The sequence below is a fragment of the Zootoca vivipara genome, chromosome 11 (assembly GCF_963506605.1).
Source record: "Zootoca vivipara chromosome 11, rZooViv1.1, whole genome shotgun sequence".
In the NCBI taxonomy this organism is placed as follows: domain Eukaryota; kingdom Metazoa; phylum Chordata; class Lepidosauria; order Squamata; family Lacertidae; genus Zootoca; species Zootoca vivipara.
This window is the reverse complement of record NC_083286.1, coordinates 17,537,130-17,681,308: the sequence shown is the minus strand read 5'-3', so window position 1 is coordinate 17,681,308 and position 144,179 is coordinate 17,537,130. Positions and strand designations below refer to the sequence as shown.

At 42.9% G+C, this 144,179-nt stretch overlaps 3 protein-coding genes across 8 annotated transcripts; 2 read left to right on the top strand and 1 right to left on the bottom strand.

Annotated features, from left to right (window-relative positions):
- The first annotated feature begins 23,314 nt into the window (after nucleotides 1–23,314).
- Nucleotides 23,315–70,035, top strand: SRFBP1 (serum response factor binding protein 1). Of its 3 annotated transcripts, none has more exons than XM_035099819.2 (8): nucleotides 23,315–23,469; nucleotides 44,930–45,018; nucleotides 46,077–46,149; nucleotides 56,230–56,301; nucleotides 61,740–61,821; nucleotides 63,536–64,268; nucleotides 65,039–65,076; nucleotides 66,154–70,035. In XM_035099819.2, exons 1-8 carry the CDS (start codon nucleotides 23,440–23,442, stop codon nucleotides 66,330–66,332), a joined length of 1,296 nt encoding a protein of 431 aa, XP_034955710.2. In that variant the 5' UTR covers nucleotides 23,315–23,439; the 3' UTR covers nucleotides 66,333–70,035. The 3 variants fall into 3 exon arrangements, with proteins under 3 accessions (XP_034955710.2, XP_060136127.1, XP_060136126.1); XM_060280144.1 differs by lacking the exon at nucleotides 23,315–23,469 and adding an exon at nucleotides 23,859–33,497; XM_060280143.1 differs by lacking the exon at nucleotides 23,315–23,469 and adding an exon at nucleotides 43,412–43,984.
- On the bottom strand, nucleotides 69,609–86,269 carry LOX (lysyl oxidase). Of its 2 annotated transcripts, XM_035099963.2 has the most exons (7): nucleotides 85,257–86,257; nucleotides 83,757–83,865; nucleotides 81,002–81,139; nucleotides 77,635–77,791; nucleotides 76,246–76,341; nucleotides 76,028–76,143; nucleotides 69,609–73,486 (listed from the first exon to the last, which is right to left on the bottom strand). In XM_035099963.2, exons 1-7 carry the CDS (start codon nucleotides 85,900–85,902, stop codon nucleotides 73,480–73,482), a joined length of 1,269 nt encoding a protein of 422 aa, XP_034955854.1. In that variant the 5' UTR covers nucleotides 85,903–86,257; the 3' UTR covers nucleotides 69,609–73,479. The 2 variants fall into 2 exon arrangements, with proteins under 2 accessions (XP_034955854.1, XP_034955855.1); XM_035099964.2 differs by lacking the exon at nucleotides 69,609–73,486 and having other exon boundaries at nucleotides 76,024–76,143; nucleotides 85,257–86,269.
- Nucleotides 86,270–120,520: 34,251 nt separating this feature from the next.
- On the top strand, nucleotides 120,521–142,714 carry ZNF475 (zinc finger protein 475). 3 transcript variants are annotated; one of them, XM_060280141.1, is made up of 6 exons: nucleotides 120,521–120,691; nucleotides 126,170–126,283; nucleotides 127,437–127,626; nucleotides 127,806–128,731; nucleotides 135,427–135,607; nucleotides 140,600–142,714. In XM_060280141.1, the coding sequence occupies exons 4-6, from the start codon at nucleotides 128,075–128,077 to the stop codon at nucleotides 140,749–140,751; spliced, it is 990 nt and encodes a 329-aa protein (XP_060136124.1). In that variant the 5' UTR covers nucleotides 120,521–120,691; nucleotides 126,170–126,283; nucleotides 127,437–127,626; nucleotides 127,806–128,074; the 3' UTR covers nucleotides 140,752–142,714. The 3 variants fall into 3 exon arrangements, with proteins under 3 accessions (XP_060136124.1, XP_060136125.1, XP_034956229.1); XM_060280142.1 differs by having other exon boundaries at nucleotides 120,521–120,733; XM_035100338.2 differs by lacking the exon at nucleotides 127,437–127,626.
- The last annotated feature ends 1,465 nt before the right edge of the window (nucleotides 142,715–144,179 follow it).

Here is a 144,179-nt window from a genome sequence, read left to right as displayed (position 1 = left end):
CTGTGTCTTTATTCTTTTTAAGAGGGAAACAAAGGACATTTACCAGGATCAAACCCGATCTGGACAAAGCCAGATGGGATTGCTTAAGTAAAGAGATTCAAATGAAATCTACCAACTAGCTTCCTGCTATATACTGGGGAATGTACTCTGCTACTGACTCACTAGCATAAGTGAGGAAGAATAATATTTAATCAATATATTCTCTCCTAGTATCCACAACATTCCCACACAGCAGACCTGGACACCACCTGCATGCAATTCTCAATCCACTGGGTCCCCTCACATGGGGTCCTCAGGTGCAAAAGATTTCCCAAGCTCTTCTGTTAAGTATATAAGGGCAAGGGGGACTACAAGGTGGTTTGGGAAGTCTGGCTGAAGGCTTCACGTGAGGAAATTACTGAAGTATGGACAGCAAAAGGATTAATAAACAGAACCAGTATTTTACTGTGCTGTTCACATATACTAGCAGCCTCATATCCAATGTTGCTCTGGAATTCTAAGAAACCAAAGAAACAGTGCCGTTTTGAAAGTTGCAGTCCGCCATCTTGATTCAAAATGGCATCCAATTGCATCCAAACATCAACAAAAAAAACCCTCCTTGATATCAGGAAGCAATCATTCAAATCTCATTACGATATCTTAAGTGGTGTCCAAACACATAGAGAACACACTAACAAAGAGCTTTCCAAAATATTTAGCAGATCGATCTGCTACTCAACATAACTTTAGAACATAGGTGCATCTTACGAACAGTGACACTGTGCCATGAACAAAACAAACTGTTAAATTAACATTACTACCAAGTGGCATGGTTATTCTGGAAATGTTTCCTCTAGCTAATCAACAATGACCTGTATATGGCTGTTTCTACGGTCCTTGAGACCTCTTAATTATAGTACAGCAACCATTACGCTGCTGGAAAATGCATTCCATCTCCTTAGCTGACTTCATTTTTTAAAGCTGTTAAGTACATTAACAAATTAGCATCATTTATTAATGCCATAATTCTGTTATACTGTTTGAACACTGAATAATGCATAAACATCATACTTGAGTCTCATTTAGGGACAGATTATCAGGCTGAAACATACTGCATTAGTGTTACTAGCAGTGATGAAATCAAGCTGTTTCTGATATTGCCCCACAATGCAAAAGAATATTTGAAATCACATGTGAGCAATCTGTGGTCCAGGGGCCATATGTAGCCCCCAACCTCATTTTATGCTTACCCACCTCCTGAAGCTATCTCATTCTTCCTCTGTAAGAAGAGGTCTGATGCCTCAGCCAATGGCCCATATCATGGGTTGGCAAACTAAGGCCTGTGGGCTGGATCAGGCCCAATTGCCTTCTGGACCCAGCCCACAGACAGTCCAGGAATTGCTATGTGGTTCGCCAGCAGGCACGTTCTTTCCCTCTCCCTCCCACGGCGCCGGCACCTCCTCCCTCCCTCCTCCTGGCTTCTCCCTGCCCTGCCTAGAGGAGGAAGGGGGCTGGGTTTTGTTGGTGCCAGCAGCAGCAGCAGCAGCTCTTGAGTGGCTGCCATTTTAAGCAGCCCCTCTCCGGAGCCCTTTTGCGCATTGCTCATCGTCCCTCCACCGCTGCCGCTGCCACCAGCCCCTGCCACTGAAAAACTATTGTGCTGTTAATGTTGCTTCAAAAATAATTAAGCCAGAACACGTCTAAAATGTTTAGGTTGCTAGCCACTAAATATCTCTCTCTCTCTATATATATATATGTATATGTATATATATGTGTGTGTGTGTGTGTGTGATCTTTTTCATCAGCTGCTGCTACATACTCAGTAATCACATAAGTATACAATAAATTTGGGAATTTGATCTTCTTTCCTTTGTACCACATTTTTAATTTGTCTACATTGAGTTCTCTTTTGTTCCTATCTACCCACCTTTCCAAGGAGAGATGATTTTGAATTTATCTTATAAACTGGAATTTGGAGAGGCAACCCTTCAGGGGTTCCTTCAGGGGTAATTCCTTCAGGGGTAATCAGTTGAGGACTGAATGAGACTTTTGTAATCCAATGATCCTACGGAATTTAAACAGGAAATGCCAAGTGCCTACAGATTTATTTTGCTTACAGCATTATTATTATTATTATTATTATTATTATTATTACCATCACCATCATCACATATGCAATACTCAACGAAGATGCAATACGGTATTTGTCTTCAGTTACCCTTTCAGGCTATGCTATGTTGGTATAGCACACATTTTAGACCAATGCACATGGTAGATACACAGTATCTTGGATTGGCAGGGCTCCGAAGAATGTGTGGTTGTTAGGGACTAGACTGAGGAGGAATGGTGGAGACCGCCCCCCCCCTCCTGAACCTTCCAGAGAAGAGGAAGACAGGTTACAACAGTGGTTTGAGGAAGGTCACAGTTCAGAGGTAGATGAAGGGCAGAGCTGGGAAATAATGGGAGAGGAGGAGGGGGAAGCAGAGCCAGAGCAGCTGGCTGACATGTTACCCCTAGAAAGCATTCCAGACCCACCCCCTTATCCCAGAACCCGGCAAGCATTGAAAGTGGGAGAGCAAAGGGCTAGGAGACAAATGGCCATAAGCGGCCACCATAAGGTGGGTGGTGCTGTTGACGATTGAGGAGAGAAGGGGGATGGAGATTACTCCAAGCAACGTCATTACTCTAAGCCTCTCTCAGTGAATATTGAATAAAAGACTTTGGTAAGAACTCTCCTTGCCTAGCTATTCCTGGCAGCCTACTGACAGTGGCGAAGGCAGGGGACCAGGAGAGTGATTTATGGTATGTGACACTGCACACAAAGCAGGAGCTATGGACGGACGAAGAGTTCGGGCAACCCAAGGCAGAGGAAGGTGCACAGGAGAAAGAAGGGATGGGTCAGGCAAGAGATGGGTCAGTCGATTTCCCAATGTCTCCTATAACCAGGAGGGGCTTGGAAAGGTAAGAGCGGTGGTAACTTCCATGCAGGAGAAGTCTCAGGTTACAGGCACGCAACCCATCAGAGAAGAGTATGTAAGCCCTGCTGCTACAACTGATCTATAGGGCTCATACCTGTGGACCACTGCTGTGTGTGTTTGTATCGGAGCACCGTGGAAGCTGCTGTAAGTGTTTCTCTTTCCAAAAAGTGCTGTCAGGTGTGTGCTTCTTCCTTATCTGGTATGGGCCACGACACACAAATGTATTTCCCTCTGATGTTTGGTCTCGTTTTCTGACTCTGAGGTGTAATTAGCAGAAGAGGTGAAGGAGTCAGTAACACAGGTCTATGACTGCGGCAATAGAAAAAGAAATCTAAGAGGAAAACACGAAGCACCAACATCCACTACTGTGTCTCTCAATCATCATTCTGACCACCGCTACACAAAATGTCATGGCATTGTCATGTGACGGAACTCATGCTGTTGAAGAAACAGAAGATCGTTTCCCACCCCTGTCATTAACTATCAAAGAATTATAATCAGCTTTAAAGCTATAAAATTACTGTTCCACTTTATCAAATGTGACAGCTATCCTCTTGTGTCCAAAGATAACATTTTCTTGTGTGATGATTATACATTCCCATCAAGCTGTTACTACATCTTGCTACTAAGACTTTGTCTTGTTCAGTTTTTGCCCTCCCTGGTTAGCACTCCTTGAGAATCTCATGTTTCAAAGTTATGTCTCTCATCCTCTGATGCTCAGTTCATCTTTATTGTATATTTGCTGTCCTAAAATCTAATATGAAATTTGGATCACTTCCAGATGACTTGCTTATCAAGCATTACTTCTGTTTTTGTTTTGTTTTGTTTTGTTTTGTTTTGTTTGTGGGGAGGTTATGGCATCACATCAAGCAGTTATTATCTCTCACTTTGCAGCACATTGCCTGTAACTTTCCTTACTGCAAAAAGTCCAGATAGTTTGGGAATTTGTTGTGTGCGAGCATCAAATCCACATTAACTGTGTAACCTGAATTTGCCAGCATCTGTCTAAAAGCAGCTTTGGCCTTCTGTAATAGAATTTAATTCTATGAACAAAAGAAGCTATATCTCTGGGTCCTCGGCGCCATTGGACTCATGAAGCACTCTTTGTGTATTTCAGTTTGCAACAAATGGTGGGTTAGTTCAAAACTAGAATAATTCCTAGAAAAGGGGAGAAGTGGTTTTAGGGTAGCACAACTGGTGAGTTGCCCTGGGCACCATGTTGCAGGAGGCACCAAGCAACGCTTTAGAACTGAATGCAAGAGGTGCCAAATTTTAGTGATACATAGAGTTGCCATATGTCCAGATTTTCGCAGGTGTGCCATGTCCTCTTTTGGGGGGCCAGATGTTTTTGGTGCTTGGCTTTGTGCTGTTTCCAGTGGCCACCAGGCCTTGCACGGCCTTCCTGTGGCTGCACTCGGCCTCGTGCTGGTTCCTTCAGCCGCCAAGCCTGGTGCAAACTTCCTGGGGCTGCTCAGCCTCCCATCATCTGGAGATGTAGCATTTCATGAGCTGGAAGCCAAAGACAGCAAAGGTGAGAAAGGAGGGGGAAGGAGGGGGTGAGCAGGTAGGCAAGAAAGAGGTCAGCGGCAGAGAGGGGGGAGGGACAAGATTGTGGCACGATGTGGGGAGGTACCTGGAATGTGCCAGGGTTTTTTCTCTTTAGAATATGGCAACCCCAATGTTGCACAGGGCGCCACTCAATTCGAGAATCCAAAGTCTGCCAATCTCTCTCTCTCTCTCTCTCTCTCTCTCTCTCTCTCTCTCTCTCTCTCTCTCTCTCTCTCTCTCACACACACACACACACACACACACACACACACACACACAGGCTTTTTTCGGGGGGGCCCAGGGGTATGCATACCCCTAAACATTTTGTGAATCTAAGTTTGGCCTCATTGAGGGGCAGTATTTCAATATGAGTAGGAAAATGAGAGTACCTCTAAACATTTTTTTTTGGGGGGGGAAGCACTATATATATATATATTTATTAGTTTTCAATTACAGTCCAGCAAAAGCTTCATTATTACAATACCAATATATAATAAAATCATTAATACAAATCATTCAAATACTGAATTATATAATTTAGATAAAGTGGCCCTCCGCATGCTAAATTTGATGATTTGATGATTTTTCTTATTTCTGCATTCCAAAATCATATTAATTTCCACTAAATAATAATAATAATAATAATAATAATAATAATAATAATAATAATAATAATAATTTTATTTATACCCCACCCATCTGGCTGGGTTTCCCCAGACACTCTGGGCAGCTCCCAACAGAATATTAAAAACACGATAAAACATCAAACATTAAAACAGGACTGCCTTCAGATGTCCTCTAAAAGTCAGATAGTTGTTTATTTCCTTGACATCTGATGGGAGTGTGTTCCACAGGGCGGGTGCCACTGTTGGGAGATTCATTCCCCGTGTGCAGTCATAGGTTTATTGTGTATCATATGACTGTATGTGTTTTCATTCCAGAGTGGAAATGACGTAGACAGGATGTTTGTCTTACTGTGTTCCTAAGTGGGACTGTTGTTCCTTTGTTCTTCCTCTTTGCTGTGTGATGCTAGAGAGAGAGAGGGAGCCATGATGAAGAGCTCTGAGTGTGTATTTATATGTAAATAAAGTAGATTAGCCAAATGCTGTGCTACTGAGTCTGTTACGCAACTGTGCAAACCTCTGCCTATCTGTGAAGTGTGCTGGTGTTTGTCTGACACCAGTCGCTGTGATGTTCGGGCTGGAGAATGCTTATAAAGCTCCCTAACGATCACCCGGGAGGGGGAGAACATGCCAATCCATGATACTGTATATCTACCATGTGCATTGGTCTAAAATGTGTGCTATACCAACACAGCATAGCCTGAAAGGGTAACTGAAGACAAATACCATATTGCATCTTCATTGAGAGAATTTCAGAAATAGACTGGAAAGAGAAGTTGCTGAATTGCAACTTATCACCAAGCTCAAAACCATGGAGGGACCTGGTTTGAACAGAGATATCTGATTCTTATCTCATTATACATGATAAGCGATCTTCAGCCATCTCTACCCTTGCTTTTTCATGCAAAACCAATTGCAGTCGTTTGCGGTCATCAACAGCTATCAGTCAGTCAATCACCCATTTCCACCACCCTTCTGAGTGATCCCCCCTCCCCATCCCCACCCCTCCCCACCCCTTCTCTACATAAGTGCCTGGAAACTTCCATTTCACTGTATCTGAAGAAGTGTGCATGCACACGAAAGCTCATACCAAAATAAAAACTTAGTTGGTCTTTAAGGTGCTACTGAAGGAATTTTTTTTATTTTACTTCGATCCAGACTAACACGGCTACCTACCTGTAACCGCATCTTCATTGAGTATTGCATATGTGATGATGGTGATGGTGATGGTAAGGCAAGGCATTAAATTTCTAAAAATCAGTAGAAATAGATTGTCCCTTTGTTTCAAAGCCCTGCCTTTTTCGTATTAAACAATCTTGCTTTTTCTGCATTTTTTAAAATTAATTACTTTGATTTGTACACTGTGCCCCCCCCCCCCATTAAAAGCATCTCGCAACAGAACAACCCAAATGCTGAGCAATGCATTGTTTTTCTTCGGTAGGCTCTCTTTCCAGCCACAATTGCTGCGGGGTCAGGGCTTCTGTCACCATCAAAGAGGCAACAGCTCTCTATGTTGTAGCCTCTTCTGTGGCAACTGGAGTTCCTCTTTGAAACATTCGAGACCAACCTAGATGAAATATACTCGGAGTCACATAGTGATTTCATGCTCTTTATCGCAGCTCGTAAAAGAGTGAAACTGAAAATTTCCCTCAAATCCCAGGCTTTATATACTGTACATTCTTTACACAATGGGTCCTGTCTGATTGGCTGATTCTGCTTTCCTCCTGGAGCCTGATTGGGCTGCTCCTGCAGACCAATCAAGTTGTTGCATTCTAGGATTCTACCTGCCTATTGTTCTGGGAACCAAGCTCAGTACATAACACTAGACATGACTTCAAACATATCATGGTCACACTTGCCTCAGAAGGAGGCTGTCTGAACTGGAGCCAATGCAGAGAAAAGGAGATTATCCTTTTCCCTGCACATTTCCCTACCCAAATTCCGCGCCAGGGCTGCTGTTTTCACCCCAAAATGTGCCATTAGGAGCAGAAAGCAGTTTCGGGAAATGAATGATCTCCTTGTGTGTGGCCCCAATCCAGCAGCTATTTTAAAATGTGTGTGTTTAGGGGGGCGGCGGGAAGAGTAAAAATGCAAGAGTGACACAGGCATGTCCTGCAGCCTTTTTGATTACCTTAGATTTTAATATAGGGCCATTAATTAAGCTTAGAAGTATGATGGAAGGCCTGAATAAACTGACTTATAATCACAAAAACATCAGATAATAATGAGCCGCATTATGCTCGGGGAAATTTTATTTGTGAGAAATGAATGAATGTGTCTAATAATATCATGAGCACAACCGGAGAGGCCCTCCTTGAGATTATTACAATCTGCGAGGCTGTAATTAAGGAATGAGAGTAATTTCTGAAATATAGAAAATCGTATAATACTGCTTTCATAACTCTGCTCCAAAGAGTCTTATGAGCAGATGATTTTTAAAAAGAAGTAATCTCAGACAGGGTTCAGTGAAGGACACACACACAAAAAAAAGTGCAGTTATGACAGCATGAGTTATTTGTTTTACTTAAAAGCTACCTGAAGTTGAATTTTTCTCCTAACTAACTACAGCACACAATCCCCTTTTTAGTTTTAGGGTAATTTCACTTTCTGCCAGGTTCTCTTTTCTCTCTCCACTCTCACTTCCCGTATCCTGGGAAGTTCTGGGACTTTTTAGGTGCCAAAGTTATTCATTTTATTTCTACCTGCATAGAAGGGTCAACAAACTAGCGATTCAGATTTATAGACAGTTACTCTAGTGAAAATTGTGGAAACCTTTTGGAAAAAGTGTATCTCTGAGGTTTGATTATTATTTTTTATTTTTGGGGGGAGTAGTACCATAAAATTATGTATTAGTGGAAAGATAATTTAATGAAGAATGTAATGCAACAGAGTTTGTTCAACTATCTGTATTCTATCAAAAGTTACCGCCAAATAACCAGAAAAAAAGAAGCGCAACTTGCTTAGGTTGACGTGCAGTTGCTTTCCTTCATTTGAATGTACTGTAGCCAGGGCCGGATTTAGTTCTGAAGAGGCCTTAAGCTACTGAAGGTAATGGGGCCCTTTATATGTCCAGCTGTCCATTGTCGACAACAAATGGTCACTGTTTTTTGTGTTGAATGTATGCTATATGGTAATTTATGGACCTAATAGGTATCTAAAGCCATTTGCACATAACAAAATATGTATTTTATCAAAGTAATTGTTGAATTGAAATACAATTAAGAAGAAGTATATGGCAAAACTAACCAGGAGATTCAGGATCCAATAAGACAAGAACTTTAAAAAAGAATGGGGGAAATTTATAATTTACTTAGGAGACCATTGTAAGCAAATTAAAACCTTAGCTGGACTTTAAACCTCACTTGTAGTGTAACAAAAACTACAGTATGGACAATTCAGAAGGATAAAAAATTGGATAGCAGACTGATATGAAGTTGTAAACATTGGTATAAGGACCTATGTAGGGGATGGGGGGGAAGTCTGGAGATTCAGAGAATCTCACTAAATATAAATAATTTTGTTATAAACATATATTTGTAAAAGCAAATGAATGTTGTTTTTAAAAAGGAACAATGTGGCATTTAATTATTATTGTAACGATGCATTGATCGGCATTTTGGTTGTTCTGTTGTGAGATGCTTTTTATAGAAAAATAAACAGCGTACAAATCTAAGCAATAAATTAAAATAAACGCAGAAAACAGATCAGATCAGAGAAAAGCAAAGTCATGTGGTTCTGTGTGTCAACTTACTCTTACAATCAAGCTGTTAGTTTTACGATTTGGATCAGAAGCTTCTGAGATTTTCCAGTGCCCTCAATTTCAAAGACGTGCTTTCACAGTGTGACACTTGAAAAGAGAAGTACGCAGTTTGAAGGCTACCACACAGGAAAAATCCACAATGTTTCAAAAATAATATGTTCCTTTCCTTTCATTTTCTCTTGGCAAGGCAGCAGAGAGGTCCACAAAGGACAGGGTAAATGGGAGAAAGATTGCAGGCTGCTGAAATAAAAATAAATAAATAAAAACAAGAAAATGCCAGAATAACACTTCATATCCCAGTAACCAGTTATTTCAGCAATTTTCATCGTCACATGCAATGCTGGGAGCATCTATTAACAACTGGCTGTATTTTTATTAGGAGAAAATCTATAGTATTGAGTACTGCCTAAACTTTACAAAATCTTCAGAGATATTGCTGCCGTGCACTGCTTGCCAGTTGCTGTTTCCTATGCTAAAATTTTAGCTTTCCCCCCTTTTCTGTGTGATCTTTTTTAAAATTCTAAAATGAATTAGGCCACCTGGGTTATTTATGAGACAACTGCATTGTGAAACTCAAATTATTCCTAATACTTTTTAGCAATATTGATATTGCTCTGTGTGTGTGTGTGTGTGTGTGTGTGTGTGTGTGTGTGTGTAGTACAAAAGGCTACAACTTTGAAAACAGGATCTGTCGTTTTCTTTTCTATGTACTGGAGTCTTCAGAAAGAACCTACACACGGGGGGGGGGGTTGCCATAAATAAGTCAGAAATTAAATCGTTATAACAAAAGAAAAAAAAGCTATGGGAAACTTTTTTTTTGCTCTCCAGCAACATTGGTGTTGCATGTTTATAACACATTCAAATCACTGCTTTATAGATTCAAAAGCTTTATAGCTGAATGGTGTTGTCAAAGCTTGATAGTGCTGTTATTGCAATCTGATATAGCATGTATCATATGCTAAACACTGTACGCAGAAATTTAAAAATAAATAGGACTTGCTGGCTCATATTATAGGAGCTGAAGATGGAATCAATGGATAATGAGTGATATTCTAAGCCGTACCCAGGGTAGATCCATTGAAATAGAACTGAAATTCATTGTTTTCAAATCTTCCCTGGAGCAGGAAGATAAATTTGGAACAGTGGTTTGCAGAGGGACATAGTTCAGAAGGCAGAAGCTGGGAAATACTGGATGGGGAACAGCTAGCAGAAGAAGCACTAGAAGAGAGTAAGCAGATTCACCGTCTCTGGACAGCATCCACCCCCTCCCCTTCTCCAAATACACAGAGAGCTCAGAAAGTGTCAGAACAGAAAGTGCAGAAGGTACAAACTCAGATTACAAGATGTAGGAGAGTGACATAGATTAATAGGGACAGAGGAAGGAGTGTCCCTTAATTGGGAGCACCACCATTCCTAGGAGACGTGTTCTTTGTTCTCTCACTGTGATTATTAAAGATTCTAACTGGAAAGATGTTCCTTCCATTTGATCCTTTATTTACTGCCATGGGGGAGTAAGTTGATTGCCCAAAGCCTGACACCACTTGAGAGGTGCCACGACTGAGTTCCAGTGAGTTCCGACTGAACAAAAGCCCTGAGAACAACAAAGGGATACAGGAACGCAGCAATACCTGGGAAGAATGTGTTGCTTGGGCAAGACTCAACTGCAATAAGACATCTTCATATAATCTCTCCAGGAGGTTCCAGTAGCCAGCGTGGATTGGTGGAGTCAGCCATGGGCCTGAGGGTACTTCAATTCCAAGGGATGGTTGATGCTACAACCTGCATTTGAGTGGCTTACAGGCACATAGATTCATTGACTGTTGCTTCAAGTTTCTGTAACTCCAGAAACTACCCTATGGATCCCATGGAAATAAATTCCATGAAAACTAATACGGGAAACATAAATTTGTGACATGGGTTGGGTACCCAATGCAAGTGTGTGGAATAACTTAGAGCAAAATATTTGTCACTGAAACATTCTGGAAAGGCAACGTTCTTCCTTTATTCTGAAAAGGGAACTCACTTTTTCAGAATCTACAAAGAAGAAAGTAAAAATTTCCCTTCAGCAGTAGGAATATCACCTTGGAGATACACACAAACTCAAAAGGGGAGATTCTTTTGAACAGTGTGAACTTTTCAGGAGATGTGTGAACTTTAGAAAAAACCATCTCTTTTCGGGAAGTCAAGTCTTTAAAGAGTTAGCTACCCTTTCAGTGTTTCTTTATAAAAAGATCCCTAGCAAGATAACACCAGAAGTGACATGACATCTACACCTCAGAGGTTGCCCTTAATTGACACTTCTTTTCCTTTTGGAAACTTGCTGCCAGTTTTGGTTCACGAGAGTCAAGATTACTATTAATCCCTGCACTAAGGCTAAGGAAAAATTGCTGCGCTTGGGCATAAACTAATGGATGATTAGATCTGATTTTTGAGTGAACTCAGAAATTATTGTTCAGTGACATTTTAAAGCTGAGAGAACTTCACAGCATACATCCACCTTAATTGGTGATTACATAATGTTCAGTCGACTGTCAGATTTAAATGCTTCCTCCGTCTTACTTCCAACTCCCCTTTCTGCAAAGGTGGGCTGGATTAAGCCTAGCTCCTGTTTAGTTTCCACACTTGGAATGTGGAATGATGGTGGAGATGAGGCAGTCAAGATACTTATTTGATTTGAACAATCCTCTTCTCATTATAAAGTCTGTTATAAGCTAATTTGGCTCATTTCACCATCCCACGCTGACAGTCTTGCCTAGAGATGTGAAGGCCTGGGAGGGGGAACCAGGAAAATGCAGGGGGGCAGGTGGTTCCCCCCATTTTCTCTTTTTTTTCCATTTCCCCCCGGCTTTTTCCAAAGCCTTTTTTTCCTGGAAAAATGGGGGGGGTGTTTTGATATAGTTTGAATATTCCAGGCACTTTCAATTTTTCTGGAAAAAAAGCTGCTTTGGGGATTAACGGGTAAAAACTGTGTGCCCCCCATTTTTCCTGGGTTTTTTTCCAGGCCTTCCCATCTCTAGTCTTGCCCTATCCAATGTACAGATTTTACTCAGGAATGGGAAACCTGTGGCACTTCAAATGTTAATACTAGGTAAAGGTGAAGGGGCCCCTGACCATCAGGTCCAGTCGTGTCCGACTCTGGGGTTGCGGCGCTCATCTCGCTCTATAGGCCGAGGGAGCCAGCATTTGTACACAGACAGCTTCTGGGTCATGTGGCCAGCATGACAAAGCTGCTTCTGGCAAACCAGAGCAGCACAAGGAAATGGCGTTTACCTTCCCGCCGGAGCGGTCCCTATTTATCTACTTGCACTTTGATGTGCTTTCAAACTGCTAGGTGGGCAGGAGCTGGGACTGAGCAACGGGAGCTCACCCCGTTGCAGGGATTCGAACCGCTGACCTTCTGATCAGCAAGCCCTAGGCTCTGTGGTTTAACCCACAGTGCCACCTGGGTCGAAATGTTAATACTATGCAAGCGTAATACCAATCATGGACATGGCAGGCCTATAAAAGAGAAAGAAAATAGCATAAATATAGGTTTTTACAATACTGAACAGATGCAATACTGAAATACACATTTTCAAAGAAAACCCAATGCAAGAGAATCCACATCTTATTGTAAGGTAAAGAATAAGGGTGTGGTGTGGGAATAGACAAAAGATAAGTCATGGATGAGGAAAATGAACAGGGGAAATGTTAATTAAAGCTAAATCCAGATGAATTCATCCTTTGCAGAGACTATATTGAGATGGGGTGATGATTAAGAGACGTCATACGGGTCTACCAAATACCAGCATAAGCCTCAGTTTCTGCAGTTCCCCATGATGCCTGATTTTTTTCCTTGTCTGCAATACGTACAACCTTTTTTGAGCCAGTTCTCGATTGCAAAAAAATGAACCATCTTTTTATCCCTGGGCTATAACAAGGCAACTACAAGATGAAGGATAAGTGGTTTTAATGTGACTGAGGAGTTCTGGATATTATTCTTAATGATTAATAGCTCTCTGGAAATGCACATGGTGCTTTAAGAAATATTATGATTAAAAACAGATATATATATATATATATATATATATATATATATATATATATTCCAGATTCAGAGAGAGAGAGAGAGAATATTCTCTGACTGAGATTCTAAAGCCAATTTTCAGGACAGCTTACAAGAGCTTTGACACATACATATGAAATATTTAGCATTGCACAGTTTTTGAAAAGGTGAAACAACATTTTATGTATTTTAATTCAGTTGCATGTGGTGGAGTTAGCCATCCCTACATTCCTCCCTTTGGAAACTCCTGGTGGCTGTTTTCAAAGTGGCTTGCAGGTTGGAAGTAGCTTCTTCCAAAGCAAAGACTGCATATGTGTCAGTTTGCACTTTAATTCCTGAGTTTGCTTTTGAGTGAACGTGCTAAATGTTCTTATGATGGCCTGTGAATCACGACCCTACTTTAAACCACAGGGAGAATGGTTTACTGACAGGACAGGGACAGGACAAGCAAACACAGCAATAGAACTGCTATAAATCCGCAGGTTTTCAGACTCATGTTTCTATATATTTAGCATCGTGACTCTGCTGAAATCTCACAGGCATATTCACTCAGTAAATCATGTCAGTTTGGGAGGCATTGCTTTAGTGGAAATAATGACACATAGTGGCAAAAAGTCCCCAGGCATTGTAGCTGAACTGCTACTTGCCACAGTTGTCACAACTCTGAAAAATGTCCAAGCATAAAGTGAAGCACAAAAGTACTAACTGTTTAGAAATTGCTGAACACACACACACACACACACACACCCCATGATATCTTATATATTTCTACAAAAAAAAAATTGCTTGATTGTGTTCAGTTGGGTTTATGGATTATGGAAGAATATGTCGGGCAGGAACGAGTGTGGTTTTGAGATTTGGAGTGAAACTTTTTTTAAAAAATTGCATGACATTTTAGTTGGTAGCACAACCTAACGTACCTGACTTTAATCCAGTTTAGACCAGTTCAACAAAGGTGATGTTGAATAATCCTTGCTTCCACACTGGTGAACTTTGCTTCTTCCAGTACACTGGCATTAGTTTGTCTGTCTTCCCAAGCGATATGTAAAATTTTTCAGACACACTGTTGATGGAATTGTTTGAGGAGTTGGAGATGGCTTTTATAAGTGCTCCATGTTTCACAAGCATACAGTAAGGTTGGTAGTACAAAAGCTTTGTAAACAAGCATTTTGGTTTCTTTCTGGTCCTCAAACACTCAGGAGAAAGCTGCACTCACAGAGCTCAGATGATGCTGGAGTTTGGCATCAATATCAAACCTTTTGTTAACCAGAACTTAATTATAGAAATGAATTCCAAATATTGATTAATTTGTCCATGACAAGTCTACATTTGTACACAGCTTGTTCATGTGTAACCAGTTTGACCATATCTTCAATCCAATCGTTAAAGGGAGCTGAGTCTTTATTTTTCTAATTCAACAATACCATTTTTTTGTCATAGTAAGGGTGCAGAGAGTCCCTTCATACTGTTCCTACAAATATATAACTTTTACAAGAATGTGTGAGAGATGAAAAGCTAAGCGAGAGTCACATTTGGTGCGGACTTAATGAACAGCTTGCAGCTACGCAACCTTTTCCATAATAAATCACTGGTGTAGGGAAGCCCAATTACTACTGTGTAGGCCAGTGATGGCAAACCTATGACACGCGTGTCTGACGTGATACGCAGAGCCCTCACTGCTGGCATGCGCCCATCGGCCCTTTCGCGCTGTTGTTGTCCCCCCCCATTTGTTCTCCCGCTCCTCCTCACGCTACAGCTTGTCTCTGCTGTTAAAATCGGATCCTTTTTTGTTGTTGTTGTTGCTGGTAGCCAGAGATTGGTTTTTTAACCCTTTCTGTGCTGTTTTTCTGGCGCTTTGGCAGACTACCGTATGTCAGTGCTGCGTGTTAGTTCCAGCAAAGGCATTATTCATCATTTATTTCTGTTCTCTTCCCCCCCCCAAAAAAGTGCAGCAGCTTTGGGGCACCCCCCCCAAAAAAGCAAAGCAACTTTTGCACCTCCCCAAAACTTTGGCCAGCAGCTCCCCAAAAAAAGCTCAACAATTCTGGGCACTTTGTGATAAATAAGGGTTTTTTGGTTTGGTTTGGTTAAATAATTAGTTTTTTGTTTATTAAATACAGTTATATGTTACAATTGGGACCCAGGTGGCGCTGTGGTTAAACCACTGAGCCTAGGGCTTGCCGATCAGAAGGTCGGCGGTTCGAATCCCTGTGACGGGGTGAGCTCCCGTTGCTTGGTCCCAGCTCCTGCCAACCTAGCAGTTCGAAAGCACGTCAAAATGCAAGTAGATAAATAGGTACCGCTACAGCGGGAAGGTAAACGGCGTTTCCATGTGCTGCTCTGGTTTGCCAGAAGCGGCTTTGTCATGCTGGCCACATGACCTGGAAGCTATACGCCGGCTCCCTCGGCCAATAATGCGAGATGAGCGCGCAACCCCAGAGTCGGTCACGACTGGACCTAATGGTCAGGGGTCCCTTTACCTTCACCTTTATATGTTACAATTATACATTTTTGTTATTTAAACTATAAATATCGTGAAATTATGTTTTTTTTTCTCGAAGTGACACACCACCCAAGTTATGCTCGGTTTTTTGGCGAATTTTGACACACCAAGCTCAAAAGGTTGCCCATCACTGGTGTAGGCACTGGGTGGAAAGGGGAGAATTGTGTCTTTACTCCACTCTGAGCTTGGAATGGAGAGTTCTCCTTCACCCCAATTCCCTGTCCGGCTGAGATTGTGTCATGCTGAAGGGTGGGTTTAAAATACTTTACCTAAAATCAGCACAAAATAGCTTCCTGCTACCATCTTAAGTGCACATGTAGTTTGGCCCCAAGTGCCTCATATCACTGGGATCTCTGAGGATTTCCACACCTTCGCTGTTACCTGTAAAAATCGCTAATTGAGTGGAGGGGGGGGAGCGCACCACTCTTTGTAAAATTAAAGGATGTGAATTTAGAGGAGTCTGTAAAATGGCCAAGGTATTAAACAAGAACTTTGATATATTCACAGGAGGGCCTGCTGAAAACCTTGCCTTAAATATTTAATTCCGTATTCGGCTTCCCAGCTGACCGACTCTTATTAGAGAAATGAAATTTAGATTAACTTGGCACAAAAAGCAGATGGATATCACTTAGGGGTTTCAGCAATAGAGGGGAGGAGATGGAAAATGCTAAGTACCATTTGCAAAAAGAGAGAGATGGCTTTTTACCCAAGGATGCATAGTTAGCATCCTTAAGAGGTCACAGCCTACATATAAATGAGGCGGCAGCTTTAGTTCTTCGGATCTTTAATGAAGTGTTGTCTCTGGATGTTCCTAGTCCTCTCATGTGATTCCTCTTTATCTCATTCAGAAGTTTGCTGCATGCTCCCTTCTACCTAGACAGTGGAATTAGTGGAAGCCTGGAATTTAAAACAGAGTAACGCTGAAGGCCAACTCACCCTAAGTTTTGTTGTTGTTGATGATTTATTCGATTTCCCACCCTGCCCTTCACCATAAGATCCCACTGTGAGTTATATAACGATTACAAGAGTAAAACTTGTTAAAACAATTTGGTTAGAAGAATTGGATGGAGATACAAACTCTCATATACACAGTGTCAAAGTGGAATTAGCTATAATGAATGGGAATCACAGACCTGTGCAGCAGTCCTCACAATAGATTCATTCAGAGATTACTCTCTGGGCAAACATGCAGGAGAAAACGTGTGTATTCCTTTGAAGCAGGAACTGAACACTCTAACCCAAGGACCACCTCTTTCCATATGAACCTACCTGGACCAGGGCCGGCTCTAGGGGTAGGCTGGGTGGCGCAGGTGCTAGGGGGTCAGCAGGGGGGCGCTGTGCAATGAAGCCGCGCGGAAACCACGCTGCGCCCGCCCACCAGCCACGGGAAGAAACGGGGCGGGGCAGGGGCGCCAGAGCGATCTGCGCACCATGGCGCCAGGGCGCCCAACCTGCTTAAGACAGCCCTGACCTGGACCCTGAGATCATCTTCTTTTGTGTGTCTCCTTTTTTGTGTGTCTCCTTTTTAAGATTTACAAAAAAAATATTGACATAATACTTCCTCCCTTGTCTCTGCACTTAAACAGCTGCTACAGCATCTTATTGCTTTTGGATCCTTGAATCCAAGCTCTCCAAATATCCTTTTACCATCTTTGAAAAATAGAAACTTTATGTATTTTTTTATTTATTTGAGCAAGAGGATATGGGATGATGAGATCTGAACTCTTGCTTTTTATTATTGTTGGCCTGGAATACTGTGTCATCTTCTCTCTCCTAAAGCTTCTGCCTGGATGCATCGATAGCTGCACATTCTACAAAGCAACGGCGGGGTTTCTTGACCGTGTTAAGGCACATCAAAACATCTTACTTCATTTGGAGCTGTGGAAGCCTCTAATTTTCTCAGTTTTAACACCCCTGAAAAATGACACAAGGACACATTTCATTCCAAGGCAAAATAGCAGCAGTCTTAGACAGGCAGTATTTCTGTTGCCTTTTCAGCAGCTAATGAAGACTTGCCTTTTTAGCTGATTCTCTCTCCCACCCCACCTCACCCCAGTCTGCACCTGTCCTGGAACTGTTTTAATGTTTTTATTGTTTTATTACTCGATGTTTGCCATCCTGGGGTACTTAGGGAGGAAGGTGGAATATTGTTTTAATTAATTGATAAATAAGATATCCCATGGACTATCCTTATTACAGAGGGGGTTATGCTCCTTTACACAACTCCATCCTTTTGATGATAATGGAAAAGACGCCAGTAAGTTGCAAGTAGCTAGGCAAGTTTAATTTCCCCTTCTGCTTTGCTTAGGTAGGTGGAACTGACAAGGCACCCTGCAAATGCAGTTTTAGGCTGATGGGAGCTGCAGTCAACGTCTTCTGAAGGGAAGATCTAGGACTATCCCATGCAAGTTCTCCAGCTGTTTTTGGACTACAATTCCCATCATCCCTGACCACTGGTCCTGCTAGCTAGGGATGATGGGAGTTGCAGTCCAAAAACAGCAGAAGACCCAAGTTTGGGAAACCCCAGGGCCGGCCCTAAGGAAAGGTTGGGTGGCGCAATGTGCCAGGGCGCCGGACCGCCGGGGGCGCTGCAGTGCGCCTGCCAGATAGCCGCGCTACGCCCACCAGACAGCCCGACTGCCCTCCCGCTCGCCCTGCTCCTTGCCTCCCTCCCGCTGCGGGTTCGAGTCCCGGCCTCAGCCTGGCAGGTCGGGTCGGGGGCATGAGGAGGACAAGAGGCCAGGCGCTGCGCGGCACCCCCCCCCAGTAGAGGCCTCAGCACAGGAGAAGGCGGCACCGGCGCCTCGCAGGACAACCAGGCAGCCTGGCCCACCCACTGTGGCACCCCTGAGCCCAGCCCACCCTCAGCGCCCGGCCCGCCCATGCCATGTCCCTCCTCTGCGTCTGCGGTGAGTTGGGGGGAGGGGGGAGGGACCTTTGCGCCATGGCACTCGATGTGGTTAAGATGGGGCTGGGAAAGCCTGATCCTTTGAAACAGTTTCTTCAGTAGGTTCATAAGACAGAGTCATCTGTGTAGAATGTGTAGATGTGTTTTAAGACTATCACACACTTTCATTATTATTTGAACATTTTAAATAGCTATTTTAAACTCTCTTCACTGATAATGTTATTGTTTTATTCTTTTGTAAACCACTTTGACATGTTGCCAAATTCAAAAAATCTGCCCAGAATAAAATTTCACCTTCAAAAAAGAGGATTTGTCTGGGGAAAACTGGATGTATAGCAACCCTACTCATTGTTGTTTTCTGCTAACATAAGTGTTGTAACCTTAGTTCAAGTGACAAAGGTATTTGGTTGCAAATCTCCATTTTGTAGGGAGCTGCCTGTTTAGCCTTTATCTGAAGAAGACAGATGGATATAAATGCCTCTCTAAGAGCTGTCTAGCCTTAGGCAGGCTAAGGTAGGTTAGAATGGGGGAGAGAGACGCGTTTTGATTTCTGGAGTTATCTTTTGATTCTAAGATGCTGATCCTGTGCGGACCAGCATCTTAGAATCAAAAGGTAACTCCAAGACAATGTATGGATATTTTGAATGTATCTTTGATATTTATGTTCTGTTTTGAGGAGTTTTACAAGTACAAGTTTGAATTAAATTTTTTGAATCTGTACAATGATTTCTTCCAAACGGAGGAGTCAGTTCTTACGTTTCAGTCGCTTCAAACAGTGCAATATTAATATCTGCAATACCTGCGACTTTTCTTTTGTGGAAACAGACTTTCATCTTGCAGTGGTTGGTGACAGGTGCCCACTTGCATAAGATAGCTGACTGTAAATATAAAGAGGTGCATGAACCAACCGCATGAGAAGCTGGGTGTCCATAGTGCCTGGTCAAGAGACAAGATGAATTTGATCGCCTCTGATCTGAAATGCGAGGCAACAAAGAGTAATGAAAATGTGCTTCCATGTGGGGCTGGATGCTACAGATGACTTCTGCCCAGGGCTTCCGCATGTCTCCTTCCAGTTTACAAGTAGGCACCATATGGCTGGTAACATCTCTCTGTAGCCACTCTGTATTAAACCTTGTATAACTGCTTATTGATAGGATTGCCTGTAACTTTTTGCAGCTGCAAGAGAAGCAGACTTTCAACATATGTTGCTTTCCTAACTGCTGCATCTCTATGACAATTAAACAAACAAACCAACAGACCCACACCTATTGAATTTTTGCCCTTTGCACAGCTATTAAAGGCACAGAATTTCAATCACAATTAACTGCACTGCTAATGGAGCTTTCGACCAACGTTAACCAACGTTAAGCTTTAAGTGATGTAACCATGTAATCAGCTGTGAACTCTGATTCTGATTACTTTAACTGCAACTAGGTGCTGCCACATCATCTCACAAATATCTACACAGCATGTTCATTATCTTCACCGGCGTAAGATATTTCTGGCATATTGTCTCCAGGAGATTTCATAAAACATAGTCATATTTGCCTTCATCACATAAAGACAGCAGAATGACTATGTAATCTCAGGTAGCATCAAAACATTATACACTTCTTGGTATATTTGCTCATTTGCAATGTGTCTCAAGTGTTCACATGGGATGCAGCTCAAGAGAAAATTATTTGTCCACCAGAGCAATTTGCCTAGTGGCTAGAGCAGGAATCCCCCAAACTGCGGCCCTCCAGATGTTTTGGCCTACAACTCCCATGATCCCTAGCTAACAGGACCAGTGGTCAGGGATGTAGTCCAAAACATCTGGAGGGCCGAAGTTTGGGGATGCCTGGACTAGAGTGTCTTACAGATACCATCTCGTTTCCCCCTATGGTTTCAGAGGGGCACCACAATTTAAGAAGGATATTGACAAGCTGGAACTTGTGCAGAGGAGGGCAACCAAGATGATCAAGGGTCTGGAAAGCAAACCTTATGAGGAACGGTTGAAGAAGCTGGGTATGTTTAGCCTAGAAAAGAAAAGACTGAGAGGAGATTAGATAGCCATCTTCAAATATCTCAAGGGCTGTCGCATGGAAGATGGAGCAAGCTTGTTTTTTTTCCTACTCTGGAGGGTAGGACTTGAACACATGACTTCAAGTTACAAGAAAAGAGATTCCGACTAAACATCAGGAAGAACTTTCCGACAGTAAGAGCAGTTTGACAGCAGAACGGTCTCCCCCGGGAGGTTGTGGACTCTCTTTCTTTGGAGGTATTTAAGCACAAAACTGTTCTTCTTCCTGTGATGGAATGCTCTCTTCTGTGTCTCGTGTTGCTTTTCATTGCTGTGACTTTTGCATTTTGTGTTACTTGAGTTGTATGATGTTTTTAGAGATGTTGATAGGTGATACATGTTGGGTTTGATATGAGATAAGCAGAATACAAATTATTTACAGATATAAATGCTCTGGCTTGCCAAGAGAAGAAAAGAGCTGATGCAAATTCAGTGTCCAGCTTGTCTTGCAACCGGAGTAAAACCAGATCGATCCATATAAATCATGGACATGGCTCCTGTTTGTGAAATCAAGCTTTTTATTTGTATCAGTCCCCTTTCTTTGCTTGTCCATGATGTTTATCAAACCAGGCCCATGTCTAAGTGTGAATCATGACAGAGGACAAAATGCTTTATCAAAAGAGATGCCCAAGAATGATCTGAACTAAGGTGCCTGTTAATCCTCAGCAGTAGACTTCAGCCTTTTCATACCCAGAACCCACCTTTAACCCATTCATTATTTTTTATCATATATGTCTGGTGACAGTGCTGATGTTGTGACTCACATGACCTGGTAGTCTGTCCTGACTCAAACCGTTGGTCTAGAGCAGGGGGTTCCCAAACTAAGGCCCGGGGGCCGGATGTGGCCCAATCGCCTTTTAAATCCGGACTGTGGACGGTCCGGGAATCAGCATGTTTTTACATGAGTAGAACGTGTCCTTTTATTTAAAATGCATCTCTGGGTTATTTGTGGGGCATAGGAATTCGTTCATATTTTTTTCCAAAATATAGTCCGGCCCCCCACAAGGTCTGAGGGATGGTGGACCGGCCCCCTGCTAAAAACGTTTGCTGACCCCTGGTCTAGAGCATTCCCTGAAAGTGTTTGGTGGAATCTGAGTCCCATACCCACAGAGTCTTACCTTTCCACAACAACTTCAAACTCTGGTCTATTGTTTCTAAACTGGAGGGGAGAAAGCAGCAGTACTCACATTGCCCTCACATTCCTGCACAGACAGAGGGAAGGCCTCAAAGACAGTAGGGATATCAGTTTTGTTCCCGAATGAATATGGAACACTGTGAAATTTTAAAGCAAACACAAAGTGCAACTAGTAAGTTATTAATGCGCTGAAAATAACACTTCAATACAAACCGGAGGTTTCTGCCTTTAAAAAAAACCACACAACTACCTAACCTCAATATGGTGTGCAGTATGATGCAATTGCAATTATAGTGCAAGGTATCTGAGTTTGCAGCCATCCACAACGAGCTATCATTACTATAGGGTGTTCTCGTGGCAGTTAAATATACTGTATATGACTTCTTCACAGGATTGGAAGGTAAGCTCACTGGCAGCTGCTAGCAAAAATAGCAACATTGCCTTGCAGAGACAATGTGTTTCTGACTACCAGATGTTGGGGATTAACAATATGAGATGGATATTGCCATCCCGCCCTGCAGGCGAACCTCCTTGAGGCTTCTGTCTAGCCACTGCCAACAGAGCGGATGCTGAGCTAAATGGACCATTGTCGCAACCCAGCATGCCCCTTTGCAAAGGTGCACAGATCCAAATGTTAAACCACAAATCCTATAAAACGGAGCCATCTGATTTAGATTTAATTTAGATTTCTCTTTTTAAAGTGCCTCAAAGAATATAATTCCTAGGCAACAGTGCCACCCAGAGGCCAGCGAGTCACAAGTGTACTGTACTCCCCAGAAAGTTTATTTGACTAATTATCCTAAACAACAGTGCCACCCGGGGACCAATGAGTTACTAGCAGATTTATTTAAAGATATATTAGAAAAAAATAATTCCGAATAAAGCACAGTAGCCTAGTCTCCATCCTAAACAGTATGAACTGTAAGCAGCATGCAACTTGCATTGCACAGCAGTGCTGCTGCTGTCAAAGGCTTTGCATTTGAAACATCCATATAAACATGTACTTGTATTCAAAATAGCACTCAGCCAGTTGTCCCATTAGCAGGAGGATTTCTGCTTTGCAATGGAACTTCCTCCCTCTCCTCCCCCTGCACTCCCCTAAATCTGTTCTGGAGGTTTCCCCAACCCTCCAGAGCTTATTTAGGAAGGGCGTGGGGTGCATGTGGGGGGAGGAAGTTCCATTCCACAAGTATAAATCCTTGTGCTAACGGAACAACTGCATGCTACTGCCCATTTTGGCTTAAAGAGCTGAGAAAGGCAATATATATTGGCAAAAGAAGTGAAGGAATGCAAACGTTTGCAAACGAATGTAAAATGACTAGAATTATAGCGCTTCAAGAGCCATAATAATAATTAAATAATAATAATACGGTAATAATAATAATAATAATAATAATAATAATAATAATAATTTATATCCCTCCCTTCTGGCTGGGTTTCCCCAGCCACTCTGGGCGGCTTCCAACAGAATATTAAAATACAATAATCCATTAAACATTAAAAGCTTCCCTAAACAGGGCTGCCTTCAGATGTCTGGATACCACATTGCCTTACAATGAACATAACCAAAAGAGAGATTGCACGTTCCTTTGTCATCATGAAAATCTTTAATAAAAATCATTTTTTAAAATAAAAAAAACCCACAGAACTGAAGCGGACTCGAAAGCAGCCAGTTTGCCCTCCTAAACTATAGAGGATGAGCTGCAGAGCGGCACCCGGAAAAAGCGCGCCGGAAGGAAGGGCCGCGCATGCGCGTTGTTGTTGTTTCGCTCGCGTCCGTCGTGAGGAGAGACGCGAGGGGCGGCGAGGGTGTGTTGCGCGCGGTGCTGCGCGCGTGTGTTTGGGCACAGAGCCGTCCCTTCCGCGGAGCCCCGGTGCGGGCGATCCGAGGGGAGGCGATGGCGCAGGCGCTGAACCTCAACAACGAGGTGAGCGGGTGTGTGTGTGTGGAAGCGCCCGGCGGGTTCAGGATGACCGGTCGGGGAAATGCGCGCGCGGGGTGGGCTTGCTGAGTGAGGGAGTCCTTGCGGGGGGTTGGATTGGATGACCCTTGGGGAGCTCCGTGAATCTCATCCCACCGCTGAGCAGGAGATGTCGAATTACAGATTTGGGCGTAATTATTGGCTTCGGCTTCGGTCTACTACCCTTAGCAAAAAAGGGGGAAAAAAGAATAAAGGTAATAGTAAAAGACCCCTGGATGGTTCAGTCCAGTCAAAAGCGACTATGGGGTTGCAGCGCTCATTCCGCTTTTCAGAGTGATGAGTGCTGCACCGCACCCCATAGTCGACTTTGCCTGGACTTTGCTGTCCAGGGGTCCTTTACCTTTTTGACCCTTTTCCTTATGTATTTTTGTGTTTTTATATTGTAAACTGCCCTGGGATCTAAGATAAATGTAAAGGGCCCCTGGACGGTTAAGTCCAGTCAAAGGCGACTATGGGGTTGCGGCGCTCATCTCGCTTTCACGCTGAGGGAGCCAGCATTTGTCCACAGACAGATTTCCAGGTCATGTGGCCAGCATGACTCAACCGCTTCTGGTGCAGAGGAACACCGTGACAGAAACCAGCGCATGGAAACACCGTTTACCTTTCCGCCGCAGCGGCACCTATTTATCTACATGTGCCGGTGCGCTTTTGAGTTGCTAGGTTGGCAGAATCTGGGACAGAACAACGGGAGCTCACTGCCGTCAGGATTCAAACCATCAGCAAGCCCAAGAGGCTCAGTGGTTTAGACCAGGGGTCAGCAAAGTTTTTCAGCAGGGGGCCAGTCCACTGTCCCTCAGACCTAGTGGGGGGCCGGACTGTATTTTGGAAAAAAATATGAACGAATTCCTATGCCCCACAAATAACCCAGAGATGCATTTTAAATAAAAGGACACACTCTACTCATGTAAAAACACCAGGCAGGCCCTACAAATAACCCAGAGATGCATTTTAAATAAAAGGACACATTCTACTCACGTAAAAACATGCTGATTCCCGGACCGTCCACGGGCCGGATTTAGAAGGCGATTGAGCCGCATCCGGCCCCCGGGCCTTAGTTTGGGGACCCCGGTTTAGACCACAGTGCCACTACCCTTAGTATCACAAGATGGTCACGAGAGCGCTTGGACTAAAATGGTCAACCCAGAGCTTTACATTTCTGGTTTATCACCGCAACAGTTATTAATATTGGGCTTCGGTATAGCAAATAAGCAAATCACAGTGCCTATATGATATCGAGCAACAGAGTAATTTGGCCACCATAAGGAAATTTTGTCCAAGGTATGGTTATTTGCCACCTAGTCGTTTTGATCCGTTGGCACCCTATCTGCAAAATGTAATAATTCCAAAATACAGACGTGCTTTCAATTACGCAAGATTAAATATGCTGTACTGCCTTTGGCTGTACTTGAGGGTCAGTTTCAAAAAATCCCACTGGAAATATGTTTCTTTCCACCTGGAGATGGCAGTATTGAGTCAGTGGCTTATGTGCTTCTGGCTTGCACTCTTTATAAAGATTTGAGGAGTGAGATTATTACCCCTCTACTATTGTTCATGGTGGGTCATTCAACCATTGCTACTGTGTTCTAGCACATCAAGATAATCAGGTGACAGCAAAAACTGCAATTTTTTATAGCAGGGGCAATTAGAATAAGATCTATTATTTTATTATTGTTGTAAACCTCCAGAATGTATTTTCTATAGTTAAGTTTTTACCTCTATCTTCAGTTCATTTTATTTTATTTTATTGCTATGGCTAATGGCTGATGCAAATAAAGATTCTTCTTATTCAGGAGCTCTGCCTCGGCTGTTTTGGCCTTGTAGTGCTGCTGCAAAACTCCTGAGCCCGCTCAGTGTCCATTGCCCTGCAGATATCGAGAGCAGTGCCCATTTGATTCTCCATAGGGTCATAGAGTTGGAAGGGACCCGGAGGGCATCTAGTCCAACCCCCTGCACTCTGCAAGGATCTTTTTTGCCCAACGTGGGGCACAAGCCTAAGAGTCTCATGTTCTGCTGACTGAGCTATCCCACACAACATTTCCCAGGTGCTTTTGGAACAGCTGCAACCCCATGCCTCTGCATGTTTACCCTCAGTAGTAGACCCTGCTAAGTGCAGTGGGGCTTAATTTCAGTTTAGGGTGCAGTGAGTTACAGTATTGGCTCCCCCCCCCAAAGGGCACTGTGTTAGGTCACATCGAAAGCATACATTTAAAGCACTTTTCTACAACGGTCATGGCTACCCGCAAAGAAGCCCGGGAACTGCAGTTTCTTAAGGGTGCTGACCTCAAAGTCCTACTATTGCCAGCACCTTTAACAAACTATAGGGTTCTCCATGGCTGTTAAACTGGTATAAGAGCATTTTAAGTCTATGGTGTGGGTGTGGTCTTAGTCTTTTACAGCAAAAACAACCGAGTGTCTTGTCACACCTGAAAAAAAAATTCATCAAATTTATTATAGCATACTTTTTTTGCAACTTTTCAAAATGCATGTTTATATTGATTAAATGACCTGTGGTCCGCAAAAGTTTATGTCTTAATACTCCTTCTGTCGACCCAACATTTGGTTGAAACATTAACTTTGCCTTTCCTCCATTTCTGTGACTCTCTTTCCTCCTCCTTCCTTCCCTTCACATACACCTGTCTTCATTGTCTTCTTTTCATAGTTAGTTTTGTGTTTCACGTTCTCCCACATCCTCTCTTTCCCTGTTTCATAGTGTTGCTGTGTATTTTTTGTGCAGAAGTAAAAGAGCAATCCTGCTCCCTTCCCTGGGGGACTGCTGAAAGCATGAGTGGGCAGGCACTACTGCCAGTGGTGGCCTTACTGGTGGTAGCCAGCACAAGCCCTCAAAACAGGGAGTTGTTGGAGTAGAGAAGGCACGGAACTGGGCTTGTTAAGGATTTGCTGGTTCAGCTACTGGTTGGATCTATGCTGCACCAGCATGGAGTGGATGCAATGAAAACTCGAAGCTTGTGGCCATAAGTGGTAGGGCTGTGGACGCGTTGTTCTGTGCTGCTACTTCTGCTTGGGAGTTAGACTTGCTCCATAAGGCTTACAAAATACGTAAGGACACCAGTTGTGAAGGAGAAGGTTGGATTTCCTCCTACGTGTGCATCTCTTTAGTGATTGCATGGAACAGCATCATGTCGTTGACACCTGAAGAAGTAGGTCAATTTCTAAGACTGTAAATGATGACCTGCTCTGTCCTCTGGTGTCCGACTGTAGGTCCAGTTAGATGCCTTGACATTCAATTCTTATGATTCTCTTATTTGACAACTTCCAGTGGGATCACTTTGTCAGTCTGTTACACCAAAAAACAAAGCAGGTGAAGTAAACTCTAGTCCATGAAAGCTTATGCCATAATAATTTTAAAGGCTTTAAGGTATCACAAGATGCCTTCTTCATTGGGTGTTTGATATACTGTATTGGATACTTGCACCAAGTTCACCCATGCTATCTTTTATTCTTTTTTTAATGCTAGTTTTAATTGTTTCTTAGTTAGTTGTCATGCCTTATGCTGATTTTAGTTGGGTTTGTGCCTTTATTGTTTTGTTGTTTTTATTGTGAATTGCATTTACTATTTTAGGTTTAGATCTGACACACTTGCAAGTGCTAAAAAATACAATAAGTGGTAGAAAATGTTTAAGGTTATGAAAGGGATAATACATTCGGGCAATACACTTAATTTTGCAGTTGTTTGAATATCAGACATAAAATTTAACACTGGTTAATACTATTTTTTATCTATATATATAAAAAAGTACACACTGTACTACTGCCTCTTTATAGTCTGCTTCTTCCTGCTGTCCAACTTGATCATACAGTATGACGGCTGCGGTTTATTATGAATTCCCTCCTTTTCATATCCATGTAAAGTACCTTTTCATCAGAGATAGCTGTTATTGGGTAAGAATTGCATGAGTGTCTGTTGCTGACTTGGAATTGGGAGTAGCGACAAATACGTATTATTTTATTCAATTTCTAAACTGCCCTTCATAATCAGTTACGCTCCCAGGGCTGTTTACAAAACCAACGTCAAATTATTAAAACAAAGACGTTCAACCAACAGTTATATTTTTAATTGGAACAGCAGACATCGCTCATAATCCCTTCTCAAATTATATTCCCCAAAAGATCTGGGTGAAGAGGTAAGTTCTCCAGCTGGGTGCCAATAATGATGTCACCAGTCATACCTCCAAATGAAGTTTCATAGACAAGATGCCAACACAGAGAAGGCCTTATCCCATGTCATTGTCACATGAGCAGAGTTAAGAACAATGTGTCCTGCAGATCTTAATGCACAGGCAGGATAATATAGGAATATGTAGCCACAAGAAGCCATTGTGCTGTATGTGTGTGAATATTATTGATCTCATTCAAGTCTCTGAACTGCTGGGAAAAGAAAAATAATCTATTCATACATTGGTATGAAGCAGGCTTCATTTAAGGTTAGTGTTGGAGCAGGGAATGATCCCAATTTGCAATTATGCTTGCGGTCTGGAAACAATCATTTCCCAGAGACCTTAACAATCAGTGATGCATCGTTAATTTGTATAATAGAATTTTGTTTCTTCCAGTCATGACATTTTGGCAGAGAATAATCTTAAAGAAAAAAATAAGATGAAATGGTCACATATTTTAAAATATACACGTAAAATGGCTTTATGTGCAAAATATACTTGAAAATGTTGCTAGGTGGCAGCACAAAATAAGTAATAAGCTCCTCTTAACCCTCACCCCTGCACTGCTTGTACAAGTTCTCTTGCAAATGTGCTTAATTTACAAACTGATTAAAGGCTTAAATATATGTAGTATTCCAAACAGAATTGTGAGATGTATTCTTTTAGGACAGAATCCCCCCGCCCTTCAATGTTTATGTATACACTTTTAATGGCACTTGGGTATTTGGGGTGAAATTTCAGGACTTCATTCTGCTTTCCTATAGATGGAGCATAGCAAAGCCTTCTCACCTATTTTGCGAGGAATTTGCTCTAATGGAATAAATATTACCGCTTTGTTTCTCCCATTGCATCTATTATATTTAAGACCACATAACACCCATCCTGAAATACCTACATAGGCTCCCAGTACGTTTTCAAGCACAATTCAAAGTGCTGGTGCTGCCCTTTAAAGCCCTAAACTGCCTTGGGTCTGTATACCTGAAGGAGCGTCTCCACCCGCATCTCTCAGCCTGGACACGGGTTCAGCGCCGAGGGCCTTCTGGCAGTTCCCTCACTGTGAGAAGTGAAGTTACAGGGAGCCAGGAAGAGGGCCTTCTCAGTAGTGGTGCCCGCCCTGTGGAATGCCCTCCCATCAGATGTCAAGGAAATAAACAACTATCTGACTTTTAGAAGACATCTGAAGGCAGCTCTGTTTAGGGAGGCTTTTAATGTTTGATATTGTCACCTTTTTATTATTAATATTCTTTTGGGAGACACCCACAGTGGCTGGGGAAACCGAGCCAGATGGGCGGGGTATAAATAATAAATTATTATTATTAGTTTAGTGATTCAAGCAGAATTGTAAACTACCGGTAGGTGTATGAAAACAATTTGTGTATATTGTACAGTGGGGTTTACACTGTTGGAAATATATTTAGGACAGTATCCATTGGTCTAGTTTACATGTGCATAAGCAGGAAGGTTCACATGTCACACAAAATTATGGCTTGGTGAGACATGCATTAGCAGGAACAAAGTATCAATAACTTAAGGTTTGCATGCTCTCTTCTCCTCTTCTTTCCCTGCAGCTGCAACAAGGACTACAGCAGGGTTTTTTCCTGCTTTCCCTGAATCCTGGATTGTCATGTTATCCAGACCAAGGATCATACTTTATAACAAACTTTTGTAGGTTTTAAATCAAGCCAATGTCAAAGTGTGGTTTCTGAAGCTCAGTTGTTTAACAGAAAAGCACGATCCTTGGTCTGGACAACACACGAAGTTGATTTGGTAATGGAAACCAAAACTTAAAAGCTACCCAAGTTGTCCTCCCAGCTGCAAGGAGGAGAAGCGGGAAGGATGGTGGTTTCTTCCTGCTCATGCACGTCTCAGAATACCATTTCTAGGCCACAGAAGTCAAATCTTGAAAGCAGGTTTAGAACTGAAAGGTCATTTCCTAGCCCTTATGTGTTGTAAAGCCAAGTGCATTTTTCCTTTTGCAAATTTCAAAACTACAGTAGACCAGGCATCCCCAAACTTCAGCCCTCCAGATGTTTTGGACTACAATTCCCATCTTCCCCGACCACTGGGATCATGGGAGTTGTAGGCCAAAACATCTGGAGGGCCGCAGTTTGGAGATGCCTGCAGTAGACCATGGGTAGGCAAACTAAGGCCCTGGGGCCAGATCCAGCCCAATCGCCTTCTCAGTCTGGCCCGCGGACGGTCCAGGAATCAGTGTGTTTTTACATGAGCAGAATGTGTGCTTTTATTTAAAATGCATCTCTGGGTTATTTGTGGGGCATAGGAATTCATTTCCCCCCAAAAATATAGTCCGGCCCCCCACAAGGTCTGAGGGAGAGTGGACCGGCCCCCACTGAAAATTTTTGCTGACCCGCTCCAGTAGACTAAATACAAAATTTGCCCTATTGGTAGTTTTATAATTGTCCAGAAAAGCTACCGGCAAGTATGCCTTCTGTTTGTGTAAATGGAGGGCTTCAGGTTTCCCGTCCTTGACATATATTGCCATCTTCTTTCACTGCCTAAGCCGGATAGAAGTCTTTAAACTTTTGAGTTGGACTATTAGTAGACATGGTGTGGAATTCAGTGTTATGATACAACAAACGTTCCTTATATACAAGCATTTCAGCTTGCCAGGCAGAAATGCCCACCTCTCCTCCCCAGCACACTGTTATGGAGGTTCTTCTGCTTCCCCTACAAAGCCAATTTCAGGGTGTGGAGGCATGCAAGAGGAAATCCCCATTGCAGAAGCACCTGGTGGGACTCATTAGGTGAAATCCATCCATAATACCTAAGCAACTGAGCCAATGGCTCTGGAAATCTGTTATGTGAACTGCCCTGAGACCTCTAACAACAACAACAACTCCCTCAGCTTAATACTGCAATGGGTTTCAACTAGGGATGGGCGATATTTGGTTTTCAGCATCAAAATATATCACCAGCTAAACACCATGATATACCAATATATCACTCTCTAAAATAAGGATGGAGCTATGTAGAGGCATTGGCTGGCTTCACGGTTCTTCCTGCATCGTGATTTTTCGTGGCACCTGCTCTTGTGATTCTCTGCTCCCTTGCAGAAGACGGGGACAGTTGAGCCAGCAGAGTTAATGGGCTGCTGGAATCATGAGAAGCATTGGCTGGCTTCCCAGTTTCTCCCACATTGTGATTTTTGCATAGCGCGCACACACACACACATCATGATTCTCGATATATTGCTGGGTCAAAAATGATAAAACCCGATATCACGATATGGATTTCAAACCAGTTTTGGACAAGACATCACCCAGCCCTAGTTTCAACAACATAGCCTACATTTTTCAGGTTTTATCTGTTTTGGAGGAATTTTGGGCAAACTACTACTATTTGCAAATATATATTAGAATGGTGATGACAGCGCTATCGGTAATCAGTAAATTAAAGTGCCTTATTTTATTATGTTGGTTTGACCATAGCTTTGTCCTTTTCAAAGCTGGATTTGACTTTTGAAAACTGATACGCACAGATGTGCTGTTCAGTCTGTGCTATTTAATACATGGAGACTTGAACAGTGGCTCTGGCTAGATATTTGCTCAGAAAAAGCTAATAATTTCCTAGGGAGAATAGCTGGCCACTTCACACACACACTTCCCCTTGCCCAGAAATATGCTGATTTTCCCCCTTTTAATTTCTAAAGATAAGGATGATGAGCTAAATTTAGACTATTATAGTAAATTGATAATTCTACACATCTACCAAGTATCTCCTTCATAGAACTTTGTCAGTGTTCGCTAGAAGGCATTGGCAGACTGTATTCAATTCAATTTAGTCTTTTTGTTCAAAGGCATGAATGTGTGGATTGTTAAGAAGCAAACCATTCTTAGGTTGCCCTAATCCTTTCTTCATTCTTTGAGAATACGTGTAAAAAGTTTGTCTCTTGTTTAAAATAGTTTAATATTCTCTAGCAAGTTCTTTAGTAAGAATTTCCTGTGATGGATTGAGTTCTGCTGAAAAAAAATCTCTTGACATTCTTTCGGACCATGTCAGTGTTCTCAGCAACCATTCTGATGAAGCTTATGAAATTTCCAAGCTCAGCCTCTGAGATAGAATTTAGAAGAACATTCCCCCCCCCCCTAGGATCTCTTCCAGCAGCTATTATTCAAGTTTTGAGTTGCCACATCATCAGTTGCAGAACATTAAAGGCATACTGTGACCAGCAGATTCAAGCACATTTGCTTGCAGCAGATTATGAAGAAATAAAAAATGCAGAAGCAGCCTGCATACTTGTTGCAAGCTGAGCAATATTAAATGAATATAGATGAAAATGAGATTTTGCCTTCCCCTTCTGCTCAGAGTGGTTTGTGTGAAGTGCATTTGGTTGGGCCACGTAGGCTAGTTAGAGGTTGCCAGAAATAAAACGTGGCTGCTTACTTGGGCTGGTGCGTAATAAAAAAAATTGCAAGCTCAGTCATGGGAGCTTGCTGTTGGCTATATTTAAAGGAGCTGTAACAGAACTGTGATGAAAACACTTGACTGGTTAACTGGTAAAGCTACAGGTGTCTAAAAGAGATAGTAATTGCACCAGGTGACTTTTAATCAGAACTGATCATTCATATTAGTTATTGCACATGACACCCCTTCATTTTCAGTCATTGAACTGCTGAACACATCATTCATTTTTCTTTGTAATTGGGATGAGGCTGTTTTTAGTGTGTCTAAACTCTGAATGTCAGAACAATCGTGTTGTGTATAACTGAAACTCTGATGCGTACAATTCAATTTAATTTGGTGTTTTTCCAGCATACGAAGGGAAGATGCAGGGTTCCCCCCCCCTCCCCAGTCCACTTCTCAGTCTCTCTTCTGATTCAATGACCCCTACTGCATGCAACCCATCACAAAACAGACCCTCCTGAACCTCCTTTGTAGAAATATGAGAAATATGTCAACTTTTGCCTGCCTTCTCCTTGCCAGGCTCTGCAGTATGTTTCATTTGTTTTTTAATGGTTCCCTGCTCCAGTTCTGCTAGCGAAGGCTTTGCAGTATGGTGGTTAGAATTCTTTTTGTTTAACTTTCTGGTCCTGTCAAAAACAAGAGAGACACAAACCACAGCTTACACTCTCTTGGTGTAAACACTAATTTGAACCACTGAGCTTATGTATCTTAGGACCTATGACCCTGAGCTACAAGGATCTCTTCTTTCGGCTTAAATGGAGCTACATGCTCTGTTGCTGATCCTCAGTTGTGTCCTGCTTCACTGCTTTTCTTTAATCCACAGCAAATATTGACCATAGACCCAAACATGACACTCTGCACATGTCCAGAGACCTCCTTGCCACTTACTGTTCCCAGGGCAAGGAGTAATTGGGGCATTAAATGGCCCACAAGTAAATTGGGGCATTAAATGGGACATTCTGCCCCTCCCCTATACTTCCCCAGCTCTATAGCCATCTCTCCATTTCTTTTCCCACAGCTCACCATAAACTAACAAGGAAAATCAATAAATTAGCTTGGAATTCTCTGCCATACATTTATCTGATTGTCCTTTGCTTTTGAAACACTTGCCTGTTTGGTTTAGGTTGCCCTGGGGAAGAGAAAACAACTAACAAATTCTAATTCTAATGATGATGATGATAACAACTTGACCTCATTCATTGCTCTCTCAGCGCCACACTCTACCCATGTACAGTGTGGGGATAATCGTGCCTACATGCATATCTTTTAATGTTTGGAGCATTTGGAATGTGCCATTTAAATGCCTTCTTTACATGAAGCTGGTTTAACCAAGCCTTCGGCTGATTAATATTCTACAGCCATTTGTGTTTGCAGGTGGGTGGTTACTATTTTGTTGCTTCCATTTTGACTATTTGTGCCTTGAAGGGCAGTACAGTGGTACCTCTACTTACAAATTTAATGCGTTCCAAATGCACATTCGTAAGTCGAAAAAAATTGTAAGTCGAATCCCATAGGAATGCATTGGGAGAAAAAAATCGTAAGTCGAAGCAATCCTATCTAAAAATTCGTAAGTAGAAAAAATCCTATCTAAACCGCATCCAAGATGGCGGACGGAGCTCCATTCGTAAGTAGAAACATTCGTAAGTACAGTTATTCGTAAGTAGAGGTACCACTGTATATAAATCAAACAAATACATGTGGGAATGTTGTAATAATGTGTAATTTATAATTTGAAAAGAATGTGAAGTGTGCCATTGGTTCTTGGTATCCTCCTTCAATGTTTCTTCCACATTAACAGGGATTTTGTCAGTCTTCAAGATATTTTTGAGCAAGTTGGCAAACAGTGCTGATGATAGTACCAGCTAGGTTCACAAGTAAAAACTTTTGATTCTTGTGACTTGGCAAATAAGATTTGACATCCAGGTCACTTCTGTTTTATATTTCCTGTCTTTTTAGGAGTGTCAGCTGTTACAAGTTTTGCTTATGAGACCATGTATTTGGCATAAGAAAAAGTTGCTTTCTTGCAGCAACTCCATGATAGATGGTGGAAAATAGGTGGCCAGTACAGTGTTAGCTCGGGTTACAGACGCTTCAGGTTATAAACTCCACTAACTCAGAAATAGTACCTCGGGTTAAGAACTTTGCTTCAGGATAAGAACAGAAATCGCACGGCGGCAGCAGGAGGCCCCATTAGCTAAAGTGGTACCTCAGGTTAAGAACAATTTCAGGTTAAGAACGGACCTCCAGAATGAATTAAGTTCTTAACCTGAGGTACCACTGTATTAAACATGCAAGGAATGCCGATTGCCAGTAATGGTTGGGAGGAATAACGGTATACACTACCCTAGAATGAGGTACAGTGAGGGGGGAAAGTATTTGATCCCCTGCTAAATTTGCCCTCTGACGAAGAAATGAGCAGTCCATAATTTTAATGGTAGGTTTATTGTAGCTGTGAGAGACAGCTACAAAATGACAACAGGAAAAAAACCCAGAAACCCAGAAGACAAAAGGCAGATTCAAATACAAATCAAAATATAAAACTGTTTTGTTCCGTAGATGATAGATAGATAGATAGATAGATAGATAGATAGATAGATAGATAGATAGGCCTAATTTAATATGTGTGTAATACTAAGCCTTCCCAATCTTGGTTTCTTTTGACATGTAAAGAGAGTGCAGAGTGGAGAAGCAGTGGATGTGGAAAGGAGGTGCTTAGAACCTTTCTGATCATTACAGTGGTACCTCGCAAGATGAATGCCTTGCGCAACGAAAAACTCGCAAGATGAAAGAGTTTTGCGTTGCACGAGGGACTCACAAGACGGCGAGGTTTTCTGTGGCCGCTGCTTCGTCTTGTGAAGTGCAGCCATTAAATGTAGTGTGGCAAGGCGGCAAAGGAAGATCAGCTGTCAGCGCGGGAAGCTGACAGCTGATCTTCCTTTGCCATTGGGGACGGAGCCGAAGCGTGGCGGTGCGGTGGCTGCCCCCGCCTGTCTTCCCCGAACCAAGGGGAAGACAGGCGGGTTCGGGGAAGACAGGCGGGGGTAGCCACCGCATCACCACGTACAGCCGGCATGGGACAGGGCTTCGGAGACCTCCTCCGAAGCCCCGTCCCATGCCGCCGCCAGTCCCCCGGAGCTCATAGGACCGCATTGATTAAGTTTCAATGCATTCCTATGGGAAACCGCAACTCGTAAGCCGAATTTGTCGTAGGACGAATTGAGTCCTGGAATGAATTAAATTCTTACAGTATTTATTGATTCAGATGGGGAAGAGCTTCTCAGAGGAAAGGGTTGCAGGGGATAAGCTGTGGTGGGAACAGATTAAGTACCTGTTGTTTTCTGCTGCTTCTTCTTACAACTGTGTGATTCTACTTTGTATATAAGAGCCAAGCTCCAAACTGGAAATCCTTAGTTGGGCACTGATATTTAGTTCCAATCGTAGATCTTTTTTTCTTTCTTTTTAAAAGAAAACATTGGTATCCATACCAAATTAGTTGCACTTATATTCCCTTTGCAGTCATTGGGACAAATTGCTCATTACTTAAGTCAAATTGATTTCAGTTCATTAACTTTTTGCTCTACAGTTTTCTAGTGTGTTACTTTTTGTCTGTAGCTTTTTCTCACTGTGATGATTATGCTAATTTGTAAGTGATTATACTGACTTCCATATTATAATCCAAATATGTTTAGCTAAATGAAGCAATTTAGTCTATATTTGGTCTTTGTACTCCGTCCAAATTGGATTGGTGGCTTATCATATTTGAATTAAGGCAAGCCATGAGAATAAAGCAAAGAAGAATCCAACAAGTTTGAAAGGGAACTTACAGCTTACTGCCAATTTAAGAGAATTGTGGCCATAGCATGTGTGTTCTATATAAAGCTTGCTACAGCTGTTTTCATGTCAGTTAAGGAGGCCTGAAAAGGGGGCTAGAATCTAAAATTCAGAAAACATTATTCTCTTAGAACTGACCATTCAGAAATCTTCATTTTATTTGTTTTTATGCAAAATGATTTAATCTGCTAAAATCTACTACTCATTTAAGTGAAGGTTTTCCTTTGTATATAATTTTAAGTTTGCAATGCCTACAATTGTGGCAGCAGTTTTTTTGGGGAGGCAGGGGGCCAAGTTTATCTGTGTACTTTTCTTCACCCAATACTCTCTTCATGCAGGAATGCTGAACAGAAGAAGAAATATTGTTTCACAAAAATTCCACAAAATAGACAGACATTTTGTAAGGAAATACTTCTCACTGCCTTCTTAGTTTTTAAAGCATTTTTTTTTTCAATTGAGGGAGGGTAATCTGCTTGTAATTGAATTCACACACACCCATCCACCTCGTACCCTAATTTATGTCACAAGTCACTGGTTATTATAGTCTCTATTTTCTAATGGCTCCACAGACCAACTTGAAAAGCAGGTGCAAAATTTGATGCTTGCTTGAGTAGCAGTTGTTCTTTGGGCAAGCAGGTGAGCGGCTGCATCTGTCTTTCATCACACACCACCACCTTTCAACAAGAAAAAGCATGTTGCTGTCAAAAGATGTGTCTGGCATAATCAAAACTCTACCAGTTGCAATTTGCAAGATGCTTAAGGAAGGGTGCATAATAACGGGTACAGAAAAGCCAGTGCTCTTAACAAGATTGCCCAGGTAAGGATGTCCAGAGGGAAGAGGGAGTGAGGATTAGCTTGGGTGGAGCAAAGCAGAGCAGCTTGAGTGAGAGAAAAGTTTTCCTTTACCTGATGCCAGATCACTTATTTATTTCACTAGTTTATCTTGCTCTACAGCCAGAAAAAGAAAAACCCACCCCCATAGTGGTTTACAAATTGTCAGTGAGAAGTCGGTCCCAGGCCTCAGGCTCACAACATAGGAGACACAACATGAAAGGAGAATGGACAGGAGGGGAGTAGGAAAACTGAGCTCAGGCAACAATTCTTAGTTACAGAGATCTTGTGGTGAATTGCAGGAATGGAAAAATTCAAAGAGGAAGGCAAAATTTGCCAGTCTAAAGAGAAGCCGCTCTCACATCCTGATGCAAAGGCTGTTTGGGGAAAATTCACACTTTGATTGCTGATGGTAGCCACTGCCATGTGCAAAGTTAAGTTTTGTGCATGCCATTGAAGACACTTGAAAAAGTGACCTTGGCAACAACATCCAGCAGTTGGATGGTCAATGAGTGTTGACGTCTTGTGGGCTCAGTGGTCATATGCCTTGAAACTAACAGAATTGAGGTGCGGTAGGAATGGTGTCCCGCTGAATGGCTTCTAAGTTAACATTGTTAGAATCATAGTCAAACCTGCATTTTAAGTTGTTTTATAGATGTACTAGCTGCACCTGGCCATGTGTTGCCATGGCTTAGTCAGGGCCCCCGTTTCCCAGGACAGGGGGAGGATGTGACCCACCCCCACGACCCCTGTCTGTTTCCCCCCCCCCCATATTAAGGATTCGTCGTTTGGGGAGGGTCTGTGTGGGTCCCCCGGTGGGGGGAGGGGGGTATCTGTAGGTAATGTTGGGGAGGGTCTCCCGTTTCCCCCGTGGTGGAGGTGTTTTCGGGGAGTGGTCTGGTGGGGGAATCGGGCCTGGTTCCCGGAGCGGCCTGGATGTCGCTGGGCAGTGTTGCCTCTGGGGTGGCCTGGTTCCTGGGGCGGCGCAGTCTCTCGGGCAGCCTGGATGTCACTGGGTGGAGCTGCCTCCAGGGCGGCCTGGCTCCCGGGGTGGCGCGGCCTCCAGGGCGGACTGGATGTCTGTGGGCGGAGCTGCCTCCGGGGGCGGCCTGGCTCCTGGGGTGGCCTGGATCTCGCTGGGCGGCGCTGCCTCTGGGGCGGCCTGGCTCCTGGGGCGGCCTGGATCTTGCTGGGCTGGTCGGTGAGTTAAGAGGAGGAGGAGGGGGCAGGATTACGGCCTTATTGCTACACAATGGTGTCTTTTCCTTTTATGTCCACTGGAGGGTGCAAATTTTTTTGCACAAATTCAGGTTTTAGGTGTGATATCTGCCCAGTCTAGGTGCATGCAAACACTCGCATATTCGCATGTGACGTTGTGGCCAAATTTGAACACGATCGGGCAATCAGTTTCAGAGAAAAGTGGGCTTTAACAAACAGATAGATATTCAGTCCAAGTGATTTAATAGTGTCCGTAGGCTTTTACTATAAATTCAGTGTCAGTTTTTCTTGATTCTCTTTTACTACATGGGTGTTCAAGAACAGAATATAGTTCTCATCCTGACCCAGGTTGGTGTTAATGTTTTCATACTTTGACCTACCCACGGTGATATGCTTTAAGCTATAGATTTGTACCGTTCATGAGAGCTCTTTCCCCTTTTGGTCAGACTTTCCTATGAATGTTCTTAAATTCTTGGCTGTGGATTCGCTTAGGTTGGACCCCTTCTTTCTCTCCAGATTTAAAGCAAGCCCCCAAAGTAGCCAAGCATAACATTTTATTCTAATGTAATATGTCTTTCCAATATTTGCCACCCCTTACAAGGTCTTTACAATGTATAATCTTTGGTTGTGGTCCAGCGAGTCCTTTTAATACACCCTCTTGGCATTCCATCACCCTCCGCAATCTCTAAAGCATGCCTTAAACTTCTCTGCAGTTTGTTAGTTAACTGAGCTCTGCTAGATTTTTTTCTTTCTTAAACTCACTGCACCACAGTTGTCATGAGTGGAATAATCAGATGCTTGGGATTCCATTGGGTGTAGGAAAGGAAGGAAGGAATTGTATTTGATTAACATTCTCAACTAAGTTTAATCTGTATGCCTTCTCGAAGTTGGGTTCATTTTGGCTGCATGGGAAAACATGATTACAATTGAGTAATTACGTGAGAGTCAAATGAAGTGATATTTGAAAATGACGCAAGAATGACCTACACTTGTGAATTTGCTAGAGGAGGCATGGTGGACACATGTACCGCCGAAGTGCTGCCGTTCCAATTTTCAAGTTCAGAACATGAATTCCCATTTTTTTTCTTCCTTGGTTCTCATCTGGCTCTAATCCAGTTCAAACCTTCCCTTACATGATTCTGCCCTTCCTCTTCCCTCCCCCTGCGATGTTCTGAAATTGCTATGTTAACCATCTTTAAGTATCTTCAGTTCCAAGCATGGATTTCCCAACCATCTGCTACATATTTCCCCATACCCAGGTCAATATCTTGCATTGTTAAGAAAATAACATTTACATTAGAAATATTAATGTTTACATTTCAAAGCACTGCGGTCTGCGCAAACATCCCAAGCCCAATGTGTTCCCACCATGTGCACAGTTGATATCTATTTGCTTTTGCACTTTACCAGCCCCCTTGGATGAATAGGGTCCTGGCTTTTGCCCCAAACCACACAACAAAGGAAATTGCATGTAAGTGAAGAAGTAAACACTTTTTATATCAGCCTAGCGATACAGACTCGGTAGCTAGGAAAGAGCTCTTACAAAGGCAGACAAGCAGCAACGAAAAATTCAGTCCGACAGCAAAGGCCAAGGTTACTGGCAAGAGCACCAAACTTCAGGAGAGCTGCTACGTTGTTTCAGTAAATTTCCCCGCCTCTCTGCCAAGCTTTTAAGCAGGAAGAAGAGGCAGATTAGTAATGAAGTCCATAGACAACTACCATATTTTTCCGCGTATTGGACGAGGTTTTTTGACTCAAAAATTACGTCAAAAAACTGGGGTCGTCCAATACACGGATAGTGGCGTGGGGGGTGGGGAGAAGCGGAAGCGGTAGCCAGCTTGTTGGCGGGAGCGCGGCTTCCCCTGATGCCACAGGGAGCGATCTTGGGGGTGTTTCCTGCGCACAGCTATGGGGGGGGGAGAGAAGCTGCACACCGCCGCCAGCTCAGTGGGAGCGCAAATTCCCCCGATGCCGCGCACTGTGGGCACTCCCTGGATTGTTTCCTGCACAGTGGCATCACAGGAGATTGTGCTCCCGGGAAATGATCTAGGGAGTGTTTCTTGCCCACAGCTGTGTGGGGGGAGAGGCTCAACAACTTTGGGCCATCTCCCCTCATTTTCCTAAAATTAAGTCCCCAAAAATACAAGAGGTCATCTTATAGATGGAAAAAATATGGTTTTTCCAGGACTCTGAGGGCAATGGTAGGATCTGCAGGAGCTGGTTGGTTTGCCAGACACATTCTAGTCCCTTCACATTTTCTTTCAGGCCACCAGATACCCAAGTCGTTGCATGTACGGTTATGTATTGCACAAAAAGGCCAGCTGTTCAGCTGTCACGGCATCGTTGACGTGCCTGAGCTCATAATGATTCAGGATACATGCGCAGTTAACAGTAGCTAAGCCCTCTCGCATGGAAAAGGGAGAGTCTTTGGCTCCTTTCCCTTCTGCTATTTCCTGCAATTTGGTGAGCACAAATAGGTCTTGCAGTTACAGAATCATACAATGGTATTCATACAATTTTCACTGTATTCATGCTGTTAACCCAGAAGTGGCTTCAGCTAACACCCCACCGAAGCCAGCGAAATGCTCTTTGAGCCCGTTTTTGGTATCTAAATGCAAGGTCAGATCTAATAGCTCTGTCAGGCTGTGGGAAATCCCAGTAAATTAGTAAACTGCACTTCCAGAGAACTCTGCCTCCATCTTGTCTGGATTGGGCGTCACTTTATTACCTTTTTTCTCTCTCATTGTTGATCCAAACACGTGTTCAGAAGATTAATACCCTGAGTAAAAAGAAAAACTAGATGTTGGAAGCATATTGGTTGAAATAAGCTTGCTGGAGACATTGGACAGCAGGTGATTTTTTCCACAGTATAGATTTGGACTAATGTACCAAATCAGTATAAGATAACATGTCCATATGTTCTTATGCCACAGGGTGTGTCCTCTTTCTTGCATTCATAGCCAGCAGTTAGTTGACCTTTGGTTAAATGGGTTGCTAAAAATATACTATGTCTCCACACATAGTCCTGGAAAGAATAAATTAAATATTGGATAGGAAGTTAAAAATATATGTTTGAGTATGTAATGATCTGCTGTGATTCTCTAAATGGTAGGCCTTGCTTGTGCCTGGTTGTTGTTGTTGTTGTTTTATTATAGCTTGGGAACTTTTCATCTATATCAGCTAACATATCCATGGAAGTAGGTGGGTTTGCCGTCAGTTTGCCAGATCTGTGACAGGCAAGAATTGAACTTGTGCCGCTAGGGAGAATGTACAGTATTAACAACTGAAGACATGTCAAAATCCAAGGCACAGTCCCTTGTTGGGGAGAATGTTGTAGTGACAAGTCAGATGTACAAGTCTGAGCACCTGATTCCTTAGGAGAAGGTTGGAAATCTGGTGGGAACAGGTTGGATGGGCAGGTACAGGATAGACGATGGGCCTTGTTTGGCCCTGAAGTTTTGGCAGAGAAACATTTATATAGGGTGGCCAAAAACAACTGATGGGAACCCCAAATTTAGTTTGAGTACTTGTTATTTATAAACTCCATTTTCATATCCGTACTTAAAAGAGTGACCTAGTGAGTTCCGATTAAAATATTTTTATTTTTTACATGATAGTTTATTTTAAGATTTGTGCGCTGAGCCTTTTTCCTTATAAACACTATCAGGGATAATATTTATGGACAATCATTTGCTATTACAGGCATCGTTTATTTTAATTTTGACTCTGCAGAAGTATTTTTGCAAGCCAGTGCTTCCTGTTTCCACGGTAGTAAGATGGAACCGTAGCGTGGCATGGTCACTCTGGCCAAATTTCTAATTCCTGACCCAATTGGTTTCAGATATGCAAACACTTCTACCTTGCAGTAAACTGTTTTTAAAGGGTTTTCGTTTTAGTACCGTTTTACATCAATATTTGTTCCACATGGGGTGCATTTTCCCAGAGGGAGGCTGTCTTTTTGGAGACCGTCACCAGGAAAAGGAGAACAAGCCTTGCATATTCTCTTGACTCCTTTCCCCCCCAACCTTAAATAAGAGGTCAGGCTGATGGTTTGGAATTGCTGCTACACTTATACTTCCCACCACTAAACAAATAGGAAGTGTCTACAGAGTCAGAATTTGAATAATAAACTACCACTCCCGTAGCAAGTAATATTAATAAATATTTTCTCAGGTCTTAGGGGAGGAAATAGTGACATTTTACTTATTTGTTTTTTATTAAATTTCTAGCCTGCTCTTCCAAGGGCAGCAAGCAATACAATTTACAATTTAAGGCAATGCAATTTAAAATAAAAACATTTTAAAACATTTAGAGCATCTAAAAACATTTGAAAGCAATACAATTTAAAATAAAAACTATTTTAAAACATTTAGAGCATCTAAAACATTTTAGAGCAATCACGTAACTTCATAGTTGCTAATTTCAAGGTTGCCATGGTCAGTAGTATCCCATCCAATACCTGGCTAGAAATAGATGTTTTTTATTTTCTCCTGAAAGTCAGCAATGAGGGAGGCAGAAGCAGCTCATTAGGGAGGGCATTCCACAAATAGAAGCACCCCCTAACCCAGTCCCCTGGTCCAGGCCAACTGGGCAGCAGCTACAGGTAGCACTACCAACTGGGCTTCCTATACCCGGAGGTCTCAGGGTGGTTACCAGTAACAGAAAAAAAATCCACAGAATATAAAACCACAAAATATATACTAAAACAAAAACCCAGTAACCCCCCAACACACACAAAACCACATTTTTAAAGGGCATAAGATGTCAATCAAAGTAAGCAAAGGCCTGGTTAAAAAGGAATGTTTTTTCCTAGTGCCTAAAGGTGTATAATGAAGGCACCAGGCGAACTTTCCTCGGGAGAGCATTCCACAGACTGGGAGCCACTGCAGAGAAGGCCTCTGGACCTCTTGCTTGCATTTAAAGATGATAGTCAGTGTAGGAAACTTTGCTATACTACTAGCTCCCCACCCCTCAGACCGTTGTAGCGTAAATTCCTCACTTCTGTCCTTGTTAACAAATGACCCTATAACTCTATTAAAAGCAGAAGGTGCCACTTTCAAAGTGGCATTTTTTAAAAATTCATTGGATATTTCATTGTGGTCATATAATAAATAGGAAGTCAGTTGACATTATTTGACTATAAATTAACTGATGTACCAGTTTTTTGACAGCCACTTGCTTCTGCCCACAGATGCCTTCCCTATCTTCCCAGAGAAAGGGAGAGGGGGGGTGTCAAATGGGCTCCTTGTTATGCTTCTCCTTGCAGAATTGGCACCAACAGCTCCCCAGGCAAGTAAATAGAAATGCGAAGTACAGGTAAGCTGAAAGGGCTACTTTAAAATGCGTTCCAAGCTCCTTTCTAGCGTTGAGTCTGTGAGGTAGGCTTCAGAAAACACCGTCATATCCAAATTGGCTTTGATCGTGGTGGAATTAAATTAGATGCACACACGCATTCACACATTGCCACATAGCAGCTTTTCACTGAGTTGGATCCAAACTTAAGTTTTTGTGAATGGAAGAGCTTCCATCTGTGTACGGCTTTTGATCCAGCAGAGGGTTCCTATTAATGGAAGGGGAGGGAGAGGCAGTATTTACCAATCCTCCCTACCTCAAATCATTCCCAAGTGTCTCCAATAGAGGGGTGTGAGGAGCTATAGGAGAAATGGGCATGCCACCTCCATTCATCCATCAGTGAGAACAAAGTCTAGATCTGGTGCTGTTCTCTGGTTAGAATTTAGTGTTCATATACAGTTGTACTTTGAAAGCCAAACGGAATCCGTTCCGGAAGTCTGTTTGACTTCCAAAACATTCAGTAACCAAAAGTGCGGCTTCCAATTGGCTGCAGGAGCTTCCTGTAGCCAATCGGAAGCTGCGCCAGACGTTTGGCTTCCAAAAAAAGTTTGAAAACCGGAACACTCACTTTCGGTTTTCGATTGTTCGGGAGCCGATATGTTCAGCAACTAAGCCATTCAAGATCCAAGGTATGACTACCGCATTTCATGTTCTCAAAGCAATTGACCTGATCTCAAGTATGGCACCATTGTAAGAGAGGCTAGCATTGCTATTTTTGGTTATTAAACATACTTTAAATAACTTGGGTAGGCTAGCATTCTATTTTTAACTTTGGAGTGTGGTGAGTTCTGTCTTATTTTATTTATATGGGTTGCTTTTTTAAAGGCGTTACCCCTGTCTTTGTGCTTCAATTGTTTTTTTTACCTATTTCTTGCATGCTGACCTCATGTTGTAGGACATCATGGAAGTGCTGTAGGAATTTATAGGGTTGCCTAGAAACAGGGTGGATAAAAATCAATGATTTTTTTTTAAAAAAATAAAAATAAATCGGATTTTTTTGATCTAAGATAAAATTTGGGCCTGGGGCTTCTTGACTGTCAGTGCCCATTTAGTCCATTCACTGCACCGGAAAACAGACTATTTCTCTGTGAAATGGAATCTGAAAGAGTGTTTTACCAAAGAATGAGTCAGGTTTGCATCAACATCATCTTAAATTAAAACATTCATGTGGTTAACTGAAGGAAGTCTTGTTCTGTAGAAGGCTTAGAAGAAAGTACAGGTGTTTTGTGGTAGTGCGAGTACATAAATGAACAAGTAACACAAATAAGCCGTCTTCACCTATAGCCAAGCCTAGGTCTAAGAAAATTAAACATGACTGCCTAGGAATGTCCTGGCTATTTCATGGCTTGTTTCTTTTCAGAACTCAGACATGTTTTGAGACTTGGTTTGTTCCTCAACTGGCTGGCTGTTTTTGGAAGCAGTTTTGACTTTTAGCAGCAAAAAATGAATTCAATCTTTTGTTAAGCAAGGGAGCTAACTATGCTCAAAGCTGTTTGTAAACTTTGAGTGTTTATGCAAAATATGCTATTGATGTTGTTTTTTACATTGCCTTTTCTTCCCCCCCCAAAAAAAAGGTTGTGAAGATGAGAAAAGAAGTGAGGAAGGTCAGAGTGCTGACAATTCGCAAGCTAACTAGACATATTGCAAAACTGAAGGCAAAAAAGTAAGCTTAACAATTACTCTTTTTATGGTTTTCTGCAGTCCCAGGGCAACTGGTAGTAGGAGCTACGGGCTCTTTCTAGCAGGAAGGTGGGAAGCAAGCATCCTGCCCCTGCCCCTCTCTGACCAAAAAATATCCCTCTTGCCATGATGACATACTTCTTCCTGCAGCCTCCCCAGTGGTCCTAAGTCTCCTGATTAGTAGTGAAGGTCACATTCTTTCATTTTCCATAAAGTGTTTTAGAATTTCCGGGTCAGTTTGGTAGCTAAGCCAATGGACTGTCCAAGCCTGGAATCATGGTTAAGGAATCTCCTCCTTAACCAGAGGCATAGTGTGGGGAGGGCCAGGGCGACCGTGGCCCTGGGCGCAGATTTTTGAAGGGGCACGACGAGGGGGCACAGCCAGGGGTCCTCATCAAGTTTGCAGCAGTGAGAAGGCAAGCCAAGCTGCACCTGCTCCAGGCCTTGCAGGCTGGGGCAGCAGTGCCTCCTCCTCCTCTGGTGAAGGGCCACCTGTGTGTGCCCCATCCCTAAGCCGCCAAGAGGGAGTAAGGGGGAAGGCACCACCACCGAGGAGAGGTGAGTGGCTCTGGCAGCTGTCTCCTCCTTTGCTAACAGGGGTCCTCAACCCTCAGGTCTGTCCTCATAGGGTGGCTTTGAACCTCTTTCTTCCTCCCCTCCCCTCGCTTCACCTCCCTTGCTGCCGACTCAGACCGCTGTGGCTCAGTTGGCGGTGAGGGTTTGGGCTGGCATGGCTTCCACACGTACACACACACACACACACACACACACACACCGGGCTCCAACAGCCCATGCTACACCACTTTCCTGTAGCCAAGCTAAGTTAGACCTTGGATTAGCTGCCATTCTGCACTCATATGATGTGCAAACCATTCCACTATGCTCCCAGTGCAACCATGGATAAGAGATTGCCAAAAAAAGGTGGGGGAGAGAACTGCACTAGGCCTTGGTAACTATTACCATGAATTATTTTACAGTGAATAATAACGGAACATAACATATGTAGTATTGCAATATTATTTAAATACCTTCCTCTTTCAGGGGCACAGAAGATGCAGTATTGAAAAACCATAAACGTGCAGAGAGGTTACTGGAAGAAATTCATGCCATGAAGGTAACACTATGCATATGCTTTTGAATATCTAGTCTGCAAACGGCTTAAATTACAAACATCTGTACAGGTCTCTTTTTTAAAAAAAATCCACTTCAAATAAATTTGTTTCAGATTTTGTATGGACTAGTTTTGGCTGTAAATAGAACATATGAGAGAGCAACAGACCACAAACGTGGTGGGAGACTATTTTTAAATTTATATTTTACTTTTTATTGGTGCAACTGTCAAGGTGCTAGACTAATTTGACTTGTATGTGTTGCCAAGCTAAACTAGCATTTGTTTCCAACAGACCAGTGTGCCTCAATTTTTAATTCCTGAACTAAATGATGACTGTTCAGTGCCTCTGCTGCTCAGAAATGCGATGGACATTTTGGTGGTTGACATCATAGTTCCTAGTCTTCCCACTTGCCAACTCCTTACATTTTTCTGCAATGCTGTCACTGCTCTAATGTGCAAAGCAGTAACTGACAAAATGGATTGAAACCAAAGTATTTTTTCTCTTTTGAAGCCAGGGTATTCATTAGCATTTGCTAGGCTCTTTTACTTCTCTTACACTGACATGCTGAGCCAGTAAATGTCTGGCAGGCTCTTGAATAACAGATCTTTTTTTGTAGCAATGAATAGCTTAATTACAGTCTCTTTTCTTCGCACAATATTTATAATTTTTAATGTCAAAGTGCAAGACTGGTCTTTCAAACTTAGCCATAAGATTAAGCTGTAGGAATGCTGTTTTGCCCTGCTAATGAATGCATAGTTTACTGTTCTAAACAGGTGAGCTATAGTAATTTTACACAATATGCTGGTTCTTGGAAGTATTTAAGAACTCATTATTAATGAAAAGTAGATTAAACCGCTTCCACTTAGAAGGTGCCTATAGAAGTGCCCTAAAATGTATACAACAGTTTTCAAAGCACATAGCAAATGCACTGGTCTTTGTATGCTTATAACTTTAAAAGAGGGGAAATAAGGAAATGTTATTTTAAGTCTCTAAGACAGGCTACAGCCAAAAAACAAAATAATAGCAGCACTGGGATGGATCCAGAATTTTGCTTAGCAGAGTTTCACTGGCACTGGAAGGAAGAAGTGATTTTAGTTTATTTGTTCTTTTCTCTGACAACCTCTACACCTTCTGAAAACTGCTCCATAGGGTTGGAGACCTGCAGGAGCTCTAGAGACAGCATGGCAAAGGGGGAAGTCAGTGGAAATCATCTTCCATTCCTCTGGACAGAACCAGAACCCAATGCCTTCTATGAATGAACTCTTCCATTGAAGGAATAGCCACTCTGGATCCAACCCTTTCTGCCCTTTCTTCATTCCATCAAAAATGAAGGCTTTGGGTATCTGTGTAATTGCAGGGCACAGCTATGTTTTTGGACAAGCAAATGGACTTGCATTACAGAAACTTGATGGTGGTCTTTCAGGTATCCCGCTCCCTGCAGAAACCAGAAATACTGATTACTTGTGCCATTAATATAGCTATTCCTATTCCCTTCAAGTTCACTAGAAAACTCCCTGTATAGGAATTTCTGCATGTTGCTGTCCCTGAAAGGGGTCAAGCCTTTGAAAACTTTGAAGCACTCATAAAGTGAACCGTTGCAAGCTTGCATTTGGAGCACTTTCAGAAAGCTTAGAGGACACACACAAAGCAGCCCCTGCCAAAATTGTCAACCTCCTTTCCCTGCTCCAGGGCCTGGGAACTTTCCTTGGTGAAAGGAGGGGAAGTGCCTGAGGCAGTGAGTGCGCCTTGGGCTCCTCCGGTTGTCTTTTCCTGCAGGTGATGGGACTGAGACTACCAAGCAGAGGCTCTCATATTTTACACTCTCACTTGTGGGGTGTCTCACTTGTGGGGGCTCTCACTTGTGGGGTGCCTCAGGGTTCTGTTCTCCCCCCCCCCATGCTTTTTAACATCTACATGCAGCCACTGGGAGAGATCATCAGGGGGTTTGGGCTGGGTGTTCATCAGTATGGATGTTCATCAGTATGCGGATGATACCCAGCTCTACCTCTTTTACAAATCAGAACCAGTGAAGGCGGTGAAGGTCCTGTGTGAGTGCCTGGAGGCGGTTGGAGGATGGATGGTGGTTAACGGATTGAGGTTGAATCCTGACAAGACAGAAGTACTGTTTGTGGGAGACAGGAGGCGGGCAGGTGTGGAGGACTCCTTGGTCCTGAATGGGGTAACTGTGCCCCTGAAGGACCAGGTGCGCAGCCTGGGAGTCATTTTGGACTCGCAGCTGTCCATGGAGGCACAGGTCAATTCTGTATCCAGGGCAGTTGTCTATCAGCTCCATCTGGTACGCAGGCTGAGACCCTACCTGCCTGCAGACTGTCTCGCCAGAGTGGTGCATGCTCTAGTTATCTCTCGCTTGGACTACTGCAATGTGCTCTATGTAGGGCTACCTTTGAAGGTGACCTGGAAACTACAACTAATCCAGAATGCGGCAGCTAGACTGGTGACTGGGAGCGGCCGCCGAGACCACATAACACCGGTCTTGAAAGACCTACATTGGCTCCCAGTACGTTTCCGAGCACAAAATGTTGGTTCTGACTTTTAAAGCCCTAAATGGCCTCGGTCTAGTATACCTGAAGGAGCGTCTCCACCACCATCGTTTTGCCCGGATACTGAGGTCCAGCACCGAGGGCCTTTTGGCAGTTCCCTCGTTGCGAGAAGCCAAGTTGCAGGGAACCAGGCAGAGGGCCTTCTCGGTAGTGGCACCCTCCCATCAGATGTCAAAGAGAAAAACAGCTACCAGATTTTTAGAAGACATCTGAAGGCAGCCCTGTTTAGGGAGGCTTTTAATGTTGAATAGATTACTGTCTTTTATTTCTCTGTTGGAAGCCGCCCAGATGGGCGGGGTATAAATAATAATAATAATAATAATATATTATTATTATTATTATTATTATTATTATTATTATTATTATTATTACAAGGATCTCCGCCCAAAAGATTCTGTAACTCCTATTTTCAAGCTTTTCTCCAAGTGAAGTTCATTATGTTTGTACCTCTGTCACAAGTAAACATGATGTTTCTTTGCGGAACAGATTTTGAAATGGATTCAGGGGCAAAACCAGCTTTAACTTGGAAAATAAACCATTTCTATTTTGCAATGTAACTTGCATTATATGAAACTTGAAATACAGACCTCTGTGTGTTGAGCACTCTAATCTCATGTCAAGTTGGGGTGTGAGTTTACCTGGTTTTTTATTTTAATGTAAAATACTTTTCAGGGTTAAAACAATCTGCTACGTGCTAACAGTTACATATGAAGAATTGTTCAGTAGTCCCTGTGTATGGTGCCTAATAAGATTTGGGCACTTGCGCTTTAAAAATGACTACCAGCCAGAGGATGGTATGTATTTGATGGAACTTGAGAAGTCCTGTCACTAACTGTTAAAAAGATTAAAGTTTTTATCTATGGCAGGTTTGTTCTTAAAGTATATTACAGCAATGTGGTCTGGTCCAAGGGGCTTTCCCCCTTGATATTGTCACTTTATATTTATTAAAAGAGGACTAATAGGCATATGTTGTAATCGGATGATTCAGTAATCCCAAACATTCCAAACTCAAAAGCTAGAAATATCCTCTTTGCAGGGAAACAACATTGCTTAAAAATTCTAGCTACGTGGATGAAAAAACTGGGTTAATTGTTTGCAGGAGTTCTTGAAGCTATTGGAACAGAAAACTGTTTTTAGATTCTTCAGGCTTCATTTTGCCAGAACTGTATAAAACATTTATTTTAAAATACAGGAAAGAGACAAAGAACGCTATGAACCTAGCTAGTTCTTCCTCTGTACGTGATTTATTTTATGGATGTCCAAACTGGACATATAATATGTATCTGTAGAAAAAGAAGATGGATTACAATAATACTACCATTTGGCCTTCATTGATTCAATTTATTCTATTTCACAAAATATTTATATCACGTGACATGTTACAAGTTTTCATGTAAACCCGTGACACTGTTCTGAAATGAGCATTCTGGGCCAGTGTAACAGAGCTGGGGTGATGCCCAGATAACCCCTACTCACGGTAGACCCATTGAAATCAGTGGACTTATGTTACTTAAGTTCATTGATTTCCATGGATCTACTGTTAGTGTGGATTAGTTGAATGTTGCCTATGATCCGTAAACCCTAATTACGAAATTGGGAACTTGCCATAAGATTCCATGGTCCCGGCAAGGAACAAATTCCCTCTTCCTGCCTTAACAGCAGTTAAGACACACTTCAGTATCAACACAGCTGACCATTAAACCTAAAGAAATGTCAAGAATAATATGCCTCCTATGGTTCAGAGTTGGTTATGAATTTGTCTGCATTCAAATACAGTGGTACCTTGGTTCTCAAACAACTTGGAACCCAAACACTGCAAACCCAGAAGTAAGTGTTCCAGTTTGTGAACTTTTTTCCGGAAGCCGAAAGTGCTCCGTTTTGAGTATTATGCTTCCGTTTTGAGTGACACATCTGTCGGTTTTGTGTGACACACTTCTGTTTTGAGTGTTACGCTGAGGTCTGTCTGGTTTTGCTATTTATTTTGCTTTTTTGTGACTGTGTGAAACCCAGTTCAGCTACTGATTGATTGTGTGACTGCAGTACATTGTTTATTGCTTTCATTTTATGTATCAATGGTCTCGTTAGATAGGAAAATTCATGTTAAATTGCTGTTTTAGGGGTTTCTAAAAGTCTGGAATGGATTAATCCATTTTGCATTACTTTCTATGGGAAAGCGTGGCTTGGTTTTGGAACGGACTTCCGGAACGGATTAATTTTAAGAACCAAGGTACCACTGTATGGACCTTATAGATATAAACAGTTTTCTACATAAATTTGTATATGTGTTTGTATACCAGCAATAGTTTTTTGGAATTGTTTGAGTGTATTTCTTCAAAGTGTGGTGGCAAATGACAGCGCATTGATCAAGTGACAGCGCATTGATCAAGTTGCCCTGTTCATTAGCTACACCTTGGATAATAGTTTTACTTTAGCCACAGAGGAAGTGGGGAAATCCTTCAACACGATGAGAATGGGGCTGAGCTATTATGGCCAGCTCTGAACAGCAGGCGGGTACCCCTTTATTTTCAAACATGATTGAGGCAGTTCATTAACATTAATTTCTGAAATAATCGCCACACGCCATTTAACAAAACTGAATATGCCTTCTTGTGCACTCTTTCATCCGCAAGTCGTTTGTTCTTCCATAAGGGGATGAAGTCTTTAGGGATCAGCTGTCAGACGGGAGTAGTAAGTTATGTTGAAATGCTATCAGTCAGAGTGCTATTCGAGGATGTCAAGTACAAACACTTAAGAATAATAGGATGACTGTTGGGGGATAGTACCTGAAGAAAAATAGCCCAAGAGACAAGGCTACCCTTGGCATTTAATCAAGGTGTGATCACTCACTCCTTGTTCTGTTCGTTGTCTCCACTCTCATCGATTTATTTTCCTTGCAACTCCCTTGCCCGCTTTAGAATGGCTACAGAGTTGTACATGTATGCATATTCACTGTTTGTGCCTATAATGCGATACATGCAAGACAAAGAAAGATATGGGGAAAGGCAAAGGACCCCTGACAGTTAAGTCCGGTCGCAGACGACTCTGGGGTTACGGCGCTCATCTTGTTTCACAGGCCAAGTGAGCTGGTGTTTGTCCGCAGACAGTTTTTCCGGGTCATGTGGCCAGCATGACTAAGCCGCTTCTGGTGAAACCAAAGCAGCGCACGGAAACGCCGTTTATCTTCCCGCTGGAGCGGCACCTATTTATCTACTTGCACTTTGGCATGCTTTTGAAATGCTAGGTTGGCAGGAGCTGGGACCGAGCAACGGGCGCTCACCCCATCGTGGGGATTTGAACTGCCGACCTTCTGATCGGCAAGCCCAAGAGGCTCAGTGGTTTAGACCACAGCGTCACCAGCATTGCATTTTAAAAAATGTTTCTGGAATGAGTTGCAAGCTTTTGGGGGGGGGGGGTTACGTGATTCTCTCCTCCCAGCAAGATGCATATGTTCCTGGTATGAAGACGCTTCCTTCTGCTTTTTGAAGTTGCCACAAGTTGCCTTTTTTCTATATGTGTGCTGCTGTAGCAGGATGGCAAAATATAAGCAGATTAGAATGGCTATGGCAGCTTGAACTTGTGCTCTGTGCAAGGAAGAGTATTAATATCACACAAGAGAAGAACAAATGGCTTCAAGATGAAATTTTTATGCACCACATTGTCTCTTCTGATGTCAGTTCAGGGAGTAGGATCATAAATAATGTTTGTTTTTCTTAATTATTGGGTAATGACAGCCAATACAATCCAAAACAGCTTAATGGCTTGCCTTGTGCCCAAAATGGAATTTTAAAAATCTGCTCTGTGTTCAGACTGCTTTTGCTGCTTTTCTCTTCTCTCTGCTTGAATCTCAACCATTTTAAGCATTCTTGCAGTTGTTTTTCAGTGCCTGTGCCATGTTGGTAAATATGATTGCAAGAAAATGGCTCATTTATTTACACACACACACACACACACACACACACACATATACATACATATTTCTTGAACTTGAATTCTAAATTTGCTACCAAATGGAGTTTAGAACTTTCCTGAAGAATTTATAAAGCAAAAAAAGGAGATGGAACTATGTGCTGCCTGTGAATTTACAGCTGGGTTTTCGAGCGAAGGATTTTTTTTTCTACTTTACTTTTACAAAGTGGCATGAATACTTCATAGGATGTACTTGTAAGAGCAGTGGCTAGCTAAATTACAGTTATACCTATGCCAATGAAATACCATAACATTTAAATTTTAGGACTTCCAACTGTAATACCGTTTTGTGCCAGAAAGGGTTTTAGTGGACTGTTCAAGTTCTAGGTCATGATGAGTTTAGATTGGCTTTACCTGCAGCCAATCGGAAGCTGTGGAAGCCCTGTTGGATGTTCGGGTTTCAAAGAGCGTTCGCAAACCGGAACACTCACTTCCAGGTTTGCAGCATTCAGGAGCCAAAATGTCTGAGTACCAAGGTGTTTGGGATCCAAGGTATGACTGTGTTTGAAAATTAAAGAGAAAACTGCTTATGATGATAGTTACTACCTAAGTACATGGCCACATATCAAAACTAGGAAAGCTTATTATTGCTTTAATCCTGATATTGCTTATAATTGAAATTTGATTTTGACTTTGGGGGAGGTGATGTGGAACACATTTCAAGTAAAAATTAGAGGATACTATCCCAAGCGAATGCTGACATACACAACTGAAGAATTGCTAAGGAAATGGAATGTTCAAACATTGCAATTTTGGTTTTTGTGATTGCCCCACTAAATGATGTTATGACCCAGCTTTTTCCTTTTGTCCAACTTGGTTTTTGTAGCATCGATAACCAAAATACTTTCTGCAGTAGCTCGCAAGGAGCAGTTTGGAGAGCTACTGCTTTTTAAACCACCACAAAATTACGGTCTTGCAAATGAATGTTTTCATCCTAGAGAAAAGACAGTTAATTATATTTCCTATATGTGACTACTGACTTGAATGGGAACCATGGGGCTGAAACCATGCCTCTAGTTACACTGTCTAAAATGCTCATATCATAGTTTCCAGTTTAAACTTTAAGCTGAAGTCATTGCTTCCATTTTGTCTTGGAAGCCTTTTAAAATCATGAAAATAAGTTTAGGAGCATGTCATTGCATTTGAAAAGTTAACTGTGCCAACACTTTTGTACTTAGGAAGTCCAAATCATATCTCACTGATTTCATTGTTGCTTTCCCCAAATACAACAACAACAACAACAACAACAACAACAACAACAACAACAACACTTTATTACAGTTGTAGACCAGAATAAGGAGGGAGGGGTACAATCATTTAAAATCTAAAAAACAAAAACAAAACACTGAAAGGAGTTAAAACAGAATATATACTGGTATATATAAAAGTCCAAAAGAAGCTTGGCTATATATATTCTGTTTTAACTCCTTCTAAAACAGAAGTATATAAAACAGAACATATATATATATATATGTTAGGAACATCAGACAAGAGTGAAAGAGTGCAAAAGGCTAGTATATATAAGACCACTGCCCAACTTTTATCAGTTACACACTATTTCTGTGCCATCACCCAAGATGCACGCTAAATGTTTCTTTGTTAATTCAGTGTTGCCCTTAAATATGAACTTGGAGATACAGTCGTACCTTAGAAGTCGAATGAAATCCGTTCCGGAAGTTTGCAATGGACATTTGGGTTCCAAAAAACGTTCACAAGCCAGAAGAATCACTTTTGGGTTTGCGGCGTTCAGGACCCAAAATGTTTGACTCGCAAGTCGTTTGAGATCCAAGGTACGACTGTAGTGGGTATCAAGTTCAAATTAGTTTTAACTGATTATTCTTCCTTTAGGTTAGGTGGAGGTGGTGTTGGAACTCCTTGTGGGTGAAGTTTATTGTAAAGCTAGTAAGTGGGGTGGGTGTGTTTTCCCTCAGAAGGCATGAGGATGTTTTTCCCCAATTGGCACCAAAACTTCAAATGACATTCCCATCTGCAAAACCTGGTGTGAATTTGACCACAGTAGCAATCAGACGGCTGGAACTTTCATCACTTTGCTATGACCAAAAGGGGAAAAATGCCCTTGCTATTTTAAATTTGCAATTCCAGATGTGATGTGTTGCTTGCATTTCTTACCAACAACCAGACAATAAACAACAAGTTTTAAAATAGAATACTGGAACGAAAGTCCAACATACTGAATTAGCCTAAGCCATTCTCCATATTGTAGCATATTTTGGATGAATTAAGAACATTTTAAATGAAACTGCATAAGGATACCCGTGAACTGCATGTTCAATCCACTGCTCAATGCATTACTTGAATTGTGTCTTGTCCATATGGAGTTGCCAAGATACAGAGGTATGCCAGGGTACCATAGGAACCAACTCCCAGGGGCTGTGGGGGCTTTGACCCCCACAATGAAATATTGGGGGGGCAGACCCCCACAAAGTTGATGGGCATTCCCATTCAAATGGTGTGTGTGCGCTGTATCATGTGATCGATTATGCAGGGTGGGGCTTACCTGCCCCCCTATATTTTATTCAGGTTGGCACCCCTGCATTATACAGAACATCACTAAAGAATGCAATGCCTTATATCCGTTATAAATCATTTACATTTCCAGGTTGACCCAAAGTGGAAGCTGTGTGGATTTTTTTTCTCTAAATCTAACGATTCAAATGCAGATTCTAATCTTGAATTTCATGTACCTTGGTTCTCGAACGTCATCCATTCCAGAAGTCCGTCCAACTTCCGAAACATTCGAAAACCAAGGCATTACTTCCGATTGGCGCCAGCGCCCTGGAAACAATAGCCAACAGCCACATCGGATGTTTGGCTGCCGAAAAACGTTCAGAAACTGGAACACTTCCAGGTTTTTGCCATGCGGGAGCCGAAATGTTCGAGCACCAAGGCGTTCGAGAACCAAGGTTCCACTGTATTTCCTAAATAAGCATGTGTACTACTTGTTAAACTAGCTGCTGTTACTCTGTATTGTAACTCTACCTCATAACTGTACGTTGTATCTCTACCTAGTGTAGCCATTTACACATCACCAGCCCAAAAAAAATTGCAACAAAATAAGGCTATTGTGGCCAACCTGCTCCGAAAGAAAACTGTACAGGAGGTGGAGAACTGTAAATGCCGAGTGGTTGAAATTTGGGGACATTGTTAACTGCACTATGCAGCCGGCATTATCCTAGAAGGGCTGTGTTATAGGTCAATGTGTGTGTATGCGGTGGATTTGTTTTGTTTTATTAACATACAAAATCGAGCATAAAACAAAGCCATCACAGAAAACAGATATGAAATATGAAAACAGAAACAAGGAGGAGGCCAGAGACATCAGTAATGCCTTCCAGATTTTTGGTATAATAGAAATTAAAACAAGTCTATATATATAAAAAAACACCATTAACATAGATATCTTATTTTTCAAGAGGGATGAGTTGCATTTCCAGTTAGATTTTAATCCAAAATAGATTTTAATCCCGTTTTGCTAAAAGGGTGGAATGGAAGCCTTTAGCTAACTCTTTCTCTCTCTCCTTTTCCCCCCCACAGGAGATAAAGCTTGACCACGTTACCAAATTGGCACTCGAACAAGAAATTAATTTTGAGATTGTTTGCAAAAAGGTAGGATTCTTTGTACATTTGTGTGAAGTCATCATATAAGCATGCTCGCAGGAAAGAACCCACTTTCGACCTGGGCAAATATATTTACTGTACAGTGGTACCTCGTGTTACGTACCTAATCTGTCCAGGAGGTCCGTTTGTAACCAGAAACTGCTCGTAACATGAGGCGCGCTTTCGCTAATGGCACCTGCCGTGCTGCCGGAGCGCGACTTCCGCTCGCATCCCGAGGCAAAGTTCACAACAAGGGGCATCTACTCCCGGGTTAGCGGAGCGCATAACCCGAATCATTCGTAAGAGGGATGGTACGTAACACGAGGTACCACTGTACAGCCATCCCAAAGGTTTGTCACAGGGTTTCATGTTGTGTTGGTGCTGATGGCGTATGTCATTGTAGATCCTTCAGAACACTTTTCTAATGTTCTGACTTTTCAACAACAAAGGCATGTTCAGATGCCTGCTTTGGTCATGATGGATGCCTTGATGAGATTTCTGCTCTCAGTTGCAAATGTCTCTGTCCTTCGTTTTTTTCCCCCGTGCACTGCAAGTTTAGAAGAAAAAAGCTCCATGGGATTGTTTTTTCCAGCAAGTTCATAATTTGCAATGAAAACCTCGGTGTTGGAGGTTTGTTATTGCTTGAAATGGTCAACATTTGTTTCAAAAATCATATATTTCCTACAATCAATGGATAACTTAATAGCAAGGATATCATATCACAGGACGGAGCAATTTATTTATTATTGAGATCCATCTTGTTAATTAATTGATATAGTTAGAAAGAGCCAAGTTTCTTGTGCCTGCCGGTGTCCAGCTTACAGCTGTCTTTGAAAGGGAGGCATTCTCAGATTTCTACCAATGCCCTACCTTTCCTTTCAGACCTTGCCAAAGCAGAATGAGCCGATGTAGGCAGATTTGCTTACTCTCTGTAATATAATTTAAGCATGTAATGTGAGTTTCTTTGGTGGAATTTCTGTTTCTAGCAAAACCACAACGTACATACTATTCACCAATATGGTAGTTTAGGGTTTGTTGTGATCTCTTTTTGTTGTCATTGGTTGATGTTTTAAAAGGAAAAACCAATTTATTAATACAAGGTACAGGAAGCAATGGCATTCCTCCTTTCAGTGCTGATCAGTGCATTTCGTTTGGGCCACCACATTTTAACTAGTATGCATACATTAAAAGGAAGCGGAAATGATTTTCAACGCTTCGGGAAGATGAAGAATTAGAACGTAGAATAGGGTATGTTTAATTTAAGTGGAACAGTGGATTGTGGTCAACCTAGCACAAAGTTGGCCACAATGTTCTGCACTCTCCTACCCCATTTGTCCCCTAAATTTGTTCTGGGAGTTCCCTCAACCCCTCGGAGCAGATTTCAGGATGGTTTTAGGGCATGTCCTGGGGGAGAAGAGGAACCCCATTGTGCTAGTGCTGATCATTGCGTCAAATATTTGTGGGGTGGGGAATCTGCTTTAGAGAAGTACATGAAGGGAGAGTTTCTCTCTTGTGCCCCTCAGTAATGGGGAACCTGTGGCTCACAGGCCTTATTAAGCAGGCCAGGCTTCTCTGTTTGGGTCGTGAGGCCATTTCAGCTAAGTCACATCCACCTGTACTATACCTGACATCATAGATATATGAAATAAGGTACAGAGCAGGAAATGGGGCTTGACAGCACCTGCAAGCTACACTGTTCAATACTCAGCTGTGCACTGGGCTTTAGAAGTTGCAAAACACCGACAGTCAGCTTATCGGCAGTGCCTGCAAAGTACCATTCTTCAGCTATGTGGTTTGATTTGAGACCGCACCGTCAAAGGGAAACGGGTCATCTGATGTTACTGTGATATCAGGTGACTGACAGGTGGATGGCTCCACCCACCTGTCAGACACGGCACCTAATGGAGAGCAGAGTCCAGCCCACGGACCAGCCCTAGTTCCCCCACCCTCCATTGCAGCGATCTTATAAGGAGACCGTTTCTCCATCATCAAAAGCGTGAAGGCAAGAGTTTTCTTGGTCCAGATGTGGAACAGTCTGCCTCGACCATCACTGTTTTTGTAAAAAAAAAAAAAAAATTGAAGATGGGTGAAAACAGGTCTTTCCCCAATATATATGTGCCAATAGATTGTCAGTTACCGTGTTTCTCATATTATAAGACACGTCTTATATTTATTTTTTCCTCAAAAAAAAACACTATGGCTTATTTTCAAGGGATGTCTTATTTTTTTCCTCCTCCTCCTGTCGCGGCCAGCATTGCTGCTGCTCCTATCACTATGTCTTATTTTCGGGGTATGGCTTATATTCCTTGATTGCTTAAAAATCCTGCTATGGCTTATTTTATGGGGATGCCTTAAAATATGAGAAACAGGGTATTTGGGACTCGGTATAACTTTGGCAAGCTTTTATGGCTAATGATTGAATAGTATTTTATTGGTAATGCTGTGTTCTTTGTGAGCCATTTATACACTTCAAAAATAAATTAATAAAAAAATTATTTAAAAAATACTTAAGCAATGAATGCATGAGAAAGCCCATTGCTTTTATGCAGTGTGCATTACAGCCACTTGAAATTTATTGATTCAGAAGTTTTGGAATCCAAATCATGATGCTGGCTCAAGGCCATTCACTTTGAAAATGTTATGTTTCCTTCATGCTAATTATACATTTATGTTGCTTGATAGAAGATGCTGGCATTTGTTACGTCATTAATAACAGAACACATAATTATTTACTTGGATTTTTAACATTCTTTGCTTTATTTAAAAATAAACTCTGTGTGCAGTCCTTAAGCCAAGAAGAAACAAACTTCTGTGAAATCTCTGCTGTCGTTTTTTAGCTAAATAAGTCATGGTATTTGTTGGTGACATCTTATACTTGATGTGTACTTTGTAGGAAGTGTGTGCTTGGGATTCTGTCAATATGCATCTCATCCTAAAGTCAAAAGATACATGTGGTGAGCAGGTATCGTTGCTTTTGTGATTTGCACATCTTCAGGGCCAGACCTTATACAAAGATATCCCAAATTACTGCAGTGGGGTAGCCCTGTTAGTCTCTTGTCGCAAATAAAATAAAATCAAACCCCAGACTGTTGTAGCCCCTTAAAGGCCTTTATGGCATTATCGTTTGTGAATTCAAACCCACCTTGTCAGATCTCTGCCCAGTAGGGCTTTTTTCTAGTAGGTTAAAAGGCTGCTCAGAGTTCCCTGGGCACGAATGCAGTAAGAAGCAAGTTTAATGTTTCTTCATAAGGCACAAGATAAGATATCCTAGGAATAACCTTTATAGAGCTTGAACAGTCCCCCGATTCTGTCTGAAATGGAATTGACTGTGGGTGTTTAAAAACCACTGTTTCCTGATAAATTTCCATGGCAAACAGATGCTAACTTCAAACACAAATGGTTGTGGTTACTCTTAAGAACATTGGCGATGTGGGAATGTTTCATGAAGGTGTAAGATTTGTCTCCCTGTGACTAACTCTGTTCCTGCAATGCAGATGATTCAGCCTTGTGGTCTTCAAAAGATTTGTACGTTTGAACTATGTTCTTAAATATTTTCACAGCCTTAAGAATTTGTTGTCTAGCTTAACGTCTCCTCGGTGCCAAAGGTACACTGTCTGCCCGGTGATTTTTGGCTTTTGAACGGAAATGAACTAGCTCAAAAAAAGTTTCAAGAGTTGTAATATCCAGTCCTGGTGCCCGGCCGTGTATTCTTCCTGTTGGTCTACCTCCTCTAAACGCTGTGCAAAAGCATAATGGATAGTTTCCATGTGTACTATAGCCTGCCAAATGGCTTTCCCCGTCACATAGATTATTTCTTCACCGCTAGGAGCATGGGGAAAATTTCAATGAGAACAATCCATTTAATGGGGTTTTTCTGTGGCCACCATATAGAACAGCTGCTACAAATAAGCTGTTTAATGGAGCTTTGCAATGGCAATGCAGTGTTGAGACCCTGAGAATCCTGAGAAATGAAGGGTTCCCCTCCACTCTTGACTACAGAGGAAGTGAGTTCAGTTCCTAAATCAATGTCTTACGAATTTTGTCCCATATACCAGTCCAAAATCCTGCCTCATTGTTGAGTCTCCTACTGATGCAAGGCATGCACTTCATACAAGGAGTATGGGCAGCAGAGATCTGGATGAGATCAGTGGCTACAGTCACTGTGGGAAAGACTTTAAAATATTTTTGTTTTGTTTGGCATTTTAACATCTATGAATAAGCGAGCCTAGGATAATTGTTATCCACTATGCAGTTGACTTTTGGTTTGTTTTTTACATTTTTAATGTTATAGCATCAGAGGTAATTTTTAAGCTAAGATTGAGAAGTGAAAGAGCAGGGTTCCCCAAACTAAGGCCCGGGGGCCGGATGCGGCCTGTGAGGCTCATTTATGCGGCCCCCAGCAATCCCTGCCGCCACCCACTCTTACCGGCGTGGCGCGGCACAGCCGCCCACTTCCAGGTCACCGGGAGCGTTGGAAATAGCTTGCGCGCATGCGCAAGTGTCATTTCCGGTGCAGTTCCGGGCTGGAGGAGGCCCATGCGCACAAGTGATTTCCGGTGTTCCGGCAACCCGGAGGTGCGCCAGAAATTGCATGTGCGCATGCGTATGGGCGCGCGCTCTGGCCCACACCACGATCGGTGCTGGCCGCACCGGCCCTCGGCAAGGTACGTTCGGGGACCCCTGTGAAAGAGTAATGCAGCCTATACATAAAGACTTTGGACTAAGCCCCAATCAACTTGGTGGAATGTACTTCTCGGCAAACATACAGAGCATCAGGTTTTAACTTGATTCATCTATTCATGCAATCCTATATATGCTCATCAGAAGTACATCTTACTGAGTTCCATAGGATTTAGGATTGCAGCATATATGTACTTTAATCTTCATACCCTTGGATGCTTTGAAAGACGGGCCAATATTTTTGGCATAGTGTCATGAGTGTTCTTATTTGAAAATATGACTGCTACAATCTTTTGCCGGAGATATATGTGCAGAAAAATACTAATAAGCTATAAAAATGTGGACGTCACATTGTATGTTTAGCGACCCTTTTTCTCTCAACTGTAACTTTAAATGGGAGGAAATTGAATTTGTTGTAAAATGAAAGATTTTAGTATTTTCCATTCGTGCATGAACTAAAGGTATTCGGTACTCACACAGAAGCTATGGTTGCTCTTTGGTCACGAGAAAGTGTTTCCTAGTCCCACAAATTGGCACAAAGTTAGATTAATTTTTAGAAATACAGATTCTAGCTGTTCCTAGGTCTCTGAAGATAATAGTATTTGATCTTCAGAAATGTCGACTAGCGTGTAGTTTGCTGTAATACCACTGCCATTGGTAACCTTTCAAGCCCCTCATTACAGGATGTGCAGATTTAGTCTTGATAGGGTTGATTTTCCTTTTTGTTTTGTCACTCAACAAGATGCTTCACCATTTTTCTAATACAGCCTAATTCTACAGTAAGAGAAAGAGCCATTGCTAGATTGACAACTCACCCACTACTGAAGACAAAAATTGCCAATATTAAAGGTAAGCCAAAATTTACCCAGCTAATCTTCGTACACTGGAGCATGTACAGCTTTTTTTTTTAATTATCATTGTCTTAAACTGAAGTGTGTCTAGGCATTGATTACCCTCTCAAACTGAGCATTTGCAATAGTTGAGTAAGCTAAATGTATTGTATTCTGTGTACCTGAAATAATGGGGGAGAGAGATCTCACAAGGAAAGCAGTGCATGTACAGATGCATAGCATGCTCATAAGCCAAATGTTTCTGGGTGTGTCTAAGATTTACAGGACTATTCTACAACCATGTACACTATTGCACATATGTATTGTTACTCATACCAACAAGTTGAGGGGTTACGCTAACTCATAATTATCCACTCTTGCTTATTTCCATAGTTGCTAAGCTAGTGAAATTAAACAATGATTCAGGAGGTTCTGGTAGAACAAAGAATACATACTACCGTATTAAAGCAAGACACGTGCAGCTCAGTTTTTATTTAAAGGCTTTTAGAATGAGACCCTGATGAACTGCTTAAGTCTGTGTGTGCTCGAAAGTAATCTCGCTATGCTCAGTAGGACCAATTTTTCTTGGTAACTTATCTTTTCATCTTTGTTTGTTTTTTCTGAGAGCCCTGGAAAAGAAAGGGTCTCTAATTCCCCCACCTCTGTCTTTACTCTATTACTTGGAGAGTTTTACAGCCTTGTATCACTGGGGTCATCTTTAACTTACTTGAAATTTTTCAGTTGTCTTTCTCCAGTAGCTGTAAGAATATGCTTAAGTGCCTTCTAATGACTTTCTAATTAGATAAAGAGTTAGTAGCTTTCAATTCTATGCACACTTACCTACGAGAAAGTCCCATTGAACTTAATGAGAGACTTGGGGTCATCCCATGGCATAATTGTCACCGGGAGCCATTGAGTAAAAAGTCCTATACTCCTGGCTAGCTTTCCAGGGCTTTCATGCCTCTTGGTGCATGGTTCAGTGGACTGGATTAAGAATCCAAATTGTGCGAGAAGGCTTCATATGTCCTGTAGCAGACATAGAACTCAGCTAGAAGGGTAAAGAAAAAGTGATTTACTGGGTATGTGTGTTGGATGTGCGATATAACATTGTGCCACCAGATGGCAATGTGGAGTCCCATTTTTCCGTACCTGCTTTCCCTGTTTAAATTTACAACGCTTTAAACTGAAACGCTTCTTCGATCCAGGCTTAGTAGTAGGTATGACTTTAGGCACACTTGCCAAAGGCGTTGGTCGGATGCCTTATACTTGATGTAAACATATTCCTCTAGAAAACTGCCTTCCCAAACACAGACCTTGTCTGGACCATGTATTCTCCACCCCCATCTTTCAGCCTGGACACTGAAAGGCTCCAAGGGTCTTCCGGCGGTTCCCTCACTGTGAGAAGTGAGGTTACAGGGAACCAAGCAGAGGGCCTTCTTGGTAGTGGCACCCGCCCTGTAGAATGCCTTCCCATCAGATGTCAAGGAAATAAACAACTATCTGACTTTTAGAAGACATCTAAAGGCAGCCCTGTTTAGGGAAGTTTTTAATGTTATATCACTTTTTTGTTGTTAATATGAATAATCTCTTCACGTGAGGTGCCACAGAGAATTTTTTTTCTACTACTGTACTACGGGGGCCCACTCCACCACCCTCCACAATGAAATGGGTTTGCTTTAGAACCCCTTTTATCATTTCTGTTTGTATTTTTACCATTTATGCTTTTTTTTTAGCTGCTGTAAAAGCCTTCAAAGATGTGAGACAGAAGCCAGCAGGACCCATTTCTTCAGAAGAACATAAATCGGAAGAACAACTTACCAAACAATCTGAGCTAACCCAGCATTCCAGTAGCAGTCTACATAACAAAACAATTAAACAAGCTGGGAACCAAAGCAAAATAAAGGTGAAAGAGAAGCCAGGCTCTGACATGGGAAAAGAACAAATTTGTGTGAGAGAGAAGCTGAAAATGGCAGACGGTGAGAAAATATGCGTGTTGGATGATGTTACAGTGCAGGCTGTAGAGCATCATAAATTAGCTCCTCAGGCTCAAGCAGAAAAGTCAGTATATTCCGAAGTTACAAAATGTTTGGATGACCTCCTGAGTAGAACAGAAGTTGATGCATCTGATAGAGAGACGAGTGAGGAAGCTGGAATGGAGAAGGAATACTTTGATGACAGTACTGAAGAAAGATTCTATAATCAGTCTTCTGGCTCTGATGAAAATGATAGCAATGATGACTTCTTCATTGGCAAAGTAAAGAGAACGAAGAAAAAGAAGGGAACAACTGATATTTCATTACCTACAGACCAGAAAGGCAAATGTATCCAGCTCAAAAAGGGCTCGCAGTCTGACACAGCCCAGGACACAGACGCAAAGGGCAAAAATCAAAGCTCAAAAACAATGAAGCTAGAATCCATGTTTTACTCTTCACTGTCAGACACAAATAAGTCCAAATCACTGAAAAGGTAAGCCATCAAAACCCATAATCTAGTTTACAACCTTTTTGGACAAATGTTTTCACCCTTCAGGTGGCTTACACGTTGTGATAAGTCTTTGCATGTTTTCTGACTAGCCTTCTCTGTTGAGTCAATTTTCGTATTAGATTTTCCCTAGAGGAGCTACCATTGTCAGATTCAATAGCTTTAAGGAAGCCATGGAAACCTGAGCCTTATTCATGATGAGACCTTAGGCTTGGCTTGGCTATCCAAACCCATTGGTGCAGAGCAGGGGCAAGGAAAAAAATTGGCCAATTGGGTGAGGTTCTTATCTTCCTCAACTCCATAGATCTACTGGCAAGCGGGCAGGGTCACTGCTTGTCAATCATCTGACGTAAAAATGATGCCCAGTGAATAAAGTTGGCCTGCAGAGGTGGGGACAGAGAAGTCTCACTCATCAGCATATGGACAAGGGGGTTCAGTGTGACTTTCTTTAAGGAAAGCAGCCACATCTCTGCCTGCCCTCCACCTCATGTCGCATATGATGTCAGATGTGGAGTAGGTGGGTGTGGTTTGGAGAAAGTTGCCTTGTGGGACAAATGGGGAGGCCTGGCTGGCCATATTTAGCCCATGGCCAGAGGTTCCTACCCCAGATATAGATAATTCTCAGGTCTACTTAATGTGCTTTAGGTTTCACAGCTATCACATGTTTGTCGCACTCAGTAATGTCTTGACTTCTGAAAAGAAAAGTGAGCATTGCTCACTTTTTACCAATAATATCACACTTTTTTCTGTTCTAGAACTGTAAAAGACCACCTTCCCAGAAGTAAAGCAAAAGGTAAGTCAAGTTGATGTTGCTACTTGGATTCATGCAGCATCAGAACAAAATCTCATTTTGTATTTAAATTGTAGCAGTACTTTTTCAAATGCTTTTAATTGTGTTGATTTTTTTTAAGCATTGCACTTGAACTTTTTAGAGGCTTTTAAATTTTTGGGAAGGACGTTATTACAATCTAGATTTGTACAGCTAATTTTACTAGCCCGACTCCAGGTCAAGCAATCACTATGATTTTACTGACGTTTTGAATAATGTGCTATCCTGGTTTTCATGTTTTCCAAAAGGGTTTATAAGGCACAGGAGTCTCATTTTCATATTTTATTCAAATTTTGGGAGGAATTCAGTGTTGCACCAAGAAGATCATTCCATCAGGGAAAGAAAGCACTTCAGCTTGTCAGATGTAATAATCCCCTTCTCTCTCTCCCCCCCCCCCATCCACTGTTCTGCAAGTTCTCCCTGTCCCACCCCAGGGCTAATTTGGGCCTCTGATAGCCCAAAACTTTACCAGTGCCACATAGTTCAGTACTATTTTATACGCAATCAGAAGAAATTACTTTTGAAAACCATATATCTCTGTACCATATTTTGCAGTTTTGCTTGTCCTCCAAAACTGCATGAAATTCCACTTTGCATTGTCATGCCTGGAAGCTTTCCATAAGATAAATCAAAAGAATGTCAGTGGCTTCTGTTTAATGTGTCAATGTAACCGGGGGTGTTGCATCATAAATATATAATAAATAATCCCTAAAGCACATAGGATAGGGGGGATCCCGACTTGTGCTCAGTGGAGCTCTGCGATCTCCCCTCATCTTTTCCCAGGTGCCCCCTCACATGCTGCTCAGGAGGGATGGGAGACATTCTGAAATACCATTGGAGGTGGTGCTGGGGGGCTGCAGAGGGAAATGGGAGAAAATTACAGCTTCACCCTCTTTGTATATTGAGAAGTCTACTGCGTTCTAGATGGGAAATATCCCATCTGGATCCAGCTTCTTATCTCTGAGGCACCAACTAGAAGCTGTATACCTCTATAGTGCCCGAATTGTCGATGCTCTTAATGTCCTATGAATTCTTGTGCAGGTTTTGAAAGAAACGGTCCACAGAAACAGATGTCCAAAGGTTTGAGTACGAAGCAAGGTATCAAGAGAGAACAATTGGAGCAGCCACTTCATCCTTCCTGGGAAGCAAGCAGGAAACGTCGAGAGCAAGCATCTCAAATTACAGCATTCCAAGGGAAAAAAATTAAATTTGAAGACTAAGGGGGTGTTATTTCTTCTTAAGGACTCTTTTTCTTTTCCTCCCTTTTTTTATCTCATCTGTTGACAACTTGTTGACACAGCTGTATAAACTAAAAACAAAGACATTTTCATTTATATATTTCCAATATAACTGTAATATATAAAATAAATTGTTGGTTTTGAAGTCATTTGTCGCAAGAGGCTTTTTTTCTATAGAAACTATTCTACGTTTGTCAGGAATTGCTCCATTTGCCATGTTTTTAACTTCTTAATGGGAACTTGCATGAAAGATCATGGGTATCGACAATTGGTGAAGATACACCTCTTTGTTCAGGTCTTAGATTCAGTGGAATCCTTTTCCTTCTCCTGCATGACAGTTCTGTGCTCCTGTTTTGTTGCTTTGCCATTGGTTGTTTTGTGGTTTTCTTTTATGATTTGAATGCAAATTGTACTCGCTTACATTGAGACATTCAGTGAAGGGCTGGCTAGCTGTTGTGGAAATCCCATAGGCAGAAAAAACATTTTGCTGTACATCGTAGTATCTTAGAATTGTAGCTGGAAGCAACCCCAAGGGTAATCTGGTCCAATACTCTGCAATATAGTAGTAGTAGTAGTAGTAGTAGTAGTAGTAGTAATTTATTATTTATACCCCACCCATCTGGCTGGGTTTCCCCAGCCACTCTGGGCGACTTCCAACAGAATATTAAAATACAATAGTCTATTAAACATTAAAAGTTTCCCTAAACAAGGCTGCTTTCAGATGTCTTCTAAAATCTCAACAAGATCATACATGACTGATGGCCATCTAGCCTCTGCTTAAAAACCTCCAAGGAAGGAGAGTTCACCACCTGTGGTGGGAGTCCATTCCACTGTCGAACAGCTCTTGCTGTCAGAAAGTTCTTCCTGATGTTTGGTCGGAATCTCCTTTCTTGCAATTTGAATCTATTGGTTCGGGTCTTAGCTTCCAGAGCAGAGAAAAAGAAGCTTGCTGCGTTGTCCATGTGACAGCCCTTTAGATCTTTGAAGATGACTATCATATATGGCAAATGATACCATTCTATGCACCTTGGTGGTGTTTTGTTGCTTTTTAAGATGCCACAGGCCTTGGCTGTTTTTCCTTAAAATGTCAGAGTTTGTATTAAATTACTAGTTCTGGAACAAATGTATAAACAGAAACCCCTGGAAAACAGCATGTGTCTTGCAGTGTGAAAAACTGACATGTGCTGTCCAAAAAAGGAAGACTCTACATCAGAGGTCAGGAACCTGTGTCCAAACGTTGGATTCCAGCTCTTGTCAGCCCCAATCAGTATGGCCAATGGTCAGGAATTATGGGAGTTGTAGTCCCAACAACATTTGGAGGGACACAGGTTTACCATTCATGCTCTAAGTGAATGAATCTGTTGTTAAATCATATATTTACCTCCCTACTACAGTGGTACCTTGGTTGTCGAATGGCTTGGCTCCCAGTTTGCGAACGTTTTTCGTAAGCCGGACGTCCAACATGGCTTCCGTGCCTTCCGATTGAGTGCCAGAAGCTCCTGCAGCCAATCGGAAGCTGCGCCTTGGTTTTCAAACAGTTTCGAACAGAATGGATTAAGTTTGACTACCAAGTTACCACTGTACTGTTAAATGAAAGTTGAAAATTTGTATCTATAAATGGTTTCATTAATTTGTGTTTTGATATTCTGAGATTAGAAGGGCATTTGACTGAATTGAATGTCATTATCTATTTTCAGGTCAATTAATTCTTTTGGTTATCTAGAGTGCATTAATTGAAAAAGTAGGGTGTTGTTTTTTATTTTTTTATTTTATTATTATTATTATTATTATTTGCTTATAATACTGCAGGATTTGTCTTTTACGTCCAAAAGGAATTATTTTCATATGGTCCTTCATTACTCTTGGGATTCAAGCTTCGTGTTAACAAGCTGCAACTATTAGTGGCTCCACTGCTTTAAAAGCCTTTCCCCATTTTATGTGCATGTTGGAGAGAGAAATTTTATATATGTTAATGCTAGCCCATTATTAGGTTTTTCTATCCCTTTATTATTTAGTCTCTCATTTTCCGAAATTTACAAATACTACACAACATGCCCTGAATCTCTCTAGTTGATAAAAAATCTTTACATTGGGGAAAAACAAGTTGTGAATGGCTAAAGAAAACTTGCACACTACATACAAAGTAATAAGATAATGCCTTTTCCTGTTTTAGTTGAAAATAGAGAAACTTGAAAACTTTATAGCTTGGGTAGCATCTCTTTACATGTCTCTGGACTGCCAAGAGTGCTTAGTTTTTCTTGGCAATTGATGAACAGGAGAGAATTTCTTACTGATATAACTTATGACCCTAGCAGTATTCCTATGGGGTGTCTAGCACATCAAAGCATTTTTTAAAGTGCTGGATTTACAGCAAAGCTTTTGATCTAAGAAACGAGCTATGTAGACTTTGTCTACATAGGAGGGCAATACCAGGTGAATGTAAATCACATATCTTGTTTTCTTCTATTCAGATAAACCAGTGTTTTTAAAAGAGACATACAGAGAAGTAGCACCAGTTGAAAAGCACCAACATGGAAGGAAAGTCTAGCAACTTTAAAATACATTACTGAATGTTTTTGTTTAGCGGCGTTTTGGACGCATGGCGGACTAAGATTCCGCTGTGGTCATACTGTATTGATACAAAAGTCTCTCAGTCTTATACTGTACTGTATTGTATTTTGTAGAAATAGAAACATTCTGAACTCAAGGAAACATTTGAGTGAATTTACTAGGCAGGCTTACTAAAATGGTGATACAGGAAATTAAACTAGCCTACTGAAGACGTGTTGACTATCTGTCTAGTCTTGTGGCATGGTCCTGATCATGAACATCACTGTTATTTTTATCCTATGAGCTTTGTCCCATAACAATCTTGTCATCATGCATAATTAGTAGCATTTTTACAAGCTTTCACTCTGGAAAGTAGAGGCAGCCCTGTTATAGACTGTTCTCCAAGCTCAATATGGTCTGTCAGCTATTAGCATTAACAAACTTTCTGCTTATATAAGAACTGTGACTGATACATACAAATTTCCTTATCCATGTGTGATGACTTCTATAAACTCCTTTAGCTCTTTACGTTGACCCTCCTTTCCCTAGCAGGGTAATTACAAAATTATCTAAGGTTTGCATCTGAAGTGTCATGTTTGTATTTTTTAGAGAATGAAATGGTTCCCCCATAGAGAAAAACGATACAGTCATGTATATAGAGATTGCTCTTAACCTGTAAGAAAGATTTTGGTGAAAGCTGGAGAGACGTTCTGAGCATTTGAAAAACAAATTTATTCAGGTCATTTTCACATAAATCTGCAACCACGATACAAGAATTAAACGAGAATATGGAAGTGCAATGAAGAATACAAAGCTAGTGTATGAATAATTATAAATAACTTCTCAGAGAAAGATGCAAAGATTTTAAAAGCAAGGCTCTTTGGGAAAAAATGAAGTAAATATTAGAATTCCTCGCAAGAAGTTAGAGTGGCTCTTCACTAAATTTGTAACATTTGGTTGCTTATAAATTTCCTGGCATAAAACTCTATTTCAATTCAAGTTAAAATATGTAAGCACCTTTGTGGTATCTGGAATGTGAAAATGATGTTTTTGATGTAAGGCACAGGGTAGACCACTTGTAAGAATATAGTACTTCAGTTATCTCCAACTAAACCTATGGGGAGGTACAAAAAGGGTGGCTGGGGAAAAATCAGCTTACCATTTAAAAATCCCTTTGATCTAAATGTGAAATATTTGAATTAGAAACATTTTCTGTGCTGTAGTCTGAATAAGGGCCTGCCAAAAAAAGTGCAAGAAAATCTGTGTCATGCAGCTGGAAGGGAAAAGGATTAGTTTCTCGCAAAAAGATGTAGCCCATTAATTCCTCGTGTGTTCCAAAAACCACAAGAAAATCTTCCAAGTTGCCATGAATCTTCATGAATTAGTACCTTTCTTTGTTAGAACAGATCTTGGCAAAGTGAATCTTGGCTGAGGTCTGAATCCAAAAGTGTCAGATATTCCAGTTCACATCATATGTAACAGCAGATAACCTGCTTCCCGCCTGATAAATGGAAACCCAATTTTGTAACTGGAAATGCTGCTAAATGTGGGATAGTGGTCCTACGAAGTTGCTCAGCCCTGTTCCTTGAGATGCCATCGTCAAGCCATCAGCTTTCCCGCTCCCCTGCTCTTCTTAGTAGTCACTGACTCCCCAATACCAGCCCACAGTTTTTCCTGCTGCTACTAAAACATTTTTTAAAAAAGAAAGAAAAATTTCTACATATAAGCAAGCAAGGCTGCTTACACGCGTATCATGTGGATAGTTACAAGTAGGTAGCCGTGTTGGTCTGCCATAGTCGAAACAAAATAAAAAAAAATCCTTCCAGTAGCACCTTAGAGACCAATTAAGTTTGTTATTGGCATGAGCTTTCGTGTGCATGCACACTTCTTCAGATACACTGAAACAGAAGTCACCAGACCCTTATATCTAGTGAGAGGGTGGGGAGGGGTGTTACTCAGAAGGGTGATTGGCTGATAGGAGTGGTAAACCTGTTAACGGCTGCAATTGGTCTTGTAGGAAAAAGCAAGGTGAGATGGCTAAAAATTATACATTTATCATGTATAATGAGACAAGAATCCAATGTCTCTATTCAGACCAGGTCTCTCCATGGTTTTAAGTTTGGTAATAAGTTGCATTTCAGCAACTTCTCTTTCCAGTCTATTTCTGAAATTCTTTTGCAATAAGACAGCTACTTTGAGATTTTGTATAGAATGTCCTGGGAGATTGAAGTGTTCTCCTACTGGCTTCTCTGTCTTGTGATTCCTGGTGTGAGATTTATGTCCATTTATCCTTTGGCGTAGGGTTTGGCCTGTTTGTCCAATATGGAGAGCTGAAGGGCACTGTTGGCATTTGATGGCATACACAATGTTAGAAGATGAGCAATTAAATAGACCTGAGATGGTATGTTTGATGTTGTTGGGGCCAGTAATGGTGTTATTCCCACCACCCTGCTGAGTAATACCCCTCCCCACCCTCTCACTATATATAAGCGTCTGGTGACTTCTGTTTTAGTGTATCTGAAGAAGTGTGCATGCACACAAAAGCTCATACCAATAACCAACTTAGTTGGTCTCTAAGGTGCTACTGGAAGGAATTTTTTATCAGGTGGATAGCAATTGTTGACGTATGAAAGGGTGTTGCTTATGATCATGTGCGATATTGGACATACTACACATGGTAGGACTGGTGATTTGAAAATCCACCAGAACTATCCAAGCTAAGGGGAAGGCACTGGCAAGCGAAATAGGCAGAAGCAGGTCTTGTCAGCCTGGACAGACAGTGGTGTGGAGGACAATTTTTTGTTTAAATTTGCAAAACAAATTATAGTACTAAAAGTGGAGGAGCTTGAACATCTTCAAGACAATCTGAAACGTGTATTCCAAGCCATCAAACATCTCCAAGAAATGGTTATTGAAAATGTCCTTATATTCCCCATGCTTAATGTATATCACTTCTTTCATATTTAATGTATGGAATGCACTCAAAATGCAGCAAGTTTTAGTTCTAACAGCTAAAAAGCATGGTCAACAACTGAATATTTATAGGGCCTTTCAGAAATCTAGTAGTGGGAAGGAAGACTCCCATCTGCTAGAAATTATTTCACAGTTTCTGGGGGGTGGAGAAACCCATCTATTTCACTTTAGCCAAAGGAGGAATGATTCTTCTACCTCTAACAACCAAGTTAGAGGAGTTATGATTTTCTTCACTTGAATTATTTGCATGCTTGCCTGTTGAATCTTGCATATGGCAGGTATTGTTATCATATAATACAGTACTGCATTATTTAGTATGCAGCCTACTGAATATCCTGCTAGTATGGCTTTTTTAAAAAAAAAACTTCATTCTTTCTGACTGCCTACAAGGTTTAAAATACAGTATTCATGAAGAACATCCATTAGCTCCTTGTGAATCAGTCTTTTAAGCCTTATTTTGTGATGCTACCAAACTATATTACTCCTAACCCTTTTTTTAACCAATTAAAGTTTGCACTAAATACTGGAATATATTGAGAAATTCCACCTTTGTAAATAGACTATTTTTTCCTGCTGAGTGTATACATCAGCTTTAATCCACGTTACCCAAATTCTATGAAGGGAGAATAGTTTCTAAATACTCGTAATTGAAAAGCTTTAGAGCTGTATGGAAGGAAGAAAATGTGCAAAGCAATCTGCAGCAAACATTGGAAATGGGTAATTCACTATTTCATAATTCTTCTGAGAAAATGGCTTGTTTCAAAATACCAATAGCCATCTGGTTTAAGAAGATACTTGCCTGCTAATACGTCTAAAATGCAAACACTTTCATCTGAAAAGGTGTAACGAACAGCCACTGCTACACACTAAGCATGAACGGTTCTTAAAAAGTGAACAATACATTTTGTCCCAAGGATAGAAAAGTATCATGCTGGGTGTTTAGCTCTGTTGGAAGTTTCATTTCCCCAGAGTTTGGTCCAGATTTTGCCCCATGACCACTGAATTTTCCTCCTCCTCCTCCTCCTTACTATTTATTATATGGCTGCAGACCAAATAATTGTGAAATTAGTTCCATGACCTTTGGACAGCACTGCCCTGGACACTTGCCACATAGCAATAAACTTCCAAAGAAAATGAAAATGTAAAAAGCATAGTTTTGATATGGAGGAGTTGGAGTCTGTTGTTAAAAAGTGAAATGTGTAAGATTCCATTGGGCATATATGAACCTAAAGTAACTCTTCGAATCTCAGCCTCTTTGAATATCCTTTAAATTGTTCCTTAAGCGCATTCACAAATAGCATATTGATTTTCCAGTAGTCAGAGAAAAGGCATTTCTGTGAATGGGTTAAAACTTCCTGTAGAATTTGAAATACTGTATATAAAGCACCAATCTTTCACTGTCCTCAAAAGTTGAACACATGAATTGAGCGACAGCATCCATTCTGAAGGAGGTCTTAATGCTTCAGAGTCATTAAAATTCTTTTTGTATATACTCTGGTCCTTTTTTTTTCGTTTTCGCTTTCAAAAGTTTTTACATCCTGTCTCAAGTTTATAAAATAATTTCACCTCAAAACCTTGGGCACCGTCGCATAAATTTTCTTTCATCTTAATACCTATTGAAGAGAAAAGAAGTAAGTCATTAAGTATAATATACATCAAAACAAAAGTACTAAATAGACCTTCAGATATCGTCGCTGGATTTAAAATTCAAGCAACATTAGCACAACACTTTTCCTCTGCTTAAACTGCTCCTATTGATTGACCTAAAAGAGATGGAGTAAAAGGCAAATCACTATTGACTGTACCCTGTAACATTAACAAGTCTTGTTAAGAGTTTAAACACTCGTGCACTTAGACAACATTTCATTACTTCCAAATGGAATTGTGCCAGGTTCTTAAAGAAAAGGGGCTGCTCCCAGAACTTCGCTTTAAATTATTTCTTAGCATGGTGAGAAGCTGCGACAAATTCCTCTTGCTGCTCTGCTGATGTCACAGTTGACCTCTTAAGAATCCTGCTGTTTTAGCTCTTGGGCTCTTAGAAACTCACACTTGCAAGAATCCATAAAAGCCTGTGGTGAGGCCTCTTAACGTGTCGATTCTGTAAACCAACTGCAACTTTGGGCTGGTGGTGGCAAAAGTAAGTTCAGTGGGTTGTTGGGATGAATAAATATAATTGCCTATTCATAGGGCTAGCACTGGTGGCTGGTGTTCCCTAGAATGTGTCTAATAGCTCGTTCCTTAATGCAAGCTGAAGAATAAACATGGACATTGGAGCAGGGGCATTAAAGACAAATGTTACATTGTTATAGATAGATGAGCTCATGCTAACGACTGAACACCAGAGTTGCAACTTCCTCTGAAGCACAGATCCCCACCCACAACAGATATCTCCATGCAACCATGTTAACAAGCCTATCTCCCCAGGCACACATTTACATGGAAAAACAGCAAGACCAGATACAGTGACTCCTATAATTGCTGGGGAAAGTCCTGTCCAAAAGACCTCTTGGCAGTGCTATCAGTGTCCAACATAATCCATCTATTTATGCAAGTGTGGGCCTGGACGATGGACCAGACCAACTGTATATGGGCAATCCCCATGGGGCTTGGTAAAAACAGAGTCTGCTTGGATTTGTTTGAACTTCCTTAGCAATGTTCTCCAATGTAAGGATGCTCTATATGTGGAATGCATAAGCAGCATCCGGAAAGTTGTGCGAGCCAGAAATAACAGCTGACGCTTGCTAAGTCCTTCTGCCGTAGGAATGTACAAATCCCTTTAAATCCTCAAAACAAGATTTCTAAAGAAGTATTTCAGAAAGAATCTGATTTGAGTGTCTTGTACTGGCAAGCAGTTCAACACTTGCGTTACTCTTAAGTTCATTCTAGGCCAATCTATCCTATAGATTTGATGAAAAGCCAAAGGATAAAGCACATCATTTCACTATGAAGAGGTCCAAATCTGAAAGCAAAACAACTTGAGTCGAGGCAAAATGACATAAACTGGCCCTGTTCACACATTATGGTAAACCATGGTTAATAGTTTACTCTTAACACTTAAGATTTTTCCTGCTTTGCTCCCCTGCGCTTATAGGAGTGGAAGCAACAAACTCCAATCCCTGGCCTAGGATTACACAGAAAGCAGGGATCATTTTACAAAGAAACCAAGAGCAAACCTCAAACTAGCCATGGTTTGATTGGAGTAACGCAAACCATGGTCCTTGAGGGTAACACTGAGCCAGGGATTGTGCTCACAGTAACTATGATTTATTGTGATATATGAATACAGCCATTGTTACAATGACAAGAAAGGAAGCATGCATTTTATAGAATTAGCCTTTTTAGTCAATAGCACTAAACTATATGTTAGCAGGTGGCGCTGTGGGTTAAACCACAGAGCCTAGCCCTAGGGCTTATCAGAAGGTTGGCGCTTTGAACCCCCACAACAGTGTGAGCTCCCATTGCTCTGTCCCAGCTCCTGCCAACCTAGCAGTTCGAAAGCACGAAGTACAAGTAGATAAATAGGTACCGCTCCGGCGGGAAGGTAAACGGCATTTCCGTGTGCTGCTCTGGTTTAACAGAAGCGGCTTAGTCATGCTGACCACATGATCCAGAAGCTGTATGCCAGCTTCCTCGGCCAGTAAAGCGAGATGAGCGCCACAACCCCAGAGTCGTCCATGACTGGACCTAATGGTCAGGGGTCCCTTTACCTATATGTTAGCATAATATGCACATAACTCAGAATCGCACAATTCCCCCTTCCACTGGAAGCATCTGCTCTCACTTTTAACATAACCATAGCTCCCCATTACATTTGAGCTCAGGAATTCCAATTGATTTAAACCATGGTTTGTTCAAACAAGTGATGGTCATAAGCCACGGTTTGATCCTAGCTTGTTTGAACAAAGCCTATTTGAACTAGCCGTTGATCCCCTGTGATATGAGCACAAATGAATGCTTCTTGAGCTCATCATTCTACCAGATAAGAGGAGGAAAGGAGGGAATATGTGGTTTGGCACTATGTGGTTGAGATAAGACCATAAAGTCTCATTCTATAAAATACATGCCGCGCTTCCTGTCATCGCAACACATTTTTGGAAAGACCATAAAAATGTGTTAATTTTGGTGTGAAACTGTATAAACAGGAAATTACTTACGGTGAAATTGTGCAGCCAGACGCATATGCATGGTGACCTGTATAACGGATGTCGCAACGCACTACATTGTTGGAGTAGTCCGATTCTGGTACCAAGTAGCTTGGGTTTACACTAACCTGCAATAGAAATGCATGTTGTACTTTGTGAGTTCATACGTTGCGATCTTATTTATTAATTTTTTTATTATTATTAAATACTTTAAAATGTAATTTCCATACCTTTAAGATGTAATTTCCAGGTTTAACATCTGTGATATCAATCCATTGGCAGTCTATGTCAGCATTGTATGTGTCGTAACACCCAGGGCTCAGTCCCTAAAATTGAAGTGTAGCAGGATAGTGAAGTGAAAGTCTTAACTTTCTTTTTTTAAAAAAAAAAAAAAGGCACAGTGTTGACAAATGCCAAAAAGCTTGCCTAGATAGTTAACATTTCTCAGTGATTCATAGCACCTTACTTCCACCATTACTTCTATCAAAATGATTGCTCTCATGCTATATGAATAGAATGGCCCTTATAGAAAAGGTCTAAATTCTAGCAAAATAATTTTGCCTTTCAAACAAACAAAAGATCCAGTATTTTCACATTCAAAAGCAAAGGAGCCATTTTCATGAAAGGCTAGGATATCAATGCTGCTAGTCACAATCACTATATTCTTTCCCCCACTATATTCTCCCCCCCCCCCAGTTGTTGCAAGTCACAAGGACAGGACCTCCTTGTGAGCTTCCCATTAGGGTAACTTGGTAAAACAGAGGACTTAGGTTAGGCTCTTTCCATGTCTCATTGCTATTTTGCTAGATTAAAAGGGAGGCTTGACTTTAGGAAATGTATTTTTGTCCTGAAATGACAGCTCCTCTTAAGCCATGAACTCGCAGTCCTTTAGGTCTACGTAATATGTGTTCCTTTCCCTACCCTGAAATCATTCTGAGTGGTGCCTGGCTGCCCCTACGAAAAGTACAATGTTTTGCCACAGACTGTGTGTCACTTGGCAAGGGTTGCGTACTTGCTGCAGAGAGAAAGCTCATGGGTATACTGAGAGCTGGCAGCTATGCACATTTTTAAAAAATAGGATGCTGTCTTCATTTGCTGAAGGAAATACTTTGCAACAAGCACAGGTCTCAAAACAGCAGATGAAGCTGCAAGAATTCTAAAAGAATTCATAGTAGCAATCAGATGCTATAATACTTGAGAGACTCAGCTAGCCAGTTTGCAGAAAAGTTAGGAAAGCATTCCAGGAGCTAAATCTGTAGGGGCTCACAAGAAGGTAGTTGCCTCTAAACTTAGTTGTACCCCTTGCAACCAATATAGGGATCAGAGCTGGAAGATATCACAATACATTGTCTGAAACTGGTTTGAAGTTCAGATTGTGATACTGGTTTTAATGTCATTATCCAAGAGACGGCATTTCTACATCTCTCTGTGAATACTGAATAAAAGACCTTGGTAAGAGCTTCTTGTCTTTCCATTACTGGCAGCCTGCCGTGAGGAAGGGGAAACAGATTCCCTGAAGCCTATATGGTGCTGTTGTTTCAGGGTCAGTCAAGACTGATGTTTGAAATCCATCTATATTCTGACAGCAAGAGATGAAAAATTATCAGCGACTACCTTACCTGCGTATGTGATGTACACGCATACCTTCTATAGTATCCATAATCGCAGGACGTATCTTCAAGACAAAAGCTTGCTTTGTGTCCTTCAGCTACTCTCCTTTGGGAGCTTGCTTCAAGCAAGTCATAATGGCTGAATTCATCCATACTGTGGTAGTGTCTGTTAAACCACAGGCAAACTTTTTTATTAAGTGTTAATCCAACAACCATAATAACAAAATTAATAATAATAATAATAATAATAATAATAATAATAATAATAATAATAATAGTGGCCCAGCAAAACAACATTGGCATAGAGCCTTACAACCGCTGTTTATTATTCCAAACTAGTGGGCGAATATTTTGTTGCTCTATGATACTGTTCTTCATATAGTTCCATTATTCAACAATTATATTACAAATACAGCTCTTGAGAGTAAATTGTTGCATAGCATTTAGTTTGCTTAAAGACTAAGCAAAATCGTTGTTCCAAAATTTCCTGCTGCAAGAAGTAGGAAACACCTAAGTGTCTACAGCAGGGGTGTCAAACTTAAATTCATCGGGGGCCGCATCAGCAGTTTGGTCACCCTCAAAGGGCCGGTTGTGTCTGTAGGACTATGTGTCCACTCTTTATTATCATAAATTATTGTCACTGCATTCAATTATTACTGTTTTTTGTAATAATGTAAGCTCATTCCCGCCCCCACGCGGATCACATTCCTGCGTCGTGGCGCGTGTGTGGGAGGGGATGTAAACGAGGGAAATTTGAACAAAAGGTGGGGGATCGACGGCTTCGGGGGGGGGGCTCAACTAAACCTTCGGCAGGAAGGAGAAAGCCACTGCTGGGATTAAAAACCTGCAGATGGAAAGAGGGCTTCCCTCTCCTGCCCTGCGCACACCCAAACCCCGCTAGGCAGGATGCCACACGCTGCAACCCACCCCATGCTTTGGAGAGGGGCAGGAACATGTGGTGCAGCGCCAACTCCCTGCTTTGCTTTTGCATCCTCCCTCCTCAGCGCCAGAGTCCCTTCCCCTCGCGCTGAGGGAGGGCAGCGGATTTCCCGAGGAGGAAGGCGGCGGCAGCCCCAGCGGACGTGCATCTTTGCCTCAGAGCTGCTCTTCCCCCCACCCACGCTGTTGTCGTCTTCGCCGCCGCCTCTCCCTACCGGGACTGCAGGCAGAGGAGGCTTGAAAACCTCCCCCCCCCAAAAAAAATTCCCCTCCCACCTACTCAAACCGTGAGGCGACTCCATCTGGAGCCCTACATCACGAGGGGCTGAGAGGAGGCGGCGGCAGAGCGGGAAGAGCAGGAACCCGTGCCGTTGTCGCCGCCTCCCTCCCGGCCGCCCCCCGGGGAGCAGCTCCGCCGGAACTGAGAAGCCAAAGGGCGGCTCGGGGGTGAGGGGCAGAGCAAAAGCCAGGCACCCTCCCGAGTGTCTATGAGGAGAAAACGGGGGAAGAGGGAAGAGAAACCCGGCTCCATCAAGAGAGCGGCTGTTGTGCTTCGCCTACTTCCCCCTCAGGCTCACTCCGCGTCCCTTTCGCCCGCTCGCTCGCCCACCTCCCGGATGCAGCCGAGGAGAGGAAGGGAAGCGGCGGGCGGCGGCTCCCCAGTGCCGCCTCACTCGCTCTCGGAGACAACAGCAAAGCCCGCCAAAAAAAATCCAGCGCTGCTCCGTCCCGGCACCAACTTTGCCGGCGACGCCTGTAGGGCTTTCCTACCTCCTCGGCGGGCTTCCTCCTCCTCCTCCTGCATCTCACTTCCCCGTCTGGCCGCTGTGCCACCGCCCCCCTCAGCCTCATTCGAAATTGAAATTCCCTGGCCAAGGCCGTCAGCACAGCTCCAGTGCCCCGGCCTCCGCCTGCAGCCCCGCCCCCGGTTTTGACCCTCGGCCAATTGCAGGCTCCAGAACTACTGTCAACGGTTAATGTCGGCAGCGGCTACGCGGGCCACATGATGAGGTCTGGCGGGCCGGATTAGGCCCCCGGGCCTTGTGTTTGACACCCGTGGTCTACAGTATATTGGATTGTCCAATTGTTACCCTTGAATACTGTTCATCTGAATTAAAAATGCTTACTTTGTATACTGTAAATTCCAAGGATACTATGGATTCTGATTCTTTTTCTATCAGCAGCTCCCAAGTATTTACGCAAAATATTTTGAGCACTGTGTTAAATATGTTCTAGTTTTACACACATTGCCTTATTATGCTTCTGATTATTCATTGGTGGTATTTTGAAAGGCCTGTTCTGTTGCTACCTTATATTTCTCTCAGTAGAGTAGCTGGAGGGGAAATTCAGGTAGGTAGCTGTGTTGGTCTGATGCAGTCAAAATAAATAAATTGTCCAGTAGCACCTTAGAGACCAACTAAGTATGTTCTGGGCATAAGCTTCCATGTGCATGCACACTTCTTCAGATACCTTCTTGTGTGCATGCACACAAAAGCTTATACCCAGAACATACTTAGTTAGTCTCTAAGGTGCTACTGGACAATTTTTTTACTTATTTGGAGGGGAAATAGGTTAACTTTAGACAGCCACCTCAACATCTTCTCTCCATTGTATTTTCTTATTGTTGATTCCAACAGAAGATGGAATCAAGCAACACGTTTCAACACAAATGTCCCTCTTTGGGTCTAAAGCTGCATTTGCAGGTCCTCCCAAGCTGATGTGAGTTGTGGTACCAAATATCTGGAGGGCACCAAATTGGCAAAGGCAGGTCTAAAATTGTTGAAGGTAATAGTTGCCCTATGTGTGGCCTAAGCAGCTGAAAACCAAAGGCTACCTTCTGTCTTACAGCAGTCTTCAGATCATAGAAACCATACCTATGTTAGCACATCTTTGAATCTTTCTCCTATGCAGGAAATGCTCGTTGAGTTCAAGAGCTCGGGTACCAACATTACCTTGAGTCAACCGATTTCACCCACCTAATTCATCCACTAATTACTGAATAAGTATGCTCTGAACGTACAAAATGTATACATGGAAGATGAACAAGTTACATTTTCCAGCTCCTATTTTCTACAGTGGAACCTCGGTTCTTGAATGTCTTGGAAGTTGAAAGTTTCAGTTTACAAACGCCAAAAACCCAGAAGTAACTGCTTTGGTTTTCGACTGCTTTTTGGAAGTCGAACGGTCTTCTGAAATGGATTATGTTTGAAAAGCGAGGTTCCACTGTATTCCTAAAGCAGGGTCGTAAACTTGAGTTCAGTGGGTAAGGGATCAACTCCTGCTATCTTCTGCATGGCAGCATGAGCAGGGGAAGTGAGGGGAGGGGAGGAGAGGAGAGGAGAGGAGAGGAGAGGAGAGGAGAGGAGAGGAGGCCACATCACAACAAACATAGCAAGTGAACATAATTGGAAAGTACCATACTGAGCCCTTCACTCACTGATGACAACTGTGCCACTCCCAAGAGTATCGTGGTCGGCTTGGCAAGAAATCCGATGTGCCTTGGTTTTTCACTCTCTGGGGGAATCTTAGAAGCATTCTATTATCATAGTCTCTGACATCCGACCTGTAAGCTGAGCTGCAAATATGTAAAGCATACATGCGTATGAAATAGGCTTGAAATTGCTCGTTAAACCCACTTTGCCTTATGGTGCGACATTTGTATTTATTATAGTTGAAACGATCTCTTGGGGCTTTTTAGAGAATGCAACGTAACGAGAGCTGAAGCTGCTTAACAATGTCCAATGCGGTATACATATATCAGTGTTTTCCCATCTCTGCAGACCCTCTCAAGTGTTAAAATCGGCAGAGGGAGCCCTCTTGGTAGTTTCCCCACCCCTACTGTGAGAGGGGTAGACTGGGAGAGGGAATTTTCTATGGCAACTCCTAAACTGTGTAATTCCTTCCCCATAGAGGAAGAAATCTTCATTGTGCAGTTTCCATTATATGCTGAAGATGTCCCTCCTTACCCTGACCTTTGGCACCTGAAAGATGTATTTTAGGAGCCAGCCACCCTATTCTACTGACTTATTTGTTTTAACTGATTTTAATACTTTATTATTAAATTGTTGAAACCTGTCCTGAAACCTCACGGGTAAAAATAAATAAATAACAATTTACTGTTGTTGTTATTCCAGTTGCTATTAATGTTGTTTGACTCCTTTTTTTATTATGCCCAGCACATGCCAAGCTGATGGGCGTAACCAATTCCTCTCCTCAAATCAGAGGAAGTATGTATTATTTCGATAAAATATTTAGAAAACTATTTTTTTAAAAAAACTAAGAAGAAGTAGGCCATGGCTGAACGTCAGATAAAACATATCCCATGCCTACTTTTATTTACTGAAATTCTATTTAACTTCCATTGTTGGTGGTGTCCTATGAAAGGTAGACTTTCTGTTGTTTAAATAGGCCAAAATTTGCTTTGCATACTGGGCCACCAAGTCCAATTTTTTTAACAGATTTTTTTGGTGTCTGCCGAGTCAGAGTAGGAGTCCATCCCTCTTCCTGCTGATCATGTCCATGTGCTCTCCATTTCCTTCCACTCCTGCCAATTTCAGCAGAGTTTCTATATTTCCACTTTAAAATGTCAACTAAGAATACGATGGAGTTGCGTAACATTAGCTACCGTGTTTCTCCTAAAATAAGACGTGCCTCTAAAATAAGCCATGGCACGATCTTTTAAAGGCAAAAATATATAAGACATCCCCCAAAAATAAGACATGTTGGGGGTACCGGTACCTACCCGACCCAGCGGGAGCCGGCAAACGCAGCAGCACGCGCCAAGCCCCAGCCCAGCGGGAGCCCCAGCACAGAGACGCGCCGAGCTCCGACTGAACGGGCCCCAGGACCCGGCAGCGGGTGGCGCACGAAGCCGCAGGACCCAGCAGGAGCCGGCAGCAGCCCCAGCCGCGCCGCGCCGCGCCGCCCGAAACCCAGGGACCCGGCAGCGGGCTCAGCGGGCGGCGCGCGAAGTGGCAGGAGCCGGCAGGAGCCGGCAGCAGCCCCAGCCACGACGCGCCGCACCGCCCGAAGCCCAGGGACCCGGCAGCGGGCTCAGCGGGCGGCGCACGAAGTGGCAGGAGCCGGCAGGAGCCGGCAGCAGCCCCAGCCACGACGCGCCGCACCGCCCGAAGCCCAGGGACCCGGCAGCGGGCTCAGCGGGCGGCGCAAGAAAGCCTCGTACCATGCTCAATAAAAAAATAAGACATCCCCCGAAAATAAGCCGCAATGTGTTTTTTTAGAGAAAAAATAAATATAAGACGTGTCTTATTTTGGGAGAAACACGGTAGCTATTTTTCTTTCATCCTCAAGTACAATATACTCTTAATCAATTTGCTGGCACTACTGCAAGTGTAAAAAGCATATTACCAAATCTTGGCTGGCATTGCTATGAACTAATTTTTAGAGGCTGTTTTGCATAACAATATTCCATCAGATCTAAAATACATTTTTCATATATTAGTATCTTCACAGCCTCATCTTATGCATATTTATAAAGAAGTCTCACTGAGTTCAATGGAATTTTCTCCCTGGTAGATATGCATTGGTTGAAAAGCCATAATAATAATAATAATAATAATAATAATAATAATAATAATAATAATCCAAAAGCAAATGGTTTATTAAGAGCTGACTGTAAATTGCAATCATCAAATACCAAGATTTGGCCTTTTTAAAAAACAAACAAAAACCCCCAACTTATTTCACAATTTGTAAACGATGTGTTCAAGGGGGACTTGTTTTCAAAAATTAGCAAAGCACTGACTTAATGAAAAACAGGCACTTGTTAAGGCAGTAATTCCCAAACAATTAGGGCATGGAAACCTTGTAGCTTTGTCATCCAGCTCTCAGCAGAGGGTAATAGAAACAGTATGTTTCCTCAACTGAAATGGAGGCAGAACTCTCCGCTACTTTTGAAATTAACTCCTCTTCCCTCTTGTTAAGCTGCCAGTGTGACATTTTGACATTTTTGTCAGTGTGTCCTGAGCTGTGATGTAAAAGCAATGTTGTGGTTCCACACAAAGTTGGTCATGCTTTGGTCCTACTGAAAGCAACGGTACTTTTAAGGTAATGACAACCAACTTATCCCACCAATTTCAAACCCTCGTTTTAAGACTCCAGATCTTCCCATCAGATTCAGTTAGGAATCCAATGCCAACATAAACCAAGGGGCAGGAGTGACTCTTGTTTACCTTGCTAGGCAGTTCTCTTCAGCAGCACACCTCAGGTTGTACATGGAAGTCCTCTGCACATAAGTGGATGCTTGGATGTAATACGGATCTGGTACCAAGTCTGGGAGACCTGCAGTGTATCATGCCACAACATACAAACAAAAACCAACAACAGATCAAGCCCAGAACATGTTTGCAAACTTCATTTTGCCTAACTTAGAGGAGCCACAAACTAAATCTTCCTAAACACTACATACAATCCACATCTCTCACACCCATGGCTGGTTAGCAAGAACCAAGAGTCATTTTTCTCAAGAACAAAAGGGGGGAAAACATGAAAAGACAACGTGCCTTGCAGATTGGCAGATACTGTGAAACACAGCACTCTCCAAGGCAATTTTTCACATAAATCTTCAAGGCATTCTTCCTCATAAGGACACCAGCTGAGCAGGACACTTAAGTCTGCCAGATCAAAATACCAGAAATGTATCCGACACTGTGGAGCTTTGCTCTTTGTTATATGGACCTGCAGCTATGCCGAAACAAATGATGCTCGGCATCCATTAGGCAGGTTGTGGTTTGAATTAACCCCATTCAAAGAGCCTGAAGAGAAAGGGCATCTTCCAGCCTTACTTTAAAGCAAAGAGACAGAGCATTGGGTTCCTTTGTTCTGGGAGTGGGGAATTGGGGGGGCAGGGGTGCTATAACCATAAGGCTTCTTTCTTCAAAGCCTGCGGTAGGGGTCTTAATTGATCCAGGGTTCAGCCCCAGCAGTTTGGGCACAGGAGCAGATGTAATAATAGCAGTGCCTGTGAGCATGCACAGAGAGCTTTTTTTGATGACTGGTGAGGGGCTTGTGGGCTGGAGTTAAAATGTCAGTGTTGCAGTAGGACAGAACCCCACTTCCTCCAGCATAAAGGAAATGAACCAACGCTAAGATAACAGAACTTTTGTCCTGAAAAACCACCTTCCCACTCCAGCTAGCTGCACTGAATTGTAGGAGAAAGTTGATTTGTGGGTGGGTGGTGGTTGTTGTTTTTTAACATTAGGCTACTACTTTTTAAAGTACAGAGGAAAAACCCTTGTTGGAAAAAAATATTCAAGTTTCCAGTGAATAAGGGATACTTCTCGTGCAACAAGTTCCAGGCTGACAACGCAGACGCGGTGAGGGGCAAGGGGGGAGAGCTGGAACCAGATGTCGAATAATGGCTATGGAGCCGGCCGCCTTGCCAAGCGCTCCGTGTTAAACGTGCCGTCTGGCGGGGAGGGCAGGATTTGCCACGTGGCTGCGTCGGGGTTGGGTTATTATTATTATTATTAATTGAATTTATATACCGCCCTACACCCGGAGGTGTCAGGGCGGATGGCAGAACAAAATCCAAATAAAATCCCCCCAAAAAACCCACCACGTTTTAAAAGGGGTGGTTGGGGCTTTTTTTTAGGTCACTGCAGGGGCACGATTCCTCGCCCCTTTCTCTCGAAGAACCAGCGCCCGTCGCGTGGCGAACTGCGCGCTCTTACCGTACTGAAAGTAACCGGTGCCATAACCGGGCCGCTGTCGGCTGTCGGGCCTGGGCCGCTCGTACGTGTCGTAATAGTTATAGTACGGGTTGTCGTCCGAGTACTTGTACGGGTTGTAGGGGTCATCGCCCACCATGCGGTCTACGCCGCGCGCCCGAGGGAAGTTGCTCAGAGGAGGCGCGCCACTGCTGTTGCCCAGCCTGGAGGGGGCGCTGGCGAGGGGCGCTCTCCGAGAGCTGCTGCTGGCAGAGCCGTCGGCCCCGCGCTCCCTGTTGCCGGCGGGCTGCTGGTAGCCGGCTTGGAACCAGTGCTGCGCCTCGGGTCTCCGGGTGGTGCCTTCGGCGGCGACCGCTTGCGCCCTGCGCGGAGCGGTGCCATTGCCCCGGAGGAGCAACACGTGGCCGCCGTGCGCGGGCTGCTGGCTTGCGCGCCGCCGAGGCGGCTGGTACTGGGAGCCCACGCTGAGCAGGCTGTATAGCTGCCCCTGATTCTCCCACTGAATCCTTTGCCTCCACACGGCCGGCGGCGGCGGGTTCCTTGGCGGAGGCAGCGCGCCCGATGGCGCGCACAGCAGGCAGCTCCAATAGACGCACGCCTGCAGTTGGGCCACACGAAGCAGCAGCGGCGGCCGGGTGGAGAGGCGCATGGCGGCGAGCGGGGTACCCCTTGGCACCCCTGGGTCCTGGAAGGACCGTCGAGCCAAACAACAGCCCGATGGCGAAGAAGCAGTTCTTGGAGGCGCTTGGGCGCTCTCTTCGTACACAGGTGGCAGATTTCTCCTTTGCAACAAGCTTCCCCTCTCCTCCTCTCCAAGATTGCTAAAAGGAATGCGCTCGGCGCGGGACTGAGCGAGCCGCCTCTCCCTCTTGCTTTTGCTGGTGTCTGGAATGAAGCGGCAGCGGAGGGAGGGGCGGAGGGTAGGTGGGTGGGAGGAGATGAGGGCTTTTTAAACTTTTCTGGCACGTTTGCAAAGTTACACAAGCCCATTCTGGCAGGCGGCTCCTGCGCTATTTGTCCGCGTAATGCACTTCGAAACGTGCCGGTCCCACAGTTCCCGGTCCGGTAAACAAAACAACAACAAAAAAACCCTCTTTTCGCATCTCTGCCTCCTCGGTCAGGCTTCCAGCCTCGTGCACCCCTAAGGCTGCGTTGCCACCTTTGTTTGGCAAAAAGACAGGACCGGGTGAGGCGGGGCGGTTGGTGAACCGTTTTTCTTCTTTCATCTATTACTGAAGGGGCTTCAATGCCTTACAATCGAGCTCAGTCGGGCAAACACAGTCATGTGTTCGAGCCCCCAGTTGGGCAAAAGATTCCTGCGTTGCAGGGGTTGGACTAGATGACCCTCGTGGTCCCTCCCAAATTCTATGATTCTACAGCCTAACAGGATGGCCCTTCTGGAACTGTCCACATACACACACACGCGTGCACACACACGGATTTGCAAATTTGTCTGTGCTTGGCTACCCAGGGTTTAAATACAGGACCTTGCCATTCAAAGACATTCATTTGGAGAGGATCCGTAACTTGGCACAGAGGGAAAGAGAGAAAGAGAAGGAGAAGACGTAGCGTTTTACATTGAAATATGGGGCAATCTTGTATTATACAGGGCAGGGCAGGTGGACTGGCAGCCCTGCGCTACCCCTGGCTCTGATCGCCCAGAGAGACAGGACCAGACAGTTTATCTACTAGGCGCTCGGTTCAGCGGGGGCCTCCCTCTCGCCACAATCTGCAGGCACCTCGCCATCCAGGGTTAACTGCATGCAGGCCTTTCGCTTCACTCAGACAACTCAGGCTGCCAGGTGGCAAAGGACTGCCAAAGTATGCAGAGAGAGAGAGAGAGAGAGAGAGAGAGAGAGAGAGAGAGAGAGAGGAGAGAGAGAGAGAGAGAGAGAGAGAGAGAGAGAGAGAGAGAGAGAGAGAGAGAGAGAGAGAGAGAGATTATCAGCCTAGCTAGAGAGACGAGAAAGCAGGGTAAGGGAGAGACGTGGGAGATGGCTCCGGTGAAAATACTTCCCAGAAAACATGTTGCGTTTCAACTGGAGCTCTGGCAGGGGAAACTTGGTGGCGGCTGCAGGGTGAAAAGGGAGGCGGGGTGATGCCTGTAACGCCCTTTTCATTATAGCCCAAATCCTCCTCAAATAAACTCAGGCATACATACCAGGTTTTGTTTTCCTCTCTCCGAGTCACATGATGCGAACTCCGCGTCTGGTGGAGAAGAGGCTGCTCACTTCAAATCGAGTTCTCCGGGAGGGCTGCCCCACCGTCCTGAGAATATCAAGGGGGGGGGAATGTAAGGAGTGGAGAAGGGGAGAAATTGGGTTCTCACTTCTCCATCCTTTAGACAGAAGGGTTACTACCCAGGATATGAATCGAGGTAACCTGACCCATTTACGTAGCCTGAATTTAGGTTAGGGGGAGGGGCAGGACACCCACCTGTCATCCTCTGTCTGGCTCCGTTTAGCAGATTCAGAATGAAATGTCTCTACAACAGTTGCTTTCTTTTGATCCCAAGGGCTCAGGAAAACCTGTCAAATTTTGTCTATGATTTCTACTTTTAGTTAAGAATTTTTATTTGTTTACTTGATAGGGGGGGCAGCTGTTACACCTATGACCTGACTGCACTCCCGCCCCCACAAAGAGGGCAATTAAAAAACCTATTAAGTACAGACTCCAGATATTTTTGATGTATCTGCATCAGGTTAAAAGGATGTTTGTTAATGAAATCGTTGAAAGGGGAATATTGCAGACCCCTCAGTCTTCTCTAAGGTAAGCATACCCAACTCCCACAACTGGTCATCATAAGGTTTGGTTTCCATACTCACTATCACCTTGGTCATTCTCCTCTGCACATGTTCGAGCTTGTAAATACCCTTCTTAAACTTTTGTGCCCAGAACTTGGCACAGAACTCTAGGTGGGGTCCAACCAAGGTAAAATAGAATGAGACTATTACTTTCCTTGACACAATACTTCTGTTGATGCCGCCTAGACCCCTATATCCTGTTCACATGTACTGCTGTCAAACCATTTGTCCCCCATCCTATATTTGTGAATCTGATTATTCCTGCCCAAGTGCAGAACCTTGGCATTTGTCCCTATTGAGATTTATTTTGTTAGTTTGGCCCCAGTTCTCCAATCTGTTAAGGTCATCTTGAATCCCGATTTTATCTTCTGAGATATTAGCTATCCCTCCTAGTTTCGTGTCATCTGCAGATTCAATGAGCACCTCATATTCCTTCATGCACATCATTTATAAAGATGTTGAACAAAACTGGGTCCAGGACAGAACTCCATGGCACTCCATTTCCCCCCAGAATGACAATGAACCCTGAGTTTGGTCCGTCAACCAGCTACAAATTCACCTAACGGTTTTGCTGTCAAGCCCACATTTTACCAACTTTTCTGCAAGAATATCTTCAGAGACTTTGTCAAGGCATTACTAAAATCAAGATACATTACACTCACAGCATTCCACTGATCTACCAAGCTTGCATCTCTGTATTAAAGATAACAGTTTAATCTGGCATGACTTGCTCTGAAGCAAGCCATGGTAGCTCTTAGTAATTACAGCATACTTTTCATGTGTTAGCAGAAAAGGTGGGTGTTTGGGTCCTAATTAAATAGGCACATGTTTCGGTTCTAACTAAAAAGTAACACACAGTTCTTGTTTTGATCAAATTAAAATGCAGGGGCGATGAGGCTTCGTAGAATTTGTGTGCACAGTGTATAGGGGAGTTGGGCACACACTATTCCATTTCAACAGAGGGAGCCAACTGAACCTGCAAATGTATTCTATCCAAACATGTTAGAGACCTTGCCAGTATTCCAGACAAAATGGAAACAAGTGAGCCAAGTTTACACTGGGGTGACTGAGAACAGAGAATGGAGCTCTTTGGCAACACCGCTTTCCTGTCTGCAGCTTGAAAGCATGCAGGTGTGAGCTCTTACCCCTTGTGTCTCACCCACAATGTGCCATTTTATATGCAGCACTGAAGCCATTCTCCTCCTTTCCTTGGTCAGCCTCACCTCTATTTTGCATATCTGGAAACATTGTTACTGCTGCTTCATTATGAAGCAAGGGATTTCACGCAGCCTAACGTTGCAGAGCTCAGTGGAGGGAGAAGCCAGCCAACCAGCCGAGTCTCAGGGGGGTACTTACCTGGAGGCAGAGTCTATATATAAGCTTCAGTCCAGTCCTAAGGTCAGGAGTATCTCACTTCACATAGTCAGACAATCCGGGGGTCAATAAGCAGCAAGGTCTGCCCAGGAATGATGAATGTTGTTTCCAGCAACTGACTGAGGCTGGAAACCCTGCTTAAGAACGCTGGAGCCAGCCGGTTCACATCAGGAGCAAGAAGAAGACTGATGAGCAGCAAGTGGAATCACTTCACCTTCTGCTCCTTCAGGCTGCTGCTCAGCAGGTGAAGCCGACTCCTGACCCACGACACCTAAATGCGACTGCATGATAATGCTCTTAGCCAGGCCACATTTAGGTTTGATGAGGCCCTAAGCTACTGAAGGTAATGGGGCCCTTTATCTGTCCAGCTGTCCTTTGTCAATAACAAATTGTCGCTGTTTTGTGTGTGTTGAATATATGCTGTATATTTATGGACCTAATACGTATCTAAAGCCATTTGCACATGCAGAATGTAGGCACCCTATATCTAGAAATGAGCAAACCAGTGATATTTTAGGGAGCAGGCTAGCAGGCAGGGCCCATTACTTACATCATAGGAGCCTACACATCACAAAACACTGTTGCTCTATGTTTTATTTTATTTGTTTTTTATCTTATATTTTGGAAATGTACATCCAGGTTTTTTTTCCTTTAATTTTTTTTGGGGGGCCCCAAGAGAGTGGGGCCATAAGCTATAGCTTGTTTAGCTTATATGTAAGTCCAGCACTGCTCTTAGCTATCGTCAGCTATATAATCAACAACCATTTTGTGTGGGGGTTCCATTCTTGGCTCCCCCAGCGTGTCAGTGAAGGGCGTAGAAGTATACCCCACCCCGTTACGCCCCCACCCTTTTTGTGACATGTGGATTGATGCTTTCTATCACTTCTGGCTTCTGCGCCATGCACATGATGTGCACAAGGGCTGCTTGCCCAGGCAGGAGTGGGTGGCAGTTGTGGCGCATTGCATCGGGCTCCAAGACCCCCCAGGAGCGGCACCTATTCAGGCTGTTGGCATATGCCCTGGCTGGCTGCAGGGCACTTTGGGAATTCCTGGCAGCCACCAATTTGAATTCTAGCCAATCTGGCCAGGCCAGAGGGGAGGGGCCAGGGAGCAGCCCAGAGTGTAGCAGTCTTCACTCTGGTCCGCTCCCAGCCCTTAAATGCTACCTGCACCATCAGAGTCTTTTGGAAGTGCATTAGTTGGTTGCTGCCTTCTAGCCAGGTTCTTATTTTCTGCACTTACTGCAGTAGGAAAATCAGAAACCCTTCTCGACAGTCGAACCCTTCTTGCTATTAATTTGATGATGATGTAATAATAATAATAATAATAATAATAATAATAATAATAATAATATATTATTTTTTATACCCTGTCCATCTGACTGGGTTTCCCCAGCCACTCTGGGCGGCTCCCAACAGAAATAATAATAATAATAATAATAATAATAATAATAATGCAATAAAACATCAAACATAAAAACTTCCCTAAACGGGACTGCCTTCACGTGTCTTCTAAAAGTCAGATGTACACTATACAGAAAAATAAGCACTATCAATCCTATTCTAATATATTGCTTTCCATAAGTGTGAGAACTCCCATCTGTGGCATGTATACTGACTGCAGAGATTGCCTTCTATTAGTTTCAGATACGGCATCACACGTCCCTAAAACTTTTCCATTGCGGTTACTTGGTTTTGTTCTTCACCCTGTGTCCCTAAGAGCAGCAAACAATGAATAAGTCAGAGGAAAATGGGAAAGTCTGGAAAAGCTGGAAAACATAGCCATGAATCAAAGGAGCCTTCTGTCTTTCTAATCTTCACATAAATCTCACTAGCTTCACAAATAGCTTGTTGTTTCCCAATGTGTGATATTAGAAAATGTTTCCACACACTATGGGAATCATGCCATAACTTTTTGTGACTTTCCTGATGACTTTACTGTTTTTATGAAAACAAAGAAAGCATGAACCGAGGACACTGCTGCCCCCTTAATCGGAAGAGCACATTTTTACCATTTTTTTCCCAATGTACTTTGTGTGATGTGCTTTTAATTTATCTGGACTTTGTGAGTCACAACAGTGCTAGGTCAACAATCCTGAAGACTGAAGTATTCTAGTGAAGATTGGGTTTATTTGTTCATGCAGTGCTTCTAATCTTTGTGGAGTCTTGCCAGGTGGAAGGAGATAGGCTTGCTAGAACTTAGTATAGAAATCACATCGACCTCTGCTGTATTTACACAATGAGATGCTTAATGCCAAAAGCAGATCAGACTCACCTTGACCACTGCCACTACCATGATGCTCAGAAGAGCCAACAAATGGTGGCTTGCGCTTTCCATATTTCTCCAAGGAGATCATATGTGACTGGTAGTGTCTGGGGCAGAGGAGTGACTTTGGTGCCAACCCTCTGGCAGCATGCACACATGGAAGTGATCACAAGAATCAGGGAGTCACAGGAATCTACTGACGAAGGTATCTGTGGATAAATGCAAGGTTGCGGTCTTTACAGCCAAACCACTTCCCCTAAGAGAGATGAGGTATTGCAACATGTTCTCCTCCCAGGTGTGAGGGGAACGTGAGGCTTCAAAGGAGGACCATGCCCTGGAGTAGTAGTGGTAGCAGCAGCAGCAGCAATTTATTTATACTCTGCCCATCTGGCTGGGTTTCCCCAGCCATTCTGGGTGGCTGCCAACACAATAGTAAAAAACAACAACAATAAAACATCAAACATTAAAAACTTCCCTAAACAGGGCTGCCTTCAGATGTCTTCTAAAAGTCAGATAGTTGTTTATTTCCTTGACATCTGATGGGAGGGCATTCCACAGGGTGGGCGCCACTACCGAGAAGGCCCTCTGCCTGGTTCCCTGCAACCTCACTTCTCGTCGGGAGGGAACCGCCCAGAAGGCCCTCGGCGCTGGCCATCTGCTCTTGTAAACCCTGTGTTGGCATACCCATTCATGACCAGAACAAGCATAGGCGTACATTAGGAATATGCCAGGTCATCTTATTGGTCCATGTAGCCCAGCCTGGTCTACTCTGAGTAGAAGCGGCTCAGGCAGAGGCATTTGACAGAACCTACTACTCGGTGTTTTAACTTGATGCATGGAATTGTTTTATCTCTGGGGGATGTTTAATTAACGTCTTCCTGTCTTTTTGCATTTGTGTTCTGTTGTCTTTAATAATGCGGGCTCTGTTTTTGTTAATTATCATTCTGAAGCTCAGAATCAGCATACGTTATTGTGTATGAAGATAGTATTAGAAGCCTGGGCTTCAGTATCACATTCCCTTTGTTTTTTTCATCCATATGCTACGCATTATAAATGCTTTGAAATTTGATTTGTTGATTTAGAAGAAAGATAAAGTAAATTAAATAGGATGGGATAAGTCAGAGGGGGGAATGTTGTCACTGATTTTTCCATTCCAATAGCTGATAAAGAGAGCCCATCTATCTCAATAAATGGGTTGTTTTGCTGATCAATTAGTGCTCTTTTGTTATTTTGTTCCTTAAGGAGACTTCCCATATGTTCTTCAGTTAGAGTTTTTATTTTGCTTTGGAAAAGTTGAGCAGTCCAGATTTTTTTGCTTTGTGGGTAAAGTCGTAAGCATTTGTCAGTCTCTATTTTCAGCCTCAGATTTTAACACACATAAAAGTATTGTTTCGGCATTTCTTGATATATTGTGGCCTATAATTTATTGCACTACTTAAAGTACTAAATTACAAACATTGCTTGTTTCCTTACAGCTGTAGAAGATACAGAGATAATCCACTATTAGCCTTCTGTATCTCCAGCAGATTATATTTGTCTGGTATATTTTATTTGACTGCTGCGGGGTGAGATACAACTGGTAAATGGATTCAGATATTTTTCTCTATGTTAGCACTTATCAGTAGTCTTGGTACTGCTTTAAACATGTAATTCCACTCTGTTGTACAGAGAGGTTGTAATAGTTTAGATCTTTATCCTTTTTCCTTTCACAAACTGGCTGTATTTGGGTTAGACCTATTTCAGAAAGCACTGCATATATTTCACTGATTCATTTCTTTGGTGAGGAATTTACAAGGAAGATTTGCTCTAGGCACCCAATATTGGTTATTTGTTTGATGATGTATCATAAGTGGGGGGGGGGGTAGAAGAGTGGTGATCTGATTTGATTGAATTTGGGGCTGACTTGATTGTAGGAGATAATATATCACTCACTGAAGCAATTTACATAATACAGCATTTTCCCCTAGGCTGAGATGTTTATAAAGCTGCGCAATCTGATGCCTGCAAATTCATTTATTTTTGAATTGAGGCTATAGTTGAAAAGCTTGGAGCTATCTTTTGTGAAAACTTATTCTAGAGAACCTCGAACAGAGATTTGATCGAGGTTAATAAATTTGGGTTTGAAATTTATTCCTTCCTGGTCCATAACATAGGGTCCTTGAGGATAATTTTACTGCATGATAGTGATGGGTAATATAAGGTACCCCCAAACCTCCTTTCTTGATATATATATATATATATATATATATATATATATATATATATATATATATATATATAATAAAATCAAGAAAGGAGGTTTGGGGATACCTAATATTATATATATATATATATATATATATATATATATATATATATATATATATGTTCCCTTGTGATGAATTTTTTTCATTTCTTTTGCTACTCTATTACACTGTTTTGTCCAATTTGGAAAAGAAAAGTTAAGAACAGAAACAAATATGTTTTTGAAATATAGTCATTGTGATGCTGGAAATCTTTCCCACCAGGACAATGGATAATTCTGTCAACTTCCAAGTTATTTATCTATTTCTGCTACTAATATCTCAGTGAGGTTTTATTGTTTGTAACCTATCATTGTGAGCTGTCTTACTTTGTACAATGACTGCGCTTTTCTCAAAGTTTAGCATGAGGGAGAACCTGGGATATAAATCTGGGGCCAGTCCTACCATTAGGCAGAATGAGGCAACTGGCTCAGGTGGCAGATTGTCAGTGGCAGCAGCAGGAACCCCTCGCTGTTCCTCCTGAACCCCCCCCCTTCCAGCTGTTCCTCTTGGTTGCAACATGAACTATCCTGGGCCCCCTAATAAGCTAAAGGTTAAGGTAAAGGACCCTTAGCTTATTAGGGGCTAAAGGGTGGTTAAGTCCAGGATGGTTAAGTCCAGGATGGTTAAGTCCAGTCAAAGGTGACTATGGGGTTGCAGCACTCATCTAGCTTTCAGGCTGAGGGAACCAGCGTTTGTCCAACAGTCAGCTTTCCAGGTCATGCGGCCAGCATGACTAAACCACTTCTGGTGCAACGGAACACCGTGACGGAAACCAGAGCGCACAGAAACGCCGCTTATCTTCCCGCCTCAGCAGTACCTACTTATCTACTTGCCCTGGAGTGCTTTTGAACTGCTAAGTTGGCAGGAGTGGGACACAGCAACGAAAGCTCAGCCCGTCATAGGGATTCGAACCACCAAACCTCTGATCAGCAAGCTCAAGAGGTGCAGTGGTTTAGACCACAGTGCCACCTGCGTCCTGATATTGCTGGTTTTCTCAGTGGTGGCTGGTGCTAGCCCATCGCCAATGTTGACTCTACTGCCATCCAGCCGGCTTCTGCAAGTGAAATTGAGAGGGGGTGCTATCTCATCCCTTAACCCAGGTAGTGAATATCTTTAGCAGAATCATGTACTGTATATTTGTTTTGTATCCTTTTAACTAGAGATGCCAGGGATCAAAAACAAATACCTTCAATGTGCAGAGCAGAAGCTGATCTACAGTCCTTCCTCAACTGCACCCAGTATACCTGAAGGAGCATCTCCACTCCCATCGTTCAGCCCAGACACTGAGGTCGAGCTGTGAGGTCCTTCTGGCGGTTCCCTCACTGCGAGAAGTGATTCTACAGGGAACCAGGCAGAGGGCCTTCTGGGTAGTGGCACCCGCCCTGTGGAATGCCCTCCCATCAGATGTCAAGGAAATAAACAACTATCTGACTTTTAGAAGACATCTGAAGGCAGTCCTGTTTAGGCAAGTTTTTAATGTTTGATGTTTTATCGTGTTTTTAATATTCTGTTGGGAGCCACCCAGAGTAGCTGGGGAAACCCAGCCAGACAGGCTGGGTATATTTAATAAATAATAATAATAATAATAATAATTATTATTATTATTATTATTACTACTACTACTACTATTACCATTATGCTAAAGATTATAGGTCAAGTGTCCATCCAGTCCTTCTGGTTTAGATAGGTCCCCTCAGTCAGAAGAAAATAGTTATTTAAAAATAAACCAAAATTCAAATCCACCGTCTTATAAAGACTGATAATTGCTAATTTTTAACCTACCTGCAGGTCAGACTTATAGCAGCCTATCAATGCCACTTCTTGAGCCTTTATGAATCCAATGTTCCAATAAGGAAAAATAGTATGAGAAACAAAAAGGCCTTTAAAACATTCAAACGTCCCCGACAGGAGAATAATTTCTTGATGAGGTTCTTCAGTAAGATGCAATTTAGCTTGATGCTTAATAGTAATTTGGTACTGACCAATCAGGGTTATTCCGCAGATTCAATATGAATGCACAAGACAAAGTAAAGGATTTTGCCTTCAATGTTTTATAACAAAGTGGTTGGTTTATGAAGAAGAGCCCTTCGAGTGCCTCAGAAGATGGAAAACATATTTCAGTTGCAAAATCCAAAGCAGCAGGTCCAGAAGCTTAACAGATGCATCTGAGTCTCACTTTCCAGATGGTAGCTATAGAGAGAAGAGTATATTCTCTATAAACACATGGATGTTCAGGTAAGCATTTTCCAAATGTTGCGTCCCCATTAACTGTGAAACCGCTTACAGAGATTTTGTGGGAAGCAATTCCTAAATGGAATAAAATGAGCAAAATAAAGAAATAAATAACTGATAATACTTATGCATAAGAACATGCACTGATGTGTGTCAATGCTTAAGCATAAGAACAGATCGACGCAACGGATAAGCTTTCAAAAGCAGGCCAATAATTATAATGTATAATTGAATGAGATGAATAGAAAATGTGTGCCCTTACAACACTGTATAAGAACTTCCTCCTTTAAAAGTCCTATGTTTTTTCAAACTGTTCTGACCATTTGTACTGCACTGATGTACGCGGTAACATATATGTAGTTCCACTGAAATCAATAGAATTGATAAAAATGATATAATAATAATTTATTATTTATACCCCGCCCATCTGGCTGGGTTTCCCCAGCCACTCTGGGCGGTCCCCAACAGAATATTAAAAATACGATCAAATATCAAACCTTAAAAACTTCCCTAAACAGGGCTGCCTTCAGATGTCTTCTAAAAGTCAGATAGTTGTTTATTTCCTTGACATCTGATGGGAGGGCGTTCCACAGGGCGGGCGCCACTACTGAGAAGGCCCTCTGCCTGGTTCCCTGTAGCATCACTTCTCGCAGGGACGGAACTGCCAGAAGGCCCTCAGAGCTGGACCCAGTGCAGGGGCAGAGCAAGTGGGGGCGGGGGGGGCAGTCCGCCCTGGGTACTGCCCTGGAGGGAGTGTCACTTGGGGCCACGCCCCTGCCCTCGCCTCTGCATGGCAGCCTTGAAAAACAAAAACAAAAATGCTGCAGGCGCGCTGGCCTTACCTTGCTGCAGAATCCGGGACCGGCAGCCGCGTGACACCGGAAGTTGGGTCAATGTAACTTCCGGTGTCACTTTGCCCTTCTAACGGCACCAAAAATGGCCACCGTCGGCTTCGAAAGTCGCTTGTACGCATGTCAGGAAGTGCGTCGACACAACTTCCGGTGTCGCTCCGCCCATCTATGGGCACCAAAAATGGCCGCCGCTGACACCGGAAGTCGCATCTATGCACTTCCGGACATGCGTAGATGCGACTTTTGAGGCCGGCGGCGGCCATTTTGGGTGCCCATAGAAGGGCAAATCGGAAAGAAAAAAAATGGCCTCCGGCAGGAGAAAATAACGGAGAAAAACGGGAGGCGAAGTGATACGGGGGACCACCGGGAAAAGGTAAGTAAAATTGGGGTTTTCCTGGAGAAAACAGGGTACTTGGCAGCTATGGCGCTGGCCGAGCAATTGGGCGCTGTGCGGGTGCCTGCTGGAGGGGTGGCGGCACTCGGGGCTACGCCCCTGCCCCATGATCGGCGCCTGAGCCTAGACGTTCCATTTAGGCTCTGTTTAGAAGTCGCGGGGGGGCGCAATCCCCCTCTACGTAGCACGCATGTGCAGCGGGATGCTGTGCATGCGTACAATGTTGAGGGGATCACACCCCCCAACGACTTCAAAATGGAGCCTCAGCGGAGCGCCCAGGCTCCAGGCAGATAACCCACTGTTGCGGCGGGCACACCGCGCCAGTGGGCTATGTACCTGGAGCCTGGACGCTCCGTTTAGGCTCCGTTTAGAAGTCACGGGGGTTGCGATCCCCCTCTACGTAGCGACACATGCGTCATTACATAGCGATGCCCCCCCCCCCGGGGGCAAGACAATTTGCCACCCCGGGTGTCACGGCGCCTCGCTACACCCCTGCCTCAGTGTCCAGGCTGAATGATACTGAGCATACCTGGGCAGATAACTGTAGTGAGAATAAGAACAAAGAGCCTTGAAGTTCTGTTGCTTAAAACGGGAGAGGGCAAGAATGCACTTAATCGTTTCACTGAGAACCGTGGATTTCGGGTAGAGCAAAAAGTGATGCTGATTATGATGGTTGCATCCATAAAAATACGAATCCACAGCAGTCCTAAAATAGATATACAAATTGCACATGGCCCAATCTGATTGGGTCATGAGGTTGTTACAGGCAGATGTGCTGCACTGCCCTGCTGTATGACTCCTGCTTTTCGGCCAGTTTCATTTAAGATGTTGATAAAAGCATAGTGGGCGCTCTATCTTGGTTTCAGAATTCTCGCTTCCAAGCTCTGGGGCACAAGGCTCAGCAAATACCCAGAAGAATTGTGGATAGTTGGAGACACACCGTAATGCAGGGAGCATTAAAGTCCATTGCACCGTCAGCAGGGTATAAATATATTATTATTATTATTATTATTATTATTATTATTATTATTATTATTATTATTTATTGCTCTGACCAAGGCAAAAGCAGAATCTATCACCAGAATTTCACTTTGACCAATACAAACCAATTTATAAATATCTGCTGCACTATTAAAAGTTTCCTTAGTGTGAAATGTAAAACTGCACTTAACAAACACATTAAGACATTCAATTGCTTTCAGAACAGAGTTGTATTTCCTTTCACCATCTTCCTTTTTTTCTGTTTTCCTTTTTTTAAACTGCTGGGTCTTGGAAAATTGTAAGTTATGCTGCCTGTCTAAAGGGAGTTTCCTTCTGAAGGAAAACAAAGAAAATTACAACCCTGGGTCCAGTAGAACTATTTATTGCTGTTTACGTCTGTAGAGAGCCTAGAAGTAACACTATGTCCAGCTTTGTTCATTTTATTCTGGCGAAAATGTTAACAATTAAAGCCCCCTTTCTGTTAATATATTTTTCAGATTTCACCAAAAGGTAAAGAAACTTTAAATAACTCCTTACAAGTACACACATCAGAAAGTAAAATAAAAAAATTCCTTCAGTAGCACCTTAAAGACCAACTAAGTTTTTATTTTGGTATGAGCTTTCGTGTGCATGCACACTTCTTCAGATACCAAAATAAAAACTTAGTTGGTCTTTAAGGTGCTACTGAAGGAATTTTTTTATTTTACTTCGATCCAGACCAACACGGCTACCTACCTGTAAACACATCAGAAAGGGCAGGGATTGGGAAAGAAAAGGAGAGGGATGTGCTTATGTTTTTGGGACAGTGGGTTCCTAAAAATGCACCAAATACTTTTGCTAAGTACAAATTCTTCCATGGAATTTAGTCTGGGACACTGTCCAGTAAAACACTTTCTTCCACATCTGCTCTCAAGAGGAAGCTCTCAAGAGCAGCCACTGGGTTGCCTTACGTTCTTGCATCTAGAGAACCTGTCTTCACATATATGCATTTCAAATAATACTAATGATAATAATAAGATGACAGGGTCTTTAAGTTCACAGCCAAAAGTGCAACTTAGTATGAATGAACGGGGAAGGCCAGGGAAAACGAAAATTGTTGAAGTGAGGACAATGTTTAAAAAACAAGCAAGCTAAAAAATGGGCACAGTTCTGTAGTTCCTGCTTTGCAAGCCATCACAATTTCATTCATTGGGATTCACCGCCCTCTCGTGGTCCTGGATTGTAATATTTCTATTTGAAAGGAGGTTAACAAAGCTCACATGGAGCTTCAATGAAAACAAATATAAGAAAACCCAGCCTAATTCACAAAATGATTGTAGTCACCAGAGCTTAAAGCAAAGGGACATATGGCATTTCTAAGGAGTTGTGGCTAAGCTATTGAGTTCATCACATGGTAGTCTCCTCAAAGAAGGCTGCATTCACATGGCAGTTTATTCCATTTCCCCAATGTTCCCTTAACTCTTAATTTCCACGTCATAAACCACTGAGCCCAGGGCTTGCCGATCAGAAGGTCGGCGGTTTGAATCCCTGTGACGGGGTGAGCTCCCGTTGCTCGGTCCCAGCTCCTGCCAACCTAGCAGTTCGAAAGCACATCAAAGTGTGAGTAGATAAATGGGTACTGCTCCAGCGGGAAGGTAAACAGCGTTTCCGTGTGCTGCTCTGGTTCGCCAGAAGCGGCTTAGTCATGCTGGCCACATGACCTGGAAAAACTGTCTGCGGAAGCGGACAAACGCCGTCTCCCTCAGCCAGTAAAGTGAGATGAGTGCTGCAACCCCAGAGTCGTCTGCGACTGGACTTAACTGTCAGGGGTCCTTTACCTTTTTGTGACATAAAAACCATTTGCAGAACCACGGTGGAATATAGTGCAAGTTTAGTGCTCCGTTCCATCTTACAGTGGTGCCTCGGGTTGCAGACGCTTCAGGTTACAGACGCTTCAGGTTACAGACGCTTCAGGTTACAGACTCCGCAAACCCAGAAATAGTACCTTGGGTTAAGAACTTTGCCGCAGGATGAGAACAGAAATTGTGCGGCGGTGGTGGCGCAGCGGCAGGCCCCATTAGCTAAAGTGGTACCTCACGTTAAGAAGAGTTTCAGGTTAAGAACGGACCTCCAGAACGAATTAAGTTCTTAACCCGAGGTACCACTGTGTTTGCCAATGGTTTTATTTTCTTCCTGGAAGCACATAACAGCGAAAAGAGTGCTAAACGTCTGTTATATTCCACTGTCGTTCTGGAAGCGACTTTTACATTGTGTGAAAGCTCGAATATACTGTGGAAACTAACAGCTAGGGAAACATTGAGGAATCAGAATAAATCCCAGAGCCCAGGGACCATGCTGTGCACAGTTTGCAGAGAGACTTTAATCGCAGCAGAGGTTCCCATTGAATTTGTACCCTGCTCCACAGAGTACTTAGCATTACGGTTAATCTAAGCTTATTTTCACCATTTAGATTGCTCTCTCTTCAGTAAGGAATTATTCTTCAATCAGGCACAATCCAATTAATGCCCAGTAACTTCATTTCAACAAGCGCTACGGCTTCACAACTGCAGAGAGCCAATGGCAGGGAGCTAATGCTAAAGGCTTCCAAGGATTTTAAATGCTGCTATGTAAGCGCTAACTATATCCTGGTATTTTTAGTTTCCAGCACCTGGGGCAGGCGGGTGTACAGAACTCCCTGGTCCTGAATGGGGTAACTGTGCCCCTAAAGGACCAGGTGTGCAGCCTGGGTATCATTTTGGACTCACAGCTGCCCATGGAGGCGCAGGTCAATTCTGTGTCCAGGGCAGCTGTCTACCAGCTCCATCTGGTACACAGGCTGAGTTTTGTGTGAATTTATTTAAAGGGGAGGTTTAAAGGTCTGAACACGCAACCAGTGCAGTCAGACCAGGATCAGTGTAATATGCTCAAACTGTCTTGCTCCGGTGAGCAACCTGGCTGCTGAATTCTGCACTAACTGAAGTTTCTGAACCATCTTCAGAGGCAGCCCAATGCATAACACATTGCAGTAATCTAACCTTGAGGTTAGCAGAGCATAGACAACAGTACTGTAGTTAGGCTATCCCTGTCCAGATATGGACGTAGCTGGGCCACCAGACGAAGCTGATGGAAGGCACTCCGGGCCCTTACCTTCCAAATCCCGGACTGCAGAAACCGGGACCGGCAGCCGTGTGACACTGGAAGTTGCGTCGACGTAACTTCCAGTGTCGCTCTGCCCATCTATGGGCACCAAAAATGGCCGCCGCCAACACCGGATGTCATGTCTATGCACTTCCGGACATACGTAGATGCAACTTTTGAAGCCGCTGGCGGCCATTTTTGGTGCCCATAGAAGGGCAAATCAGAAAGAAAAAATGGCCGCCGGCAGGAGATAATAACAGAGAAAAACAGGAGACGAAGTGATACGGGGGACCACCGGGAAAAGGTAAGTAAAAACGGGGTTTCCCGGGGAAAACGGGGTACTTGGTAGCTATGTCCGGGCCACAGAAGCCAACTGAGCCTCGTGTGACAGCAAAGGATCCAGGAATACCCCCAAGCTACAAACATGCTCCTTCAGAGGAAGTGTAACCCTATCAAGAGAAGGTGATCTCCCACCCTTCTGGTCTAGGAAACCACCCTCAGTCTTATCTGCCTCAGTCTTATCTGGATTGAGTTTTATAATGTTGTCATGTACCTGTTTCCCCTATTTTAAGACGTAGCCATAAAATAAGCCATAGCAGGATTTTTAAGCATTCAAGGAATATAAGCCATACCCCGAAAATAAGACATAGTGATAGGCGCAGCAGCAATGCCGGCCGCGGCAGGAGGAGGAGGAGGAAAAAAACATCCCCTGAAAATAAGCCATAGTGTGGTTTTTTAAGGAAAAATAAATATAAGACGGTGTCTTATTTTCGGAGAAACACTATTGCTTTATAAGGTTGTAATGTTTTAACAGCTGTAAGCCACCTTGAGAAATGCAGATGCATTAGAAAGGCAGGATATACATTCTTGAACTTATATTTTGGTCAAACTCACTTACCTGAGAAAACTCAGGGGCTTGAAAGAAGATGAAAGGACTTTAATAGAGTATTGGATAAGATCTGGACATTATGGATTAGAAAGCAGTGACAAGAGGAGGAGGGAGCTTTCTGAGTCTGAAGCATGGGAAGTCAATTTTAAATTTGTAGAATTTGGCAGAAGATTTGGATTAATTGTTTAAATGAAAGTTGTATAATTTGTATAATTTGAGAATGAATTAGATGTTAAAATTGGAAAATCTAATAAAAATGCTTATCAAAAAAAGAAGAAGGGCAGGATATGCATTCTTGAACGACGAGCAAAACAAAAATGTATGTTTAGACCGAGAAAATAATTCTTTTCATGGAAATGTGCCATATTGCAAACCCTGAGGAGTTTACCCATTGCACCAAAAGCAGAGGTTAGCTTTGTTCATTGTTGCGGTATGCTTGTGACATCATAACATTGTCTTCTTTTCTCTGAATGGCTCCTTGTTACTCGGATACACCATTCCCCACAACCATTTGATCTCATGTATTCTGAACAGATGTTAGATAGCCATAATTTAGGATTTTCAGCCATAGAGGCTCCGGAAAACACAATTTGTGTACGTTGAAAGTATCCATATTCTGTTACTCATTCAGCTTCCTCTCCCTCCACTCGAAACCACGGTTCTCTCCCCCCCCCCATAGAGACGTTCATTTTATAATGCCCAATCTCTGTTTTTGAAATCGAACCTCTTTAATATAACCTAAAACATCAATGCTCTTGTTTTTAGCCACATTTTATGGAAACCACAGTGTGCTTCAAGAAGTGCATAGTTAAATGTGATACCCTAATTTTTCAGCTGGTTGCAGCTAAAGAATGTTGCTGTTCCCTGTAACTGTGCTCTATGCATGTTTCCACTTATACATATTCTGCTTAGATACTGGTGGCTTCCTAAAAGCAGAACCTGATCTTTCCTCCTCACCATCACAACAGAGTGCATTTCCCCCTTCATCTTCTTGTAAAGACAATCCTATGAAACACTAAGGGTCAATTAAGAGTTACAAGCCCCAAGAGTTTGGACTTAGCTTTTAAGTAAGCATTTGCCTTCAAAATTCCTTCCAATAAATAACTTTTTTTAAATGTAAACTTACCACATGGAGGCTTTTCTGGGCTGTGCTACAACCCATCAGCCTGCTTTCCCCAACTTGGTGCCCCCCCAAATGTTTCAGACAACTCCCATCAGCATATGCTGGCTGTGGCTCTCGTAGTCCAGAATATATCTGCCAATAATAGGGCTGTGTTGTTTTTTTAAATGTCTAATAATAACCTTTCCAACTATTGATATTCACACAAAGGTTGCACACTACCCCCAATCTCTACTGAGTGGTAGCAAGAATCCAGCGGGTTCTAGGTGCTCACCCAAGGTGATGTTTCCATTGGGAATCAAGTCATAGTGGAGACTGTTGTGTCTTTGAGAAAAATGATTTTGGGCATCTCTACACTGAAAGCTTTCAATGGAGGGAGTGCAGAGTTTGCAGCATATTCATCTCAAGAGGGACCTGTTGCCCCAGCAGTGCAGCACTGCGTTCCCAAGGCATCCTGAATGCCATACTAGGGTTGCCACCTGTGCTGTATAATACAGGATTGTCCCGTATTTCAACGTAACATGCCATGTCCTGTATTGATTCAGTGTAGGATGCAGTTTGCCCTGTATTTCCATTCTCTCTGTCTCCAGAGAGAGAGAGGGGTGCAAGAGGTGTGGTGCACCTGTGTGCCGAATTCTGGTGGGGTGCCCACCGCTGAAGCCGCTTAAGCTCTTAACACACACACACACACACACACACACACGGGTGATTGCAGTCGATGGGTGTGGCGTTTCACCTCTAGAGGGTCTAGAAAGAGTTAAGTTGCCAGGGAGGTAAACGGCCAATGGGAGCTCTCCAGGCAGAAGCTGGGGTATATAAGGAGAAGCAGGCAGACAGGAGGGGGAGAAAAAAGAAGTGGAGTTGAGGGGATTTGATGAGAGAGGTGGAGAGGATTTTGAAATAGAGGGTTAGAGAAGCTAGTGAGGTGAGCGGTGGTGCAGAATCTGTAAGAGTTAAGAAGAGAACTTCAGTGAGGGAGGACAAGGGGGGAACTAAGACTAAAGGTTAAGCTTAAAGTAAACATAGTTGAGAAAGCAATAAGAATTGATATGCTTGTAAGATCTTCACATTAAATAAACTTAATTGTTTTGTTCACTGTTCATCTGACTGGGTTCAAATCAATTGTGTACCAGTACACAGATATACTGGTTGGTGGCAGGAAGGGGAAGAAATAGGCGAGGGAGGTATTGGGTCAATAGACCGTCAAACGTCCGGGGAACCCATTACCAGTGTATCTTGCCACAATGGGTCATTTCCGTTCTCTTTTGCATAAGAGCTGCAGGATCAACATATCCGGCAGCGCCCCCAGTGGTGTCTTTCATTTTTGCATGATCTCAAAAACGGAGAGGCGGAGTTATCACTGCTGCTTTTTATTTTTTCCTGTTAGCGGTTTTCGTTATCCCCCCACCTTAAAAGCTCAACAACTTTGACCTGCCACCCCCCAAATTGGGGGCGCTGGGTGGATTTTTGCACCCTGGCCCCACATATGCTAAATATAGCCCTGTCTGTCTCCCCCATACTCTCCAACACTTTGAAGCCAAAATCTGGGGCACCATCTTGCCAGATGCCATTTTGCCATTTTGGGCTGGGACAGCATGGCAGCCATTTTGCACCATGCTCCCCCCCAAGGGCTTTATCATGCACTGTGCCCAAATTTGTGCAAAATCGCACACACACCCCAGTGCTTTTTGGGGGGGAATTGCACTGCAAAATTGCATATCTTTGCCTTTGTCGCAGCCTGCCAAAATGGTTCTGACCTTCAGCCCCTGTATGGAGTGTGTGTGTGTTTCTATTTCTTCCTTCTCATTCCCAGAAAATCCCTCGCTAAGCAACTCCTCTCCTCCTCCCTGCTAGTTGTAAAAAGTGACAATTTTCCTGTGTGACATCATACCCGCGTTGTCTTGGAAACCTTCCCCTAAGTTACCTGTAGGGTCTTTTGTCTTGTAGATACGGTAGCTTAATAGCAGGGCCGCCATCTTCCTCTGCCTCTCTGTCTGGCAGGAAAACAAACTCAGCCTGTTGGCTCTGATTATACCCCAGCGTCCAAGAATCTAGAAGGGGAAATCTGGCACCTAGGGATCTGGGTGACCCCTGTTCCCCAATGAACCCGTAACAATATTATTGCCTTTCTTTCAATTTGTGACTTAATTATTCTTGCACAAATACTGCCATGTAAACTGTCTCGATCACTGTTTGTGGAAAGATGTTTCAAAAACTTAAATTATTATTTTTCTACCTAAATAAGGATGGAAATAATGATAAAATAATAAACCCTCTGTGCTACAACATACAACATACAAATGGCTTCCTCTTCTTAGCCATCTAAATCCTTTATTCTCATCGCTACTCAAACGTCCTGCTTCTACCTCCTACCAAATGCTTCTTCCGAGAAGAAATGAGAGATGTTAAAATCAACAAGGGACTGCTGTGTTTAACAGTTTATTGCTTCAATGAAACATTTTTTAAAACGAGCCATTTAAAAGCAATGGCATGTAAACAACACAGTAAAACTTCGATGGTACTAACTTTCCTATCCATTGTCTTCAGAAAGGTTGCAGATGCGATGAAGGAGTGTTTCAATATTTCAGATACAGTAGATGAGGCAGCACACGCAGATGACACTGTACATAAATCAATAGTTTGTTTGAGTGATAAGAGACTTGTATTAAATATACTGCCATAACCCTTAATATAAAAGAAAGCAAACATAATGAATGGTACAGCCCCCAAAAGTCTTGTTGACTCAGCTGGAGGAAAGCATTCAAATTATTCATGTGAACACCAAGGCTGATGTAATTTTAGTGAGTGAATTAATTGGGGTAAGTTGCCTTTTATTGTAAGTCAATAGCAGGAAGGAAGAAATTATGATGTTAATTGTCCATAGGTCCAGCATACATTATTTGGCATTATTCTGTAGAGAGATTGGGTACCGTGAATGTAGACAGGTATTAAATGGGTGAGGATGTCATGCAGTGTGCCTGCGCCCCCCCCCCACATCCATAGGGTGGGCTTTGTGTGGTTAGTGTCAGGGACCGTGCTGAGAAGGGCTGCCCTGAGGAGGAATGGTGGGAGCCACCCCACCCCCTGCTTCTGCTCCTGCATCTTCCCAGGAGCAGGAGGACAGTATAGATTTGGAACAGTGGTTTGCAGAGGGGCATAGTTCGGAAGGCAGAAGCTGGGAAATACTGGATGGGGAACAGCTAGGAGAAGAAACACTGGAGGAGAGAGAGCTAACAGATTCATAGTCTCTGGATAGTATCCACCCCGCTCCCCCAAAGTCCTCGAGAGCTCAGAAAGTGGCAGAAGAGAAAACACAGCGGCTCCAAGCTCAGGTTACAAGACCTAGGAGAGATGCAGATTAATAGGGACAGGAGGCGGGGGTCTCCTTATTTGGGACCACCGCCATTTCTAGGAGATATGTTCTTTGTTCTTGTGGGAATGTTAAAGATAGTAGGAAAGGATATATTGAATAAGCATTATCTTTCCTTCTCTCACGCTAGTGAGTGATGTAGCAGAGCAAATTCCCCTCTATAGCTGGAAGCTATATTGCAGATTTGTTTGAATCTCTTAAGTTTATTCCTGGTGTCCCCTTTGATCCTTCTTAAAAGAATAAAGGCACAAGAGTCTTTCTGAGTAACGTAACAAAAACGTTTACTCACATTTCAGTTCACAATTTTATCCCTGAAAGGCAGGCTTTACTTAGTGGTTACATAATAAACAGAGACTGTGAATTCATCTCATAAGGAGACTGAACTCATGTGCTGCTGATTGAGAGCCAGCAGACAGCAAAATTTCATTAAGACAAAATGGCTGCATGAGGGCAGCATGGCAGCAAAAGAACAAGACGACAAGAGAAAGACAAAACTGGACTGAGAAAATGGCTGCATGGAGCAAAGTGTATCACTGACATGCAGGTAACACCCAGCTCCATCCCTCTGTTCAAGAGAAGCCGTTTAGGACAGGCATCCCCAAACTGTGGCCCTCCAGATGTTTTGGCCTACAACTCCCATGATCCCTAGCTAACAGGCCCAGTGGTCAGGGATGATGGGAATTTTAGTCCAAAACATCTGGAGGGCCGAAGTTTAGGGATGCCTGGTTTAGGAGCTTGGAGGTGGTAATGGACTGGATATGGCCCACTAAAACCGTAGCTAAAACCTGAAAAGAGACAGGTGTCCTGTTCTAGGTTCTCAAGTCTGGGAGGAGGGAAGATGGGGTTCTGGAGTAGGCCTGTAGCCTAGTCCTTGATCCAGCATTTGCGCTGGAGGCTCAGGAGCCCTCGGTGGCTAGCAGTGCTATTTCCAGCTATGGCTTCGCTAGCTAGAGCCCCTTTGAGATCACCTGCTCCTCTACGCTCTCATAATTCACACTTGGGATTATTGCAATATATTAGGTAGGGCTGCCCTTGAAAATGACCTGGAAACTTCCAACTGGTGCAAAATACAGCTGTCTGATTGCTGGCTAGGGTTACACTAGATAGTAGAGGATGCATAGTAGAGGATGCAGGTGGCACTGTGCTCTAAACCCCTGAGCCGCTTGGGCTTGCCAATCAAAAGGTCAGCAGTTTGAATCCCCGCGACGGGGTGAGCTCCTGTTGCTCGGTCCCTGCCAACCTAGCAGTTTGAAAGCACACCAGTGCAAGTAAATAAATAGGTACTGCTGCGGCGGAAAGTTAAATGGCGTTTCCGTGCTCTCTGGTTTCCGTCACAGTGTTCCTTTGCACCAGAAGCAGTTTAGTCATGCTGGCCACATGACCCGGAAAGCTGTCTGTGGACAAGCGGCGGCTCCCTCGGCCTGAAAGCGAGATGAGCGCTGCAACCCCATAGTCACCTTTGAATGGACTTAACTGTCCAGGGGTCCTTTACCTTTACCTTACTACATTTAGATTCTCCTATAACCCCTGTGTTAAAACAGCTGCACCAGTTTACGTTGATTTCCAGGCCTAATTCAAGGCATTCACATTCATGTCTGAAGCCCTAAAGAACTTAGGTCACAAATATGGTGACCTCCTTCCCTAAGACCCTCTCAGGTAGGGTTGCCGTATTTCAAGAGGTAAAAAATCTGGACACAAAAAGTTGCACTTTTTCAGGGCAATCGCCCGATAGCCCTACCACCGCCACCGCCCTTGCCAGAACTAGAGCCTGATCCAGAGCCCGGGCTGCCCACACACATTTATTAAAAAACCAAAATCCAGGACATTTGCTTTTAAATGCCCAGATGGGCATGTAGGATCCCCAAAAGAGGACATGTTTCTGGGAATTCCCAGAAGTGTGGCAACTCTACTCTCAGGTGTGATGATCAGCAGAGAAGGGCCCTCTTGGTATATCTGTTGCCCTCAGATGGTTTTGGAGGTGGCAGCCTAGAAGAGGCTATTCTCTGTGGAAGCCCCTAAGTTGTGGTCTGTCTGGCTTTTTCATCATGCAGTTAGCATCATATGCTGAATATGTGTCTCTTTACCATAACCTTTGACACCAGAAATCAATGTTTTCAGGAATCACCCTATTCTTATGACTGCATTTTGTTTTAAACTGTTTTTTGTTTTAAACTGTTTTCAAGAAAGAAGATTCCACCTAAACATTAGGAAGAACTTCCTGACAGTAAGAGCTGTTCGGCAGTGGAATTTGCTACCAAGGAGTGTGGTGGAGTCTCCTTCTTTGGAGGTCTTTAAGCAGAGGCTTGACAGCCATATGTCAAGAATGCTTTGATGGTGTTTCCTGCTTGGCAGGGGGTTTTGACTGTATGGCCCTTGTGGTCTCTTCCAACTCTATGATTCTATGATTCTATGATTCTAATACTGTCTTTTAAATTATTGTAAACCTGCCCTGGGGCCATATGGTGAAGGCAGGTAACAAAATAACAAAAACAACAACAACGGAATACTGTCAAACTAGCCTTTCAACTGTTTTCCAAAGGACAGTAAAGCACTATTAAAATCAGTAAGAATTCTGCTATTGCATTCCATGGAAATAGGATTTCTTTGTTTTACAACACAAATGTATTTGGCGACACAAAGACACAAAGACAAATGAAAAGTACAATCCTTATTTGATCGTCAAACTTCCTAAGAGGAAGTTTCAGGCAAAACAGTACCTAGCTTTAAGTGCTTCAACATGAAATGCCCTTTTAAAATAATAACAAAACTGTTTCTGTTTTAGCCCTTACTGCAGCTCATCCCAATAAAAATATCCAATAGAAATGTCATTATATCTCAGTAGGGAAATAAAATGCCCAGCATATGGAACTTAATGATATATGATGAGAAACATCTTGCAGCTTGACTTTTCAAAAGAATAATAATTTGCAGTATATTGTGCCATCTTTGAATAGATCCAGTTTTTAAAACGGGCTCGTTTGATTGTTCGTTTCAGTTTCTTTTAAGTGGCAACCTTCACGCAAATCTACATGGAAACATTTTGATTCTACTCCCATTTAAATTACGGCGGTCATGCTGTATCCGTAATGTTCTCTCTTTGAAGCATTATTTGTAGACAATTAGAATGCACTGCAATTTCCTGAGTTTTAGTATTCGTCTTATCCACTAATGACAGAAAATCTTCTAAGATAAGCGCTCTCTTTCATTGGGTTGAAAGAACTGTTTGTACGGATACTGCTGTAGGTACCTAATTTTTCACATATGAAATTTAGAACTCTTTGCTTCACCACATTGTAAAACAAGCCACCTCCCTCAAAGGGGGGGGGGGAAACATGGTTTTGATTAAATGAGGGAGCACTGCCCAGTCCTGTTCATTGATCACTTTCATTTCAGTGACAGATTGATTCCAATATGACAGTTCCAGACAGTGCAAGTATGAATTGAAATCCTCCCGAAATACGTTTTGCGGCTGCTTTCATTTACATGCTGCGAGGGCTTAGCCCTGGTTTAGCAGTGTGCGTGAGCCAGGAGCTGTGGGGTCAGTGAAGCCGTCTGGACCAACCACCTAGCTAATGAAACACCTATTCTTATGATCATTTAAGTATATGTTGATAGGAGTTTATATGTTGCAGAATCCCTTTGGTGCATCTCTGATGCATGCAGGCAACCCCCGATTTGCGCGGGAATTACATTCCGGGTCATGGTGCGCTTGAGTGAAATCATGCGCAATTGAAACATGCCATTGCACCCCTGCCCCGCCCCATTCCGGCCCCCACCCTGCCATTTTAGTGGCGTCTTTTATTACAATTCCAGGTCATTTTGGGATTCAGGGCTGTGCCTGTATGTGCAATCTCACACACATGGGTGTACCCAGCAAAGGGCGGGGGGCAGCTGCCCCCCCTAGAAGCAAAAAATAAATAAATTACTGTATTTTATGGACCATATCCCGCACTTTTCCCCTCCAAAAACTGAAGGGGAAAAGTCGCTGCGGGTTATGGAGCGAAGGCACGGCAGCGGATCCCTTGAGCAAAGGCACGGACGGCAGTGGGATCCCTCGACCGAAGGGATGCCTCTGCCGCCAGAGCCATGGTTCCCAGCAGTGGGGGAGGGAGCAGCAGCCCGAAATCGGGGTGTTTTTGCCCCCTTGTGGCTGCAGCCAGCGACAGGAACATGGGAGGGGGGAGGAGCAGCCTGAGCTTGGAGGGGGGCAGACGGGAGCTCCATCCTTCCTTCCATCCATCCTTTCCCCCCCCCTTCCTTCCTTCCTTCCTTCTCTCTCTCTCTTCTCTCCCTCTTTCCCTCTCTTGCCCCTCCCCCAGTTTTGATCCTGGGTACACCCCTGCTCACACATATTGGTTGTGTCTAAACAGGGGTTGCCTTCCTTCAATTCATACAAACAAAACAACTTATCAGAATCTCATTAGCTAGTACATGCTTAAAGCAACCCCAAACATACATTTACACAAAGATGCACATACACTTATTATTATTATTATTATTATTATTATTATTATTATTATTATTATTTATATACTGCCCTATACCTGCAGGTCTCAGTGCAGTTTACATACACACAGAGTCCCTATTGGAAGAGGCACTAAGTGTCAGCAGGATTTTCTCATCAACAAAACATTTCCCTCCAAGTTCAGGATCATAGCTGTCAAGTTCTCCCCCTTTTTAAGGGAAATTCCCTTATGCTTAATAGGCTTCCTCATGAGAAAAGGGAAAACTTGACAGCTATGTTCAGTATTCCAATTTTGCCCCCTCCATAGTGCCTAGTTCAAGGTTACCTGGTAAGTTTCCTTGCTAAATGGGACTTTGAACCTTGGCATTCACTGTCCTAGTATACCTCTTAATTATGTTAAGGCAAGAAAGAGACAAACTCCGCTCCTGTTCTGTAAGGGATCGTGGAGGAAAGTGAATCTCTTTTACTTCCTGAACAAAAGGCCCCTGGACTTATTTGTTTGCAATTTGGCAGGCTTAATCCACTCTGGCAGGGCTCGTGTGTCTGTAAATTTCATCCACTTTGGCCAAAAAGGAAAACATGTTTTTAGATTCCTTGTTATGGCAAATGGGCAACACAGAACTTAGTTCTATACAGCGTGACTCAAAACCCAAAACACACTGAAGTAGAGAGAACACAGAACAACTCAGAAAGAGACTGATTTTAAAAAACAAACAAACGGAGAGAGATAAAAGGCAAATCTTGGAGCCTGTGCACACCCCTAATCCTCTAATGACTGTTGTCTTAATGAATGGTAATATCTACTTTCCCATTTATCCCTTCTCAAAATGGTTGTTATTATTATGGAGAAAGAATGGATTACCTGACACAGCCAGAAATTATTATTCGAAAACAGCTAGGAGGAAAGTAGTTCTGTGGTTTTTTCCTATTAACATTACTCACTTTGACTGACGCTGGTAGAAAAGAGACACATCCAACAAGGGACAAACAGACATACAACGGAAGTCTAGAGAGAGTCAAAAAATGAAAAAAATAACAACTCCTGCCCAGAGACAATGCTGCAGATACCAGATGTTGGTCAGCCTGCGGGAAAATGTTGCCAGAAGCCAAGAGCTATAAGAAAGACCCCAGCAAAGTCAAATAAAAGATTGTTTTGGAGGCTTTTATTCCTTGCTATTATTGCCATTTGTACCATTCTCTCCTACAGGTCTTGGCAATCTTTTCATGAGAAATATTTTTAAAAAAAGACATGCTGTCTTGCTGGCCTACATTGCCTTCCTGAAACCAAAGAGAGGACCATATGAGGACGGTGCTATGTGCAAAAGGCACATTTTAATTTTGTGTGTGTGCCTTTCTTAAGTGCCTGGCTGGCAGAGGATGTAATAATTCATCCCAGGACATTCTTCTCTCCCCCCCCCCACTTCACCTCTTCGGACAAGGGCAATCTTAGGGTAGATGTGCGAGAAATACAGGGATGTTTTCAATAAAAGCTGTAGGTTGTATGATAAGAGCATGGAAAGTTGATCTGTGGCCCTCCAGAGGTTGCTGAACTACAACTCCCATCATTCCTGACAGTTGGCGACAGATTCCTCATCCGTTGACTGGAGGCATCATGTTCGTAGTGTAAAAACTCATTTGGCCCAACCCCCTTCTGTTTAACTTGGGGCCCCAAAGAAAACCAGATTGGCATGTATGATTGTGAGTACAGTACAGCACAAATTGTGTAGTTTCTGGCAGTTGCGTAGACTGGAGCAAATTCAGTTGCCTGAATTTGATCTGGCCTTGCCAGCCTAAGTTTCTCTGCCTTATTCCTTATCAGCAGCAGGTGTTTGGAGCATAAGGATGCTATTTCTCTAGAATAAGAGGTACCAGAAACCAGGATGAACAGATCGCTCATTCTATTAGAATGGCAATGGCGCCCACCTGAGAGGTGCCGGAACTGAGTTCCTGTGAGTTCCTGCTGGGAAAAGCCCTGATTTTACAACTGCAGACAGTGTGACAAGTTTTTGACAGAAGAGAAACTGCAGCATAACAGAAATTAATGCCTTATTGTATTCCTCTTACCTATTATGATAGCTTATCCATTTGCAGTTACAGGTAAGTATTACTCAGAAGGGTGGTGGGAATGGGTGATTGACTGACTGATAGCTGTTGACAACTGTTAATGACTGCAATTGCAGCTATCAGTCAGTCCAGGGGTCAGCAAACTTTTTCAGCAGGGGGCCCGGTCTACTGTCCCTCAGACCTTGTGGGGGGCCGGGCTATATTTTGAAAAAAAATATGAACGAATTCCTATGGCCCACAAATAACCCAGAGATGCATTTTAAATAAAAGGACACATTCTACTCATGTAAAAACATGCTGATTCCTGGGCCATCCGCAGGCCGGATTTAGAAGGCGATTGGGCCGCATCCGGCCCCCGGGCCTTAGTTTGGGGACCCCTGAGTCAATCAATCACCCATTCCCACCACCCTTCTGAGTAATACCCCTCCCCACCCTCTCACTATATATAGGCGTCTGGTGACTTCTGTTTCAGTGTATCTGAAGAAGTGTGCATGCACACGAAAGCTCATACCAATGACAAACTTAGTTGGTCTCTAAGGTGCAGCTAGAAGGAATTTTTTTTTATTTTGTATCCATTTGCAGACATTGTTCTTACTCCATTCTCTTTCTTCTGTATCAATCTTTCTGACTTAAAAAACAACAACCCAACTTTTGAGCCATTCCCTCTTCTCCATGCCCTAACAGACTAGTGTATCTTTTCTTGTCCAGTGTCACATACTGATCTTGCTCTACTTTCTGTTAGCCTGAAATCAAAAGATTATTTTGTTAAAACAATGATAAAATTAACAACTTTGGGGGGGTGATGGGGGGGGATAATTTGTAGTTTGAAAGGGTGATAATGTCCAGACTTTGGCACACAAAGCAGAATTTTGACATAAGCCAAAAAAAAGTCTTGTTGGTTCAGCTGCAGCAGTGCTCAGATGGACAGAAATCCTTCAAACTTCAAAGGGAAATGTGACATATGAGCATTTCAAATGTGTTTTGGTTGCAATGTGATCATCCCTATCTGCTTTGTAGCTTTATTTAATATCCTGTCCACCTTCCATTCCAAATCTGTGATGTCTAGAAGTGACAGTCCTCCTTATTGTAACCCTGGTTGCAATATCTACACATCTGTGTAAGCAGTGGGAAATAAATGCACACAAGACAGTGTCTACAAGAGAAAATTGGCAACAGCAGATGAAACTTCGCAGATTCAAGGAGAAAGTTCTAAAGTTAGACAGGCAGTGCGATGAATATTCCCCCTCTCTATTGCTAAAATGCGACGCAGGAATCCAGAGGTGAAGCCACCCACACTCTTCTCCCGCCGCCTCCAAATAAACCCCTTTATTCTTGTGGGTTTATAAGTAAAGAGACTCTCCTCCCAGTTCACGTGGCCTGGTATCAAAAACAAAAAACAAAAACAAAAACCTCTAGGCTGTTTGATAGAATAACCTCCTGCCACCAGTAAAGGGTCTCACTCGGCTTGATTCCCCCTACTGCAAAAGTTGGCCCTTTCCACACTGGCAACTTGTTGACACCCCAGGTTATCTTTCTAAGCCTCCTCAGTGTTACTCTAAGACACAAAGTTCCGCCTCTTTTCCTGAGGTAAGTTTTGTCCTCTAATGAGTTACTACCCACAGGGTACTTCTGTGAGTCCCGATACCTTGCTGGAAAAATAATGATGATACTGCTTGGCACAAAAGAGAAGAATTTTATTAACCTTGGCTTAGAACATTGTTGTTGTTGTTGTTTAGTCGTTTAGTCGTGTCCGACTCTTCGTGACCCCATGGACCATAGCACGCCAGGCACTCCTGTCTTCCACTGCCTCCCACAGTTTGGTCAAACTCGTGTTCATAGCTTCGAGAACACTGTCCAACCATCTCGTCCTCTGTCGTCCCCTTCTCCTAGTGCCCTCAATCTTTCCCAACATCAGGGTCTTTTCCAGGGAGTCTTCTCTTCTCATGAGGTGGCCAAAGTAATGGAGCCTCAGCTTCAGGATCTGTTCTTCCAGTGAGCACTCAGGGCTAATTTCCTTCAGAATGGATAGGTTTGATCTTCTAGCAGTCCATGGGACTCTCAAGAGTCTTCTCCAGCACCATAATTCAAAAGCATTAATTCTTCGGCAATCAGCCTTCTTTATGGTCCAGCTCTCACTTCCATACATCACTTCTGGGAAAACCATAGCTTTAGAACATAGTTGTTTCTTTAACGTTTCCTGTGTTTATAAGCTACGTTTCGGTTGTAGGTAATCTCTGTCAAACATTTAACATCGAGCCTTCCTAAACCTCATCTAGATCCCCACTATCCTGGCCTCTCAACTTTCTTCTTCACACCTACCCACTCCCTCTCCCTCTCCTCAACTGACAAAACCACTGCTCCCTCCTTTTAAACTGGGGACAGTCCCGCCCCCACCAGAAGGTTATGTCAGTCAGGCTGGAGGTGGATTAACTCTTTTCCAGCCAGGTACCGGCAGGAATAAATATTTCAAAACCGTGTCAATCCGTTACAGGCAGCAACTGAGAATAACTCTTTACATGTTCGAGCAGTCGTGAGTGCCGCAGGCAGCATTACTGAGCACTAGCTACAATTCTGCTTTACACTAGCATACTGGGATATATAGTAGACAATTGGTAACCCCTTAAGAAAACAAGGCTGGTGCCCAGCCAGTCTGAAAATGAATGGAAAACAAAACACACGAACGCCATGCATTTAAAAGAAATGAACCTCAATTCAAATTGAATCCATTCATTTGTTATTTGTTTAATTCCTTTCCATTGGAGCCCTGATAGAACAGCCCATACAGGTCACAGGGAAGGAAACACAGGCTATATCTGTGTGCCTTGTAAAACTACAGACAGAATGGTGACATTTGTCCCATCTATCTGAATCTCAAATGCATCAGGTGTGATCCTTTGGAGGGATAGCAGAATACCTGAAAATTTCATCTCAATAAGATGGAAAACACCAAAGTGACAGACATCAGAAGAGCAGTTTGGTCTCCTGCTGAAATCAGTGGCAAGCAAAAGTGAGTTATAGAAAAAAAAATGAACTGGTCTGAATCAGAAACAAAACAAATGCAATTCATTCTAACAACTGATGTAACAAATGAAACCTTTAACAAAAACAAATGGGTCTCTAAATACAATTTTATTTTTTTGCACACGCTGACAGAACTGAAAGGTTATAATGGTTCCTGCCTTGGTACATATTAAGCTACATTTCTATCCAGTCAGCTGAACTCACATACCTTTATAAACCTTCAGCTTGGGCCCTTTGTCTGAATTTGGGGCTTAAAATGTATAGGGAAAGGGCACATGTGCAAAATCTGCCCTTGGTGTCCCGCAGGACACTGGCTCTTCTCAGACTTTCACATGTCGAACATGAAGGTTTGAAGCAACGTTCTACAGTCGTACCTTGGTTCTCGGACTTAATCCATTCTGGAAGTCCGTTCGACTCCCGAAACCATTCAAAAACCAAGATGCAGCTTCCAGTTGGCCGCTGGAGCAGTTGGGGGTGGATGGGGGTGGGTGTCAGGCCTTGCGCTCCTGCCCTGCCATCGGATTGGGTCTACTCAGAAACAAGCCCCATGGGTTTTCTTCTGGCCGCTTACTTCCAAGGTAAGGGTCACTTGGAGCCCGTCTAGTCCACGGAAATGCCTTGCCTCACCACGTTTAAATCGCCACGCGGGGACTGACTGAGTGGGTAGTGAGGCTTCCAATTGGCCAGCGGGCCGGATTTACAAGCCTGGAGGTCTGGATCCAGCCCACAGACCTTAATTTGAGGACCCCTGTGCTAACAGATCCACAGCGGGGGAACTGCAGCAGTCCTAAATGCAGATATTATGGGGAAATGCAATTCCCAGCTGGGGCAGGAGAGGGAACTTCAGTACCGAAACAATTTTAATTAGATCTAACAAACGAGTCACAGAATGAATGTTATTGACAACAATAACAGAGAGAGTTAACTGTTCTCTTGTACCCTGGGCTTCAGCAGGATTGAGAAGTGATAGCAGCAGGTTATCAGACATCAAACCACCAATGTGGTTGCAAATTATAGATTGGCAGGGACATCCAAAGCGTTTCTGCAAAGAATGATTCCTACACAGCTAGGAAAGAGTTTCATGACTTCATGTGTAGGAGGGGAGTCAGCTATTGTTTGTACACTCTTGTTTGAATTTGCATTATGTTCTTGCCTCATTGCATCAGCTCTGGTACATGACTAAAATAGACCCGTGTTGCTCAGCAGCAGAAAACAAAACATTGTTCCTGCCAACACCATTGGCAAACTGGAGAAAATTTAAACTGAAAGGTGGGTGGTGGAATTAAACCCAAAGAGGTGGTCTTGTCTTTTCAAAAATACAAAAAGTGCACAGTCACTGTCAACCAATATGTTCTTTTTTCTTTTCTTTTTTAAAAAATAATTTTTTATTAAGTTTTCAATTTTACACTTCCAAATAAACATTTTACAAACTTCAAAATATCCAGTGACTTCTTTTATTCTCTTTCCATTGTTCATTTTAGATATCATACATCCCTGAAAATTTTACTATAAGCATTCAAATCAATTCCCCACTTTTACATCCATCAAAAAAATATTTACTCTGTTGAATTTGTCTGAGTGCTGCCAGCATTTTCAGCTGTATACAGTTATTTTCAATAGATTCAATAAATGTTTTCCACTCTTCTTTAAATGTGTGTCCTTCTCGCTCTCTTATTCTATGTGTTAAATCCACAAGTTTTGCATATTCTGCCATCTTAACTTGCTAATCCTCTTGAGTTGGGACCTCGCTCACTTTCCATTTTGGGGCTACCAAAACAGGGTCCGCAATTGTTGCATACATAAGTAACCTTTTCTGACACATAGGAATTTTAGTCTGTGTTATTCCCCCCCCCAAAAAGGACTCTAGTTGTTGTTGTTGTTTTGGGGGGCGGAGTATTTTTAAACATTATTTTCAATTCATTATAAATCATTTCCCAATACACTTTTACCTTTTTGCATGTCCACCACATGTGAAAAAAGTTCCCTCCGCTTCTTTATACTTCCAACACATATCTGATTCTGTTTTATAAATCTTAGCCAACCTACTCGGAGTTAATTACCATCTATGAATCATTTTCAAATAATTCTCTTTCAATGAATAACATGCAGTAAATTTCAGGTCACTTTCCCAGAGTTTCTCCCAGAGGTTGAGATTTCTATTGTGTCCTATATCTATCTCCCAGTGTGTCACTGAAACTTTAACAAGCTCATCTTTTGTTTCCCATTCTAGTAGCAAATTATACATTATTTTGTAAGAGTTCTTTTTCAGATTGTGAGCTTTAGTCCAGAAATCCGTTCTTTCTATCTAATTTAAACATGTTGTGTAACTGATGATATTGCAACCAATCTGTAACTTGGCTCCTTAAGTTTTCTGTTGGTTTCAGTTTGGGTTCCTCCCTTGTAAAACCCAGCAGTAGCCTGTAAATCACCCATTGATCAACCAATACATTCTTACTACTTCAGCTCCATGATAGCCTAGACACACCTTGTGTAAAAAGCATAATGTGCTGCAATGTGACACTTTTCAATGGATGCAAAGAGCTATTGGAAAGAAAACAGGATGGTGGGGGAGACAAAATTAGTGGACTACCAATGCTAAAATTAGAAGCCCCTGTGCCAAGATGGGCAAGCTGGAGTGCTTGGTTGTAAAGGAGAGTTTAGAGATAGTGGACATGGTGGAAACTTGGCAACTGAAGACAAACAGTGGGATATGATTCTCTCTGGATACACACCCCACAGGAAAGGCAGGGAGGGGCTGGAGGTGGTGCCACTCAATATGTCCATAAGGACATACTCCACCAAGGTAGAAATTCACAAAGGGACAGACAAACTCCACAACATCGTGGAGCAACAACACCAGGCCCCAAGTGTAAATTACTAATGGACTTGCACAATTGGTCCCCTGATGTGGGTGGCGCTGTGGTCTAAAACACTGAGCCTCTTGGGCTGCTGATCGGAAGGTGGGCGGTTTGAATCCCCGTGATGAAATGAGCTCCCATTGCTCTGTCCCAGCTCCTGACAACCTAGCAGTTCGAACACACCAGCGCAAGTAGATAAATAGGTACCACTGCAGCGTGAAGGTAAATGCCATGTGCGTGCTCTCTGGCTTCCGTCACAGTGTTCCATTGTGCCAGAAGCGGTTTAGTCATGCTGGCCACATGACCTGGAAAGCTATCTGTGGACAAATGCTGGCTCCCTCTGCCTGAAAAGTGAGATGAGCACTGCAACCCCATAGTCGTCTTTGACTGAACTTAACCGTCCAGGGGTCCTTTACCTTTACCTTCCCCGACCAAAGTGCCCATTGTAATCTCCTTGAAACCAAGGAGGCATCCACAGGAGGATATGTTTGTAGTAATTGGTGATTTCAATTACCCTCACGTAGACTGGCTAAATATGTGTTCCAGGACCAGTCACAAGAAAGAGGCAACATTTCTAGATACCGTAAAAGACTGTGCCCTGAAACGGGGCAGTGGAATTGAGCAGAGGGCAGGTAACACTTGCCTTAAATTGGATTCTTCCAGTCTGTTGCTATTTTGCAGGTGGGATCTCATACTGGCAAATTTAGGTTGCACAATTCAAGTAGAATTGCTGCTTTTGTGCCACAAACAAAAAGAAATCTCGATTCTTTAAAAAAAATGGATTATTTTGCAGTAAGAAAAGTGATGAAATAACATTGCTTTGCACAACGTCATATTACTTCACTGACTTAAGGTAATAGTCTCTTCCACATCTTTTCTTAGTGAATTCTACATGTTAAGTGTGTATTCATAGCAAGCCTGAAGTTCTGCCTGAAGTTTCTTTGCTCCTTCTCTCTGCAGCACAGTCCATTTCAATAATTCTGCAACAGTTGGAGCAGCAGAAATGGAATTTTCATTCAAATCATCACGTTTCCTCATGATGAAGTTTTGGGAAAATTTCTACGTTCACTTCTAGATATTGTTGCCACATAAACCTGTCTCCTACACTTCCCAAACAATGCTGTTGGCCAATCAGCTTCTCAGGAGCACTGTGAATTCACTTTTGTTGATATGTAGCTAGGCAACGGGTCAGTGACAAAAGAGAACTTGCCATTTCTGTAGCAACGCAAGATGCTAACGCACTAATTTCTTAAATAAGAAAGGATATGCTAAGCCTTAACGCTTTGTTTCTGCTTATTCCTCGATGTGCACAAAGGAATCATTATGTGGGAGTTTAAGAGATTTTAAGGTAAGAAGAAGGAACAAAGTGAAGAAATGTAACTGCCAGGAGGTCAGCTCAATAAAAAAAATATCCCTGTTTTGGATGAGGTTGAACTATTGATCCAAGTGAACCTTTTTAAATAGGTATAGCATGTTAATAGCATAGGATTTATTTATTTAACCAAAATATATATCATGCTTGAGATTCCTGGTATTTTAATAGGATCACTGGTATCTATCTCATGAAGTAATATAGGAAAACTATTTGAGGGCTTTCAAAAGGGAATTATTATTATTATTATTATTATTATTATTATTATTCACTTTGCCACGCCAGAGGAAGCAGCACCAGCTCCTAGTAACTTTCAGAGCCAGATGTAACAAATAGAAAAAATTAAGTGTTCTACTAATTATTTTTAAGTGTAATCCTGATCATATTGTTAGTGCAAAATATAGAACTTCATTTTTGACCACTATGTAACTGAATCATACCATTGCCTTTTCAATGGTAGAAAAGTTATAATACAATCACATTCGAATGACATGAAAATATAAGCTGATAAACAAATGTTTCACCATATTCACAGTGTTCATAATCATCAGAATTAGAACTAACAGCTCTTTGAAAGCGAACTCTGACAATTCTGGCCACTGGATGTAACTGTAACAATTTCCAGGGACACATTTTTGCTACAAAAGCCCATTACCATGTATTTGAACGTAATGCTAAGTTTCCCCATTACAGTACTGTATTTGTTTCATTTTATACTGCCATGCATAACATATTCTGAGGTTATTAAGAAGACTAGTTAAATGATTATTTACAGTGTATATATTTGTTTCCTTTTATATTGCTGTGCATATTTGGAAATTATTAGGAGGACTTCTTAAATGGTGATTTACAGTGTACAGAGCGAGCAGATCCAACACACACAAACCATTTCTTCGTTTTTATTTAGCAATTAAGTCTTCGTGTTTTTAGGCTGAAGAAGAACAGTTTGGCTTCTAACCAGATGAAATTGTTTATTTTTGGCAAATACGGATTTTCATTTTATATATCATGCACAATCTTGGTTGCATCTCTTAATGAAAGTCGCAGTGGATGGAGCGATGATATACTTCTCTCGAAAACCTCAGGTTTTAATGAGGTGCTGCTATCTGAGGAGCTGCAAGACAGGAAACAAGGGCAAGGGAATAAACAAAAAAGCCTAGCCCTTTTACAGTGATGAAAATTAGGAGCAAAGTAGAAGTTGCCTGCAGTGAAACTCTGTCAAGGCTTAGTGGGGATGGCTGAAGATATCTCTGCGTCACACGTGATCAAATTCAGAAACCCCATAAAAACAAGAAACATTCTAGGAAACTCGATCAGTGACCTCCATGACACAAGAGTCATGTAACATGGATGGTTAGACTAGATGTTATCACAAAGGTTGTTGTTGTTGTTGTTGTTGTTTGTTATATTTGTGCCCTGCCCATCTGATTCGGTTGCCCCAGCCACTCTGGGTGGCTTCCAAGAAATACAAAAGCATGATGATAAAATAATAATAATAATAATAATAATAATAATAATAATAATAATAATAATAATAATACAGTGGTACCTCGGTTTAAATCATGGGACCCAGGTGGCGCTGTGGGTTAATCCACTGAGCCTAGGGCTTGCTGATCAGAAGGTCGGCGGTTCAAATCCATGCAACGGGGTGAGCTCCCGTTGCTCGGTCCCAGCTCCTGCCAACCTAGCAGTTCGAAAGCACATCAAAATGCAAGTAGATAAATAGGAACCGCTACAGCGGGAACTTAAACGGCGTTTCCGTGTGCTGCTCTGGTTCGCCAGAAGCAGCTTTGTCATGCTGGCCACATGACCCGGAAGCTGTCTGCGGACAAACGCCGGCTCCCTCGGCCTATAGAGCGAGATGAGCGCCGCAACCCCAGAGTCAGACACAACTGGACCTGATGGTCAGGGGCCCCTTTACCTTTACCTCGGTTTAAGTACACAATTGGTTCCGGAAGTCTGTATTTAACCTGAAGCATATTTAACCTGAAGCAAACTTTCCCATTGAAAGTAATGGAAAGTGGATTAATCCATTCCAGATGGGTCCGCGGAGTACTTAAACTGAAAGTACTCAAACCAAAGCGTACTTAAACTGAGGTATGACTGTAATAATAATAATAATAATAATAATAATAATAATAATAATAATAATATATTTATACCCCACCCATCTGGCTGGGTTTCCCCAGCCACTCTGGGCAGCTCCCAACTGAATATTAAAAACACAATACAGCATCAAACCTTAAAAACCTCCCTAAACAAGGCTGCCTTCAGATGTCCTCTAAAAGTCAGGTGTTTATTTCCTTGACATATGATGGGAGGGCGTTCCACAGGGCAGGCGCCACTATAGAGAAGGCCCTCTGCCTGGTTCCCTGGTTCCCAGTGAGAGAACCGCCAGAAGGCATCAAACAATAAAAATTCCAAAATGGAGAAAACAAATGCCATTCATGTGATCCACAGATCCCTTCTCTTCCGTAGAAGAAACACAATATCACTTTGTGTCATCCCATCACCCTAGCAAAACTGCATTCCTTCCTTTATGGAACTTCCAAGTCAATTCTGACAATGGCCAATAGTGTTACACTTGTCCTTTTTTTTGTCTAAACACTGCTTAAAAATAAATTTTAACAGCATGTATAAAAGAGCAATATACAGCCATACCTTGAAAGTCGAACGGAATCCGTTCCGGAAGTCCGTTCTACTTCCAAAACGTTTGAAAACAAAAGCGTGGCTTCTGATTGTCTGCAGGAAGCTCCTGAAGAAAATCCGAAGCTGCAGAAGCCCTGCCAGATGTTCAGCTTCCAAAAGAATGTTAAAAAACCAGAACACTCACTTCTGGGTTTGCGGTGTTCAGGACCCAAAACATTCGAGAACTAAGCTGTTTGAAAACCAAGGTACGACTGTAATTTTTTTGGATGGGTCTTAATAGAGATTTCAGTCTTCCTCAGCAACCCGCAGGAAATGATTAAAATAACCACAGGCCTTTCAGCAAGGCCTTTTTGTATCTTTAGCTACATCTCTTGAAAAATCAAAAGCAGCAAAAATGAAGTTATACTGGGCTGGGCTAAATATATTTTTCCAGAGAGGAGAGGTATTGGCCAATGTTTGTTTGATTGTTTGCCAGTGTGGAAAATCTGGACCTCTGAAGCTTGTGAAGTCATGTTGATTTTTCTGCCGATAGGCAGCAAGAAATAAATAAATTTCCAAAAATAAAAGGAAGGAATCTGAAGGCAGCAATACTGAAGGGTTTGTTTGTTTGTTTGTTTGTTTGTTTGTTTGAAGGTGCTTCTGTGCAGTGATATATCATGATACTCCTAAAACACTTTAATAACTTGGTTGTGTTCTTCCATTCTTTAGTCTGAAGGCAGATAAGGTGAATCCTCACTTAGTCAGGGGTTACATTCGGGTGCCACACACACATAAGTGAAATTTGCAAAAGTAGGGAGCCTACTTAAAGGGAGCCTTTAAATGATCTCTCTGCTCCTTTCTCTCCACTCCGGATAAAAAAAAATACTGCAACTAAAATATCCACAACTGGAATTGAAGCTCTGGGGCTGGCAGGAGGCTGGAGGAAGTGTGGGAAAGCTGTTGCTGCTGCACTACAATGGTGCTGTGGTCTAAACCAGTGTTTCTCAACCAGTGTGCCTCCAAATGTTTTGGGACTACAACTCCCATCATTCCTGACCACTGATCTTGCTAGCTAGGGATGATGGGAGTTGTAGTCCCAAAACATCTGGAGGCACACTGGTTGAGAAACACTGGTCTAAACCACTGAGCCTCTTGGGCTTGCTGATTGGAAGGTTGGCGGTTTGAATCCCCAACCTTCCAACTGGCAGTTCAAAAGCATGCCAGTGCAGGTAGATAAACAGGAACCACTGCGGCGGGAAGGTAAACATTGTTTCCATGCGCTCTGGTTTCCGTCACGTTGTTTCATTGCGCCAGAAGCAGTTTAGTCATGCTGGCCACATGACTCAGAAAGCTGTCTGTGGACAAACGCCGGCTCCCTCGGCCTGAAAGCGATAGGAGAGTCGCAACCCCATAGTCACCTTTGACTGGACTTAACCATCCAGGGGTCCTTGACCTTTTTACTTTTACAATGTGGTTAGGCAGGGAGGCTGAGCAGCCCAAAGAAAGCCCCACGGCACTCCCAGTCTGCCCTCTGCCCTCATTGAAGCCCTCTTTCGGCTCTGGGGAGGGTCTCGTCACAAGCCTTGAGGACCCTCCAGCTCTCTCCCCCACCATTTCCTGATATGAATGTAATTATTTCCCAACGCCATGCGTTTACACAGTCGCCCACAAGTAGGGGGGGGGTGCCTGTATTCTTTTCAAGGGGCTGTTCCCTGACAAAATTCCTATTGAATAGGAATCAAAATGGATAGCAACACTGTGGCTTATCTAATTACCTAGCAGGCACGACGGCGTTTCTTTCAACCCAAATCTGTGTTAAAAGGACGCAGGACTGACAGATGGATTTCTGTGAAGCATTTATACCTGGTGGGATCCCGAGAGATGGGGGAAGAGAGAACCTCCGCTCATGAAAAGGGTTTTACAGATCGATGGAGGAAAAAACTAAAGAGCCCTCATGTGTATGTGCACGAGTTTTATTTCCAAAGACATCCACGAAGCAAACAAAAGAATCCTTTTCCTGTGGAGTTTCCCCTCACATCAAATCTATACATTTTAGCCGACTGTCATATTTCCTCTCGCCCCTAAGCACTTGAGCAAACCATTAGGATTACTGCTTAGAGAAAAGGCTACTCTTGGAGATTAGTGAGAACCATATTGTGAGAGACTTTGAAAAGATTAATGGAAATTTAAACCACAGGAGAGCTCTTCCTCATATAATTTTTTTTAATAAAAAATGTAGATGAACTAAATTTGGATTAGTTGCTCTTCGGTTGTGAGATATTACCTATGAAGTAGCGCCTTCTGGCAGCATCTAGATGAGCTTCTGTATTTCTATCCATTGTCTTATTTGGATCCAGATAGTCCATTACATTTAATTTTATTTTCATTAAAAGCACATGGTTTATGAATTTAGGCCATTGCGGAGGACCGCCGATGGCTCAAGCATTGTCCAAAATAAGAATGATGACCCATATTTGGCTACCGCTCACTTTTGTCTTAGCGTTCAGAAAGAAAGCTACACTTTGTCATGTCTTTTATAGAGAAAAGTTAATTTACTTTTAAAAACCTTATACGCTTTCTAGTTGACGGGGAAACATGATGGAGGGTTTCAGATTTACGGATGTGAACTTACAGGACATTTCCAACTTGGCAGAAAGGAAAAGAGACCAAATGGTGTAATCCCCAAAATAAAGCATAAATCTATTATGAAACGTATCCAGCAGAGATCTTGGAAGTCCAACAAGAGGCTATATTGTTAACAGGTTGTTTATGGTTTCTCTTCTTGACTGATTCATAGCTTGACTCATTCAACATTCTTTACCCCAGAGCCTGCATTACTGCTTGAAATTATTGTAAAGGGGAACAGCTTGATCATCCATGATACACATCTATCCATGGAAAATGGACTGGTGGATAAAGCCTTAGCTGGGTGAAACACAGGTAATGTTCCGAGATACTCCTTTCCCATGACCCTATAGCAAGCTTTGCGTTTTCTTTCTCTGTGACTTGAAAAAGCTTTCACTTGCTCACAATTATCTGGGTCCTCCTAAACATAGCTGCCAAGTCTCCCGTATTCCCCGGGAACCCCGTTTTTCCAGCTGTTCCCAGCCGGAAAAACGGTTTTTTTTGTTTTTCCCCAGATTATTCTGGCGCGGCGGTCATTTTGGAACTGGGCAGAGCATGCTCAGAAGCGACTTTTGATGCTGCTGTGCCCAGTTCCAAAATGGCTGCAGCACGACTTCTGGTGCGACGGCCATTTTAGAACAGGGCAGAGCAGCATCAAAAGTAGCTTCTGAGCATGCTCCGCCCAGTTCCAAAATGGCGGCAGTGCTACTTCCGGTCTGCTACTTCCGGTCCAGTCCCTTATTTCTCAGGCCGGAACTTGGCAGCTATGTGTGTGAGTGTGAGTGTGAGTGTGAGTGTGAGTGTGTGTATAATGTTACTGTGGAACTTTTTGACTGTTAGTTGAAACAACTTCATGGTTATATGGTTTATGTATCCTCCAACATCCTCCAATGAGAATAGGGATGTCCCGTCCCATAACAATAATAATTATAATATTTTTCATTTATTTATACCCCACCCATCTGACTGGGTTGCCCCAGCCACTCTGGGTGGCTTCAAACATATATACATACATAATAAAACATTAAACATTTTTAAAAAAAACTTCGCTGTACAGGGCGGCCTTCAGATGTCTTCTAAAAGTTGTATAGTTACTTATCTCCTTGGCTAGGGGGGTCGCATAACTCCATAGCCTCCAACATTTCTCCAATGAAAACAGAGACACCCAGGGCTTTTTTTGCAGCTGGAACTCACTGGAACTCAGTTCCGGCACCTCTCAGGTGGGTGCCATTGCTATTATAAGATGACAAGGGAAGGAGGACTTTCCAAGATCAAATAAGAAACCAGGACAGATTCAGTAAATCCAGGACTGTCCCTGGAAAATAGGGACACTTGGAGGGTCTGACTTATAAATTCAGGCAAATGCAACAGACAAATGTTTTAGTAGCTACTGTGCCTTCTCAGTGTTAAGGACAGAAATTACTTTGTCTTATTATCACAGGTGTTTTATTTCTTTTGTCTTGTACAGAATCAACTTAATGTAATACATGTGGCTGTACAATGTGGCAACGCCAATAGTTATTGCTATGAATGCTGAATCAAAAAAAATGTTTGGAAGAATGACAGTGAGGTGACCGACAAAAACCACGCAAAAGCACAATCCTATACATGCTTACTCAGAAGTAAGCCCCACAGTGGTGAGTGGGGCTTACTCCCAGGTAAGTGTGTACAGATTGCAGCTGAAATGTTATATATGAAGAAATGCTCAACATAAAAATATTGCATTTGGCTACACTAGTTGTTTTACTCTCTCTTTTAAAAAAAGTTTTAAAACAATTAAACATCTGCCTACAACTTACCATGTTTTAACATACATATTTCTCTTATTTTCCCCCAGGATTTAAAAAAAGACACTAAAAAAAATTAGTAAAATAGAAAAAAACACCACAAAAAAGGCAACATTGCTGGGACCTCAGTGTTAGAACATTGCAAATGTGCTCAGATCTGTCACAGCTGCCCTCTGTTTTAGGATCTCGTACCTCTTTATCCCAGAGAGCTTCATTGTTTTTAAAGGAACAACAGGTCAACCGAAAGACAACCACAAAGTCCAAACAAAAAACCAGTACATAAATCAAGATATCCTGTTAATGGAACCTTGTTGACTTCATGGAAACAGCTTTAATGAAAAAGACTCTGAGCAAACACAATAAAACGCTGCCCAATGCTGGAAAAGCCCTTGCTAATATCTCCACCGGCTCGTCTTTAAGGCAGGCTTCAAAATCCACTGTTTCAGATCCTTCCATGCTTTTGTCAGGAGTGGGCTTGAATTCTACCCTTAAAACAAGCGCTGGAAAGAAGAGGCCAGGGACTGTGGTGCTATCAAAACGACCAAGTGCTGGGGGCGTGTCTCAGGATCAGGGGGACCGGCCCGTCATTCGCCCGAGAAGACCTGGCTTCAGGATCTGCCATATCTGTGGCAGAGAGTTTGGGTCACAATCTCTTCCTATCCATGAGCCAAAATGCCTGGAGAAGTGGCAGATAGAAAACGATAAGTTGCCCAAACATCTCAGAAGACCACCACCCATTAAACCTCAGGCCCTTCCTGGAGGATCTCTCGGTACGATGGCTGAAAACGCAGCAGCAGCTGCTCAAAGTTACAAGCTCCTACCCTGTGAATACTGTGGCCGTACTTTTCTTCCAGATCGTCTTGCTGTACACCAAAGGAGTTGTAAACCGAAACCCAGTGGAGGTCCTTCGAGCTACAGCTCCCCTAAATCACATACCGGTAGATCCACTGGGCCTGCATCTTCCACCTCAGACAAGGTAAATTAGAAGGCATCACACCTAAGAAAAAAGCAAAATGGTTTACTGTGCAAATTCTACCTTGACATTCCAGCGCCATTGAAGTTAATGGTAAAACCTTCACTATTGACTTCAATCAAGCTAGGAGATCATTTCAGAGACTATAAATGAGTGAGTAGCTTTAAACAAGCCTAAGGTGATACCCGGGTCACGTTCCATGTTCTGAATAAGTTATCAGCAGAAATGCAGACTTCATAGTAAGCACATTGTATAAGAAAAACATCACAACCGTGGTTTTTGTAGTGGTGGTAGCAGTGATTTAATTAACACGAAGTTCAGTGTTTATATAAACCATATTAGACATTTTGGATTTCTAAAATGCTATAGATAACGACGGAAAGATGCTCACGTTGAAGGTTGGTGACGTACTGGTAACTCAAGTTTGTGACACAGCACAAATATAGGCAAGCAAATATAGATGGCACAGATTTTCCACTGAAACTCATGTAGAAACCATAATTAAAACAAAAAAGCACTTAGAGCCATACCAACATATAATTCTGCTTGTGAAAGGACCCATGAAATCCTTTTCATATATTCTGAATTTTGGTTTAATGGATGTGGACAGATGCTTGCAGTTCTCGTCCTACGGAGTTTGCAAGGAATCCCTCACCTCAGCTTGCCCTCTAATTGTGATTTATTTATGGGAATTCGGGGGATAAAATATATTTGTCAAGCAGCCGATATGAATAAAAAGGCTGCGAGCATCTGCTAAGTGCTATAAATTCAAAGAATCCATCCCCTTGGAGTGCAGGTTTTTACTTAGGCAACTCTCTTAGGTTGAATTAACACGTGCAAAGTCAAACAGCATTAGATACTTTTGCGGGAGTTACTCATTTGTACACAAATAGTGTACAAATGGACATTGCATGAAGGACACTGCTGAGTGAATTCAAGAAGGTATCTCAACATTGTTTGTTGCTTGGCTTTCTAGTCAGAAAGAAGCAGTAATTCTTCTTGTCGTGAGCCAAGGCAGAGAGGACTAAACTCTGGCCGTGTTCTCCGTAGCAACAATTCATGATGTATTGTTATGTTTCATATATTCCCCTGGTCTTCTCTTTGTGTTTATTAGCCACTGTTATAACAAAAAAGGTCGGTTCTATGTGAAAGGAGAAATGGGAGGGAATATGGAAGACGAAGAAAAAGCAAAAAAAAATATCTGAGTAATACGATATCCTGTAATTTTAAATCTGAAAGTGACAAAGAAGAAAACTGGACTCAGATATTAACCAACTCGCCCATTTTTAATTGCTGTAACCTTCCCCAAATTTTGCCCCAAGAATCTACAGAGGACAGAATCTACAGAGGACAGCTATCTATTAATTACTGGCAATTCTGTAATTAGGGGGCAATCGTCAACCAGATGAGGGCATAGAACTACATTCAGAGTGCATTTCTTCCACCCACCCACCCATCTTGGTGCATGTGTTCATACAAAGTTCATGTAGTAGCAACATCCTAGGATAAATTTGCTTATAATAACTATTTTTTTTAATGTAAGCTTTTTAAAGTATGGCAGGTTTAAAAAGGAGTTTGAGGGTTTTCAGGGGGGCAGAGGCTCTTGAACAAAAGACTTACTGAAGTATTTCACTGTAGGCATACTATTGAATTATGGCATAGGACAATAAGAATTTGTCTACCTTGGCATTTTCTTGTAATACTTGCATTTCCTTTGTTTCTTTTCTCTGAACCTTCTCATGGGATTAGCATCTTCATTGAAGTCAGCCAGACAAAATATTTGGGAAGGTGACATAGCTGTCTTATAAATCTGAACCAACTTCAAACCAGTTTAAATGTCACAGCTTCCCATTAGAGGATTCAGGGAATTGTAGCGCTGCGAAGGAACCTGGTATGCCCTCAAAACCCGATAGTTTCCTTTGGAAGAAACTATTACCACTAAATGTGTGTCCAATCAAGTTTGCATTTGTAGTATAGAATGCTGGAGAAAGGGAAAGACCCTTACAACCAAACTCTCTTGAGCCATACTTACCCAAGTTGTTGAAGAACATGCTCTGTTCATCTCTGGAGGTATAAGATTGATAGGCATGGAAACAGGTCAGTGGAAACTGCCATTGGCCTTCCTCTACAAATTTGGACGGAAGGGGACAAAAAATTAGAAAGGAAAGATAGTGATAGCATAAAGATGGAAAGGAATTGGGGCTAGTGAAGATCCTGCTTTGAGTTGAACATAAAACATTGGGTATGTGTTTGCACATACATTTTCATCCTGTAATAAGCAGGACTGAAGAGATGGCAGACCAGAACTTCCACAATGTATTTGGAACGCCTGTTCCGAAAGACTCTCTAAAAGGGTACCTCTGTAAAGAGAGTTGACGAGGTCTGTTCATAATCATTGCTGTTCCCCTCAATTAAACGGGCACAGTGCCCATAGCAGGACAATAAATTTGTCCCATTGTATTGTTATGCTAGACCTCATTTTCTTCTGATTCCCTCACCAAGTGTTTCCTGAATTGTAGAGTCAAGCCAGTTTGCCTGTAATGGGTTTGTTAGGCCAAAGTTGTTATTTTGTAATCCAAATGGTAATGGAATGTACGGGCTCATTTGGATCAACTAAGCCTGATTATATCTTCAGTAAACAGCCTAAGCCTCATAGGCTTTGTTTTTTTTTTTTAAATATTTTTATTAATTTTCCAATTAAAACCAATTATATCACATTCAATATTTCAAATTATACACATATATATATCAATCAGACCGAATGTTATGCCAAATCATCTAAAGAATTTTTTATTTGGGTTCCCATGCTTCAAGAAATTGGGAATTCCTCGCAACTGTCCACTGCCGTCTTTTTTCTAAAGTTCAAATCGTCCTTCAAGTTCATAATAATCCAGATCTTCCCCTTACAGTCACATAGATGTTTTCCACTTTCACGATTGTTTCCCAGCTGCTGATATAAATATCAAACAAAGTCTCACAGATGTTCTTTCTCCTGTGTGAGTTAATCAGTCCAGCCTCCCCATAAATCTTCTTAATGGAGCTCCTGTTGCGTTGAAGCAATTCGAAGTAGCGCCATCTTAAAAAGCTCAAATCACTTTCGCTTTTCTCTCATAGCCATGAAGATTTACGATCATTATAGAATTTACAGCTTTTCCAGGCAGGAGACCCAAACATCAAACCATAGACTCTTGGTAAATTAATGGATCTCCTTGCCCTATAGCTGAACTTAGCTTCAGGTCGCTGCTCCAATTTAAAGTGCGTCACAGCTCATAAATCCTCCGAACGCATTCAGAACTCCTTCCGTCCGACTAGGGGGGGGCTTTTCTCATCGGCAACTCCACATCTTTAAAAAAATATGCTCAGTAACAACAGTTATAAGGTTCAACTCACACAGTCTTTTGCTTCTCTTTCACTCCAAACAAGCCAGGACATCGCGTCCGGGAAGGTACGAGGCAACAATATGAAGAAAAAAAATAAAATAAAAACTCACTCCCCTTATCGCTCCGTCCCCATCAATCCTTCTTCCAGATGCAGTACAATCTTTGACTCCTCTCACTCGGCAGCATAAATTTCTCAGCAGTAAACAGCGCTTCTTTCCCTCCTTCTGAAGTATGTCCATAGATTTAAGCCTAATTATCTTCTTTAACCATGGAAATCCCCGCCATGCAGATTAGCGTCCGGGAGTCCTGGCCCTTGTAAGTGCTCAGCCCAAGCTCCCCCCACTCCAAAAACAGTCGGAGTGGGTCTGGGGGCATCGCGGGCCAGCGGCCCCTCTCCGTAACCCCCGGAGAGGGTAGGGGGTTGCTAAGCCTCATAGGCTTTGGCTGTGCAAGTCAGTTTTGATAGCCCTCTTCTCAAATCCAGTTTAGGACCGTATTGCTGCAAGGGAAATGTAAACAAACAACCCTTAGACAGATAGTCTCAAAATTCAGTTCCATATTCAGTAGGGCATATTTCTCCATTTCCTGCGTAAATCACAATTGCATGCTTTTGATGTATTTTTCATTGCTCTCTTTGTCAATATATGGTAAAAATTTCATTCTGAAATTTCATTGGTTGTATCCTGAGTATCTGGTACTGCCATCTGCTGTCTTTTCTCTGTTCTATGTCTGTTTCCAGAATAAAAGCATATTTTGGCCTGCTGTCTTTTCTCTGTCACTGCACAGAACCAAAGTTCCAGATCTTTTTCTACTTCAATCTTTGCCAACCTGGTGCCTTCCAGATGTTTTGGACTACAACTCCCAATGGCCATTTGATGGCCAAAACATCTGGAGGGCAAAGGTTGACAAAGTCTGTTCTATGCTGTCATTAGAAGCTGAGCCACTGGATCCACGTTTTCCCGAAATGTGGGGAGTGGTGGTGGTGGGGCAGACTTTTGAACCCTCTGTGCTTCCTATCCTGATCTCTGCACTTAATTTCCAGCATTATTTCATTGTAAAAAACCTTTCATCGGGAGAAAAAATAGCATTGCACACCACTCCAGTCTCTGAGCGATACAACATTCCAGGGATTCCAGGCGCTTACCTAGGGTTTGTGGGGGTTTTTTTGGAATGTGGTACAGTGGAGACTGTGGTGTCTATGGTTTATTTACTCATATATACAACCTGAGCCTACGATGGAGCATTAACACACCAAGAGGGCCTTGGGTTCCAACAGAAATCAGGCATGGCTCTCTCTCCTTGGCTTTGCAGCCTGCTCCTTCCTTCCAGCTTCTAGCTCACATCACTCAGCTCCCAACTCTTTGTCTTTCCAACGAACAGACAGTTGAGGGAGGGGGGCATACCCATGTGTACTCTGGCACAGAGCCACTTTCTTTGTTACCTCAACAACCCATACTCATGCCAATAGTCCAGCTATTCCAGGAACTGAATTCATGCTGGATGCAGGAATTGGAAGGGGCCCTGGCATACAGCCTTCCAACCCCCCCCCCCCAAAACCCTCAAAACAATAGCTTTTGCCGTCATTCCATCCAATATGTCCAAAAGAAGAAAACAATTTTAAGGGCATGCTTGGCCTGGTTACAGTGGGAGGCAAGTTGAATTATGTTTGCTTCTGTGTGTCAAAGAAAGGCGAGGAAATTGTGGTATAACATGCAAATCCAGAGGAAAAAAAGATTCAGCAGCCAACAGAAAATCTTCTTTTCAGGTCATGTGTACTGTATTGTTCCATCTCTTTCCTCTTTGTCTCTGCCGGAAGTGACAGGAATCACTGTTGGGGGGCAGCAACAGCAAAAGGAAGACTGGGGCCTGTAAGCTCTGGGGCATGACAGTGGGGCACCTTGGAGGATGCCAATGCACGACAGCAATGCCAACTCCAGGTGCTGCCAATGGTTTAAACCGTGCCTTATTGGGGTAGTAAAGGTAAAGGGACCACTGTCCATTAGGTCCAGTCATGGACGACTCTGGGGTTGTGGCGCTCATCTCGCTTTACTGGCCAAGGGAGCCAGCGTACAGCTTCCAGGTCATGTGGCCAGCATGACTAAGCCGCTTCTGGCGAACCAGAGCAAACGCACGTAAATGCCGTTTATCTTCCTGCCGGAGCGGTACCTATTTATCTACTTGCACTTTGATGTGCTTTCGAACTGCTAGGTGGGCAGGAGCCAGTACCAAGCAATGGGAGCTCACCCCGTCACAGGGATTCAAACTGCCAACCTTCTGATTGGCAAACCCTAGGCTCTGTGGTTTAACCCACAGCGCCACCCGCGTCCCTATTATTGGGGTAGTAGCATGTGCCAATTATCAGTACAGAGACTGAGAAACGAATAAACTCCCCCATTCTCCTTCTACTGAAAGGGAAACTTCCAGCCCATCACATTTTCTTCAGTTTTCTCCAGTTTTCCCATTCTGCCCTGGCCCCTAAAGGTTGGGGATTCCTGCAGAAAAAGAACTCGTGCCTTGCATTTATAAGATTCCAAATTGGCTCTCGAAATCTCAGCTAAAGACTCTTTCGTACTTACACTAGGAAAGGTCACATATGTAAGCCCCTCAAGAATTGTTTCCAATCACAGTTGTGGGTACTTGTCTAGGTAGACCATGGTCCAGCTTGGTAGAAGTCATTCATCATACCCACCAAGTGCCCTGGGAAAAATGGTTTTCCCCATTTTTTCACGTGAGATCATGGCAGCCATTTTGGGTGCCACGCTTTTGCACCACGGTCTCTCACCACAAAAAGTACTTTTTTCTGGGGCGAGATCACAGCACAGGTCACATGACTCTCCTGGAAGACACGCATCCTTGGTTTTTTATTTGAAAAAGTTGGACGGTATGTCACTTATCATACTGTTTAAACAAGCACCCTCTGCAAACCATTATCCAGAAACAAGCTACACCTTTCTGTTTGTTTGTTTATTTGCAATGATCTTAAGTCCCTTTCTTACCAACATTATCTTGAAATTTGCCTGCCACGTCCATAGTAAATTTCAAAGGACTATTTGTTCTTAAAGAGCCCATTTGGAAGCTCTTAATATTAACCAATTCAAAACTAAATATAGTAGCAGGTGTGAATTTTCTGCCAGGAATTTGCAACTGAATCCATCTTTTGCAGGCACATTGTTAAAATGTGTTATAAAGCATAAACACCCTGCATCTCCATCCTCCACTTTGTCAGTGGAATTCTTTCCAACAACACAGACCGCTTGGGTTTTAAATGATTTTCTAAAATCAAATTGCCTTTCTTTTAACTGAGCTTGTTGTCCACAGCCTGCATTTGTACGGCGACCCCCAACCGTTATTTGCTACATTTGCGGCCGAGAGTATGGAACTCAATCCATAAGCATCCATGAACCACAATGTCTGAAAAAATGGCACCTGGAGAATGATCAGCTGCCAAAACACTTAAGACGACCCGAACCCAAAAAGCCAGAGGTCGTATCCATAGGAGGTAAGTTACCATCTCAAAAGATAAACACAGAGACGGCAGGAGAAGGGGCAGTATAAACATCCGTGGAAACCTTGCACGTTAATTTTTACTTTAACCAATCAAAGCTATGCCATTTACCTGGTTTCAAGTATTCTCTCATCTGACAAAATCAATGAGATTTATCGTGTGGAATTCAGCATCTCGCTGTTACAAGGTTCTGTCTGCGTATGCATATCAGCTTGCCAGCCAGAACCAGGGGTACCAATATTTTTTGGGGTGCACAGCATTTGAACAGCAATGTCCATCAACCTTGGGGAGTCCCAGCCCCCCCCCAAATATTTTATTGAGGGGGGCCGAAGGGACCTTGGCCCCTTGGAGATGGCTCCTATGGCTGGAACAATTCCCCTCCCGCTGCATGCTGTTCTGGGGGTGCTCCCCCAAAACACCGCCCGCAGCCAATTTGGGGGGATGAGTGGGGAAGCCCCATGATGCAACTGGAAGCCCTTGCGCAGTGCTTCTTCTGACAGGGGTTCTGAGGTGGATCCCAGCCTCCATTGCCGAAGGCCTATTGGCTATACTCGTTCACATGTTAGCATAACGCTTGGAGCCACTAAATTCTGTGGCACGTGGTCTTTCATCAATAGAGGTGTCAGCAGGAAGCACTTGAGAGCAGAAGTTTGGGATCTGTTCAGAAGGGGCCCCAAACGCAACAGGACTGGACTGGCTAAGCCAAAGTATTGAAGGGAGCTTAACCACATCGCCATTGAAAGAGCCCGTACCCCCTGCCACCAGACAGTTATGTCTAGAGACGTAAAAATACCCAAATGCACCTCTGCCAAGCACAGACTTTGAAAAGGTAGCTGATAACATCACCTCTGGAGAGGGTTTACATTGAATTGGTATAAGCTTAAAAAACCTGGCAGTGTGCTGTAGGAATTGCTCCTTCTGGTAATAATGACTTTCCAGAGGCTTAGAAGCAGTGCTTTTTTCTAGAGGGGGGGGAAGGTGCTGGTACTCACCAGCAAGGAGGGATACGGGCCAGAAAATGGGGAGGGACATGGCCTGACACTAAGGCTGGGCAGTGAGGACAGGTTAGCTGCTTGATGTTCCCTCACCCACCCATGTCTAATAATTATAATAATAATTTATTATTTATACCCCACCCATCTGGTTGGGTTTCCCCAGCCACTCTGGGCGGCTCCCAACAGAATATTTTAAAAGTAATAAAATATCAAACATTAAAAACTTCCCTAAACAGGGCTGCCTTCAGATGTCTTCTAAAAGTCAGATATAGTGGACGCTCGGGTCGCGAACGTGATCTGTGCGGGAGGCACGTTCGCAACCCGCAGCGTTCGCAACCCGCGTCTGCGCACATGCGGGTCGCAATTCGGCGCTTCTGCGCATGCGCAAAGCACAAGTTAGCGCTTCTGCGCATGCACGCATGCCAAAAACCCGGAAGTAACCTGTTCCAGTACTTCTGGGTTCAGTGCGGAGCACAACCCGAAAAAACACAACCTGAAGTGGCTGTAACCCGAGGTATGACTGTAGTTGTTTATTTCCTTGTCGTCTGATGGGAGGGCATTCCACAGGGCCACTACCGAGAAGGCCCTCTGCCTGGTTCCCAGTAGCTTCACTTCTCACAGTTAGGGAACTGCCAGAAGGTCTTTGGAGTTGGACCTCAGTGTCTGGATTGAACAATGGGGGTGGAGACGCTCCCAGTGAAGAGGCCTCTGCTGCCTGGGTTGGGAAGGAGGTGGCAGGGCTCCAGGACACTGTCAGAGCATCATGCCTCCTTCACTGAGCTGGGCAAATGTTTCACGGGCTTGGGGAATGAGATGTGATGCTCTAATGGGGTCGGAGAGCCCTCCTGCTTCCTTCCCAAAGCCTGCCCAGCTTTGGGAGGAAGGCAGCAGGGCTCCGGGACCCTGTCAGAGCATCGTGCCTCCTTCCCCAAGCCCAGGAAGTATTTGGCCAGCTTAGGGAAGCAGGTGTGATGCTCTGAAAGGGTCCCTCCCATCTCCTTCCTCCCACCTCAAATGGTGGCAGTGCTGCGTACCATTGTGTACCCTTCAGAAAAACAGCACTGCTTAGAATTGGATGGTTTTCAACTTTCCACATTCTAGCATTTGGAAGAGGAACACCTAGAATATAAATTCAACAGAGTATATAATTATTGATGGATGTAATAGTGGATAGTTGATTTTAATGGTTATAGTAAAATATGCAGGGATGTAAGATATGTAAAATGAACCACGGAAAGAGAAGAAGGGAAGTCATTGGATTTTTTAAAGTTAGTAAAATATTTATTTGACATTGTAAAGCAGAAAAGTTAATAAAAGTTATTATTAACAAAAATGAAAGAGGAATATCTAGATAACTAGATGTTGGACTCAGCTACATTAGCAAAGAGAAATCGCTTTATACACATTCTTTATGCATTCTAACTCTGTGACACCAGAGGGCGCTGTGGAGTTCCATTTTTTGCCAACCCAATTTCTCATACAAAGTTTGCAACACGTTTAACTGAAACGCTTCTTTGATGTGTATCTCGATCCAGCCTTTCAGGCCTTTGTATAGATCAGGGACGCCAGAACAACGTTGCCAAACTACAAGCTGTTTTTTGTAATATTTGTGTTGCCCCACACTGTTCGAAAGCCACTCCATCAATCATCTGGCTGCACATTTGCATAGCTGCCAAGTCTCCCATATTCCCCAGGAAACCCCCGTTTTTCTAGCTGTTCCTAGCTGAAAAAAATGGATTTTTTTGTTTTTTCGCGGTTTATTCTGGCGCGGTGGCCATTTTGGAACTGTGCGGAGCATGCTCAGAAGCGACTTTTGATGCTGCAGTGCGACTTCTGGCGTGGCGACCATTTTGGAACTGGGCAAAGCAGCATCAAAAGTCGCTTCTGAGCATGCTCCGCCCAGTTCCAAAATGGTGGCAGCGCTACTTCTGGCCTGCTACTTCCGGTCCGGTCCCTTATTTCTCCCACGGGAACTTGGCAGGTATGCATTTGTAACATCCTTCGCTACCAATGCATTCAGTGGGTGCTTCTCCCACAGCAGGAATACCTTTTTAAATGAAAAGCAGAGCAAACCAAAATGATACTTAAAAATGTAAGTCGGTTTTCCATGATTACGATGATTAACACCAAAACAATGAAAACCGCAGAGGTATCTGAAACTTTGGAGAACTAAGTACTGTAACAAAATCTCAGACAAATTTTACAACTGCATCATCCACCCAGTCCCGCAAGGCCTCTGAATACTAGTGAAAATCTGTGGCAGAATCCACTCTTACATATGAAAAGCCAACAACTATCGGTTTCTCCTGATCACCCTGAAACTCTATGAACTGCCTTTTATAAACTGGTTGCTATTTTAAAATGCTTTGCAACGATCACAGGGAGCCCATTCTCTATATCAGCTACAACTATCATCAACCCCAGTCAGCGGAGAGAGTTTTTAAAGTGGAGGAAAGTGACTAGCAAAGAAAGGGTTAAGCCTCCCCGTCTCCATCATAAAGCACTTTCTCCCAAAAGTGTGTGTGTGTGTGTGTGTATATATATATATATATATATATATATATATATATATATATATATACATACATACATATACATATACATATATATTGCAATGGAGAAGTAGCCGTCAGGCTAATGTGGCTGCAATGTAATGTGCAGTTTGGCCCTGAATGTTCCAAAGTACAGTATATAGAGAACACATTCATTTCCTTCAAATGAGAAGAATACTTGCTTCAGCCAAAAAAGGAACACCAGTTGGTGAAAAGGAATATTAGGAACAGACGCATTAAGAGATCTAAGGCTTACTCTCATATGAAGCACTGAATGTGAAATCACATTACAGCTCTCTGGGTTCTTATGGAAAAATCTGTATTTTTACTTGTCATATAAACAATGGAGTCATGGTGTGTGTGTGTGTGTGTGTGTGTGTGTGTGTGTGTGTGTGTGTGTGTTAAAAGTACTAGTTATAAGCAGATTTGAGCTCAGTCACTTGCATGCAAAATATAGATAAAGCTTTCCAGGGCATTCCCCCCCCCCCCCGCCGCCAGAGCTCAGTTCCAGGACCTCTTAGGTGGGCGCTGTTGCCGTTATAATAAAACAAGGGAGGCGTTCCTAGTGAGTTCTGGCACCTCCTTTTCTAGAAAAAAAGCACTGGTTGCTCCCTAAAGTACCATAACTTTTGGCAAAGGAAAACTATTCGCTGTTTCAAATAAAGCTCTATAATTTTTTCACTATGCACTGCCAAGGAGGATTATAAGGTGTGGATGCTGTTGGTGTGAACTTATACAGTTGCTGTACAACTTTAGCCCGAGGTAGCTTGGTGAAAAGGAAAGGGACTTGAAACCCCCCAAAAAGAGAAAGCAGGGGTTTGGATGCAAATTAGCCCATTTGAAATGCCCCAAATCTCTTGCCTTAATTTGCAAATACTTCTCCAGCTGCAATAGTTGGTTGGCAGGGGTTTGGGGTGAAAATGGACTCAAATTGAGATCTTTGCCTGTCTGGGTCTAGGTGTGAGCTCCCCTCGAAGTTGCGATGAAAGCAGTTTTGAAAAATTAAACAAAACTGGATCCCTGACCCTAAGAACAACCCTGGGAGGGCATAATGAAGTATATAGAACACTCTGTGCTTTTCTCTTCCATCTCTTTGGTCAGTTCCCATTGGCTCATTAGCATTTGTAAGAAGGCCAAGTGGTGAAACTCACTGATATTTCAGTGTAGGGAAATGTGTTAATAATTAGCTAAGAATGTGTAACACAGCACATGCTGAAATGCTTTCTCCGTACATGCAAGATGATTCAGTTTGTAGTTAACTTTATTTGACCCCTGAGACAATAAGCAGAGTTTTGGTGGGTTTTCGCTCTCATAAGGACTGTGATTTAGTTAAAACTGAAAGGCTCAGTCAACAGGTATTTCCTGAAAATATTTTCCATGCAAGTGGAGGACGGCTCTCCAGAATGAAAACTGATATTTTTCTCTTCTTAATTTTCCAGCCAAAGGTTACTATGATCTGGATGCTTTAAACGAGTCTGCCTGGCAAAGTGCCCAGGCCCAGTTAGTTCCATGCAATATTTGCGGTCGTACCTTCCTGCCAGACAGGCTGATCGTCCACCAGCGCTCATGTAAGCCGAAGACACCAAAATAAAACGTTCCTCCTTTCAAGCCAAAGTTTTTAAAGAACAAGACTCTTCTCTGACCTATAGGTCAGTGGTCTCAGCAATGGAGAATCATAGCACTATGTAGAATCAAGTTCCAAAAATGACCTGTGTACAATTAACTGAATATTGATTATGTAGGTGAAAAATGGACATGCCACTTCTAACAGTGTTTTGCAGCAGTGGTATTGACCACGCGGTCCACATGGATGATGGGAGTTCAACTTCTCCGGCATTCTTCAGAGCAGACCGTGGCCTTAAGACTTCAGAATGAATACCATTGTTTCTCGGACACATACTGTTATGAAGTGCTTATGCCTTTTCAGACCCAAGGGTTAGTAAATCATGTTTAAGCATACTTCTTTTTATTGAGGGTGTTTCCGTTAAATAGTCCTATCTGCAGCAAAATGAGGACAATAAAAGCTTTGGTAGGCTTCTTCAAAAGTGGGCATTCCATGTGTTTTGAAGACTAAATCTCCAATCTTGTTTCTCAGGTATTGACTCTGTAATGTTAGAGTTTACAGGCATCCATCCAGTCTGTCTCCGTAATAGGAAGGAGCTTGGGTAATGGTCACATTTTCCTCCAATCCCTGTGGCAAGATTTGAATGTCAGCTACGAGGCTCTAGTACTCAAGTTCAGTCCTGGCACCCATCTCATTTGCAGGATATGGAGAACCTCGGAAGTGTGTTCCCTTCCCCCAGAGAACTGCAGGCAGGGCTGGCCCAACCATGAGGCAAGGTGAGGTGACTGCCTTGGGCGGCAGGTTCCACAGGGGCAGGACATGTGGCCTCCAAGGAATGCATTGCTTACGATTGTGGTGACAGCAACAGCTGCATCGTGTTGGAGGCCAGATCTGCCTCCTCCTCAGTAGCCCCTGCTGTGCCTTCTCTACAATGGCCTCTCAGCATATAGGAGGCACTGCTGGTCTCTTCCCACACCTAGAGAGGAAAGAGAGAGGGGCTGCCCTCTGGGGGCTGCACCCACCACACATGATTCAGAGCAACCCCCCCCCTCACAGCAGCCTTTGATTCCCACTTCAACTACCTGGTAAGGTTGATTTGAATCCCTGCCTCCATTCTCCATCTTTATTCTCCAGTTGTTCCCAATGTAGAGCTCCTCTCCTTCTTCCCGAGCGGGCGGGTTTGCGTGCAATGTTGTGGCTCATTTCAGGAGCCAGAATGTCTTGGGCCAGCCCTGGCTGCAGGTCCTACCCATTTCTCTACTTCCCAGATTGTTCACAACTCACTTTACAATTTGCTCCATCTCTCTTCAACATCTCAATGTGCATTCCGTCACTGTCTCCCACAATCCATGGGAGTAGGGATGGAGGACCTTACCCCAGATGTCAAATAAGACTCTCTGTCTGGTCCTCAAAACTCTCCCCAGAACTCCCTGCCCGTCCTTTGTACCCCAGGAGTTTCTGCCTGGCTGGAATGTGTCTTTGAGCTCTGTTCATGGCTCTTGCTTGTCTGAATGGAAGCTAGAGAGAGTGTGAGCAGAAACTAACCTGTTGCACAGACGTTGAAATCATTAACCATTCATGACCTCTTTCCTTTTCCAGCTTCCTACAATCCAAAATGTTTCCCTATGTCCTTAAAATCTCGATAACATATTCTGTCTTGGAGCCCAACAAATACTACTGATCAGGCCGGGCTCTAGGGGTAGGCTGGGTGGCGCGGGGAACCAGGGCGCCGGGCCGGCAGGGGGGTGCAGCGTGGTGGAGCCGCGCGGAAGACGTGCTGCACACTGCGCCCGCCATAGCTGCCAAGTCTCCCGTTTTCCCTGGGAAATCCCTGTTTTTCCAGCTGTTCCTAGCTGAAAAAACGGATTTTTTTTGTTTCCCCCCAGTTTATTCTGGTGCGGCGGCCATTTTGGAACTGGGCAGAGCATGCTCAGAAGTGACTTTTATAAAATGGACCACCCTTGATTGCCCACTCTTCAGGGGATTCTCTTGTGGGAGGAGGGGGCTCTTGGAGGGGGGTGGGAGAGGGTGGAATATATGCTTTGTAAGTTTATGCTCTTTGTTTGTTTTATTATTATGCAAAACCAATAAAAATTTATTTTTTTTAAAAAAAGACAGTGTACAGGGGGAGGAGTGGGATAATTCCATTTGGCAAGCCAAAATGCTTACTCTGATGGATAGAATTCAGAACAGGCATATTTGGATTCTGAGGACCACTACATTTTGCTGCCTGAGGCAAAGGACAAGATGGCACCTCCCTACGCCACCAACACCCCCCCCCAATTCAAAGTATAGTGGTACAGTTGTGCACGGGATCCATTCTGGAGTTCCGGTCGGATCCCAAAGAATTTGCAGCTGGAGGTGCCTGTTCTGTGCATGTGTGCGTAGAGTGCTTCTGCACGTGTGCAGATCGTAGAGTGCTTCTGCGCATGCGCATGCGGCGAAACCCGGGAAAATACTTCTGGGTTTGCCGCATGCATAACCCGAAGGATACGCAACCAGAGGTGTGCGTATCCAGAGGTACCACTGTACAGTACAAAAGCTGACTGGACAAGGAGCTGAATCTTATGTCAACGTTGGCAATAAGTCAACATCCTTCAGATCACCTGTGTCACACATCACCCTGATCTTCAGCAAAGGGCAAGGGCTAGGAAGCTCAGAAATAAAAGCTGGAGGGGCCATTGTCCTCCCCCCAGCATCTGCCACCTGAGGCAATTGCCTCACCCTATCTAATGGTAGGGCAAACCCTGCTGAGGACACGCAGCCTTGGCAACATGAGTGTCAAGGAAGCCCTGGACAGCTGTTTATATTTAGCATTATAATGGCTGTTACTGTATTTGGAACAGCCCTTCTCCAGTGAATGTTGATGTGAGAGGGTTGAAAGTATGAAGGAGCCAAATATGGTTTAACAGACTGGCAAAAAGCAGGAATATATACTTTTTTTCTGCTTAAAGAAAGTGTTTTATTAAGTGGCCAGTGAAGTTATTCGGAAATATGGGGCGAAATCTAACCTACACTGTTAAACAATACCATGAACCACTTGAACTGCAGGAAAGAACTGAATCATGTCTGAGTTTTCACCTAAGGTCACAAAGCTGGTTGTGGGTATTTTATGACAAATTTGACTATTCCAAGAGAATTGTCACCAGCATCTGTGCCTCCAGATGAAGTGTGCTGGAGGTCCCTGTACAATTTAAAATTAAATGAGATTCAATTGCTTCTCGCTGCCAAGCTATCATGTTCCACAATTTACTTTGTAATGAAAACAAGAAATAGTATCACAGGTTATTAAGTGGGGGAAAAACCTCTTTCGAAATCCCTAAGTTTATTCAAATAGTGTTTGAAATCCGTATCCTTTGAGGGAAAAGATTTTCAGATCAATCAATGGCACCTTAAATTCACAGAAGAGGAAACATGTTCAATTTATTAAATCAAAAGGTCAGTTCCTGTACTGA

Coding starts and splice junctions, on each gene's coding strand:
- SRFBP1 (XM_035099819.2), top strand. CDS start 23,440: ATGGCGCAGGCGCTGAACCTCAACAACGAG. Junction 45,019..46,076: donor GCAAAACTGAAGGCAAAAAA/GTAAGCTTAACA, acceptor TTCCTCTTTCAG/GGGCACAGAAGATGCAGTAT. Junction 64,269..65,038: donor AAGTCCAAATCACTGAAAAG/GTAAGCCATCAA, acceptor TTTCTGTTCTAG/AACTGTAAAAGACCACCTTC.
- LOX (XM_035099963.2), bottom strand. CDS start 85,902: ATGCGCCTCTCCACCCGGCCGCCGCTGCTGCTTCGTGTGGCCCAACTG. Junction 83,866..85,256: donor CACCGGTTACTTTCAGTACG/GTAAGAGCGCGC, acceptor GATACACTGCAG/GTCTCCCAGACTTGGTACCA. Junction 76,144..76,245: donor CTGGAAATTACATCTTAAAG/GTATGGAAATTA, acceptor TTTCTATTGCAG/GTTAGTGTAAACCCAAGCTA.
- ZNF475 (XM_035100338.2), top strand. CDS start 128,075: ATGGAAACAGCTTTAATGAAAAAGACTCTGAGCAAACACAATAAAACG. Junction 128,732..135,426: donor CATCTTCCACCTCAGACAAG/GTAAATTAGAAG, acceptor TGTTGTCCACAG/CCTGCATTTGTACGGCGACC. Junction 135,608..140,599: donor AGAGGTCGTATCCATAGGAG/GTAAGTTACCAT, acceptor TTAATTTTCCAG/CCAAAGGTTACTATGATCTG.